At 40.0% G+C, this 105457-nt stretch overlaps 2 protein-coding genes across 3 annotated transcripts; one reads left to right on the top strand and one right to left on the bottom strand.

Moving 5' to 3' along the window:
• Window positions 1–16557: 16557 nt before the first annotated feature.
• Window positions 16558–82302, bottom strand: AFG1L (AFG1 like ATPase; the record flags this gene model as incomplete). Of its 2 annotated transcripts, XM_082757132.1 has the most annotated exons (13): window positions 16558–20836; window positions 21570–21683; window positions 23072–23212; window positions 38470–38570; window positions 38827–38897; window positions 42088–42170; window positions 57089–57147; window positions 59462–59561; window positions 65205–65335; window positions 66590–66691; window positions 67313–67364; window positions 76135–76361; window positions 82224–82302. In XM_082757132.1, the coding sequence occupies 13 exons, from the start codon at window positions 82300–82302 to the stop codon at window positions 20702–20704; spliced, it is 1395 nt and encodes a 464-aa protein (XP_082613258.1). In that variant the 3' UTR covers window positions 16558–20701. The 2 variants fall into 2 exon arrangements, with proteins under 2 accessions (XP_082613258.1, XP_082613259.1); XM_082757133.1 differs by lacking the exons at window positions 16558–20836; window positions 21570–21683 and adding an exon at window positions 22150–22350.
• A 5458-nt stretch (window positions 82303–87760) lies between these two features.
• On the top strand, window positions 87761–103734 carry SNX3 (sorting nexin 3). The gene is made up of 4 exons (XM_082755875.1): window positions 87761–87940; window positions 97196–97291; window positions 97979–98103; window positions 100962–103734. Exons 1-4 carry the CDS (start codon window positions 87779–87781, stop codon window positions 101065–101067), a joined length of 489 nt encoding a protein of 162 aa, XP_082612001.1. The 5' UTR covers window positions 87761–87778; the 3' UTR covers window positions 101068–103734.
• Window positions 103735–105457: the final 1723 nt, after the last annotated feature.

The raw sequence follows: 105457 nt of genomic DNA, 5'->3' as shown, positions 1-105457 counted from the left end.
ATTTTCAGAAAGTCTCAGTTTATGGGAGTTTTATCGCTAACTTCAACAGGAATAAAGTTAGGCCAGCCCCGAGGCCATCTGAAAAACTCACTCACTTACTGTGCCTACTTAGACTGAGAGTGTTTCAGTGCTGTGTCTTCCTCCGCACCTCCTTTTATACACTTGAGTAGGGAGAGCAGATATTAGGAACAAGTATCCAGCATGGTGGATTAGGCAGCCACCTTCTTGCAGAGAGGGTTGCGTGGCAATCACGTTCTTGGACAGAAAACGGAGTTCAGTGACTTCTATGCAACCATGCCTTTTCCTTGAATCACAGGAAGGATTCACTGAAGAATGAAGGAAAGAGAGAAAGAGAGAGAGAAAGAGAAAGAGAGGGAGAGAGAGAAAGAGAGAAAGAGAGAAAGAAAGAAGTTCCAATATTTTATGACTATTAAATGCTCATACAGCAAGGGATGATCTAATTCAGAGGACCTCCACAACAATGTATGTGTTCCTACACCTTTTTAAGTTATGTATTCCTTTAAAAGCTGCTCTCCATGCCATAGACAGGAGCCAATATGGATCCAGTAGGGTCACAGCTCCTTTGCAGCTGAGTCATTGCTGTGTGTTATCCAGGTCACACATGGACCATTCAAGACCCATGAGATGAGGGGCCTATGGCATAGTGCCTAGGGGAAAGTAGCAGTCCTATGACAACCCTCTGGGTGGCATTCCTTATAAGTGATTTTTCTTTGTTGAGATTAAGTCTTTTAAGCTTTTATGTGCGACTACAGAAGGCTATTGTCAGCTCAGTTTTCCTCCCGAGTCTTCCATTTTGTTGATTCAGAAAGTCAGCTTCTCATCAGATGTTCGTGCACCAGTTTCTAGCAGTAACCCAGATCTGATCACTCCTTCCTTCTGCCATAACCTACATTCCCGCTGGGCTGGTAGCTGGAGAAGTGCAGGTCACATTTCTGGCTTTGCCTCTTTCTACAAACATGCTATTGCAGAAGCATAGGTGTACGCTTGGAGGCACAGCTAAAGTTGCCTTGGGGTGTGGGGGGGCAGACCTGGAACTTTTCCTCACCCTTATCACCATCCATTGTAAAGTGTAACTGCTGTTCAGCAAGACAATGTTATATTGCAGTTGCCTTAAACAATGGCTGCATTGTCTGCATGGACTTCACACAACCAAGTACATAACGGGCCCTTTTGTGAGCCACCTGCAGCCAGGTCTCCAAAGGCTTCGTGCCCACTGCAATAACTGTGCCTAGCCCTCCCATCGGCAACTTCTGACTATTTTTTTGTTCTTCCCACAGTTCCTTACTAAACATGGGCTGGGCAAAGGGCAGCGGGTTTTGCGCCCGATTCAGAGCAACCTGAGCACTGATTAGAAAATGTCATCAAGGAGCCAGCCAGCTTCAGACTTTGAGACTTTAGCCTTTCTGCCCAGTTTGGCTAAAACTGGCTAATGGGCTCCAAAGTTATGAAGGAAAGATTGGCTGACTGGCAGATAGACATAGAGCAAGGGTCCAAACAGTGCCGTGGAGACACAAGGGGGTTGCCAAAGACAGCGACAGAGTTCCCACTCCAAAATTTTCCTCAAAGGGATGAGCTGCAATTTAGAGATCAGTTGAGGTTGGATCGCAGCCTACGAACTGGCTGACCAAACGCTGTAACAGAGGGGAGGGGAAGGAAGAGAAGTGCAGCAGCAGAAGGAAACGGTGACATTACTACTCTTCCCCCAGTGATCTTGATGGTTTGGGGAGCACAACCTTTACAACTGAACCCTCAAAACCAACCAAATAATAATAAAAAAAAACAACTGGAGGTGGGAAAATTCAACCCTGTAGCTTCAAATTTTTATTAAAGAGGCCTCCCTCTTTGTAGGACAAGACTCCCAGCCTCTCGTGGACTGAGAAGGGCTTCCATCAGTATTTAATTCACCTAATAACAGCCACACATAACCCCACACAGCTGTGCCACCAGCTCTCTCAGCTTTATTTACAAGCCCCAGAATAGTGGTATTTTCCTGAAATCCCCTTTTTTAAAGTTCTGTTAAGGACACGGCGCTCGGCTTCCATCTTAACCAGCAGCCAAGTTTCTGACATGCTGTGGATGTGGCCCAAGCACACTTTGAGGGCCAGGAAGAGAGTGGAAAAAAAATAAATAAAACTGATTGCCTTTTACAAAACCTTTTAAATCTGATTTTATTGTCTTTTTTTTAAGTTTGCACCATAGCTTGCGAAGACTTAGGAGAAAATGCAACAACTGAAGTGAACCAAACCGGTTAAGACCCATCGAGAAACACTTTATTATCATTATTATTTTGTGGCATTCAGCTCAGGTGGCATCAGAGGATTTAATCCTGTCAGCGCCCCGGGGGCCGTTTAACCGCCCCCCACCCCCGTCCCCTCAGTCACAGCACCCCGCGCCCGCGCGCTAGGCCGCGGCCGTTAACGCCCGCTCCCGCCCTAGACCCCGCCCCTTCGCTGCGGCCCCGCCCCCTCGTGGAGGCCCCGCCCCCTGGCCGCGGCCCCGCCCGCACCAAGCTAGGCTGCGGCGTGCAAACAGATGATGTCATGCTCTGGAGCCGCGCGTGACCGCCGGGGCCCACCCTCGCCGCCTATTGGCCGGCGCCCCACGCCCGTCAAGGCGGCGCCGCCTCCCATTGGCCGGCGCCTCCGCCCCGCCACCGCCCCCTGCAAAATAATAAACAATCGAGTAAAGCGGGGCGGGGGGCGGCCGGGCTGCCTCAGGTGGCCGGTAAACGGCCGCTGGGGACCGCGGCCCCTCAGGGGGCTGCCCCTGCCCGGTGCCCCGTTAGCTGAGGGGAGCTGAGTGACCGCCCTCGCAGCCATGGTGCTGCTGCACGAGTCCCCTGTGTAATAAACGGCCCTGAGTGACTGGCACGATGGCTGTGGTGCTGCCCCAGACCCTCACCTGATGACCGGCCCTGTATGGCTGCTGGTTGAGGAGGCTGTGGGCTGCCCCATTTTTCTCCAGTCCGAGGTGACTGGAAGAGATCCGAGCACCCAGCGCCTCTCGCTGCACATCTCTGTCAGAGCTTGTAGGTGCTGGTCCTTACCACGGAGTAATTTATGCTGGAAGGGACCTTAAAGACCTCATTCCACCCCCCTGCCATGGGCAGGGATGCCTTCCACCAGCCCAGGCTGCCCAAAGCCCCATCCAGCCTGGCCTTGAGCACCTCCAGGGATGGGGCACCCACAGCTCCTCTGGGCAGCCCGTAAAGTCCTTTTGCCCTCAGACAAACATTCGACACAGGCAGATGGGGACAAGGGGGCTGAACACCCTCCCTCCCTTCCCCATGGCCATATTATTACTGCTAGGTCACGGCCTCTCCGTGATCGTGCCCATGAGTCCCACGCCCCCACCCTCTCCCTCAGGCAGCGGTACAAGTTGGGCAGGCTGGCTGGACATGGAGCACGTGTAGGGCCAGCCTGATGAGGTGCTCTTCAGGAAGCTCAGGGAGATCCATCTGAGCCCCACCAGGCAAAAAGGGGAGAAGATGACCCCAAATCTCCTGTCACTGGGGCGAGGAGGAAAGGAAGCCCCCCTGAGGAGCTGAGAAAGGGTTCAAAGGGGCTGGTGAAGTGCTAAGCAAAAGCAGCCGGTCGTCTGGGCACGCGGTGGGGAAGTCGATGATAAGCACTTGCAGCTGCTCCTCTTCCCGCCAGCCCGAGGAACCGGGCGGCTGCTGACTCAGGAGCTGCCTCCAGCCGGGGGGTGGGGATGGGGTGACATTTTCGGAGTGTCCCTGCTGTGGCACCTCCTGCCCGCCACCCCCTTTTGGGAACAGCGGTGGCAGCAGGGCTGTGTTGGGGGGCTGGAGCCCGCTGGTATGCGCTGGGTGTGCTCAGAGGAGGCCGTGGGGCTCATCTTGCACAGGGACGTGTCCGAGCACCCAATTCCTGAGCTGGGTCGAGGGGGAGGAGAGGTGTGGAGCTGCCCAGCGTGGGGCGGTTCTGGGTATGCCCAAAGCAGAATGTCCTGCATCTTCACAGACTAAAAATAGGAGCCTCTAGGATCAGGCAGCAGGAGCAGGAGTGTTTGGGGCGGTGGTTCTGGACTTGAATGCCTCAGCTCAGCCCAGGGCCTGCTCTGGGTATGAGAGGACTTGCATTCCTTGTGGCTTATGTGAATGTCACTTCAGCGCACTTGGGGCATGCAATTACAGCTAACTGCCCTGCAAACTCCTCCTGGAATCTGAGAAATTGAATTCCCTCGTCCGTACGCACCCTGCCCTGCGAAATCATTTCCTTCAGCCTCGCACACCACTGTGCAAGAGATGCGTGGCTTAAGCCACTCACTGCTGTTTACCTCTGGAGCAAAACTGGATTTTACTAAAAGTGAAACCTGATTTTTTATTTATTTTTATTTTATTTTTTAATTTTTTTTTTTTTGGTGTGGCATTTGTGTGAGCACATGTAATTGATTACACACTGAGAACTGATCTGCTGAGGAGCCTGCTGCTTCTAAAGGCAGGAGCTGCTCTTCATGATAGGCCTATTTAGCTTAAAACGTATCAAGGTAGAGCTATTGTAAGCCTTGTGTTAACAAAATGGATTTTTTTTTCCTTGGAAGTGACATGGAAAATCTGGGAGGAACTACAGGTCTGACAGATGTTCAAGTACAAGAAGCTCGAAGAGGAACACAGGCTATTCAGTTTGCTCACAGAGGCTTTGTGACCTGTGTCTTCACAGCAGTGATGACACAAGCTTTTCTGAAGAAAAAAAAAAAAAAAAAAAAAGGAACAAATTAACCACCATGGCTAATTGTATCCTTGCTAGCCAGCTACCCAAGGACACAATTTAACTGTGAAAATTGTTGGTGCACCCAAAACTCTCAAGCTGGGGGAAAATACCTGAAGTGAGAGTGTTCCCATATCAATGGGTCAGAAGAGCTATTTAAAAATCCTCCTAATAGGAAAATTAAACACTATTGCTTTAAAACAGCGGTGAGCTGCTTTGAAAAATTAAGGCCATATGGAATCATTTATTACTTTTCAATATGTATTCACTCTCTGGTGCAATTTTATGTACCCGCTAATGCATAAAGTCTTTTGGAGCAGGAATAAAGCACTGCAAAGCGTGATTTAGTGCTATAGGGTCACCAAATCTGTTTCACATTACTGGATGTTTCAATCTGCTGAAAAGAAGGGGATGCCCCCGAAACAATGAAACAATGACGGGGGGGGGGGGGGGGAGCCCATAAATCTGAACCACTTTGGAAATACAGTGCATATAGCAACAAAAACTTTTAAAGAATTCACTGGGGATTTGGCCATGTAAGCAATACAGTTATGAAATAGATTATACTAAGTAACAGGAAAGTTCAAGCAAAGTCATATTAAATTGTACAATACTTGGTTGCAGTTTAAGATGCCTTAATGAATCATGTTGTCAGACCGTACAGGCCCACATAAGCATGTGACTGCAAGAGAAAATAAGAGCAAGTAATCCGGGTGCACACAAAAGTACTTTTGTTTACAATTCGGCAGTAACTGGAAGTGCCTATTCTTGTGCTTATTCGCAAACACCTCTGGCTCCTTCTTCCAGAAATCCTAGCCAAACGTTTTTGTTCTGACTCCATTAGCAGGGGACTTTTCGCCTCAGTTCTTTTTGTGCAACTGCTGCAGCCCTTCCCTTGACGTTTGGTCTTGCAGTCCTACAGCCTTACGGACCTTCTTCTTGCGAAGGGCCCGAGCCACTTGCTTGTTGCTGAATGACAAGCTGCAGGGCAGTCTTTGCTCTTGGGACCTGAACGTTTTTCTTTCACCAGTTCTGCAGGGACCAAGACCAAGAGTTTGAGCCTGGCAAGATGGCCATGCACTTTGTGCCAGCAGGAGTTTGGAGTAACTTTAATACCTCAGTCAAACTATTTTGTCAGTATCTATTTGTAATTCATAACCAATAGAGTAGCTGACTGGTTCCTCTATTAAGTTTAAACTCTTACATTTTTAGAAGAGTTAAATTTATTAAGCAAGTAAATTAACCTGCAACTTTCCCATAGCACTGAAGCTTGTTTCTCACTGTCGTGCCCTCCATCATTCTTTAAACATTTGATAATCAATAGTAGTCATTTCAAATATGTCCAAATTCTTCTGTTTTAAATAAATAGAGTATGCATACTTCTTCTGGATCGGCACCATGACCTCTCCTGCCCAAATTATAGCATCAAAATTTCTCAGGCAAGATGAAGCCAGTTGAACGAATACACAGTTAGGATTACGACAAATACCAGAAGTAATTACAGTCCGTGATTAACTTTTATCCAGATCCTATATTGTAGCTGTTGGGTGATCTTAAATAAAATCCTCTTTAAAGCCCTTTCAAACTTTCCTGAGAATAGTCAGTTTAGGTGTTAGTTTAGTCCTACTTTGTAGGACTGGCAGCACTGCTACTTGCCCGTAGATGGCACCAGCATAACACTGTTGAAGAAGCCCCCAGCCTATGAAATGAGGCGGTGGTGGCAATAAATATTAACTTGGAGAACGGAAAGAAAAAATACCTTATAAAAAATGATTTTTTTATTATTATTATTATTATTTTTGAATGCAGCATTGATGATGGGAACTGTTCTACTTGTGGGAATGGGACTTGGGAGTCATCACGTGAGAAGAGATCCCAGAGTGATGAGGCAGCATATTTCCCATGCCGGATTTGTTCTGTGAAATTGACCTTTAAAACAGCCTGAAAATGAGGAACGTGGCACCAGAGAGCAGAGCAGGAAGCATGAAATGATGTAAGATATGTTTCTTCTGCTTATGAAGTACTTCTTTATTTTTCTTTTTTTTTTTTTTAAGCTCCAGGTTTGTGATTCAGCATTTTCTGCCACTGACATAAGATGAGGGAGAAGACTGTGCCAGAAGATAAAGTGTCTGTTGTTCTAGTCAAACCCTATCTTATAAAATGTTAGCCATCACGTATTTTTGTTCCCTTCTACTCAAACATGGAGGGGATTATCTTCTCCCCAGACCACTTTTCCCCACACGAAATGATTCAAACCCTGAAGAAAACGCTTTGCAATTGGAGACTTGCAGCACTCACTCTCCCTAGCTTATCAAAGAAAGACTGAGCAGAGAATTGATTACAGTGGCTAAGGAACTTCATTGGGAGAAAAATATCAGCTACTGAAAGGCTCTTTAATCTGGTAAGTTATGGGAATGTGTAGCAGGAAGCTGCAACCGGATAAATTAATATGAAAACCTGAGCACAAATTTGTTAGGCTGAAGGTGATTAATCACTGCAACAAGCTGTCAGGGCAGTTGGCACATTTTACAGGTATGCCCAAGCCAAGATGGGCTTGTTTCTGATGGATGGGCTCTAACTGCATCTCAAAGCACGAAGGATGCTGTAGGCAAGTCTAAGTCAAGGTAAGCAGGTGAGGTTTGAAGGGCTGTGATATACAGGAGGGCTGACTTACAGTTCCCAGGGGATCTACAAAATCTAACGGTTCCCATCTGTCCTTCACCTCTCAGAGACTGAGAAAAATAGCACTGAGCAGAAAGCGGAAGGGAAGGATTGAAATGACAGCCCCGTCGCTGGCACGTTAATGTGCCCTGTGTCTAAGAGGGCTGTATCTTTTACCTGCTCAGGGCTCCGTTACTGTATTCTCAACACCAATTTCAATACCAGTTTTTCACCAGTCCACAAGCCCGCAGTGTCTTTCGTCTTAGCAGAGTGTGAGTAAAAAGCTGTGATGCCCAGCTGCTCGTGCAATAGTTTGGATGAGCATTTTTCTTTTTGTTTGTTGTTATTTCATCTTCTCAAACTTCATGCTCACCCATCCTCCAGGCCTCCTAGTTTCCTCAGAACCCATTTCCTTGTATTTCCTTTGCCACCAGGTTCAATGTACTGTACAACACTGATAGCTTCTGGTGCAGGAGATCTTGGAGGTATTTTTACTTATTCTGGGATCATTTATTTCTCATACTTCGACAACATGAGTTCTCTCTTCCACAGATTTCACATGGAGGTTTTGTGCTTAGATAAGAGCATGTCAGGAGAATTTTGATAAAGTTTCTTTAATTCAGAAGTTCAAATCTGTAGATACTCTAGCTCTTGACATGCAAAGGTATCTTTGCAAAATAACTTCTCCTGCAACCTGTATCTAGAAAAGTGTCCTAATCTCATTTTAAAAACAAGACTTCTCTCCTGGAAAACCAGTTGTTGTTGGAAATCAAGAATTTCTCATTTCCTGTTGATTTTTCCAGGGTCCCGGTGCTCTCGTACTTTCTCCCCGTCTGCTTGGGACGATGTAAGAATTTGCTGTTCTCTTGAGCTCTAATTGGAGTCTGCCTCCAGAGGTACAAAGTGAGAGCTGAAACAAGGCAAACAGAGGGATGGAGAGAGATCCAGTTACTGTCAATACACATGAGCAGTTAACCTGGTACGCGGAGTCTACATATGAAACATGGGAATTCAGAAGTAGATCAGAGATTTGAACTAAGATGTCCAAGTACCGAGACTCCTGAGCTTATTTCTATGTTGAAAAAGATCTTTTTAAGAGTAAGAAACACTTTTAAATTCTTGTCTTCTTTCTTCTTTGAGGAAATGCAAGTAGGTTTCCATGCAACTGATAAAAAGTCAGAGTCCCACGTGCCTGAGGAAAGCAGGAGTATCTACACGAGCAAGGAGCTCCAACCCAGGAGGGCACAGAGGACACAGGAAGGATCAGGCTGTGGCTGGAGAGCTGGCAGCGGCTCAGTCGGGGCACCACGTGAAGCCTTGCAATGGCTGATCTTATCTGCAAAGACTGCAGCTGAACACAGACCAAGGCAGGAGCCGATCTGGAATATTCCCAAGCTTCAGAGAACGTTCACTTGTGGTATTGAATTCTAGGCTGAACTGAACCCATGAATATAATAACAATTCTTCAAAACTGAGGGGAGATACTGCTTTTGACTTGATTCTGTTGCTTGGCTCCACTTGCTCAATCACTAGGCAGCCGAAGGTTATTCTCAGTGTCAGGAAAACATCCACCTTTGCTCTCTGGTTCAGCTCACTGTCCCACCCCATCCCCCATGTGGTTCATCCGCATTTATTTGCGCATCCTGCTGCTCCATGTGGGTAAAATAAGATGCTAGGACTTTTACTCCCCTTTCTTTTCGCTCGTGGATGGCAGGATTCAGTCATATGCATAGTAATGTGTAACCGAAAGATGGTAGCTTTGCCCAGCTGGCTGAGATCTCACCTCTAAGCCAGTGCTCAAAAAGTCCTACCTATTCTGAGTGGCGTGGGAAGCTCTCCAGAGCCCAGGATGAGAGAAGTAATCAATTCTTGCAGGAACGTTTCTGCGATGCTGTGGAATCCAGCCAAGAGACATGATGAAAGTGAAAACTGTTTTCTAGGACATCCAGTTTTGTTTAATTTTGCCGTGCCCATAGAACTTTTCAGCAAGCATCTGTATCCCTCTGTGTGTTGGTTGTGTCCTGTGTGCTTTTGTGATTTGGTTACCCCGGCGATCCAGTTCATTTTCCAGAAAAGTCAGTTCCATCAAAGCATTTTTAGAGCTTGAGGACTAAGATATCCAGCCCAAAGGGCTCTTCAATATGCCACAATACTGACTGTTCAAATATCCAGCTCTCTGAATGCCGTGAGGGGTGCTTGCACAGTACCTGAGGAGAGTTGGGTGCCTCAAAAGAGCAAAACTTGGCTGTGCAAGGACCTGCTTGAACCAGCCAGCCGAAGATATGAGCCTGGAAAAGGAAGTCACAGAGGGAAGCCCCCACAAAGAGCTTCCACCACACCAACCAACCAAACAACAAGCAGCAAAGCAACGAGAGTACATGGCATGTTAAAGGGAGGTTGAGCCATCTCCTTCCCTGCCTTCTTCACACTTGTGGTGTGGCAGGCACAGCCTGCTCGTTCTCCTCAGGGCATAGGCAGTGGACGGGATTGCTGCAGGCTGAACCACGTGCAGGAGGAGGAGTGGAGAGACTGTGGTGATGAAGGGGTGGCAGAACAGGACTGGTGAGCTTCCCAAAGCTCTTACCACAGCAAGCCCAGGGAAGGTCCATCGCTTTTTGTAGAGGCATAGTCATGGGGTTTTCTTTGAGAAGTCCACCGTAAGACAAATCCTATAAGTGCTCCAAATCTCAGAGCAGCAGAGTTTTGGGCTTGCTCAGAAGCCAGACTTCTCCAGCTAAAGGGCCACAGGCTCATACTACTGGGAAGAAATGAGGTCATGTCAGCTCCAAAACTGTTCCAGGTATCATGAATTTTTGAGAACAACGTCAGGATCCCAGCAGATAAAGAGGGAGACATTGCACTAAGGAGATTTCCCCACTGAGATACGGACAGTATCTTGTCATCGCAGCTGCCTTGAAGTTGGGTAATTCACAGCTGCACCTGAAGTTGGGTAATTCTCCCTTTGTCACACGGCCTCCTGTGCATGCACTGAGCATCCCAGAATTAAATGAAGTCCCAGAGGCCAATTGCAACACAGGGATCTGTCGATGTGTGTGCACAAAGGCAGTGCCAGAACAAAGCCTTGGCTGAGACCTTTCTAGGTGGCTGGGGGCATTAGTCACACCAACAGCAGTGTGCACTCCGAAGCGAAACCACCAAGGTGGGTCTGAAAAGTTGAACTGACTTCTTAATATGTGAAGCACATCACTTGCTCAGCCCTGGCAGTTGCAGCATAAGCCAGATCTGCCAAAGGGAGATCTGGCTTATGCTGAAGAGAGCCTGAAGTTTTATGCTGTGCCAGGGGCACAGGTATTTAGAGTTTACTTTTTTTTTCCTTTTTTCTTTTTCTTCTCTTTTTTTTTTTCTTTTTCCTGGCACTTTCTAAAGTCCACCTCCATCCAAGTTAGTACTGTATATGTATTTTATTTTGTTCTCAGTCTAGCAGCAAGTTGAAAGCCATCTGCATATTTTATCCACTTCTTACTTTCTTGGAAATTGTAGGGGGAAAAAAAAAATAAAATAAAATCTTTGACAGTAACAGCGATTATCCGGCCAGAGGCTGTCAATGTTAGCTTGCACAACAGCGTGGCAGAAGCAGCATCAAATCCCTCCTCCCTTTCCAGGTGGCTTCAAACCAGCAGGACCGATGCCGTGATACGACCCTGCCATCTCGTGGTCTTCCTCTTACTTGCAGGCAAACGCCAACCGAGTCTTGACAGAACTTTTTTTTCTGTAAGTTTACCAATGCGTTTTTTAATTATTAAAGTTATTAAATAAATAAGAGTAAGAGAAAGCCTTAGTCACAGTCCTGGTTCACACAACCCATTTTATCACCAGGGATACATCACATAATCACAGAATTTTGGGGACTGGAAGGGACCTTGAGAGGTCATCTAGTCCAATCTCCCAATAAATAATTGACTAAAGAGCAGGTGGGCAAAGTTTTCAAGCCCCAGGAGATGCAAGTTTTGTGGGGGTCACGGCTGTCCTGGTGGCTCCTTCCTTTGTTCTAAGGACAGGTACCCAGATACATCTTTGCAAAACCTGAATTTCACCATCCCAGCTTGCTATTTTTTTGGCCAGCGAAGAGGCCAGATATGCGTGCTCTGGAGAAGACAAATGAAGGAGAACGGGGAACAAGTTTCAGCAGAAAGAGCCACCAAACCTCACAAATAACGTGAGATTTATGCAGAACTGCCTGCTAGTATTGAAACACAACATTTTAGAGAGAATATCGCTGTTGCTTGCAAGTTGGCATGAGAAAAAATAAATAAATCTCTCCCCTATGGCAAGAGATCCCAACACATGGTGGAGCTAGATGATGGCAGATGAGGGGTTCGGCCTCCACAGTCCAAGTACAAAGGTATTCCTGCAGAGCAGGAGCAGGGACTGGCATCCTGTGCTCAGGTGCAGAATTTCATGTTCATTTTTGGCTTATCCCGTTTCAGCCTGGGTTCTACGTTTTTGGCTATGGAAGAGCATTGCCTAATGCTGCCTAAAATACAGCAGTGAACTTGTTTATTGCCACTGGTGCTAAACGTACCAAAGTTAACGGGGAATTGACAAATCCTGACTTCTTGTCTAGCCTCTTCCTTCAGCTCACCAGGAGTATCTCAGCCCTAGTAAAATCTTCCTAGCGGCCCAGAGGTCTTTGTGCATCCCCTTTGTATGAGCATGGGAAGTGTTGTGGAGCAAAAGCAATGGGAAGAGGGGAGCTTGCATCTGCTTTTAAGCCAAGAAATGAGAAGCACTGCTGAAACCCCTGTTTTTAGCCCCTGCTTACAGTTACACACTGGGTGCTAAAGCCCTACTCCTGCTGCTAGGGAAATATCTTTTACTCTAATGAGGTACCCAAGTGCACTGGAGGGTTTAGACCAGAGGATCAAGGCTTGGCATCTTGTTTCTCACTTGGGATGTAGGCAGGAGCATGTCATTAACAGCTCCACATTGGCTGGCAAAGGAGTTATCCACTCAGAAGGCTTTTCTGTCGTGTTTTCTTGTTTGTTTTGCTGGGCTTTTCCAGCTGGAGCAGCTCTCACACACCAAGTCACTTATGACACCTCGCCTTGGATTCATCACCACCTTCTCATTTTGGAAAACTGTAAGTCAGACAAACCCTGAGGAACCAAAAGGAGGAGCCTTGATACCTGACTGTGGTGGCACAAGGTTGGACAGGAGGCTGCTGGTGTCCTGCCTGGCACACCTGGTCGCAGGCTGAACAGCCAAAGGCAACCGGGCAAGGACAAGGGCAAAGCTTCGCAATGGTCCAGGGGAGCCATGGAAGGACGGTAAAATGAGAGCAATCAATTAACAAGCTGCTGTGGCTTCAGGAAAGTGATTACAGACATCCTGGTGTAATGAGCACAGCTGATGCACAGAAGCTATTTAACCTTCAGCCTTGTGCCTTGTAAAGCACCTCTGGGGCTCTGGGCAAGGCTGTTAATTATTAGGGTCAACCTTAGCAGATGGAGGTGTCCTCAAGTATGGGTTGCTGTGATACACTCAGATAATTTCTCCATTATGTCAATAACTAATTTCCTAAATTGTTCAAGAATTGACAGATTAGAGTCCATTAACCAAGCCTTAACTCCTGACTGCGGGAGCAGTTACAGTCCACAAGGGCTGAAAAGCCCATTAGTAGGCCCTCGAGTACACATACATGTGTGTGTATAGGTACCTGCCGTGTGGCAGCTCCGTATTAGCCATTAGTAAAACAAATAATCAATGCACATAAAAAAAATAAAAAAATAAAATAAATAAAATAAAAGTGGACAACAACAGACATTGTCTTAATCAGAGAAAGCAGTCTTCAGATGCTCCGATAGCAGAGGAGGATGTCTGTAAGATTTAAAGATCTCTGTATCTAGAAATTGTAAATGAATAGAGTTAGAGCGAACTGCCAATTACACTTAATACCAAAAGTGCATCATTTGTTTCTGCAGAGAAGTGTTATGTATGGTAAACACTTCATGGATTTGATAAGCTCTACATTGCTAAATTTTTCACCCCGATGCTGTAAGACAAATCGCACTGCTCCTGTGAACACGTGCCATATAATTTGTTGTACTTCAATGCAAGATTTTTTTTCCAGTGAAGGACCAGGATCCTTGGAAAGTGCAAGACAGGAAGACAGGCGATCCCATCGATTCATAGAGAGGTGTTTTTGCTTTGTCCCCAGAGACCCCCTTTATCAGCCCCCCCTCCGTCCCTCATCTCACCGGTGCCCTGCCGTGCCCCAGGCAGAGCACGAGCACCCGCAGGTGCACCCCGTGCCCGAGCCATCTCCCACCAGCCCCAGCCAGGAGGCTGGGACTGAAATTTAATTTGCCTGGTGCGTTCGGGGGCCATTTTATTCAGCTTTTCCTCCAATTTACTTGGCAAAGAGGCTCAACTGGCAGCTGCCTCACTGAATGGGCTTTGCACCCAGTCTAACCTCCTCGATTTGCAGTTCCCAGCGCTGGAAAACCTCTCTGTCTCGCTCGCAGAAGTTTCTATAGCAATTGCTGCCATCCCATCCCAGCACCGAAAATGGCAGACCATTCAGATTGTAATTTTGCTGGACGGTGATCGCTCCTCTCTCCGCTGGCCGCGGAAATTTCGCTTCTCGTGAGGCGCCGCCACAACTGGAGCCCGCTCTTCTGCCCGTGTTTCCAGCAGGCTTTGCCCCCTCGCACCCCAACCAACTCTGGTAGCTGCCTGCAGGGGGGCTGAACCTTGGCTAAGGGGGAAGCAGGGCCGGTCCCTCGTCCCCGGGCTCCAGGACAGGCCTGACGTGAGGGATGTTTTAACAAGCCCGCAGGAGAAATCCCGACCGACCAAGGCGTCGCTTCGTGACCTGAGCGCTATCCATCACTGGAGGTAGAACAAACAAGTCCCACAAGTGCGCTTGGCTCTGCTAATTGCGAAAGAACAGAGGATACAAAGGAGGCTTTTTCTCCACGTCAGTGAGCTTGCTCGCCCTGGCTCATTTAACTCTAGCTTAAACAATCACTTGATCTTTTGTTGCGTGCTTCATCTTCCCGTGGCGGTGATCTCTCTTAATTACTGGGACATTAAAGAACCGCGCACTAAAAATATATTCAGTGACAGAGCTGAACGGTTTTCCTTCTGCAGTGAGAAGCTGTGCTAGAATTATACCGCAGCTTTCGAAGGAATTGATCGAGCATTCCTTAAGCCCCTCTAATAATCTTTTCCTATACTTCTATGGCTATTGTTGCCTGCTGGAAAAAAAAAAAATAGCGTAAAGCTGAGTAAGGGGAATTGTGGATAAGTGTTTGTAATTTGGCTTTGGACTGACGCAGTGCGATTGCACTGAAAGAATTCGAAATCTTTGCACTGGCAGCGGTGCTTGAATCTGGGGATATAGGATTCGCATTGGAAAAGAGTGGATTTTTATAACGATTTAAATGAACAATTTCAGCTAGAGAGTGGCTGAGCGGAGCCAACTAAACCCTTCACCCTGACAAAGAACTGGCGGGAGGACGATGGAAACTCATCCAAAATTTTACCAACATGAATGCAGAGTAATAGGTCAGAGAGAAGCGCTTCTGTGTTTTAATGGCGCTCTTAGAATTCAATTCAACGTACAACAAAAGTTGTTTTACAAATATGCGGAGAATGCAGAAAGCTGGAGGGGGAGCAAGTGGCCTGCATCCTCCATCTGCTCTGTCCTCCCTCCGCTCTTGCACGAGGAGCCGCCACTGCGAGTCCTCCTCCTCGGCAGACAGAAAGGAAAACACGGCCGCTGCCACAGCCCAAGGGTCAGAAGCATCTTACACGCTGCAGGGCCACGTCCCTGCGGTTTGGGGTTTCTCTTATCCAGAGAAGCAGCACTGTGCTTCTGCAGAACCTCCACGGAAAAAGGTAACCATGGGGAATGCAGCGAGAAGCTGCGATGCCACTCCATTTATAGCAGGACAAAGGGGGTAGAATTAAACATACCCACACCGTCAATGTCTTTTTCTCCATAAATTAAGAAAAAAACATTTTGACATGCAAAATAATGCTCAGAGGGTGGCAACATTTTAATGATTAATGATAATTTAACCAGCACCTCATGGGATGCTGCCAGCTCTGGAGCAGGGCTGTCACTGGGGGCAGCTGAAGCAAGGTAAGAAACAAAATCCAAGCGTGCAATCAACACGCGACAGGTTGGTTGGGCCAGGACCTCACCAAGGATCCTGTTGTGGTCTCTGACCCAGGACTGGTATTCTCTGACCTCCTCCCAGACCCCATGCCCTGAATTTTGTACACGCCAAAGCTCTTGATGCCCAAAGCCAACAGGAGGATGCTCCAAGCCCAGGGGCTTCAGGGAAGCTGAGCCTGTGCCCTCGCCTCAAGAAACAAGGTTGCAAGACAAAAAAAATAAGATAAAGTATCCCCAAACCCACACTGCTGGGGTTTGCTCACCTCTGAGAAGACAAACAGACCAGAGGGGCATGAGAGAGATGTGTATAAGATGGAAAAAAACCTGCAAAGGCAGATAGACGGCATCTGTTTTTGAAGTATTTTGGAAGAAGCTACAAAAGGGACTTTTTTTTTTTTTTTGAGCAAAATGTTTATTTGGACCCCAGAGACTCACTACTGCAGAATGTTTGAGACAAAAAAATAAAAATTAAAAAAAAAAAAAAAAATCTGAAAGCATCTTAGAGAAGGACCTAATGTTTACGTGGATAACAAAGTAAGGTTGCGGTCTCCTGCCTCATACACCCTGGTGAATTGCTAACATTTATTAGCGACTTAGAAGTTTTCTGGATGCTCTTCTCTAACACCAGATATCACTACTGCTGCAGGCAACACACTGAAGCAAATTGGTGGTGGCTCCATCTCCAACACGCCAATTCCTTTCTTTGGAAGAAGTGAGGAGATCGAAGGTTTCCAGTGAAAGGTTCTCCCATTCAGAACGCTGAGATGTGCTGCATCCTCTCCTGATCCTTTTCCTGATTTAAAAAGCAAAGCAGTCAAACATTTTGCAGATTGCTATTTTAAATATGAAGAATGGCCTGGGGTGCTCTGGCTGATCCAGGCAGCCCAGACGGAGACAGAGGCAAGCAGCTCATTGCAGAGTTACCACAACTCTTACCTATTCCAAACAGGTACAGAAAAACAGCATGAACACCACGTTAAATGCTTATAAAATCTGGATTTATTTTTTTCTTTATTACAACAAAATATTTTCAATTAAGACGGATTTAACAGGGTTCGGTTTGTTATATATTAGACTCAATTCGGTGTTTAAAAAATTCTCAGTATACATTCAAATGAAAACCTCAACAAAATTTACAAAGCCACTGCAGTTCACAGGTACAGGAGCTCAGGTTGTAATAAATCATAAAGGAAATCTGTCATTACAGGTAGAAGAAAAACTACATGAACTGGATGGGTTTTTAATCACATACCTCAGATATTCTTTTTCTTTAAAACAGACGTGTTGTACAAAAAAAAAATTACTCCGTAAAGAGGCACATGGTGTTTAGTTGAAGGTATTAATTCTGTAGCCCAAACAAGGAAACTAATCCACTTGGAGTAGCTAAATTATTTTTTGCACTATTTACATACTTTACTGAAGTATTTTCATCCCAGAGCCTCAGAAAACATCTTAGAATATTAATGAGTTAAGCAAGCCTGGCAGCACTCCAGGGCTAGCAAATAAGAAAATAACACAATTCCCATTTTATCAATGAGGAAACGGAGGTGCAGGGGTAACGAAGATCCAGACAACTGCAGAAAGAAATCCCTAAATCCTGATCCTCTCTGACAGGTCTTGACGGAGAGACTGTTCTCCCTCCTTGTTAGGTGCCTGGTGACCACGCTGAGCACTGCTTGAAACCTGGTCATTTTGTTCATTTTTACATTGCTGCAGAACTGGTGACATCTATCCAGCTGTAGTGTCGTTGTGATCACATTCGCTCACAAAACAACATGAATGTTTTTCCCTTTTAGATCAAAATAATGACAAGAGCAAGAAGTGCATCTTCAGTTCCTGTGAGGACCTTGGGTAGGCTGCCTCCTTATACCCTGTTTGGGGTAACTGTTCCCTCTATTTGTGCAAAGGTAAATACTGAAAAACAATAGTTTAGGTAGAAAGACACAGTTGTGTCTTACTTAGTAATAAATAAAGAGCTACAGCACAAGAATGTGAACTGAAAATACATCTTTCAAGATAGTCTGTACAGATGGAGTAACTACACTCCCAGAGGTTGTAGTTTAAGTTGTTGGGGATTGTGAACAGCTTTGTCAATTGGGAATTTGAAACAAGTTACCAAGAGATTCTCAGCCAGGACACGGCCTTTCTAAACCAACATGAAATCCTTCACATGGTCCATAACCACAAGGATTTTACTTTCGGTGACAGCAAAATTTCATACCACATCCCCGAGGTTACTCAAAAAGATGTTTAAAATAACAACTCAGCAATAACATTTGCTGAATGACTGAAGGGTAGATAAAAACATTCCAGATCTGATGGGTAGAAACACATACATGTAGCATAAATCCAGCAATTTTAAGGCCTTTACGGAGCGTGTGCAATCCATTCGCAGGCATTTCACTGGTTACATTTTGGCAAGTGAAACACCTTAAGGCGGGAGCAGAGAGCTAAGGACAGCTGCTGTCTGCCAGGCAGCAGGGGATGGGACTGCCGGAGCGCTGAGCACCTCGGGCAGGTCCGGGCTGCCTGACAAATTGGTCCCGTCAACCTCCCCCTGTGGTCCTGACCTCAAAGCGGCAATCCACGCTCTCTGGTGCAACCACAAGTACTGCACAGTGATTTAAGCAGCTTTTCCTGTTTTCGGTCTCTTTCAGCCCCAAAACACTTCTGAAGTACTCCCCGTTTCCTCTGCCTGATTGCTGCCAGCACCTACCAGCGAATCCCAGACTTGACCTCCCTCCCACGGCTTGACAGAGTTCACCTGCATCCCAGGAGGCTTTCAGTGATTCCACTGCCCTGCTGCATTAGGAGCTGTGCTTCCAAAAAGTTGGAGTATCCAACTTTGGGATCAGCGTACGCAACGCAGGAATGCCTCAAATACTGGTTGGTATTGCTGCACTGGGTTGAGCACAGGAACATCTGCCCAGGGGGCTCCTGGAGACCCTGGCTAAAGGAGGTTGGTCGTCACCCACACAGACCATGGAAAACCACTTCACTTCCACGGCCTGAGTCTCTGTGGGAACACAAAGCCTGCCAAACTCCTCTCACGCCTCCCAGATGCCTCACCTGTGTTTCTGCAGTTATTTGCCACATGACGGAGGAGGACATACGAGCTAAACACGCACGGTTCTTTAAATAATGCAGATAAATATCTAGATGCAGGATGGTTTAGGGAACACAGCGCCACCTCCCATTTTCCCACAACAAATTCTGGTTTGGACAAGGCCAGAGGCACTTGAATGCTATTAGAAGGAAAAAGTCCAGACTCAGCAGAAACTTCAGGGCAGTTACAGCCTAGCTGAGGCCAGGCTGATGAGTACAGACTGATGTATATAAATATATAACCATACACGCTTAAATTATATATATTAGCTTTATCTATGTTCATGTACATATGAATGAAGTATGCATCTATACACACAGACACACCCACATGGATCTCAATAGTCTCTCCACTGAGAAACTTACAATCTCTGAAGACATACTTAGGAATTGCTGAAGAATTGATCTAAGTGCAATACGTTCTTACTGGATTTTCCATAAATATACATTAAAATTCTCACTTGTAGTCACTTGTGCGAATAACATAGTTGCACAAATCATAAATGATAAGCAGAGTTTCTAGAAGTTATTTGGAGAACAGGTGTAGCCAGTTCAAGTAGCTTCCAGGGCAAACAGAAGTGGTCAGAACAGGAAACCAGACTTGAGCACGCGACTCCCAAAGCATCTGTATTGCTGTAAGACATCCAAGCACACAGGACCTCTCCTGTCCCCACTTCCCCTACCAAAAAGTCCCTTTTAAAAACCTTCTGTATTAGTGATGGGGGTTAGGATTCAGACAATTTAATCAGGCTTAATAAAGGCAGAAACTAATATTAGTGGTAATAATAAATACGGTGACAAGAAAAAGTCACACTGCGAAATCCAAGAAAAACCCTCAAATTTGTGGATGATTTGTTATATACCTCCTCCATAAGAAATTGATTTATTTTTATTTTTTTAGCTTTTTCAGCTCATCTGCATAATATTTTTCTACCTTTGAGGTTTTAAAATGTGCTTTAAAAAAAAAATAGAGTATAAACTGATACAAGCAGTACCATCTTTTGTTTCAGTCAGATTAAAACCAAGAATGACACAATTAATTGTGGTTTTAACTCGAAGAAAGCTTCCAACAAACATGAAGATGGATGATGTGATTTGGGGAATCAGCCCCACCATCTTTTTTATAGAACACGTTTGTATTGTAATATGATTACAATCTGCCTCAGTAGCACTGCATACCACCATCCCCAGATCAGGGCAGATGTGCTAGTAGCAGTGGAAGGTACCACAGAGATGAAGCCTGAGATAATTCAGGATAGAAATATATCAGTAATGTGAATGCAAGACACACAGCTTGCAAGAAAAGTATTAACTTGCAGTTACATGTTACAGTATACCCTGTTTTATAGTTTCTTTTACCATACATGATTACTTGGGTTTAATCCTCTGAGGTTTCAAGCGCCTTCAAGCTCCTCCTCAGCCTTGTCTCTTGGATCAAGCTGTTTGTTTTCAATTAACCAGACTGAGCAACAGGCTGATTACATGAAACTCTTAGGGTCTGAAAGTCAGCAGATGGCTACACACAGGAAAAGTAAAAAAGAAAGAAAACAGAATACACTACAGAGTAGTTCTAGGATTCTAGGAGAGAACTACAGAACGTCAGGAGTTTCATAAAGCAAGCATTCGATCTCTCTTGTGCAAATTGCATTGTATGTGACAGACGTAGTGCACGAACCACAAAGTGCCCTCCTCACGTAACATTATCAATCTACTGTGAACCCTGAATAGCCCACTGACTTTGTCTCTACAGCAATACTCCAGAAAAATTCTAATCCAGTTAAACTTCCTGAACATCAAAGTTGTGCCTTACAGAAAAGAAAATGAAGGTAAAATTTCACATGTTCACACGCTGGTGGCACAGAAAAATTAAATCAGTCTTCATGTCCTAAACATGAAAACCACTTGATCAAAGAAACATGGTCCAGATGATAAAGTGCAATTATTATTTCAGTTGTGCTACAAAGCTTTCCAATTCTGTAGTTGTACTTCTCTGCATACTTTTTGGTGTTTTTATATAACTTCTAATTACAACTTTTAATTACGACTGTTTTTTACTTCTGTCCCCTTCTTTCCAGTACTGCTCAGTCTGCATTTCTGTAAGCCGTGAGATAGTACGCTGAAATGCGAAGATTTCCTCTTCTCCTGTAAACATGGAGAGTCCTTTGGCAGAATCCTATATTAATACACAAAAACAGTACCAAAAAAACTGTGAGAAACAGCTGTTCATCCTGTGAAAGTTCATCCTAACTCTTTATGCTGAGTGCTTTACAGATGGGGACAGTAAAGGACAGCAGCAAGGCACCAACGGAAAATAAAATTAAGCCCCTAATATTAAACAAAAACACCAATTTCATTTAAACAATGCTTTGAAAGAGCACAGAAAAGTAATAATTTGGAGTTAAAACATGATAACACACTAATCATCTACATCCACTTTTCTGTTGATTAATTGTACGGTGATTGAGACAAATCACTTAAAGATCCATTAACAATAGGTTATAGGGAAAAGGAAAAACAGAATATGCAACATGCAAAATTGCCTGTGAGGATTTGCGAGGCAGCTCTGTACAGTCTATGAAGAGGTAGAACAGATCATTTTTTATTTCTGTACTTTAAATGTTGGAACTAAGCTGAAATCAGTATTTCCTACATGATTAAACAAATATAATGATTAACAATCAAAACAACCCTAAAACTTAGGCCAAACGGTTCTATGCATTGCGATATTTTCTTTGACTACGAATAACTAACATAACGTGCGATTATGGAAGAGACAGACACGCTGCAGCAAAAGCAGCACATCACTGGTTAAACGCTTACTTGATTCCTCTTCCTAAAACGCTGCTGTAATTATGAGACCAAAACCAATTTTGTTACAAAAGGGAGACGATGCTAATATCATGTACCTGGCTCAAGTCCAAATCATCCATCAACACTCTGTTGTCCTCCAGCTCACCATTGTCATGTTCGACCAGGAACAAGCTTTGGAGAGGAGTCACAGCAGAACAAATAATACGCACCTGAAAGAAAGAAGAGAAGCAACAATATTCAACACCTGTGCTTTATAGAAGAGGGATGAAATGCATGTTTTATGAAAAGCAAACTTAAGTAGGATCTTTTTTTTTCCAGGTGTTTTTCCTTTCTCTCATTAATACTGCCATAGAACCTTAGGTTGTCGTTTGGAATATTAACCTCATGGGATCTTTTTCTTGACAACACCTCAAGCAACTTTTACTCAGAGAACAGCACAACCGTGCTATTAAATATATAGAATAGCTGCTATATGGGCAACGAATGAAATCAAATTTATTTTTGTACACTAACAGCTACAAAATATTAGCAAACAATGCCTGCTTTCCCCCCATGGCTAGGTAAGTGCACTGTGTGCATATTTCCATCTAAGGAATACCCAACTTCAAAATATCCCCCAAGGCTGAGCTGGGCCACTCTGCTTTCACCTAAGATACTCAAGTGCACACTGCTTGCTGTAACAATAATAAATGTTGTTTTCGTGTCTGCTGGGAAGAAATACTGTGTGTAGACGTTTGCATTTTGGACAGGTCCCCACAAACAGGCTTGCACAGACAGCGAGCACAAGGAAGCTGGCTGATGTGAATGAGATTGCTCCTAAACTCAGCTCAACACCTTGCTGGATCGGGGCCTTTCTGATCATCTTGCCAGGACACTCTTGGAAAAAAAAAAAAAAAAATCTCAATTGATATTCCCTGATTGCATAAATATTTAAGTGTATGCATAGACAGCCACACACAAGATATGAAATCTCACCTTTCATTACTTAAAAAAATCATTTTAAACATCAACTTCTCTTTTTTTCCTTGTTCTAATAATGCTGATTTTGCTTTTTCCATAATTGAAGCCTCTGTAAATCCAAGTGAAGTGCTGAATTTATCGTTACTATTCCACGTGAAGCCTCAAGTGACTGTTTCCTCTAAAATTAATAACACAACTACGCTATTAACTCCTTCATACCCTGTTCAGGAAGACACTGATCCCTGACCAACTGTCCATACAGATCACTCTCAGTTCAGCCCCAGCACAGTTAGCAACACAATCCTTCATTATTAAAATTTCATTATTAAAATGATGGCTTCTGGTTTTCTTGTTTATTTTTTTGAGATAGGAAAGAAATAACATCCCTATTCAAGAAAGACAACTATCCCCTAGCCTATATTTATGGTCATGTTGAATACCCACAAAAATCAAAAAAATACCTACGTATCAGCCTTTACTGTAACGGGACCTTCCTGTGAACCTGGAATGATGTTTCTTTGCAGTCTTTGCTGCTTGTATTTTACAGATGATTAATAAAGAATTGGCTTGCGGTAGGAGGCAGGTTTTAGGGCTCTCAATATTATTCCTACATGTATATGAAAGGCTTGGTTCTCACCTTATGCTCGTAGAAGGTATCAATAAGAGTAATGAAACGACGAGCTTGTGTCCTCTTTGCCATGGTAAGAAGCGGAATTTCACGAACAAAGACTGTATCGAAATGCTTTGATATTTCCAAGTAGTCACTGGCCCCAAGAGGCTGAAACAAAAACCATGTGAAATAGAAACCTATGAGAGAAAGATACACGAACACTTTATCTTGTAATACTACAGTTACAGAAGAATGAGTGAAAAGTCCCAATCATATTATTTTTGTTCCCTCCCATCTTTCTTCAGGAAAGCTTCAGTTTGACCTTACTGACGCAGGAAAATGTGGGTCCTCACTGAACTGTCTGCTGCACCTGAGCAGTGTTTGATTGCTGGAAATTTGGCTCTTCCATGCCCTGGCAGGATCATGACCTTACAACTCAAATAAAACAACCATTGTAAACCATAACATGCAGAAGAATAAATATGGTCAAGCTACAACAACCACCTAAAGCACAAATAACTTGAACAGCTATTAGGATGCTCTCCAGCAGCAAGATTTTCAAATGCACAGGCTAGTTACTAAATCCTAAGTACAGTGAGTTGGTTCACCTATCAACAACTCAAACAAAAATAACCTTATGTCTAAGCACTGAATACACCAGGAAAAGGACAAGAAGACAATTTATAGCAGTTCTTTTGTTTGTGGCTTCACCTGTAAGGATGAAATGAAAAGCTTTAAGAAGAGCTTGTATTGTACATTTAATAAGAACTTGTATATTGGTGTATCTAACCCATCAACAGAAGACACAGACAAATAGTGGTAACTCATTCAAATACATTCATTTTAAATGCCTTTCATTACATGGAAGGTCATTTTTTCCTGCAAGATCTACCCTATTAGTACTGCAGGCAGTATTTTATCATAAGCTATCAAGTCACAGTATTCAGGAAAAAAGCTTCATACTCCTGAAACTCATCTCAGTAGTTTTACTTCCAAAAGTACTTCGATATATTGGATGCAACCACTCCACAGAGTAAGATCAGCAGCATTTTGCATAATCCTGTTACAACTCTCCTCCTAGCTAATGAAATGCACAGTACAGTATGGTTATAAAGCACTGCGATACTGCTAATGTCTTAAAAACAGAAAACCAAAAATATTTTATATAACAAATTGCTAGACTAAGTCGCTGCAGGCCAAGCGTAACTGCTTCATTAGAATCCTTCAAGAAATTAAGGGCAATTATTAACGACTATCCTTGACCAGGACCTTGGGTTTTATTTAGACATAAGAATGAAAAACCCACAGAAACAGTCTCTGGCTGTGGCTGGACTTGTAATGCTTCGATAAAAGAAACCATGGAAATGTTCAAGGAAGCCACAGGAACCAGTGGACAGAAACACGGCAGAGACAGCCCACCTAATATCTTACCATCAGCTACGAGTCATGTCTAGGTGGACAACAATCTTAACAAGTACACAAGAAAGCAATGGAAATACTAAAAGCATAACATGCTAGGATGCTGCTGGAGATTTTAAGATTAAGCAAATGATTCAGGTAATGATATTTTTTCTTCCACATTTAGGGTTGAAACACTGCTAAGTCCAGAGAAAATCAAATATACCTGTATGTTGAACACCTGAAGGTACAATGGTCTGATTGCACATGAGAAAGAAATGAAACTTCTCTTTTTAGTTAAGAAATTAGGGATATCTAAATAAATAAAAGAATGAACCTGAGCAGCAGTTTATCACACGATGGGCCTGAGCACTCTCCTGCTGAAGCCCACAACCCTGAGGAATTACTCTCTCTTGCCCCAAACATGATGCATATTCTGCCCTAAACCATATGAACGTACCCTCCTCATTTCAAAAAGATCATCTCAAATATTAAAATCTGATTCCAAGGAAGAAAAAAAGGAGGAAATTAAAGAACTTCAAACTTTTGCAAAATTTGCACCAAGATACACACTTTCATAGAATTAAAGTAAGAATTTAGTGGGCATCTCGGTGGATATCCACACATGGAAATCGAAAACGTAGGGGTTGGGAGGAAGGAAGAAGGTAGAGGACAAAAATAAGGCTAATGCATTTCAAATGTGAAGAAAGGAAGACAAAAAAAATAATTTTTCTTTTTTTTATACAGACATAAAAAACACAGTTTATAGAGGGTTACAATATGCATCTCTACCACAGCCAGACGAGAACTCCATCTACTTCTGTAGTTCAAAACGCAGACAATTCAAAATTCCTCTAATTACAGACATAAAAGGCAGATCATCTTGAGTGTTTTAACAAGAATTTCTGAAACACCTACGCCGGTGCTAAGTGATAATATTCTGTAAATGTTGGCAGAAACATGCCTGTGGAGACTCCCAAGTGTTACGATGAGAAGGGTCTGAGCCTAGCAGCCATTTCTATTTTAACAGTAAGTGGGTACCTCCCTGCCAAGGCTCGTGCCTGCTGAGACACCACCAAAACCCCCTGTCAGCCAGTCCATCATTACACATGGCTCAGCTGGCACCAGCTGTAGTTCTCCACGTAGAAACATCCTCAAACCCTCTACTTTTAGGGCTTGGGGAGACATAGCCCTGGAGATGAAGACAAAGCTTTTCATCTTGTTCTCAACATGACCTGCTCTCATCCTGGACGAGTCCTTTGAAATTCCTTCTGCCTTATTCTACTTTTGGTAAAAAGAAGGAACAACCAGCAAACTTGCAAACACTGGGGGCAGTTCTAATTCTGTATTGTACTCCCCTAATTTTAGTAGTAGCCCAATTTCTATGCTGCCTGCAATTGCTTAGAAGCTTTTTTATCTCACCTGGTGTGCTAGCAGTGCTGTAAATGGAGGAGATGACACTGCTGGGGCACCCCGACAGCTTCTCTTCTTCAGAGATGCTGCAGCTTCTTGTTCTCACTGCCCTGTTGTCCTTGTAAAGACAGCATGGCACAAACACCCACGTACCAATGTGCCACAAAGGAAATGGAGACAGAAAAATGGGTCCAAGTGGAAATAACACCACTGCCAGAGATGCTGGGCGCATATTCTACATGTAGAAGCTCCAACTAACTAGGAACAGATTTCCACTATCACAGCAGCCAACAGCCTGCCACCCAAATCTCCAGGATTGCCTACAGGCCCTTCTGCACATGTTGCAGTGAGATACTCAGAGTTGGCTGGGTCCTGACTTCCAGCAGTATAGGCTTGGACAAGATTAGGGACAAATGATTTCAGACACTTACTGCTGCCCTGTATGTAACTCTTCAGGGATGAAGTTTATTTTATGAACCTCATTTAGTCACAGAAAGTAATCTATTTTGTTCAGTAGCACACATAAAGGTATTTGTTGCTCTGAAGTTGCTAATGAAACTAGAAATCCTCCTAATTGACACACATATATGTAATCGTCTTACTAGAAGTTCAGCCTGATTAATCTGGTCCTCTGAACAGCAATCTAAAAATAACAGCTTAATTTGGTGTGTGCTTCTGGTGCTGTCTGATCTTTTTTTCTTTCAACAATTATTGATCAAAACTGAACTTCAAAACCGTAACACACAAATATAACAATTGTCACTAGCCATTTCTTACCAGCTTTTTTTTACTTGATGTGGTTTTATTTTTTGTGCCAAGAAACATGAACAGGTAAGGATCGTTCTTGCGTTATTGTTCCTGCACATGGTAAAACTGTTGCAGATTTTTGTCATTAACTCTGATGCCAGGAGTCAGTATTTTATACGCTCCGCACTAATGCAAAACGCATTAGCACGAGCATGGGCTACCCTCCCGACAAAGCGTTTACACCACTTCAGCCTGCTTGACTGAGTTCTCACCTTCATTTGTTTTTGTTTCTCTGCCTACTTAATGCATTTTCAGCTACCATCATCTCAGTTCAAGTAGGATGTTTATTATTTGGAGCTCTCTGTGGACTGTTTTAAGAGTTAGCTGTCTTCTGTTCCTATTATATATGCCATTAATTAAAGTATAAAGCATCCTTCTTTGTTGACTCACCAGTAACAAAGTATCTCATCTTTTAGAAATTGCCTGAAGAATACAAAACACTTTACATAGGTTAGAAAAAGATATTTCATCTTCAGAGAAAATTTACGTTTGTTGATATTGGAAGATATTCCAGGGCTAATTCTAATATAACACAGAAGAGTTGTGATCCAGAATAGCTATAATTTAGTGCAGAAAATCCAATACTCCAACAACTTCCTAAAAACAAAATATGGTTTAAGACTATATAATATTTACAACTTATGTAATATTTACAACTTAGACATTGAGCAAAACCAGAAAACGACAGAGCTTTTCTGTTGTTTCCTAAGGAGCCACACACTATCACTACTACGGCTGATAGAACAGAGCACCAAAGTAATCAAGGTAACCAAGATCACAATTCCAGAAAGGAACAGAAAATCCTGAAGCATGAACTCTGAATGCAATTGCATATTTAAATAAAAGCATAAAACATTCAGGGCACAGCTAACTTGATAAAGGCATGTAAAGATGGTGATGGCAGTGCAAATCTTCTGGCAAGTTTTATAAGTTACAGGAAAAGAAGGGATGTTTATTTCACGTACTAGTAATAAGCTGAGAATTTAATGAAGAAGAAAATTTCTTCCCAAGTTTTAGTGAAGGGGTCTTGTGTCAAAAATAAATTAATAGGCATGTCACATCAGAAGACGTACCAAGGAAAGATTAAAATAACATGCAGTTTTGTTTCGGTGTTTCCTAACTAAGCATTGTGAGTTGGCCTGCAACTTTAAATCTGTTTTGATGATTCATTATTCTTCCTTCTAAAATACTCTTTAAAGTATGTTTTAACTACTCTCAGATGGAAGACACCAAAAATAAACGAATCAGTAATGCCCCCACTGCTAATCACACAAATTAAGGCTACATTGAAAAAACATCATTAAAACTGAAAAGTCAGATGTTAGACAGTTGTCTGCGTGCTCCATAATCTCCTGAATATATGATATCATCTTGAATTGCTTTATCTGACGCTCCCCCTCTCACGCAGGACCCTTGACCCACCAGCATGCAGAACAGTGATTCTCACATAATGCACATTTATCAGTACATGCTTTGTCCTCTTTATCGGCGTGTCACAAGGTCTCATTTTTCATGGACTTCTCCAATGCTTATGCAGAAGAAGAATTATGTTGCTCTTCTTAAGCTTTTGTTACAACAACAACTAGCTACTTCACCTGTAGTAAGGAATTCACCTCCCAACTATGGCTGTGATTCAAGAAAGTGAAAACAAGGCATGGGCCCTACAGGTCAAGGCTTCTTATGCAGCCTGAATCACCTCCAAGTTCGTTCATTCCTGAATGAAGCATCAGTTCTTTGGGGAAGCACTGGAAGTATGTGATCCTGCAATTAAAGTACCCCATAGCAATGATATATGCAGAAAGAGGATCAAAGCAGATTCCAGAATGACTGATGCTGTGTAATGTCCTAACCGCATTTTGGTTTTGATGGTACGTCGTCTGATACCTCTGTTACATCCCCTGTGTAAGCTGTTTTCCAGCTTGATTGACACCTACATGGGTGATCAGTAGAGCAGGAATTTGAGATTTATAAACCCTGGGGTAGAAGATATCTTCTGGCTCAAGTCCCCTGCTATCTCAGGTTACCTCATCATAGAATCCTGGTAAAAATTTTGATTGATCTTACAGCAGAAGTTTGTTTTGGTTTTACTCCCATCTCTCAAAATGGAAAGTTGTTTCAGAAAGTCATTCTTGATGAGTAAGAAGATGGTTATAACTTCCAGCTTTTTGGTATTCATGAAGAATTTTCTATTTTCGTATGACAGTGCTATCCATCGAGCCAAATGGTGTTTTTCCATGCTTGGTATTTATTTGTGAGTGAGTGAGGTGCATGAGGTTCTTGCATTTCTTCTCTTCCCCCCTCATCATCCCCACCCTGTCTGTGATCAGAACATGGATGCTGTTTTAGTCTGGACTCTCTCAGTACACCCTTCCTGCACCTGTTCTACTTGAACTCCTTTTTTCCCCACATACAAATACTCCTTTTGCCAGTTTCTCTGCTTTAGCCCAATTGAGTTGAAATTTTACTCTTATGAGAGCATGCTCCTGTTCATTTATCACTTAGCAGTAACTCCTGCTTTAGAGGAACTTAACGAAGTAGCTTCAGATAACCACGCTGAACCTAGAAAAGGGAGGTGTCTCAAAGACCTACCATGCAGTCAGAGCTGGCTAGAGACTGGTGGAACAGCACAGGGCATGTTCAGCCCTCAAATCCTTCACTGACTTATTTACAGCTCCACTGTGGCACTCGTCAATGAAAAGGTCACAAAAGCTACTGGAAGCTTAAAAAAAAGAAAGTATAAGCAGGTGTAATTCTGAAGGCCATAAGAAACAAGTACATATATAGATAAATATACATCAAAAGGGCGTGTAAAAGTCCTTAAATAAGTTACTAGATGACAATTCAAGTGATCTTGCAATTTTTTAATACATATACATGTATTTTAAGTCTTCAAAAGAACGCAGAAACTATGGATTCATAGGTCATTCTATTTATAGCTCTAGTTAAATATTAACAATTACTGTTAAGATTTCAGAACCACAGGCAACAAAGCTTTTAAACATTACCTACATTCTGACATTTAAAAAAAAATGAACTGAATTAAAGAAGCAGATCCTTAAAAAATACAACCAAGGTTTTTAAAGCTGGCTTGGTGTATTCCTTGGACGAGGAATACAGGATCACACAGGATCTAAACCTTCAAAGCCTGTGCAGCTTTCACTGATGGGAGTGCTTTCCAAAGTTAAGCCCTGACGCATGCTGAATAAGGTATAAAACTGAAATGAGGCTTGGCTAACAGTATTACTACACTACAATATTTCCACCAGAAAGAAGTTTCCAAATGTATTTTAGAAAATATACTCTTCAGTTAGATAAGGCAACAAATTTATTTGGTGTAGAAACTGGTTAAGTCCTTATAGCAAATGTAGCTAACCAAAGACAGACTCAGTGCACAGCCTAAGATGCAAAAGCTCATCTCCTGCTGGGAATGAAGCTAAGATTAAAATCAAACTAAGGAAAACCACAGTTCTGAAAAGTTAGTGAAAACAACACTCACTTCTGAGCAACTCCATAGTACTTTTATTTAGAACTACACCTACAAACCCTACAATCCTAGAGAAAACACTAAATTATACACTGGATACATGCAACAGTTCTCACTGAAAGCAATTCCCTCAAAATGATTCAGAACCATTAAACTGCCAAGGCAGCTTGAACTGTGCCATCATGTTGGGGAGACACTTAACTGACTAAAGAACAGACGTTTACATTCCTAAATCACTTGCTGCCTTTGGAAATTAATTGATTTCCAATACTTGGTTATATCTTCTTTCACTTTGAAGTGTAAACCATTCAAAAGTCAGGAACTGGAGCTTCCTTCTGGTCAGTCCAGTGTGGCAACCGCAGTAGAACAGTTTTGTGCTGATCTACACTAACGTAATATTTTGACCACTGCAGAAAATCTCAACAACTTCTAGACACACACAAAAAATACATGTATCCTAATATAGCCTTTGCAACAGATATTGAATTCATTTTCTTAGCTTTGTTACATGGTGGTATGCTTGCTAATAGTTAGTAACCCAAATTCTCTTGCTCTGTTTTCTGGCTCAGACAGAAAACATGACCTTATTTAAATTATTTTAAAAGTTAAAGACCCTTGGACTCAGACCAAAGATTTACCTGGACCAATATATCCTGTAACAGTGGCCAGCAGCAGCTGCCTAGGGCAAACATGGGAGCAAGATATGCATTTGGTAGTACTTCATTGATTTATTTTCCCAGGTTCCAGTGACTTGTCACTGATGAACTTCCACGTTTGTGTAATAGCCTTTGGCATTTAACATCACCGTTCTTTACTTCACCCATCACAAAATCAGTTTTATGTTTTCCTATCAGATCAAGACGCTATGTTCATTGGTACTTGGATGAATGGATATATTTAAGTAATTAAAGAAAATCTTACAGGATCCACGAAACAGTTAGTCAACCTTTGTAAAGAAAAGGTTAAATTGTGCTCGAGTACATTAAGCAGTCGGTAGTGCCAGCAGAGGGCAGCAGTTGCTATGCCCAAGTGAGAGGAAGCCTAAAAATCAACACTGGGAGCTAGACACTTTTTTAGCTACTTACTCCCTTAGGACCTTGGAGAATTACATATAAGGTACACTGTTGCCTAAATTATTTATAACAGATCAAGAATCAAGAAAAACTGTCACAATTACTAATTTTTAAATGAAACTTTTATTTAAAGTGAAGAAAGAGGAATGGTTACCTTAACGTGTAAGCACAGAAACAAAACTTTACTCTGATGGAGTAGTATGACTTTATTTGCACTACTTGGTCGTTTATGATATTAAGATTTTAAAATTTAGTTTATATATAGCTCTTTAAAAAAAAAAAAAAAAAGTATTTTCACCTAAATTTTGTACATAAAAGCAACTGCTGAGAAAGGGATAAGGAAAAAATAAATTATAAACTTAGTTGAATTCAAGTTACCAGACTTGATTCACTCAAAGTCTACTAGGATTTGTCAGTGACAATTATAAACTATATTTCCTTGTCAAGAACCAGCTCCTTAGAATCCACCGCTGCAGCAAAATTTATTCACACACTGACTCAATAACGCACAGCACTTTCTAAAAATTAGGTGGTTGTGTTTTACAGCACTCTGGCTACACCAGCAAATGTACACCTCATGATACAAATGGAGAAATTCATGCAAAGGAAGGCCACAAAGAGTGGCGAGAAGCTCGTGTTAGCATTTAAATTCAGGAACTGTATGTCTGTATTCTGCTTGGTGCCTTTCCCAGCCTCCTTTGGATGAATTTGTTCATTTTCTGGAGCCTTTGAAAAGAAGATATGATAACAAATGCTTTTGATAAATAAGAACAGTTCTAGAAGATCAAAGAGGAGAAGCACACTTACAGGAATCCATGCTAATGAGTACATAACTACTTTCATGCTACCACAAATGCCACAAATCATGTCACACTGCCACATAAATCCTGGGCATGTCATAGACCTGAAAAGCTGCTTTTTACTTTTTTTTTTTAAAGCGTCTGAAATATATCAATATTCTCTTATCCAGCATTTTTTAGTTCCCCACATATTCACATAATACAGTAAAATAAAAAAATTAAGTGCATGGTTTTGATGTTAACCGAATTAGATAAAACGTGGGATTATCCTCAACTGGAAAGCCTATTTAAAAATTGATGCAAATGATGTAACAAAATGTTCTCTATTGAGTCAACTGCATGCCACACCAGCATTGCACACAATTTATTTTCTGTATTTTACTTTTATGAAGATTAATGGGCAACTGTTAGTCACCAATATCGTATGCATTGTTTTAGACAAATATCTCCTCATATTGTTGACAAGGACAAGATTTATGCTAACATACGAAACAAGAAAAGAAATATTGTAATCCTAGAATGGCACCAACTCTGCGTCCCAAAGTTTTCAGGTACTAATTACAAAGGCAGATATTTTGAAAATTCTGCTTTAAGCTACGAAATGTTTCATATGCCATCAAGTTATCAATTGTTGACTCGCTATTTCATCTTTTACATACTGGCTGACATTTCATGAAATCACGAGATACGATAGTGAAAAATATATTTGAATACTTCCCTTTAAAACATAATTGATTTCATTTCAAAGGAACATCACTGAATTTTCAACAGTTTTCTAGACTGTTTAGATGACATGTCATGTTACCAAATTACTGTCTAAATAAGTAATCTTCTAATTTGTAATGCATCTCCTTAATGCTACACCAACAAATGTAAACGGAGCTCTTAGGTCTGGATGTTTATCGCTATGGACCCCACTGTAATGGAGTTATCCAGGGCCAGATCATAAGACATATTGTCACAATGACATAAAAGCAGAGTCATTTGTGTGATGTATTGTTTCATATATTGTTTCTCCAACTCAAAACCATCCATCCTACCCATCCTTTCACGCTGGCTTGCAAAACTCAAATTGTATCTTCTTTCCAGCACCACTAAGGATTATGTATGGGGGGGCCAAAGGAATCGATTCACAAAGTTTTGACAACAGTGTTGATAGCCACCGTGACATGACTGACCAGGAACCCCATGAGCGTTGGTATATGCCAATTTTGAAAGATGTTACCTGGAGTTTTCTGAGTCCTCCATTATTACAACAACCCAGCATAATCTAAACTAACTTCCCTAAACAACTGATTCCCTTCATTACAGTCACTCATCCTCCTATCTTCTATTATATATTTGGTTCATAATTCCCAAAACATTGTATCAGAGGAAAAAAATAAGTTTAACTAAAATTAATTACATTAACTAAGTCCAGTTATATATTTTGAGCATTTATGTCAAAATATGGTAACAATGTAAACATTTTCACACAAAAAAACTTGCATATGTTTACTATGAGAAACATGCAAATTAAATTTCCATTATGAAACTAGTTTTTAATCTTAGAACTTTTCCATCCTAAATGGCTTCATATAGAATATGCATCTGGATATGTGAATGAATATTTACTCGTGAAAGTGTCAGTCACTGTATTTCTAACAGCAAGGCTGCTTACTTGCTCTGAAGTTAAACTTTACTCAGTGAAAAGTTGTAGTGCTTCCATGGTGTTGACCAAGAATATCAAATTTGGAAGAGAAGTTGCTTTGGTATCAGGGAAATGCCTCACACACGTCCCGTGAAGCATCACTCAAACCCAAGGAAGTTACAAGCCTCAGAAAAATCATTACCTAGACTGATAGTAGACTAAATATTATCCATCTCCCAAAAGCACGAGTGGGCTGAGCGCAGACAATCCCCTTGGGATGGATTCGGCACGTTCTGCTGCAAGCTGCTGTACTTGGTTCTGCATGCACAGGGGCAGTGACAACAACCAACAGGCAATGGGGACCCCAAATCCCTCATGCCTCTGGTTTCTGACCAGAAGAGATCATGAGATCCTCCACTGCTCTGAATTTTAGAGAGTCCCTATGCCTAGAGAGTCCAAGTCACTATGCCTAGGATGCAGTCTCCTGCTCTTGTAGGTATGACTTGTGTTCCCAGCTCCTATATATAAAACGCTGTGTTTGCTTAGATTTTTTTTTATTTTTATTTTTTTAAAGCCAAAAGAAAACCTATCCTCCCTCAATTCTGCTGAGAAATAGGTTGTTGCACATGGTATGCCCGATTTCATTGCTTCTCCTGTACACACATGCACACCATGCTTGGAATTTACAGCAAATCTGTGTTAGCATTTGTTACGTTCAAAACCTCTGGGGAAAAAAAAAAAGCACACGTACTGGGCTTGATATAAAAACGTGCTCGTTAGGAATGCTACATTCAGCAACAATCCCTCAGTACTTGCTGTTTTTTTATATTAAACTAACTTCTCAATCCATTTAACACATCCTTTCCAACACTGCGTGCCAATTTCTTAGTAGGAACAGTATGTACAAAAGTCAACCTTTCCTGCAAAATCAGGGAGACTGATTTCATTTAATTTCCTTTCTTTAGTCATCTACTCTATAAATCCAGAACCAGCTTTCCCAGTACTGTTTCTAGACTAAAATCCCACCGATTGCCTGCAGTTATACAGGTCCTGCATGTGGTTTATGCCCCCACCCCTTTTTTTTTTTTTTTTTTTTGTAATATTGGCACATAGCAGCACTCTTTAGGGCTGTGGCATTTCTCTTGCACTCCAACACTGACTTAAAATAAAAAAGCTAGCAGAGTTCTCAGCCTAGTTTTCCAGGCCTCCGATGGTTTGAAATATATTTTCAGACTATTTTTAACATGTTCTCTAATTACTAACAGATTGAAAGTTATTTATTATCCCTAGTGAAAAGAGTACTTCACTCAGCCTCCTCTAGAAGCAAGTATTTCTTGAAAAACCATTTCCCTTTTCCACATCATTATTAAAAGTTCAGCCACCTCCGCTGAGAATAAACTAGTAATGTTCAGATAATATAAACCATACCAAAACTCCCATTTTATTCAACAAGCCTCATAGCTGAGCAGCAATGATATTTGTCCATGACCTTTAGTTTCTCTTTAATTTTCCTGCACTTCTTAACTACTTGCCATTTCGTCCTGTGTTACTGGATTTTGTTTTGACAGCGACACGGGACATACTTTTATTGCCTTTCTCCGTCTGGATTTGTTTGTTTTTACATTTTCCACTTGGTTCTGGTCACACATTCCTTTTGCTTTTCAGAATTACTTTTCCTGAATGGTCAAATATGAAATTTTACCGTTTGGAAGTATCTTTTGGTTGCACTGAATGTGAGAAAATTATGGAGATTGGCCGTAGGCAACACAAATTTCTAGGTACATTCATCACTATAAGCTACCGTCAAGCTGCTCAAACCAAAATGACCTTGTATCGGCTGCAGTACATTTTATGCTAGAAAATTATCATTTGCAATTTCCAGGCTAATTACGTTTCACCATTTTCTGCATTTCATCTACAGCACAAGCTTCCCGTCCAACCATATATATTTTTTTTTTTCTTTAAAGGCTTTTTATAGCCAGGTGCTCAAGAAGTAACGCACCTCGTTCTGTTGACATCAGGCTCCTGTCAGTACTACCCTCTTAAGTTTGTTAATTAGCACGCTGATTGATATGTATTCAAGAACCTTGTATTAATTAACTTTAGGGTAGGTACCAGTGTCTTTAACATTGCGTGCTGCCCTCCACTTCTTTCAGCCAGTCTATCCTTAAGCAAGCTGTAAGCACTGATTTTGCATTCCCATTTTATGAATTGCACCAAGAGGTTTCACTAATAGCAATTAAATGTCATCTTTCTCCATTAACGAGAACTTGCTGTTTATCTTGCTTATCAGTTGGTCTTATCACTGATATGAAACCAACTGCAAATCTTGTTTTCAATTCTCTTGTCAAATGTTTAATTGGGTCCTAATGCACCAACTTTAAATTGCATTTATCGACCTAAGACACTTCGCTTGGGCTGCCAGTTAAGCACTTTCCCCGGTGCAAAATACCGTGTCCAGTCACAGGATCTGCCTTCCCATGGGACTCCATCCCCTCGCCCTTCACAAACGAGCCTGCAGATTCCCTCTAGCTGAAGCCAACAGTTAGAGCCCCTCCATTTTTGCCCCTCCATTTTATTTATTTATTTATTTATTTCTGATCTTTTCATCCTGTCTTTGTCAACCTCAATTTCTTTTTCCTTAATAGCTTTGCTCATGATGCTACCAGCCCATGCACTACTTGGAACCACAAGCAGTATCAAAGACCTTATAGCTATGGCTCCTCAATTTTCAGCATAATCACTCCAAAAAACAAAAGGTGGGTCATCTATTACCCACCTACTTGAATACATACAAGTGTATTTACATGTCTTGTCATGGTGAATGTCTCCTGATTTTGAGGGCTTTTTTGGCAATGAATCATCGGTGATCATCTCCTGCATCCTACCTATTTTTCCTTTTCTTGTGGCATCTCTGGGAATGACTTCCATTCTGATCGTCAAAGATAGTGCATGCATCAATTTTTCCACCAAAGAAGATTTCATGAAAAAGGAACACGGCTTCATGGTTTGACAACTCATTTTTTCTTTTGCCTTTTAATAAGGAGTTTAAAGGCAGCAGGAAGAGCAAACAGCAACAGGGAGGAAACACAAACTAAAATTTCTCACGAGCTTTTTACCAGTTCTTAAAATTTTCCAGATTCTTAATCTCAAGGGCTTGATTCACTGACAGGATAAGCTTTCAAATGCAGCTTAAGCCAACAGGAATTCCTTATTGTTGCTATAAAATACCGTAAAAGTTTACGCTCATTAAAAAAAAAAAAAAAAAAAAAAAAAAAAAGAAGAGGAAACTGAAGCTACTCACTCAAATTTAACAAATGATTCTGAAGTTTGTGCCTTCAGCTCTCTATGCATGAAGTAAGCACAGAGATACCACCTTACCAATATACCAATGTAGTATTTGAAGGCGTATCAGTGATCCCAAGAGAAATACTATGGCAAAACAAATAATTGTGTATAACAATTAACAGGATAAAGGAGTAGATGTGTAGGCAAAGAACAAAAGGCATAGTCCCAAGGACTGAAGAAGCTGTTAAAGCAAACCATTTATAGTTTGCCCTGTGTTATTAGTTTTAAGAATAAAATCCAATAAATTCTCTAATTTCATTAGAGACTGTCATAATACATCTGCAGAAGGCTTCTGGAATGTAGAGAACATGAATTTCAAACCCTTGGTGATCAACATAATAACAATACTGTTAAATAATTGTAGTGTTTCGTAAGGATTGTCTTGTTCTAGGAGAAAACCAAGCAATTTAGCTCCATTAGACCAACTTATTCTGAAACCCTGGTGATAATTCATCATCAACTTTCAGATCCAAAGTATTGGCTGCTGCCACATCAGCTACCAGGGCACATCTCCTTAGAAGCAACATATCAACCCACTGAGGTACAGGAGGCATATATTGGGTTAAATAATTATACAAGTGATTATTTAATTATGCACGCCACCTTTTTCTGATTTTTTAAGAGGCATAACAAAGAAGTCTCAAAACTTCTAGTGAAAAGCATGCTGTTCCACCCATGGCACACCTCCATTCTCACAAATGGCTAACTGGTTTTGCTCAATGCTGAAAAACAGCGAAGCCCAAAACCTACAGTCTGAAACATAATTATTTGAACATAAATCCCACTGCTTATCACCTTAATAGATACAAGGATGTGAAAACAAGGTTATAATCAAAGGACTGGTCAACATCCTGAACAAACGATGCTATCAGCCCAGCTTAGAGTTGTGATCACATAACAGTAACTTCAGATGTCAGTAGAAAGGTCACTGCAATAAGACTCCCAGGGGAGTCTAGCAGAATTTGGCAGTATTTAGAGAAATCTGGCAAATTTTAGAGGAAGTCTGGGACTAACCAGCCCTCATACAGCTAGTCAAAACTAAGGTATGCAACAGAGAAGAACAGCAGCACAGCGTTACTCTAGTGGTGTCAGGATTACTACTCCTTTGCTCAAGTACCATCTACTTGCATCCCAAATTTTAAAAGCAGTGTCTGAATGCTTTTTACATATGAATATGTTGTGACTACTATCCCAAGAATGCAAGCCCAGGCATATACTCTACTGAGATTTTTGAACACAATTTGAGATATAATTGAGAGTGAATTTACTGTATCATTAAAAAGGAAATTATTACTGTTCTTTTTAGTGTGTGTGTTTTTTTTCCCTTTTAAATTCAAAATATTTCTGCAAGTTAAAAAAGCCCCTTTAATCCAGTAAGATTTGGAAAAATAGCAAGTTCGTTTTTTTTTTTTTTTTTTTTTAACTGTGAAAAGTCTGCGCATTAACTGATCTAGATTTGACTGGGTACTCACTCTGTCACACAGCTCTTCAAACGTGAAGTCTGCAATGGTTCCACATGCTTTATTCAGCCTCAGCTCTCTGCCTTGCACTTTTAGAATCCTTGGTCTAGTTACTATGGGAACATGAACAAAGACTCAATCTTCTCTGGATAATTACTATAAAATTCATCTCTTACAGATAGGAAATGCATAGCTTGATGAATAATAGCACATGATTCAACACATAAATTAGACAAAATGCTGATACAATGACTGCCACTTGAGTGTGGCATCAACCCATATACAGCAATGGAACTTATTAATTGGTCAGTGGAGATTGGGCATTGTGTTCTAAATGTATTCTCTTTCAAGAGAAATTAACTTACGTACAATCATTTTGTTTCTGAGCCAGCTCATCAAACAACTTATCCATGACAGCCTCCACATCAGCTTCACTTGTGCTACAGTGAAAAGAATAATAGAATATGAAATTAATAACACTTGAAGCCAACATCAAACAGCTGCCTGAGCCTGCTTAGCTTTTTGCCCATAAAAAAGAGAACAGGATGTTATGCTCTAAATACAAACATTAGATTTAGAATACACTTAAAAGTAGAGAATATTAACTCTCAGGTAGATGATTCTGCCTTATTTGCATACACTGAAAGACTTCTGTGTTTTGAGCCGTTTCCAGTAATGAGGCAATACAGGCAGAGCAGATCCATTAACACTATGTGTACACAATGAGAAAAAAGGCTTCTGGCTCTATCTTGCATGCAAAATAAGAGCAAATAGACAAGGCAAGGCAGTCAAGCACCTAAAGAAGTATCCTTTGAAATTTCTGAGGGGACTTTTGAATTAAATATTGGAGCGGCTTTCTAAAGAAAGAAAAAAAAGTCAACTGATTGTATTAATCAAATTGTAAACAGCTTCTAAAATTAAACAGATTCAAAATGCCAGCATCAGTAATTGTATCAGTTTTATTTTTCCCCCTAGCCCACAAAATACTATTTAGGAAAAACTCAACCACGGACTGTGAAAATGTAAGATATCTGGTATAAAATGTATGTACTCGCGGAAAAAGTTTATATTCAACTTATGGTACCATAAGAATTATAAATCAGTCCAGAGTGTTTTTTTGTCACAATGGCTTACAGGGCTGATCTCTCTGTGTCTTTCATTCTTTGAGAAGATGGATATTTCTAGCTGAGTTCAGAAGTTGAGAACAGCAAATTAAAGCTAAGCTACACAATAAACTAGAACTCAGACATCAGGTAATGCTTCAGTGAAGTTTATACAACCCAATTTGGTTTGAAAAGTCTACCTTTGTGGATCATGGATGCAACCAAGTTATGTTGCTTCACACAGCTCTAGGCCTCCTCTAACTGACAAGTGATGATCAACACCTTACATAATTATCTTCCTCTTCATTAGGCCTTAATCACCTTAAAAATTTTAACAGTAGAACTGAAATAACTACTTTTTAACTCAAGATTAATGATAGCAAACAGAGGTTGCATTAAATAAAATACCTTCCAAAATATGTATGTCTCTCTTAACATTGATATTTCAGTGCTGGTTTCCCCTAAAAATTAAAAAATAAAATGAAAAGGCACAGACAACCCCAGAAGAAAGGCCATAAAGGAGGAAAAAAGAGTGCATGTGTGTCAGAGAGCATGCACCTGTGTACACATGTATCTATCAAAAAGTTTGATGGAAAGGCTGCAAGAAGAAACACCCAAGCATGATGTCGAGGTAGATATTTGCACCTAATTGCCAAGAAAGTTTGTTTTGAAAATACACACCTGAGCCCAAGATTAAGGAAGTTGCTTTGATCAGGAATCTCGTAATTACGTTACACTGATTGCTTTCGGATGAGTATGAAACAGCTTTAAGCAATCCTTAGATGCAACCCTTATTTTACATGAAGAAAAGGCTACAAAGATTGTGAAGCAACATGAGGATTTAAAAAAAATGATGATGATTACTGTAACCATCAGTAGCGAAACATACAGATATTGAACAAGATGATTTTCTTTTAGGGGAGGTACTGTAAAATAAATATAAAAAAAATCTGAAACAAAATATTATCTAGTAGTTAATAAATCAAAAACAACACTCACTAAGCCAGCTCTGTAGGGCTGAGAGCTTCAGTGAACAAGTCTGAATAGAAGAAGGAATGCAATTCCCTCAGAGAAAGGATGGACAATAAAGTAAGCATCTTATTTCTATTGGCAGCTACAGGATTCATCTTATTTTTTCACTGCTTCCTAATGAATTACATAATGAGTTCTAGAGGTAGTCAACAACTATCTAACGACAGAATATGTATCGAGTGAATGTCAGAGACTGGTAATAATTCTGTCCCAAGTTTTACAGCAGAACAATATGAAATAAATACTCAGGGCGCATACTGCTCCTGGGGCTTATTCACACATCCCTTCTCCTGTGATACGATGCTGTAGGTGCCACATTTCGCCTGTTACCTGCTAAAATCCACATATGCAGTCTTCTATTTCTTTAGAGTATGAAGAGTGAAGCAAGAAATATATGGTAAGGGCTCTCCAGAACTATCAAACTGAAGGCCACAAAGCGCAGCAAGCACGCTACGCGGAGCCTGAAGCAAGGACAGCCAAGTAGACATCGGAGGAAGAGCCATGGTGACCAACTCTGAGATAACAGTGGCTACAAACCGTATTTCGAAGATGTGACAGAAGTTAAAGACCTGTTGCAATTCTATTAAGCAGTACTGCTTCTTCCAGATGAAAAAGCACAACTTCCAGTTTTATTGTAAAGTGATAGGGGCATACTTCATTCCAAATATCCATGACACAGATGAAAATACTGCCCCTTTCTTAATGTGAGCATGATTTTAAACCAATATTGTACATTGGATTGAAGGATACCATGGTTATAAACCTCATTTTAAGCTATTTTCTGCCTTGCTCAGGTTGTTACTGATTAAATAATACTGTAGCTTAAGAGCAAGTATGAGACAGAAAAAACGCATGCAATGCAAAGGTTTCAAAGAACTTATTAAAAAAGAGAAGATGCTCCTATTAAGCTGATAGATGTTGCAACCATAAGCACAACTCTGAATGTATTCCTTAAATACATTTGCAAATACAGAATAAAGTGCTAAAGAATTTTAGTCATGATAAACAGAAACAATGTCAAAATAGGTGGTCTTTTTTTTTTTTTTTTTTTTTTTAAATCCATAGCACTGGAAACACCCAACATTAAATGAATCCTTGTCATTGGATTTCTATAAATACTTAATTACTTAAATACAATAAGGATGTTCTTCTATTATAAGAGAATTGTGCAATCTCTTACAAGAGGATATTCATTACTTTCTAACCATCTGTCACTTCAGTTCTCCAAACACCACACCTCCCCAAAAAATCTAATTAGTTTTTATTCAGTCACACATTATGAATGATGCTAGTGTGGATACTGAAAACGTAGTTTAATGAAGTTAATATCAAGGCATAATGGCAGGCGGTTTGCTGAACAAAATGGACCAGAAGGCAAAGAAAGGAAGAGTCACACCCTGCTAATTCTACCACACATTTTTCGTTTCCCATTGACTGGGAAATTATTGGCTAATAAGGAAAAAGAGGGCAAATACCGTATCATAGATCAACTTACAGGTAGTAAAGTTTTCCAGCAGCAGGAAGCACTCGTTTCCTGTAGTCTATTCCAGAATCAAGCTGGACTGTGCTGCAGTATTTCTACAGAGAAAAAAAAAAAAAAAAAGCTTTCCTCAAGCCAAAGCTGTATTTATTATCGTCTGCATTAGAGAGAAGGCACACTGCTGTGATAAGCTATCAGCGTGAATATCACCTACAAAACAGATTCAAGTCCACAGAATTGAAGACTCCTTTACATTTATTGAAGTAAAGAAAGAAGCTGAAAATTATTCACACAATCAAAGCAAAAAACAAGTGACAATTTTCAAAAGTCCATCAGCTAGAAAATGAATAGATTTGAGGAACAGTGAATGAAATGAGAGTGGGATTTACTCGTTCTCTCTGGGTAGTACTTTGTTGGGGGGCAGGAATTAGAAATAATTATTTTGGCATTAAAGAACATAAATTTAGAAAAATAGGAGCAATAAACATTTAAGATCCAAATTCTAGCAACAGAGATGACAAACCACAACTTTTTCAGCTAAAATTAGTTATAATCTTTTCCTTCCACTAAAAATACAAAATTTATGAGTCAAACATCAAAAGATGCGAACCACACCAAATCTTGCTACAAAATCGACTGAAGTAGAAAGGGGAATAAGTAAAGCTACCAAAAAGGTTTTTTTCTGCTTTTGTAATGTTTGCATTGATTCAGAAAAGAACTTTTTAAAAATTAAAACAACAAGACCTGTAAGTTTATGATATAGATGTCCCTGAATCCTCACAACAATTGATTCTGTTTAAAACAAAACAAAAACAGAAACCAGCTGTGCTAAACTAAAGGGTGGTAGGATTTTTTTGGTTTTGTTTTGTTGTGTTTTAATTCAAGGCCTTGAAGTTGAGAACGAAATTCTCACTAACCCCAGAGTTATCAATATTTTACACCCTCTAGCAAAAGGAATCTCTCTGCTTCTCTGTTATTACTACTGCCAACATACACAACTGCTGGCTGTTATACAACCACAAGCAAAAGAAGCTGTAAAGGAAAGGGAGGAAAAGTTTAAATATTTCAGAAGGTGCACCTCTATCACCAATTTAATTAAAGCAATCCAATTTCTTTTTTGTAGGTAATTCAACATCAGAGTTCTTTGAGTTCAAGGTCTGTGAATTATTAGAGTGGATTGCTAGAATTCACTAAATTATTCTGCATCTTCACTGCACTGTGAACTGCCCGTCTATTTTTAATATTCTCATTAGAGATTTCATATTCTGTGTCAAATTTTTTAAAACCTCCTTGAGGCTTTTCAAATATCAAAATTGGAAAGGTCAAATCTCATTTACAGCAACTACATTGCAGAGACATCCTTACACTTTAGAAGAAGTATCAGTGATTTCAGTAACAATGTCCCTTTTAAATAATTGTATTGCGTAGGACTTATTGATTACAAATATCTGCAGGAGTAACTGTGATGATTCACTGCACTAATTTTTTGCCTTTGGCAATTGCTGAGGATTCTGTACTTATTTTAAACCTTCAACAGATCTGCAGAGATACACAGCTAGACAACAATGTTGAAAAAATCATCCTGAAAGCACAGAAACCCAGGAAAATCCATATATTTTAATTCTGGTAAGTGAAAGAGCCATGCTAATCAAATCATTTTGTTGGGCTAAGGCTAGTGCAAACACAATAGCACCGGTGCTACAATATTATTACAATCTATTCCGTTTCTTTTGGTGAGAGCTTACAAAGGAAAAGAGTAAAAGCAGAAAAAAAAAAAGTTCCAGAGGCATGTTATAACACGCACAAGGAAGGGAAGATGTCTGTGTTTTGCTTCAGCATCAGTCTGGCAGTCAAGGTTAGAAACAAGATTGTTGAAATTTCACAGCAAAGCTGGTACACTTCGCTTTTCCTTGCCAGGCAGTGATGCTGGGCATCTTGCTGTCTAACACTTCATTTTTCCAAAGTATTAGATTAACTAAAGTACTATTTTTTTCATATTAGCAGGAATTAAATACTACTACAGAATGTAGTACGTGGGTGGTTATTTAGAATAACTTTAGATACTCTGATATTTAGCAATGTTGTTTAATTTAGCAATGCTGTTTAATACCTTTTTTCTTCCTGGAAACAACAGACAGTATTTTTTGTATGAATTTAGCCTCGCCTCGTTGGCCTTCAAGGCAGGTTTTCACACCGTACCACTCCTTCAGGGTGCTGTGCTGCACACAGAGTGAAGAGTGAATACAGAACACATCCTTAAGAGCGTTGTGTGATTTAGTATGCCTGAAGAACAAAGTGCACCTTTTTACAGCTGGTATAAATTTCTTGTGCTGATATTTACAGTGGTGCTTGCAGCTCAGCTGCTAATGACTGCTGTGTAAGGCAGACATCCTGCACGCTCGAATACAGAGCAACATTGGGAAAAGCTGCACAGGCCACTAAGGCTTGCTGAAACACTTATCAGCACTCAGTGCTACACTATATTTCAGTCTACTTGCCTTCTGCTTCCAAGCTTAAGGCTCCTCAAGCGCAGTCACAGTCTTTTATCACTCGTGATGTAACATCACAGTGAATGAGCTCTGGAGGTAAGAACTGCAGACATCAATGCTATTGATATAGCTGTGAAGTAGATGCATTTCTTCTGTCTTTCTTCCCTTTTCTCATTATTCAAAATAATTAGTATTATCAATATTCAGGAAAAATCACTATCATTAGTGACACTAGTTAAGAGCCTGTATACTTAAAAGCTTATTATGATTTTGGGCTGTATTTTAAGCTACAAGCAGTTGCCTAAATGAAACGTATTACTTCTTCCTCTAAACCTTCTAGCATGTTATTGTAGGCATACAATTAATTCTAATGTGATGTAACATTACATAGTTTATCTGGAAAATATTTCTTAGATATTCTGGGCTATGTATATACCTTTCATCCAGAAAAGCAACAGCAGCATTTAGTTCAGAGAGACAGAAAATATAGTTATTACAGTCCTATTGATGGTTTGCTTTCTTAGGAGGCCTAGGTCAATTTAACAAAACAAGGTAAAAAAAAACACAATTCTAATATACAACAGTTTCCTGTAACACCTGGTATAAACATAGATGTAGGGGGCTGGTAACTGGAACTTTTGAAAGATGGAAAGCGTTGAGCATTTTACTGTCTTACTCTTTGTATGGTCTTAAATAAATATATATGTATTTGGGGTGGTGGTGGTTGTTGTAATTTTGTCCTGTCTTTCAAACACAATTTTGTCTTCCATTTTTCAAACTAGCATTCTCTTTCAAATCTTGCTTTATATTTTACTTGGTAATGAGTAAAAAAAATATGCTAAAGATTCAGTCCCCAAAACCACTGACTTGGACCTCCAAGCCAGTTTTTTCTCCCCCATGCAGACTGCTGCTCTGCTCATCAGTGTACTCCAACCACTGTCTACCAATCCATGTTCTACATAGACAGAAAAACACAAGAACTTCCTAGCCCTTCTATAAGTTCATGCAAATAAGTATCTACCGCTGCTTGCAATTAATTATTTTTAGTGAAACATTTCAAAGCTCACAATTACGGTGTTAGGCACTGTATTATGTAAATATACATACTGAGTATATATACTCAGCTTGTGCGCCACAGAAATGGTGTGGTAACAGCACCAGTGGGCTACAGGGCTGTTAGGGGAGGATTGCCCATGCCACCAGGCAGGAGCAGCAGCGTTTCTCATCCAGGTTGAGAATGCAATGGTAAAGGTTGTTCTAAAGGGGGGGATCAGCACTTGGTGAGCCTTCACTCAAAGCCAGAGTCAAAAAGGTCACAAAGAAGCTATGCACAGAGCAGAGATCTGAAAGTTTTCCCTTTTGGGGTTTCCTTTGTAGGCAATGCTAGCCACCCAGTTTCTTTGTTTCTGTACTTGTACACATTCACTTATCTGTTTCACCAGAGCACACATGGCAAAACATTTATATTTGTCAATGCTTTAGATGTTAAAAAAAAAAAACAACACAGCATTATAATCAAAATGTGTGACAGGAAAATAAAACATGCTAAAAACATCATATTCTTCAAAGCTAAAAACTTTAAATATCAGAATTGCAAAAATGAAAGCATAGATTCGTGGTTGCACAGCACGGAGAAACAAATCCTGCTCACAGCTACACGAATGAACTACTGACTGTCATACAGGACACGTGAGTACCATGATGCATTTTCTCTCCCCTTCGTAGGTGCCAACAACACTATACTCCTCTATTATGGAATTAGGGAAAAAAAAAAAACACAATACTACCATTCACAAATCCTAAAAATTCTTATTAAAAAAAAAAATAGGCTTCTCTACTTTGTACCCTTAGTTTTCCTGTAGCATGGAAAAAACCCTGATAGCATTACATACAGAAGTTCTGGTTTCTCCCTCCGTCTTCAGACTAACTTCTCCAGCACTGAACTGATTAAACCCTACAGATGTGATTGCATCCTCACACTCATTAATCACCACCACGGAATCCTAATCAACAGCCAAAGAACTAACCAGCATCCTCAGATTGTTAGTACTTAATTGTCAAAGCCACAATTGTAATTATTGGTTTACTTTTTTTTAAGGCTGAGATTTAAAATTACAAATTTCATTTACTTGGGCTAAATTTCTACTTTTCTTTTGAAATAAACACTTAAAATCAAAGCTACAGCTCATCTAGTCTCTTCCTGTAGAACCATTTTCAGTTTCCAACAGATTTTCTATTCCACTGAGATATTTCAAGTCTGACTTACCCTATTCAATTCAAATGCATAAAATTAATTAGTCATACAACTTATTTTGAAGTCATTTATGTATTTATGTATACAAAGAACAAATACAATTACAAAATTGAAAACGCAATTAGTAAGTTAAAAATACAACATGATCGTGCACTCATTTCTACTGAAGTGGCAGAAAAACTTTTTATTCCAGACGGAAAAAAGACAAAGCCTCAAGGCTCAACTTGAGACAGAACACCTCAAATGACTGTCTTCAGATACAATAGATAAAATTAGACTTTGTGTATGAAGTTATTAAACATAGACTGATGTGAATACGTTTTTCTTCCTATGAGCACCTCTAATGACTCTATTGCTGCATTCCTGAGTAGTAACTATTAAAATAGTTAAACTACTCCAGAATGTAAAATAAATGACAAGGCAGATTCTTAAGTACAGGAACAATTTTTTCTGAAAACTTCAAAAGACAGTCGAAGTTAGATGGATAACCTGCAATTTATCATGTTTGTTTCCCCATGTATCACAAAAATAAAAATCTGAAAAGCCAGTAAATGGCCTTAGGGTCCGTGAAGGATGCTGTACTAAATGCAAGGTGTGCCTGTCAACTGAAATATTGTGATCAGCTCAAAACCCTTGATAATGCAGGTGAGCAAATACGCACTGGCACAGGTCACCCAGAGAAGCTGTGGCTGCCCCAACCCTGGAGGTGCTCAAGGCCAGGCTGGATGGGGCTTTGAACAACCTGGTCTGGTGGGAGGTGTCCCTGCCCATGGTGAGGGGGTTGGAATTGGATAGGGTTTAAGGTCCCTTCCAACCCCAACCACCCTATGACTATGAAATCTCTCAATTTTATTTAAGACCACTGTAAGTCAATGCAATCGTCATTCTCTGCTTTGAGTTTTAATGGCACAAAAAACATACAAAAGCATACGCATTGTCCTGCTGACCTACAGGATCACACAAACCCTACCTGAGGACCCCCCCAGAGGCTGTAGGGTGACAGAGGCTTAAGAGTGATTCATCCTGGGATGAGCATTACTCATCCAGCTATTTCCACACCTGCCAAACATCCTCAGCCTTTCCTGAGGTCTTCCGTCACAGCTAAGTGAGAAGTGCAACTTCTAACCACTCTTTCTGAATAGAACAAATTATACCTTCCACGCAGGTCTCATCCCTTTTCAAAGGTATCATCAGCATCTAATTCTTTATATTAGCTTATATCCAGAAAAGGAAAAAAAAAAAAAAAAAAAAAAAACAGCAACCAACCCCTACCTGTCTTCCTGATTTGGTCTCCATTAATAATATGGAGAATCACTAATATTCCTTCCCTCCATCAAACCTGAAAATAATGCAATTGTTCATTGGCAATCACTCTTCTCATATACATACATCCATCCAGAAAGAGAAAAATCTCACATCATACAACATGTGGACACCATGAGAGTCCCAGCCAGCAACAGAGGAAGAGTTCCTCAGGTCAACAAAGCTCACGACAATTACCCATTTGTTCTGTTAATTGACTTCACCTCGTGCCAAATCATCCACTAGAATGTTATTTGTTTGTTCTTAAAATTCTTTCTTAAGTGATTTCATGAAAAAGGTTTCTCCACAGCATTACAACGAGCATTTTCTCAAGTGATTCGTAACTCTGGTGGAAGAAGAATCCTCTCCAGCCAAAACGCAGCGTGTCATGAAATATATGGTTTTGGGCCTACAGGATGCACTGTAGGCTTTAACCTTGGCCTAGCCTCAAAGTTATCAGCAAGTGGCAATCGCCAGCACGTTTCAGAAGATGAAACTGGTCTGACTGGGCCTCAGGAGATGGGCTGGAGGCCAGATGGAGCCTGCCTTCCCTCCACAGCCTGCTGAGAGAAGCACAAGAAACGCGTGCAGTGTTTCCTTGCTCGGGCTCAGCTCCTCAAGAAAACCAGCCAGTAGTTACAATCAAGCACGGTACAGATGAAGGACCTTCAACGCTTGCTTAAAATTGGTCTTGTTAAAAATAAATCTGTTTTGTAAGACGTCTAACTTTCGCCTATACAGGCTCATGGGAGTGAGATAGACTTGGGAGAAGGAGAAAGAGAATCGTCAGGTATTTTGAGAGGGATAAAAACTTGGTTGGAGCACTGTTGGGTATGCATACAGTTTTTGTCTTCCTGTTCACATGTTGTTGAAACAGTAGACTTCAAAGAAAATGTCAATGAATCCTCATAAGCACTATACATGACCTCTGGGGTAATTAGCAATCATTCAAAAGCAACAAGACTAAAATGTTCTATTCTTTATTACTGTCAGCTCTTGTCTTGATCAGCATTTTAATAAAGATGGTTCATTGCTAAGACAGTTTCATGAATCAGTCATAATTACATTCTGACACGCAGTGAATAGTAAAGCAAAACTAAATATCACTTCATCAACCTTTCTAACCTTTATGCAAGTATTAACTGTAAATAATTTTTACACAATCTTACAACAGAAAATCTGCATATTTCTTAGCTTCGTACATTCTCTACCCTAACTGAATTTCCTGTGACCTATACCTGGAAAAAAAAAAAACACCTACAATCAGGCATAATTACTTAGTCTTGCATGATATTCAGGTGTTGCCTTTCACAGATCAAATCAACTTCAAGTACAAAAGCCTACTTGTTCTGTAAAAATAGTGCAGTGCTTTAAGGGGTTAATTTATTTATTTATTTATTTTTTTAAAGTCTCTTTCCCATATTCTTCATTACCTGCAATAACGAAACACGGGAAATTGCTACAATAGCCTTAGGAACATCATGCTTGTTCCAATTTTAAACACTGCAAAAAAAATTGAGGAACAATTTCAAAATGCCACCCAAGTGTAGTGTATAGTGTCAGTGCAACTAATCGTGCTTAGGTTAACTCCAGAACGCAAACATTTCCTTTGAACTATTTTTAAATGGACACGGCACAAAGCTCTAGGAAGTCAAATACTGACAAATAAAATTTGTAAAACGTCTTACGCTTGTGACAGGAACACATCAAACCTTAAACCAAGAGTTTGGGAGAGGTAGCATTGAGATGAAATTTATTCAGTGAAAGTTGCACGAGTTTACATTACAGCCCTCAAAACTTCACCAACTAAGAAACCTCCCTATTCTTGCTACCGCAAGGAACATAAGATCCATTGTACGGCTTTTCAGTAACTTATTTTAACGTCTATCTATAAATCAGCTACCCCCTAAGAGGAAGAAAAATAGACAATTAACTTGTAAAATAATGCTGCATGAATACAGACAGAGACTCTTAAAACGCATTGTTGGGTGAATAGTATTTCAGATATTCAGACAAAAGTACAAGAATCCAGGAGGTACAGATGTGGCAGTACTGAGTAGGAGACAAGTAGTCTCTCCTTTTTCTAGTCAGGGAACAGAAGAATGGCAAAAAGTAAACTTGCATGCAGTAAGTATTACACTCTCCATTTCGCATTGCTTAGAAAAAAAAAAAAAAGTCCTTGCAGAGTAAGGATAAAGAAATTACTGTTAAAAAAAAATAAATTCTGTTTTGCTAAAGAACCAAAATGACTGTAACTTTCAATCTGCTAATAAACAAGCCTTGCTGTTCTGAGAAAAACACAAAGCCAAAAGTTCCCTCTGAGTTTATAACGTTATTTTTCATAAGCTAAGGGTCAAATTCACCTCAGTGTGTGTACTTCATTGAAATTTTACCCTGAAGTTATTTGTCTAAGATTTCTTTTTTTTTGCTGCTGTTTTTCTTTTTAACGTTTGATTTGTATTTCTTTTCCCAGTATTAGCCTTTGCTCCTGCCAGAACTGTTGGCAGGCAGGGAAGAAGAAAAAAAAAAAAAAAAAAAAAAAGACTAGTATTGATTTACGAAACTCGATTTCTCAGAATAAGAAAAAAATGCGATTAAAGAGCTAAACAAAGGCTAAAGATGGCTTACACTTAGCTCCGATGAGGTCTACTACCTCATTACCAACAACTGAAAACTTCTGATGCATTTTGTTTCAAGGGAATCCAAAAGTCCTTGCTGTAAAGCAGACTGGGGGGTGTAGAGTCCATTCACTCTTTCTGTATCACGACCATTATGCGAGAAGTATAAAACACTGCCTTTATGCTGCCAAACCACAATGACTCTTCTTACATCAAAGCATTTTCGCCACTAGGGTTTTTTTTCTCCGAAATTTATTCAAGCCAAGGGCAGGGAGACAACAATTCAAACACGCTAATTACACCTAATTATCTATTCCTTTTTTCTTTTTTTCCACCAGCTTCGGCCAGTGTTATTTGCTATCTGGGTTTCTCACAACCTCCTCTTGCCCTGTCCATCCAGCTCAACAGCGAAGTCTTTGAAGAAAACAGTTGTGGCTTCTTAGAATTTTAACAATATAAAGGTTCAACTCAAATTAAATTATTCTATTATTAGTTTTGACACATTTATGTGTTAAATATGAAGGCCGCTTGGTTAATTTGGCAAATTCCTCACATCTCTTCATGGCTAGGATTGCTGGTAACACCCTCTTGTAGGAGCTTCTCCTCATGCTTTCTTTTCATGATCTAAATGAAATGTTTATTGGATTAAAGTTCTTCTCTGCAGACCTCCACGGTGGCCTGTGACAAAGAGCTTAAAAGCTTTATTAATTGGCTTGGGCTTTTTTTTTTTTTTTTTTTGGGGGGGGGGTGGGGGGAGGAGGCAGGACCTCATTTCACATTACATCACAAGCAAATAAAACTGCCACGTGTAATTAGGCTAATTTACCCTGATACAGCAGGAATCAACTATTCCATATCTACGATATGCTTTGGTTTACTGATTTTAATCAAAGAGCAAACCAGCCAAGCAAGAGCTTGGGAAACAACAACAATTAAAGGAAGTGAGGAGGCAGGGAGCCTCGCACCGAGCTACAATAGGAAATATTTTATCCTTTGATCAAGTTTTGGTCGGCATCTAAATAAACTGTCTAGAGATTATGTGTGCACACGTGTGTTTAAGGCAGTCATAGAAAGTAAACAAACTGAACAGCTCAATATTTGCAGAGCACACTAAAGCAATAGGCTCGTTATAAAAATACTGTAGCAGTGAAGTGCTTTACACCGATAATTCAAGCAACACTCACGTTTACATTTAAAACAGACGAACTCTGAAGGCTGGATGCAGAACGGGCTGATAACTTCTACTCCGACACCTTGCTTTCAAAATACAACATTTTTTTAGTTAAGTCTTACAAATTTGTCACACAAATTACCCATAAATGACAGTGATGTTCAGCACGAAAATACTTGCAATCATGCTATATTTTCTATTTTTATATGTTTAATTAGGTACACTTCACAAAAGATGAATGCTTCTATTACTTGCAAAGAGAGAGAGAGAGAACAAGAACAAATGCTCCTTCTACTTAGGAGTTTGCTTGGTTACATACTAAGAAGGGAAACAAAAGGCCTAACATCTTCAGTAATGAAAAAGTCAATTGATAGGCGAAGCCATCACAATATCAAAGGATTAATCCCAGCAATTCTGACTCAGGTGACAGTTCACAGGGGTCAGAGTGGCTGACACTGACCTCAAAAGCAGGTTTTAACTATTCAACATACTGAAAGCTGCTGGGCTATCACACCATTAGAATGGAGCAAACTGACAAATCAATTTCATCAATGAGATGACTTTTTTTTTTTTTTGGGAAATAGGCAGATCCGCCAATCAACAAATCCCTGTATTTCTAACACAGGTGGTTGGACAAAAGCCGAATGCACAATCAAAGAAATTTTATATCTACCAAATGCCTTTGTACAAAACCAACTCCTGCAAGTTTCCTTAGGGACAGCTCAAAACATTTTAAATATTTTCACCTATAGTTCCTGGAAATTTAAAATACTTTTAAATCCTTCCATTTATTGCTTTGGAAGAATCTGTATATTTTATTTAGAACTGGCCAGAGTGGGTAGTAATGTCAATATAGAATTGTTAACAATATTTGAGATAAACAGCAAACAGAGCACAGCATGTACATACACTGCTTTCTGTTCAAAAGGTGTTTGCAGTGCTTATTGTTAAGAGTCACTTTAACCAAAGTTTAAAAAAAAGAAATAATGATTTGGTCCCTAGCAGCAGCAGGAAAAAAAAAAGTTCTTTAATTATAGGAAGCTTACAGTAACTTCATGTCCTACCGAAAACAGACTTCTCGTTGATTGATTCTTTATCTTTAGTTAAAGCAATATACAGGTAACCAAAGATGGATTTTTTATATTATCATCATAAATCCATACCTTTTGAAGATACATGCAGGCTAATAAATCCCTAAAACCTCCCGATTTTGAGTTAGGACTTTCTGATATTTCATGTCTATTGCAGGAAAAAAAATTCTAACAAAAAAAAAAGAAGTTAATTATTTGGTATTTTGACTTGGCTTGACGTTTAAAACTTCATGGCTACAAGAAATATTTGGAAGCGTCAAGAACACTAGTTTAAGTTTGAGTTTATACACACCAAAATTTGAGAAGCTTTCCTTCCTGTTTGCCTGAAGAACTAAACACCAATCTAGCCACCAAATTAGGATTCCAGAATAGTGAAGGATTAGTGCAAATATTTTAATTAAATAATGTAAAAAAAAAAATTTAATGTAGATATCTTCATTAATTGTCTGCAAAAATTCAACTGTTGACAAATTACTTCTAAACTAGTAAAATAAAGTGTGCTTTCTCTTTTCTTTTTTTTTTTTTTTTTTTTTTTTGGAAGAGAATGACTTCAGATCTTACACCAAATTGCTGGAGATGTATAGTTTTATTTGCACACTAGCTTAAAAATGTTGATAAAGTTTTCATATTTTCATATTGATTTGGACTATTAACTTGGGGAGCATTTCTGCTCTAAGCATTTGAGCGAACTGTGACCAATACGTATGGTTTTCTCGTCAAGAACTGCCTTTGTAAAAAATCACTTGGGAGTTTCATGCACTTCAAAATTCTCTGTAAGCGATGCTGCGAGATTAAAAGCTCAATCAGAAGGGACTGAATCTAATTGCAATTACAGAATTAAAAGATTTTCCTTCCTAATACTTATCTCTGAAAAGCTGTATTTTTATAAAATTGCACAGACTGAAGAAGCACTCCGTTTCTGCTGCAGAAACTAAGCCCTTCTATAAAGAATATTCTGTCCTAAAATTTTAGCCACAACAACAAACCAGTCAACGGAGAGTGTTTCCCTATTTATGAAACCTACAACTTTGTTACAGGATGAAAGAATTCCTGAAAAATCAGATTTTTAGCTACATAAAATCTTAAAAAAAATCAGAACACTAGGAGAAGTTTAGATTGGACAGGGACCATCTGTCCAACTACAGATACAGGCTGTAGTACCTGCAGCTTTTACCTGGCCTTAAGCAACTTATTAATTGCATCTCCCACCATAGGCATTCAGCAATTGCTTGTCCACAGTAGTCCATCATCTAGAAAGGCAACATAGGCAAACTTTGCAGGACAACTACATTTTTCCTAGACCACTGCTTCTCCTTTGTGCTTATTCCACCTTGGTTTATAGTTGGTTTATAATTGGTTTATAATTGTCTTTGCAAAAAAACAGGAACTCAACCACAGATACCAGAATTGTATAATCTAAATAAAATAAAAACAACAACAACAACCAAAGATTAGCATAGGTAATTCTAGATCTAAGACAGAAACTGTTTATCTATCATATAAAGATGAGGAAAGATTTTTGCTTAATTTATCAGGTTATCTAGGAGCTACTCACTCCATTTACGAAGAATAGAAACAGCCTGAAATCTGTGCTATTTCAAATGAAGTAGCTCTTCACAGAAACGTACTGTTGATATCTTCCAGTCATCCTGTCTTCATAAGGCTATTTAAAGGAATTCAAAGCTCCTACGTTGAATCACTTTTTGTGCTAAAGCCTTATTTTAAGATCTATGATAATAAAAAGAGAACTTCTGAAACAAACAAAGAGCAACGAAAAATACCACCTCCAAACCCCAAGCAAAACCATTGCAGGAGGTTCTGAATCCAGAGAAAGCTAAGACAGAAGTTAGTCCAAGTGGTCAAAGCCATTGCCACAAAACAGGTTAGATTGTAAGGACACTAACACAAGACACACATGGTTTAGAATGGGGTGAAAGTACAGAAGATGGCAAATCAAACGTTTGCAGCCATAGTATTTTTGTTACATTCTCATGCAAAACCCTAGAAAATATCATCTTTCCATTTCCTAAAGCCACACATGGGATTCTGAACAGCTGAGGCAGCTGTAATGTAAAGGTCATTTATTAAAATCTTACTTTAAAATACATTCGTTTGTTTTCAATGCCTACTTCTGATGTGTTGAAATAAAAATGTAGATTTGTACTTATTATTATTATACCTTGCCCCTACCCTTCTATTTTCCATCTAAGGTCAGAGGAACAGTTGTTGATAAGCCTCATCTGATCTGCTTTTCAGGCATTATGTTTTGGGAAAGAATAGTGTTATTTTGGTAATATTTACTGAACTGATGTTAAAGGTAGATATATGTAGAGCTGCGTTAACACACGAAGATGTAGGGGTGAAAAAAACAACAGCAAAAAGTAATTGGGAATTTTAGAAAGGTCCTTGTGAATAGAATATTAAGTGCAACCTCATTTCTCTCTTCATTCATTATTATGGTAATGTTCGTGCATCTCTAGCCAGAGTTGTGCCACTTGTTTCTTTTCACACTACTCCATCCTCAACTGCAACTCTAAACCCACCCACCAATCTTTAGGGCTTTTGTCAGCATTCTATCCACAACGTCCTTCCTAAAAATTGCATGTAAATAATAAATTATTTACACAGGCATTCTGTATGTGTAAACCGCATTTTACTTTTTTCGTCTGCTAGCCACAAGGAGGAAAAAAAAAAATAAGCTACAAATAAGCATGACAGATATTAATCATGTCTGACCATCAGTGAAACAAATCAGCTTTGCGTTCATCAAGGAAGAAAACTAAGATCCAACAAGGAAAAAATACATAGAAGATACTGGATAACAACAAATAAAATAAAGATTTGCAGTAGATGCTGACTGAGTGTAATGAGACACTTCACAAAGCAAATGCATATAGAACTATTACTATTGTTGAAAGTGTTCTGTGATCAGGATCTGTTATGGATCTGAAGCGTATAGAGTTATTGATTTGTTTTCATGTTTCTTACTTTTCTAAAGCCATCTGGATAGGAATCACTTTCAGTGGTAACCTCCCTGACGTCACCCACAGCCATTCTGAGACACAGCATTGCCAGTGTCAATGGCACATTAACTTTGGAACTTGGTAATTGCTCAAATGTCAACATTAGGTAGGATTTTTAAAAGATGCTTAGGCAATGAAGCAGTCTCTCGTGTCCAACATGCCCCACTGAAAGTCTGAAGCACTGTTACCTTCTTCACTACTGACCACCTTAGCAGAAGCATCCAACTGATCCATCTGGTCTGCACTTCCAAATTTCTTCTCACTAATCCAAACCTGCCCTAAACTTCTACCTTGTATTTCTTCTTAGATAGTTCACCTTATTCATGCGTTGATGCTGGCAATGCTATTGCAAGCCTTCAGTAACATAACAATACAATCACATTTTGGGAATTAAAAATATCTGCAACTTCCCCAGACCTTAAAGCATCAGTTCAGCATTGGCTCTTTGTAATAGCAAAACAAACCCTGATCATATTATTCACATTTAAAAAGAATACCCCATTTTTTTCATCTAAATGAAGCAACTCTAACCTGCCACACCACAACCTGCAGTCTCCAGGGAGCTTGCTTCAGAACTTCTACTTGTTGGCCATGGCATGAAGCCTCACAAATACCCACATGAGGGCAAAAAAAAAGCACAGACCCAGAAACAAGCTGAATGAAGGGTACATACACAACTGATTTCTTTACACCTGAGGAATACCAACTTTTTACAGCATAATAAATTTGAGATGTCCACAAGTACAACACAGCATCACTGTTACAGGAACACTATGTCATGTGGAATATACACAGCAGATAGAGAGTCCTATCCAAACAAATTCTGCTACGTTAGTCAAAAAGTTACCTTTGTCATACTAAGTGCCCAGCTTTCAAGACGTGTCAATTCTAGTAAGAGCTCCTTTTTTTGCCTCACCTTCAATTATTTTCACCCCAAGCAGTTAAAGCATACACAACTAATCTGGAAACTGGTATCAAAGTAATCCTGTACAAATTGAGTTTATTGTTAATAAGAAGGCAAAATCAGAAAGCAAAATCAGAAAGCATTTAACAAGTGATTCTCCTTACCTTCAGCACAGCAATGAATGGCACAAAATTAGCTCTCTGAAGACCATTTTTATAGAGATCTGAAAGAAAGAAAATCAGTACCAGTTTTGCTACTTAGTCTTAATACCAATATCACCTTGTATTTTAGTCTGGCAAATAAAATTCTGTGTTGCTAGAGAGATAAGGAACACAAGTGGAAAAAGAGTTGAAATGGATTTCTGTTCTCTTGCTGTATGAAAAGTCATTACATTCTTAAGGAAGAAAGGAAGAAACATCCTGAGAAAGTCTGGAAAAGGCAGAGAGTGAAAGATGATAAATCTCTAATGATACTCAACTGATTTTAGCAAAAGAAATAAGGCCTATGCCTGTTTAAGAAGGATATAAAAAGGATTTGTAATGCTGGGTGAAAACTGGTATAATTATAAGGCCAAAACTAAGTACCTAGGTACCAAGTACTTCTACCAGGTTTCCAAAGCAAGGAGATCCATCTAAGGGAGGGAAAAAAAACACACACCTTTATGCAAAGTTGTTCAAAATACAACTGAGTACCAAAAAAAAAAAAAAAAAGAATAGTATGTTAGGCATGTAAATCTGCACTCAGAGAAAATACAAATTAATGAAAACCAACTGCAAAGCGATGTTGTGTCTTATTTATCTCTGCAATTATATAAAGTTCTCTCCAGAAACTATCCAACTGCCTAACATATTCATAAACTTCTTCATTGAAAATATTACCACTTAGATTGTATGATGTGCTGCTTTATTCCATTTGGAATAAATTTGGAAGCCCTATAAAAAGGCAGTATTGCAGCTACTGCTGACAGGAGGAATAACCAAGAGTATACAGGCACCTGGCTACTACCACACCTGATGGAGGCAGGAACACCTTCCACCAAAATCCCAATCCAAGGCCACACCAGGTTATTAACACCTGTACTCACCGTAATGCCCAAAGGCTACAAGGCTAAAGCTTTCATGCTCTACTACCAGATACTGCTGGACAGAAGATAGGTTGCATGAGAAACCAACATGGTATCTACACAGAAGCATTTAGGAAAATTATTAACAAAGGTGATTCTGTACCCTAATTATGAGCCAAGCTGTATGAAGCCACATATCCTCCATATTTCTATAAACCAAAACAGGTAAACATTTGTTAAAACAGCAATCAGTTGCATATTTACTCAGAGAAATTTGTGAATGTGTGCCGTTACTATAATAAAGTGACTTCTGTTACTTCTTCTAGTTAATAAGTCTGAGGTTTTATAGTTGTTTTTTTGTTTTGTTTGTTTTGATGGTTTTAATTATGTCTGTTTTGGTAGGATGAGGAAAAAACAGTAATTTTGGTGGTGAAAAGAAGCCAGGATTCCTCACACACTATACCTCAGTATTTCCCCCTCATGCTCCCCTGAGGGAGAAGTTTAACATGGTTGAGCATATCACTAATTGTCAGCAGCTGAGTGCATTTGCTCTCTAATGGAAAAGATACTTTCCTCCTTTGTAACCACAAGAGGAGAATCTCTGAATTCAATCTTAAACCTTGGTAAAATACACTGCATTAATCTAACACTTTTCTGTGGAAGTATTTCAGATACAGACCATAAGCACACAGGAATAGTGAAACAGAGGAAGGAAAAGAAAAAAAAAACAAAAGGCAGCAACCAATGTCTGGATTGCAATGTTGCTCAGTTCTGGAGACACCTTTCTTGATGTTCTCTGTTGGGTAGCTAGCAAAAGTGATGGCTTTCAGACAGACACATAACAATAATTGCCATAAATTGACAAATTAAGAAGTGGGATGTAACACCAAGTTGTAAGAATCACTCGTGAACTCTAAAGAGTAGCGGTTCCACAAACACATGGCTGGATCCCAAGTGAATGAGGCACCATTGTTGAGTTCACCCAGCTATCTTAGTTCTGATTTCATCTGGTTTGCTCAAAAAAAAGGGAAATAAACCAACAGGTTTATGTGTCATAGTGTCATAAAAGTCGCATAAAAATCATGTATTATGCTAACTACTAAGACTACACTACAACAAAAGTTCTCGTGTGCAGGAAATTGCAATTATTGCTCAGTTAAAAGCACCCTCAGCATCCCTGTTCCCAAATTCCCTCCCACTGGTTTGGATAGAGTATAGAAAATTAGAAACCACAGAAGGGTAAGGAAAGGGGGCAGAAACATGTAGAGTTAGAGATGAGAAAGGAGTAAGACTTAGTGAAAAACCTTTCTTCCTTGAGAACATGAAACAGCGGGGGACAAATTGGAGCATCTCAAATTCTTGAAGGCTAGTGGGTTTATTAGTATTAAATACTGTGTAATTCTTATCAAATTGTTTTGTAAAATACTGAGATTAATTGTATTTGGGATAATACTAGTAACATGTTTGTTTTTACCTTCTGGTGGCCTGTTAGATGTTGCCACAACGACAACCCCATTTTGGAACAAGTTTTCAAAAAGCTGCTTCAGAATCATGGCATCAGCAATGTCAGTGACCTGCGGAAGACAACACATTTGTTTTATCTTTGCTTTCAGCTTCTGCTGCAATAGATCTGCAAGTGGCTTTATAGCTAGGAAAAATGCTCGTTAGTGAAAGCCATGGAGAAAGATTCTAATTATTGCTTGGTGAGAAAAAATAAAAGGGATAATTAATAAGCAGTGAATGTACCACAGTCTTTCAAAACTTGCCCGCTCTTTATTATGGAACTCCACCATATCTTTACCAATTGCTAAATGATTCCATGTTAACTTCTATTATAAAACTACAGGTGGGAGACACAGAAAACAGATCTAAACATTTAAGAGGCCTAATTAATTGGAAACCACGTGGAAAAAAAAAACAGAAAACAGAAAGGAAACACACACCGGCTGCTTTACATTTCTATTACCTTTGAGGCAAAGGTTTGCAGAGGTGAATTTAAATGGTCATGGGACTTCAGAAATAAAGACAAGTAGCCAACTATACATAATCAGCTGCTGTTGAAAATAGAATGATATGACATAGATACTATTGTGTGATTGTTGCAAAAAACAATTCAACAGATGGCCCATCACAAAAATAAGCAATTTCATTGTTCTTTTTAAGTGCCTTCTATTACTGTCCATGAATAATCAAAAGGCACGGCAGTCACTTCCAGCACAGTCAGCCTCTTCTAACCTTCAGGCACAAAACACTAACAAAAAATAAAAAGGGGTGGAACAAACGATACTGAAATAAAAAGGCTAAACAATGAGCAATAAAGTAAAATTTCTTTAAATATCTAAGTTTAGCTTAACTAACTTGCTTTACAGTACCAAGAAATAAAAGGAATGCAAACCAGAAACCACTCCATATAAATAAAAAGTAATAAATTTGTCTGAATGGAAGAAAAGCATTGTTACAAGAGCAATTCATATTTTGCAGGTGTTCACCAGCTGAGATCAGCGGTCCTAATAAGTAAATCACCTTTACTATCATTAAACTCTTGTTTCTCTTGCATTCTCCTTGATTATTATACAGACACTTGTTGCATTTTGCCTTACCAGAGACCCCAGTTCTAAGAAAATTAAAAAGTGGTGGCATCCTGAGAGTTATATGCATTCATGACACAACAGATTGATGGCCTGCTATTTTGTGCCAGCTTAGATGTGGATGTTGTAATGGTAATGCAAGCTACAGAAGACTCCAACCACTTCTCTCTCTATATTTTTTTCTGATCCCCTTTTCCATCATTTCTAAAAGACCTTTCTAAGCAGCAAAATAAAGTAATTTTACATTAGACACAGTGAAACACAGGTTACATTTCTCACAGCTAGACTGGAAGCAATAAAGTTCCTGTTGAACCATAAGTAAATATCAGTTTCGTTCTCCCAAAGATGTCTTCTATTTTGTTCTATAAAATATGTGTTTTTTTTTAAAAAAAAAAAACAAACAAACTGTTTTGATGTGATCAGCAACACACTCCCAGATTTGTGTATCTCTCATCACTAAGCTCTAAAGAGCACAATGATTCACTATTGTACTGTATGTCTGATATAGGTGTTTATGCACCCACCTAGTGCTACATTTATTTCTTCTGGATATTAAAGTTTAGGAACTTTCCTGGTTGTCTGGAAAAAATACTGCATAAAAGAAATTTATATATATATATATATGCATTTTAGAGATACCTGAATTTCTTGGCTATTGGGTTTGCTTTGTGATACAAGTTTTTAAATCCATGAGTTTGTAGTGGCATTTTTTTTTAATTTTTTTTTTTTTTTTTTTTTACCATGTTGTGCTTAAAAAGAAAAACTCTAAGGCACACTACCTTTAGGAAATAAAGGCTGAAACAATGTTAGCACTTGAATGAAAGAAAACAATTAAAAAATTTCTCTTATTAATGAGAATTGCTATTTGATGCTGAATTCTGCTTTTTTCATCACATTACAAAAAAAATTAACTCCTGAAACCTCTATCAAAAAGCAAGAGCCATTTTGAGAACTGGAATGAAAATTTAGGCTCTCTTGATCTACCAGAGCTTTGGGAAGAGAAGAATTCTACCAGATAAAGCAACTGGAAGACAGCAACTAAAGCACTGTCATTTCTCGTATCTTTCACTACGTCCAGAATTCATTACAGGAAGGAACAAAAGCAAAGGCTACAAATTACCAGTAGGGAGAGCCTGCTAATGGAGAGAATAGATATATTTCATTAGCATTTAAGAGAAAAGATTTTTATGACCTAGTGCAGCTTTTCACTACGGCTCATATCAAGAAAAAAAAAACAAAAAACATATAAAAACACATTGGTAATAGTTAATTTACATGTATAAGTGCCTGAGACTCAGTCATCCACTGATTGGTACAGTTCCATGTAATGAATGACAAACATAAGCATGTATTATCAGTAATTAGTATTAGCACAAAAATAAGAGCCTAGTTTTTATTAGAGGCTTTTAATAGCATGTAGGTTAGGAAAAACTCCCTAAATTGTAGTTTGGTTAAAGCCTAAGTGGTACTGAAGCTACATAAATACTAGCACTGTATCATCATTCAGCATCCCAAGAAGTGCAGATTCTGTTTTCATTACCCATACCAACTACCATAGCTTTCAGTCGCATGGCAAAATTAGAGCTTCTAATTACCTGTGTGGAGTTATTTGATCACTAAACAATGACTACTCTCATTATATTGGCCAACCTCTATGTCCCGAAACATGAAAATTATAATTACAAATGGGTTAATTCAATCCTGTTGTTTTAAATGAGCACATTTTTGGAGCGGTTCAAGACTTCTGTGGTTTAAAAAAAATAAAAAGGACTAACACTTATAGTACACAGTGTGACAAAGATCAATAACAAGGAGCAATGTTTTAACCTGAGAGCCTGCACCTCAGGTGAATGCTGATACAACACCAGCTTCAGCATGGACAAGCTCAGAAGCTTCACATCATCTCTAATGTGCAGCCTATCTCAGTATTTGTAAAAAGCAACATTTTAGGACATTTTGTTGTTGTTGTTAAACTTAACAAGATTTTGGAACACACAAACTACCTCACAGCATCCTGAAATATTCGTGTAAGTCATTTTGTCAAACAACTCCCCATTTGTTTGGGGTTTCTCTAAGCAACATGACTCACTTCAGAGTACTTCTGTTTCCTTTAGCCCACTGTCAAAGAGGAATTTGAAACCTCAGCAGTACTTTTTTTGTCTTTTGAAGTTCTACATTTGGTTTCATCTGAAATACAAGCACTAACATTGCTTTTTGCTGTCACTGTTACAGAATCCTTGTCTGTGTCTGATCTTTACATAAATACAGCTTATGCTTTTTTTTTTCCAACAGGTATTTGAAAGAAACCTGAAACGTTCCCAGCAAATCTCAATAGGGTTCCTGATATCTCCTCAAAGCACAAGTGTTTAGTCAAGCAAGTTACAGACCCAGCGCGACTTCCCACCTATCAAAATAGACAGTAGCTCCGTCTGCGAGTCAGAAGAGCATACAATCTCACCTTCCAGCTCTTTCCAGTTTTATTTTAATCTAGCAATTCTTTGAGTATAAAAAAATAAAATAAAATAAAAGCTGTTGTAGTGAAATCTGGCTGTTAGCTCCACTGGGAAAATCATCTGAGAAAGTCCTGATTTCCGGATTATCGGTGTTAGTTTTGTCACTCTGAACTGCTCTTCCAGCTACTTTGAGTATTTAAGCAGAAGGTTTCTTATTCCAAATTCAGTGCCTTCCACCAACTCTCAGAAAACTGGGGCTCCTCCTCTTCAGCAGGCAAAGCCTGCCTAGCATTTAATGCTATGGAAAATCAGCCAAAAAAAAAAAAAAAAAAAAACAGCTGCTCAGAAATCTGTGAATGTAGTCCATTGGTACATCAAGAACAAGCACATACATTAAAAATCACATAAGAATGCAGTCTTGGAAATACATTTTGATGCATATTTCTTATGCTTATTTTCCCAACTGTGACCCACCACCAAAGTATTTTTATACAAGGTGATTTTTACAACTGAAGTGGTTGCTGTACCTCAAGCAAGTCAGCAGGGGGAGCAGGCAATCAATTTGGACACCAAAATTACCAGAGTCTCTCGTTAAAACGTGTTAGGGATGATAGACAATATGCAAACACGGCAACAAGCAGCAGACATTAATAGTGAAAATCACACATTTACACTAATAAACTGTTCTACTGTTAGCAAAGATGCCTTTATGAACCATTCAAACATACCTCCACATATATCCAACTGCATGTATGCCTACACAGCATTCAAAATTTTTTTTTTTTTTTTTTTTTTTTTTTTTTTTAAGAGAAACCCATGAGCACTGCAGTTAGAATACTGAGCAGGTATATTGAGTTAGAATATATTAAACTTGGTTGTAACAAGTTTTACTCTGAACAAGCAAAGCCAAAAGCAAAGAACAAAACCAAACCGCAATCTGCAGCTTTTGGTTGAGATGAAGGCAAGATTTTGGTGTAATTATTTGAATTGGGAAAGTCAACGTATTTTAGAGAAAGTATTTTGACAAAATACATTTGATGCTCATAATTGAGAAGTGGATCATGAAAACATTCTTTTAACACAGTGAAACACCGCAAAATATAACTCAAATACAACTTTTTCTTAAACGTTTCCTAACAAGATTGCAATAACCCCGCATATTCCAAAACTGCAGGTCGAAGGATTATCCCTTGCTGCAAAATGCAGAAGTAACTTAAACCAAAGACACCAACTACTTAACAAGGTGAAAAAAAATCCCATTCATGGGAGCTGATCATAAACTGGTTACCTTCTTTTGTGCATAGGCTATAAATAGTAGCTAGGAGATCAAAATTGCTCTGTTTCAGTTATATGCTAATTTAAGAGCATAATGCAGAAAATTTACAGTCAATAGATGATTCTTTTTCTAGCGGTGATTTGAGAAACAACACAGCTCTGTTCTCCTCTTCCCCTGCAGTTTCTCTTGGAATTCAGAATCTCAGCTGATCGAGCTGCTTAGTATACCTCCTGCTCCCAGAAAAATAAAATTAATAAAGCAACTCTATGCTTAAATCTGTGATGTCCTTAAAACAAAATTCACAAGCCACATAAATGAATCAAGCAAGCTAGCTTGGGCAAACATCATTTTATCACTTTATTTTTAATTTTCACATTTAATTGAAAAGGAGTTTCTTAAAATGTACATTACACTGATAAAATTTGACACTGACACTCCAAAGCCTCCAGTAACTCTAGGAAAGAATTTAAATTGAAATTGGTATGTTATTTCCATGTCCTTAACCGCAGTGAGACCATTTTGTTCCTCTATATAAGCCACAGTAAAGACCAGGCACACCAACCACGTATCAGGTGACTACTGTCCTGGCACTGTACAGACTCATTTTAAGATGACAATTCCTGTCCTGAAGCACTTATGAACCTAAACTTTAATTATTACCCACTAATGTGAGTACTAACTACACAGATAACTTTTTTTTTTGTTTTTCCAGGAATAATATAAAAAAATTAACACCATCTTCCGAACCGTAAAATCACTTCTGCTCCTGAACTTCCATAGTTCACTTCTGGCCAGTAATTCAAATACTATTTGAGTAGTAACAAATATCCTATTTTTAAGATTCACAGTAATGTCATGAAGTTTCCCTTAAAAGCCAAGGAGTAACCTCTGATTTCTTACCTGAAATTCATCAAAACATAAGAGGGAAGCCTCTTCGCTTATTTCCTCTGCTACTGGTGCAATAGGGTCATACGATTTGGCCATAAGTCCTGGCTTTCTTTTTGGCAAGCTCTGCTTAAGGCGATGTATTCCTGAGTTGATGAGACATAAGCGAATAAATATTTCTCATGCTTTTGTAAAATACGGAAAACAAAATTATTTAACTATAAAATAAAAAGCAGCCCAATGCAGTTAAAAAAACCTTCAGATTTCACCTAACTTCAGGAGTGCAAAACCACTGTTTTCAACCACATCCAGGCAACTACTAAAACCACAGAGACTGTGATTTCTATATTCTTGCTACAAAACATGAAAAATAAAAATCATAGAACCCTTGGATACTAATATGAAATACCTATTGCTTATTTATAGAACTGATATAAATTAGTTTTATCTTGCTCCAGTTCATGACCTTAGCTTCAGTTTCACTTCATTATTTGGCATTTTCTGTCCTAATCATCTTGTGAGTATAAAAAAAGAATCCTTTCAGATTTTACAAAACAGTGGCAGAGCTCTGTGCATCGCATGCTCTGGAGGTATACTTAGTTAAAAGAACTCAGACAAAGTTACTGCAATTATATTTTACAATGTAAACAAGATGATGCTGATATCAAGTTATTACATACATACTTTAATGCCACAGATTGCATTCCATCAGCCTACCAAAAGTGTTTGGCAAACCAAGGTCAAAGTAAGAAGCCAGCTTTGTTAAAAATTTAATGAAGTAGAGCACTAGTGACAAGAAACAGAAAATGTCAACAGTGACCCAATGGTGATAAAAAAAACAAGGGCAGTAAAAGGGGCAGAAGTTGTTTATGCCAATGAATGCCTTCCAAGAAAAATGCAGCTGTCACAATACTTGTAAATTGTAGCATTATTCACTAACAATTTCACAGTATTCATCTTCACTGATTTAGTTGTCTCTGAATCATGATCCATCACAGAAAAAAAACTATGATGTAGCATTTACACTTATCTGTCCTTTTGAGTGACAGCATCACATTACTTTCTGTTTTATCATTCATTTTCAGCAGCTGCCTTCCTCAGACTGCACGTAAGCTTACCAGTAACTGAAGAATATCTAGATAAGGATTTAATCCTAAACATACATGCAATTCTCTATACAATCTGGTACACAAAACATTTGAGAAGATACTTGAGAAATAGTATGCAATTAACATCTACTCCAGCATGGCAAACACTGCAAAAATTCTCTAATTTGTTTCTTTTTTTTCTTAGAAATTAAGTAAGATTACATTGTATGCTAGACATCTGAAGATGAGACAAGGTTTTTTATAGTTACCATAGTTCATAAAATTGTTGTAAATACCAGTATCTGCACTTACTCTGGTGCACATCTAGCATGAAGCCATGAAAATGGACTCTCTTTTTCCTTTCTACTTCTAAATGAGAATAGAACATGTCCATCACCATTGTCTTCCCTGTACCTTCAAATAAAAAAAACAACACACCCAACAGGTAGTTAATTTAAGAACAGTATGTACTGATTACAATAATGATTGTTCGTTAGCTTTGAACTAATGAACCTATACTCTTCCACAAAGTAAGTACAAAGCCAGACTGTTGGGGAAGAAAGGTTATGTTTCATGTTCAAAAACCCCAAACAACTGCATTGTTATTGTTCCATTTTGATCTAAACAGCGTTGACTGAAAGGTTGCACAAATGGCTCCATAGACATCCAGAAAACAACATTTTCACTTGAAAAGCTTTCTTACTCTACACTGTTGTAATTAGGCCATACACGTTCTCTCCCTGACCCACTCCCCACCAAGTTGCTTTTCAAATTCTTTAATTGCATTCTTAAATATTAGTGAGTAGGTAACACTGCAAAAAATGCAGACAAGGTTTGGTGTAGGCTAATTAAACGGCTTCCGATCTTCTAAGGTGTAATAGGGTTAATTAACATCATATTCTGGAAGAAAAATAATCCTGGAAAAATCATTAAAGTAATAATGCTACATAATTGTCAACTTTGTAGATACTTCAGAATTTGAATGAACACACATTTAGATGAAATTCCATTGGAACTGATGTAGCTGAAACTTACCGACATCTCCATAGACATAAAGACCTTTTGGAGGTTTGTTTTTTGCAAAGAGCTGCAAATCAAGAAAAGCAGAATAAATACAAACATGGTGCACAATAAAAGCAAGCATATACCTGTGATAAAGTAATCAAGCAGCTACATTTAACTACCTGAGTAGGAATAGCCTGCAAAGTGTAACCTTGAATAAATTATTAGCTCAGAATTGGTAAGCAATCTCATGTTGTATTTCTGTGAATTTAGAAAAAGAAGACAAATACACATGCTGATGTTTTTTTTTTTTCTTAGATCACTGTGAAAATATCTCCATCCCTGGTCCAAGTATATATTTTTTTTTAATAACTAGAACACATAGAAAAATGATTAAATGTTTTCCAATACATCATGATCCAAATAAACCCTCTTCCCTCAAACAAGCTCAGAAAAAAAGGATGTAAAATAAAGCACTACCACAGGACTTGCACATGTATGTTGTATATACCAGCTTTCTTTAAGATATAAACATTTAGGATTTAGAAAATCAACATGACAAAGAGTGAATATTCTAGGTCCCCCTTCTCTCTACTGTGAATCTGAAATGCAGAATTATCTGTTTTAAACATGATTTAAACTAATGGATGCACAGTTCCCATGTATCATTTTAAATTTGTATTTATACACACACACACACACAAATGAAAGGTTATATTCAAACTGTACATTTCATTAAACATTTTCTCAATTGAGTTTTATTTTAATTAGTACTGGTTAAGAAATTTTAACCTCTTAACATTACTCAGGACATATGTTATGACACCTGATTACTTATCCTGTTTTACTCAAAAACGTGTTTTTATGGAAATATTTGCAATAGCCTCAGTACTGCAATTTGAATCAGTCTTCCTCTCCCACTCTAGGAGGACCCTCATATGCATAGAGGCTTCCAAGTAAAACTCTAAAAAGAAACAGTTTCTAAAAAATTCTAAGTCTTAAGAAAGAAATCCCAAATTCATGACACTGAACTGACATCCACAAAATCATCACACAAGAGTATAAGGTTATTTTAAAGTGTTCCACTTCCAGAGTTGTATGAGCTGAGCCAAAACAAAGGAAAATTAAAATTACAACCCTGTAGTCTCATTTGGAGCTGGATAATTGCTAAACAACTTGAATCTAAAGCGCTTTTCAAAATACAGCACCATGTTAAAGAAACGAGGGAGTCAGTAGCAAAACACTAATTAAACATGGAAGAAAATACACGACCAAAGATAGACAGATAATGTCTCTGGTCTACAGAACCAGTTTATTCAGAAAACACGCAAGAATAACTCTTATATAAGACCCACTTTCAGATCTAATTTAGAGCTACATTAATAGATAATCAAAAATGTGTATCATCAATCTGTGGCTGAACAGGGTTTTCAGATGTTCTGAAACAGTTCCATTAATAGCCATGGCTGCAGCTACCTGCTAGAGCGTTGAAAGCATAGCAAGACCATTTAATTGACGTACATATTTCTGTGTACACTTTTTAAGAGCTTGAACTCATTGAAATTAATTCTCAAAGTTAGTTTTTTTTTTCCCAATTCTCCTTTCTTCGCTGTGTATCAGACATAAAAGTTTCTTTATTTTTATATTGAGATTAATAGCATGCATTTTAACAAGGTAAAACAAAATTTATTACATAAAAATAAAGTTTTAATGAGGTATGCAGCTTTTCCTACGACTCAGAAGAGAGATGAGTGCTTACAGTACTGCTTTACCTATTTTTGTGAAGATAATATGACTAGAACAAGTAGTAATGCCTATATTTTATACCCTTTTAAAAACTGAAATATGTTTATTAATTACATTTAATTATCTTAAAGTTTTCCTTTTCGAGTATGTTTTATTCTCACTCCAATACTTACCATTTCTAGAAAAAGGTTGCAGTAAAGGATTTTGGTTTGGTTGTTGGCAAAAGGAAGGCAATAAAATAGCTTGGATTCCAGAAAGTCTAAATCAACTCCTGATTAATTTAAAGTAGAAAAAAAAAATTACTATTTTTTTGTTAAGATAACAATAGTTAAGTGGTATCTGATTCCTTAAAAAAAAAAAAAAAAAAAGAGGGATACTGTGGCAGATCCGAATACATTTGCTGAAGCTGATAAACTCTAAAAGCAAATAATCTTTGAGCAATTTAAAGATATTTGTAGGAAATATTTTATTTTCAAGTAAAATTATCTTCTGTATACTTCTGACAGAAGTGACACTATCACCACTTAGGGTGCTCATTTTCTCAATCCTGTCAGGTATTGTAGAACACTAAACTTTAGAGCAATTTTAGATGTATTTTCCAATCAACTGTAGTTTTTCTTGTTAAAAAATACAATACGTACTTGTAAAAATTCAATCACTAGATTTCTAGTTCTGAAATGCAGACATCCTAAAGGTTTCAAGCTACCCTACATGACCCTAAAATTGACCTTTTCTTTTTTTAATTAATGATTCTCATCTCCTGAAGCCTGGAAAATAGCGTAAGGAAAAGATCAACTTTCACTAGGATTTCTGATAAAATCCAGTCAATGCTGTTGGCTCACTTGAGACCAGAGAGCAGTCAAGAAAGCCAGCAGTATCTCAGAGCAAAGAAGGCAGGAGCCTGATCTTGGTTCCATTGAAGCACACACTCCAAAAGAAAGACAAACAGGAGGGAAATCTAATGCAGATGATCCTCCAGTTCCCCTAAAATAAAGATTGATGTGTCTGTTTCATGGAGGGATGGGAGAAGAGTGGGCACAAAAGACAAAGTCAATGAGCTTCTCCTCCCTCATCTCATCATATCGAGGTGTATTTGACCTGTCAGTATTGAATTGCCTGACATCACTGTTTTTGCCAGAGTGCTAAGATTTAAGAATGTTAGAGCTTACACTTAAAGTACACAAAACCAAAGACTTGAAGGGATACACAGAATTTGGGTTTGAAGGAGAGAATTTATAAATCTTTAAATGTATGTTTTGAATGCTCTACCACATCCTTTCAAATAAAGGCATCACCACTGGAGGGGCATGTCAATACCCTCCAGTCCTCCAAGATTCTTCATTCCCATAATATTCTTTGCAGTAACCTAAAAAAAATCATAACTTAAGTGTTTCACTAAGATTCATTATCATTACAACATGCTTAGAGCAGGAACCCTCATTCCTTTTATAGAACAGTTAACTTTGACTTTTTTAAAAAAAAAAAATCATTTGTATGCTAGAATATTTACTATTCCACTAGAAAATATACACATCTGTGTCCCCAGACTTAGGGAATTTTCCTCTCTACTTCCAAAACATTTTCTACTTTTCTGTTTTTGTAACTGAATGCCTTGCTTTGACTCCATTGCATTAGATTTATCTTGCTTAAACCTCAATCAATTAGCATCCCCTCCCCTCTACAGAATTATATTCATTAAAACATCTTAAAACTGACAACTTTCTGTTCTTTCTTCGGCATATTTGATAATGGGCAACATCTTCCCACCTTCACCAGTGCTGCCTGCCTCAGACACCAAGAGAAAACAACTCAGTTCCTGGGAATATTTCACACTGATCTGAGAAACTTTTAATTGAAAATCCACATCAGTGTTAAGGTGGTTAATTAAAATATGCAAAATTCAAGAGACAAGTATCCAGATGGCACTTAGAAAACTAACAAACAAAAAAACAATCAACCAACCAAACCAAAACAGAAACAAAACCAAAAAAAATCCATACACAAAAAAAAAAGAAAACACTAAGAAAACTGCCTCTTTCTCCCACTCTTTCAGACCTTCTTTTTGGTTGCTGTTGCAGCTGAAGACATTTTCAAGGTCTTGGATGGCGTTTCCTATTGTTCATACCTCCTTTCAAAACATGACCTCACTTATAATTGAGCTTATTTCAAGTCATTAGTACAGCAACTCAACAACTCTTAAGATGTCCCAATTGGTATTATTTTGAAAAGCTAGAGATCTGAAACATCTATGGAAACTCTTATGGCCTTGAACTTCAATTCAGAGGATCTCAAAATATCTCAACATACAAGGCCGTGCTTTCACCAAGTTGAAGATCAAAGTCATTGTTCAAATTTGAGTAATAATTTTGAAAAACAGAAGCATACTTGATTTGCAGCAACACACTAATTGATTTTCCCCTTTAAATTCATTCTAAACTGATGCCCAAAAGACACTGTATCAAAATAAAACAAATACAGATTCACTATGGTAAAGGAAGCAGCTGGTTTTTTCCCCAAAAATTGCTTATTGTAGAAACATTTTGCCTGTGAATTGATATAACTCTCTCAGATAAATATTGAAACGCTTCTATTATATCTAATATCAGTTCCCTAATCCTACTTTCACTTTTTATCGTGAACAAAACTATTTAGATAAAAGGTGACAATAAATAAAAGCAAAACAGACCATTCTTTTACTGACTCCTAAGCACAATAAATTTCTACTGGAATAACTCAGTTTAGAAGAGTATTTTACATTTGAGGTAACGAGATAGCGAGTATCAGACCCAAGAAGAGGCTGACAACTATTTTCCTTCCTTTCCCCTCTCTCCTCTCCCCCCCTTTTTTTCTTTTCACTGCAACCTCTCAATCACATTCTCTTCAATGCCAGATCCAGGAAAAATGAGCATGCTTGAAATGCCATGCATCTTTTCTTTCTTATACTTCTAAGAAGTGGCAGTAGATCCTTCTCAACCTTGAAGATTTCAAGCTAAAAGTAGGTTATTCAAATTTCTAGAGATCTCCTGAAAAAGCAAGACCTCACGCTACTATGTGTAATTGATTAAACAGTTGGACTCAGTTGCATAAAGTTCTCAACTTAAAATGTATCAGTATTTCATTTACATCTATTAAATCTCATTAAATAAGGGAAGATCTTATTGCTCCCTACAACCACCTGAAAGCAAGGTGTGGGGAGCTGGGGGTCGGCCTCTTCTCACAGGTAACTAGTGATAGGACTAGAGGGAATGGCCTCAAGTTGCACCAGGGGAGGTTCGGGTTGGAAATGAGGAGACATTTCTGCTCAGAAAGAGCAGCCAGGTGTTGGGACGCATTGCCCAGGGAGGTGGTGGAGTCACCATCCCTTGGGGTGTTCAGGGAGAAGCTGGATGTGGTGCTTGGGGACATGGTTTAGTGGGTGACGTTGGTGGTAGATGGTTGGACCAGATGGTCTTGGAGGGCTTTTCCAACCCTAATGATTTTGTGATTCTCACTGAAGTCAGCATTACGTGGCAGGTATCACAATCTCTAAAAGCTGGCTGAAATTAACAAATGGAACATGAAGCAATGAGAGGATTGCTTTGGAGGAATTAGTGGAAATCCACGTCCTCACCCTAAAGCAATGGCATTTGACTTTGCTCGGGTCGGTTAGATGGCTTCATTGTGATTAGCTCTGCTGCTATACAAGGACAAGGCACCATCACAATCTCCTAAATACAGGAAGATTGGTATTACTTTACTCTCAGCAGTAAAGAAAGCTTCACTTTACACGCTTCCCAGTCAAAGAAACAGTAAACAAACCCACATAATGGTCGATCTACTAACCATTCCGAGACACCTGCTCTAACAACTATGATGATTCACAGCACTCCAGTTAACACGAGTCAGCTCTCCAAGTTATTCTCAAAGGCAGAGCTTTTAGAGAAAAATATCCGAACTTCCAAAACAGCTTACCAGAAAAGATCAAAATGCTAACCTACTGATCATTCCTCTGTCACTCGTCTACAGAATGAAAATGGATAAAAGTTTGGCAGGATGTCCAAAAGATAATGCAGGAGAAAGCCAAGTAACTGGTATCTTTTGAGCAACATTCTCTTTTAGTCAGGTACGGGGTCTGCAGATACTTTGAAGACATCTGATTTAAGAGCTTATGAATCCAAAGCCAAAGCTTAAGGTAAAGTCTAGAGAAAAGAAAGAAAAAGAACAACTTCTCATATTAAACATCCTTTGTACACAAATCTCTGGCCTGTTAGATCACACTTGTTGAAATAATTTGCCTACTTCACACAAGCAAAAGAGGTTTAGGAATCCAGCTTGAACTCCTTACAACCAAAGGAAAACAGTTTTCTTTCAGGCATGCCACAATATTGCTTTGGATAACAAAGATAAGCAACAACCACTTTTGAAACAGCACATTTCTCTTCTCTTCAATACTTGCCCACGGTCTTGTTTAGACTCAAGAGCCTGTAAGGACATAAGACAACATGGGAGGTTGCAGACAGCAACGAGATAACCTCTGAGCCTCCTCTTCTCCAGACTAGACAAACCTGGTTTTGTTGGCCTCCTCTGGAGGCTTTCAAGGATTTTATCATCCTTTTTATACTGTGGAGCCCAGAACTGCACGCAATCTTCAAGGTGAGGCTGCACCAATGCTAAACGTAGTAGGAGAATAAGCTCTTTTGGCTGGTTGGCTAAGTAAAAAGCTAAGTAATGTGATGAGCTAATGCACCAGCTGGAAAAGGTAAAAATATGCTCCAAACCCCTTATCTAAATCAAAATTACAGAATCGATTATGTTGGAAGGGACCTCAGAAGACTACATGGTCAAACTCCCTGCTCAAAACCGGGTTAACTTCTGAAAGAACAGAACTTCCAACGACATACTCCTTGCCCTCTGGGAACCAACTTCCCTTAGCACTTTGCTTCCTTTTATTAACCACGCTCGTGCTTTTCCTTCCACAGTGCCTGACTTCTGTTCCTTGGAATTACTTCTCATTCAGGTTTCTTCTCTCTGTTTATCACAGTTGGACTAGATGATCTTGGAGGTCTTTTCCAATCTTTATGATTCTATGATCAACAAAAAAAGAGCTCCTTCCTAGGTGTTTGGTCTGCTTCCCTCTGTCAGGAGGCAGGAAGGCATTTCCAGTCGAGCATATGATTAGCAAATACACGATATCCATCTACAAGTACGAGCCTGAAGTTTGCTATGGATATGGAGGCAGACTGATAAACGAGCACTGTGTCCCAATGTTCTGTATCCTGTTACACTTGCCTATTTGAAAGAGGTATTTCCACTGGTGTAATACTTGTTCTCATAGTAATATTTGCTTCTCTGCTTCTTTTTTTTTTTTTTTTTTTTTTTTTTTTAAAACTCCTTGAAACTAGAATAAATTTCAAGAACCTTAGATTAGTAAACTGTAGTTTGGTATCTAAAAGGCAGAGGCCAGCCCTGCAGGTTTTGACTCCTCTGATTTCATTCTACATCATTGAAGCTTGCCATGCAAACAAAGTACAGTATTTGTGCCAGGTAATCGGTGAATTTGGGGTTGTAATGGCAAGTATATAGTTAAGTAATGAGTCCAATCGTTACACAAACAGTTTTATGCCCATGAGATGAGGTGCGTTGCATAATGGATACTGCAAGATGCTGCTGTGGAGATCTATTAACATAGCCTGCAGCTGATGACATATATTGACTGTAACAGTGAAAGTTATTTCTAATGAAAAAATAAAAGCAAAAGTCATGCAATAGAGAGAAAGAACAGAGAGAACTCCCAGTGAGTGTCTGGGAAGAGTACAAAGCTGTCGACACAGGACGTGTCTCCCCCGTGCAAGAGGCCAGGAAAGTCAACAAGACAATCATGGCAATTTGGATTTTTCTATGTTATTTCCCAGCATAATATCATTTTCATCAGACTCACTCAAATGCCCAATTGTGTCCCCCACCTTTATTTATGAATCTGTGCTGACAGGAGTATGTTAACCAGGTGCAAATGTTGCACCTTCACTGGTCATTCAGCTTCTGTCAAAATCTATTACTGGCTAATAATTATTAAGTATTTAAAGACTTATCTGCTTTGCTGTGCTCTGTTTGACTTTCTGGTACATAAACTAAAGCCTACAACACAAGAAGCAAGGAAAGCAGGGGAAGAGAAGTCATTCTCACACCAGTTCTAGTTGCTTCCCATGAGAACTTGCCATAACAACACTATCAGAATGTGCAGGTGCAAGGCCACAAGAGCAACACTACAAGAACAACAGCACGAGAACAAGACGTGCAAAGTACTGCCACAGCAGCTCTGGAAAACATTGCATCAAATACTCCAGGAAAAAAGTTAGAGAAGTGCAACAGCAGGCCTGCAGCAGCAATAATGCTAAGGCAACTGAGGTTTTTAATGCAATGTAGGACAGGTATATGCCTGTTTTTTTTTGTTAATGTTTCTTTTAACATTAAAAAAACGCTGTTTTTGTTAATGCTGCTTTTAAAAGAAGCTCACAAAAAAATACACTTCGGGTGCAGATCTTGCCTTCTTTTCTCAGCCCCCCAGCTGGGGACTACCAACATCGGCCACATTTTTTAATTTTTTTTTTTTTTGATCTGACATGACTTCAAAAAGAAAGATTTATATTATAATGTTTTGCAGAATTAAATTATTTAATTTGGATTATTTAACTTGGATTATTTAGAACCTGCTGGCCGACTTCACTTATATGCATGGAACATTTGCCAAGACACAACACATCAATGTTCAGTGTCTGTAACCCAAACACACATATGCTATGCCAGTGCTTCAGAGCAAAAAATGTAGCCTAAGCTACCCTCTCCTACAGATAAGTAACACTTTGGGAAACACAGACGTAACCATAATCATACAAGACTTTCTTTCAGGATTATTGAAATAACATTTGTTTGCTGGTAGCATGCCACTGGAATTTTACAAATCAGAAAAATAAAGAACAGAGAACCAAACATGAACAACAATCTACCTGTAAAGATGCAGCTGCAAAAATAAGATTCAGGTTAATGACAGAAATTTGTGTTCTTAAGCACATTCTTATGATCAAATCAAATTTAAAAAAAATATATATATTTATCATCATTATAAATCCCACCTTTGAGAGAAGATTTTTTGAACTGATGGTGTAGCCTTTAAGGCTCTCGTGCAACTTCTGCAGGTGCTGCACAACTCTTCTTTGCTGCTCATCATTCCTCAGCTCTTCTTCTTTAATCAGGAAGTCGTAATGTTCCAAAGGTCCACTGCAAACCAACAAGGCTCTAGCGTTAGCATCTGTAAGAGTACCAGAGACTGTCTTCTCATCTGCCACCTGACTCGTGTATGCTGTAAAATGAAAAGTAGACTTTTAATGGAGAAGTTATGAGAAGCACCCTCTTATATTCATAAAAACCACACATTGTTAACAGTTTTTGCAAAGATAGATATATCTATATATTACTTACCTACAACCACTAGAGTATGTTACCCCTTTATTTTTTTATTAAATCAACTTCTTACTACAAAACAACATTAGTATGTCTTAACACTTTTACTAATTAAAAAACACACACAAAAATTCCAGCTGGAAAGTTGGTAAAATTTGGATGAGCTGTTGTGAGGGAAGCATTGACATCTCTGTTGCAAACTGGGGCAAAACCACTTAAAAAATTCTCTCAGAGTGCATTTTTCTGAATAGATTAATCCTTTAGAGAGGTGGGCTGAAAGAGACAGAGTTTAAAAGCTACCAAACAAGACCAACTATGAGTTTTGTAAGCATGTTTGAGGAGTCAAAGACCACAGTAAACAACCCAACAACTGTGAAGCCCTGCTGGCATTATCTTCTCCTTAGAAGAGACAGGACCATGCCCAAGCAGAAATTGTTGAAATTTAAAAATAAGTCACAATCACCAGGCATGAAATGAGATATAACTAGGAATAAGAGAGCAAGCTTACAGAGAACGCTTGCTAAATCAGTAAGATCAGACACCTAACAATAGAATTCGTTGAAAAGGCGTTTATGAAGAGGTGTTGCTTATGCTGTAATTTCAAAGCTTGAGTATAATCATGAGTAACATAATTTGTACCAATGACAAAAGAAACAGATTTGGAAAAACATGGAGCAGACAGAACAATGTCAAATAATTTGAACATTGCTAGATCCATTGAAAGTCACCCTTTAATGCTTCAGGCAAGCTCCCTACGCAACATAACAGCCTCCAGCAGGTTTCTTACAGGCCTCCTGGATGGCGAGTGAGGTTCAAAAACACACCAAAAAATGAAACTACTGTGATCTTCAAAAAAAGACAAATTCAGAAAAAGTCATAGGTCAGTCAAGACAGATCTAAACCACAGCAAAATACCGGAATGAGTACAGACAGGATTGTGATTTTTTTGTAAAGCACTTAACAACATGATAAATGACAGGCAACACAAACTTCTCAGGAGCAAGGAGTTTTCCTCTCTGACCACATAACACACTCAGAAAAAGGAAAACCATCTTAATTGCACTAACACTTCTGCCTTTGGGTCTCACAGTGTTCTCCTAAATAAAGTAGGAACGCTAGATCCAAGTGAAATACATTTTAAGCAGGTACAAAACAAGCTAGGAAAACTATCCATAATGAACGGGTACTACAATTAAACAAGATACGTGTTTCCAATCGAGTTTCAGAATCCCAATTGTACAAAAAGCCTAATACAAATAGAACATAGTGAAAGCAGGTATTGTGCTTAGGACTGATGAATAACTGAAATTAAGAGACAGACAACGACCAACTGAAGAGCAGCTCCGCAGAAAAAGATCCAGGGCTATGCTGGATCACAGACTGACAGCAAAACCTCACCATGACACTACTCCGTATGGGATAAAGTACTCCGAGGTGTGTGTATGTGTGCATGTTTGTGTATATACAGATACAAGGGGCAAAACATAAGCACAAATTAAATAACCCTGCTCTATTCAATACTGGTATGATCTGCCCTGAAACACCCTTAAGTTTTCTCACCATATTTCACAAAAGGTACAAACTCAAAGGAGAGAGTAGACTTTTAAAGTAGTATTTGTTAAACCATGGGTCACAACCCACAGAGGTGGTGTAGGAGGGCTCAAATGGGCAGAAGAATTTAAACTTGTCCCAAATATTTTTTTAATTGATCAATTTTATCCTTTTATAATATAACTTTATTAATTTATTTATTGTAAGACCTTCATTTCTCCAAAGCAAAAGTCACTGGTTACATCTGTAGTCAGTAATTTCACCAAGTTCTTCCGTCCTGAAGGAGCTGAGTTACTGCTATGAATTAAAAGTAATTAGATCATCCATAGCTGAAGAGATCTCAGAGAGCTGAGTTCAGAGTTTGTCATTGTAAAGGTTTTATTGAAATTGTTGCAGAAGACTAAAGAAAAGCACATAGGTATCTCCAGGTACATAAACAGTAATGATTAAAAAAAAAAAAGGAAATAAATGGTAAACTTAATTAAGGCAGTGAATGAACTGACTGATGAAGAGAGAATTTTAAGATTAAGTCTGACAAAAATCTATCAGGAACAGGTCAGTGACACCTGACCTGCATCCAAACAGAAGCAGGGATGGGGAAAAACAGATTATCTTATTTTTTCAACCATTTACTGCTACATAAAGTCAATTGTGATCTGTACATCTAAATCACATGTTGCCTTCACAACACACAGAGCTTGATGTCCCTAAGAGGCAGCCAGTGCCCCACTGCACCTACCTGTAAAGCCCACTCCTTACCACAAGATTAGAAGGGGAAAAAAATAAAAATAAAAGCTGACTTGGGGATAAGAAAGCATTTGTGGCTCATGACTTTCCTGGCTATGGACAGAGCACACAAGCAGGACTTCTCAGAAGCGTGGGTTTTGTCTCAGGTTACGCGTACTTGCAGCTAGCCGTCCCGGGAATGGGAATAAAATACTTTGTCATTAACAGATGACAGAGATGAACAGGATGTGCAAGTGATGACAGAGGGTGTCATGGCACAAATTACTCACTCTTCTCCTAAAATAATATTGAATGGTAGGATTTAGATGTGGTGGGGGTACCGACAGACATGCAGTAACTGGTAAGTGTTAAATTCAAAGGTATAGCTGCAAAGCAAAGTCTAATGTCCCTAGAAAGAAAATAAAAGGGGTTTTAGAGGTAGGTCAACAGAAGACAAGCTATTCAAATGATAAGTGACAGAGAGAAACAAAATACAGGTCTTCCATTCTGAACTGTATTTTACGGGACAGGCTGCAAAACCATTCACACCACTAAAGCTCCTCACTAATCACTCCCTGAATGGATAAAGATAAGGAATTTTTAGAAATTTTAATATATGGCAGAGGAATAGCAGACAATTACCTTCCATCATTGCATACCAAGGAAACTACTGCTTCACTAGGAATCACTTACACATAATTCAGTGCATTAGTCCTAGCAGCCTTCCCTTTGTCGCAAAAACTCACTTTCTCTCCTACTACTTCACATATTCATGTTACATAAACTGTTACTTCCTTGTATTAGTTCCCTTTTGAAATGTTTAAACACAGAGAAACCACTTTCTATTTCTATGTATTTTTCTAGTTACATTGAGCTTTTCTGTAGTTGTACCTCATTACTCAGTTTTACATAAAACAGTGTAAAGCTAGACCTATGTGCTTATCCATAATCTTTCCTACCCCCAGGGTAGACTACAGTGTTGGATTTTCTCACATTTTGCCTAAAATTCAATGCTAATTTAAGAATTGCCACTGGCTTGCAACTTCGAATTGCTGTTCCTGAAACATAAGCATTAATCCGATCTCATTTTACTTCAAGCCACAACACTAGCTGCTTGCATTTGCCTTTCTGCTTGCCTACCCAAGCATCGCAGGTCAAGTTTTAATAGCGACCTACTGCAATACACATCCACCAAAAAGGTCCTTCTTGGAAAAATCTGAGGGAAAAAAATCATCAAAGACAATAAAAACTTATTAATGCTTAATGGAAATGCCAATCTAAAACTATAACAATTTCCCTTAAAGTGACTTGCTTAGGATACCTTCAATAAAGTAGCTTTCATTTATCACTGCAAAGATAAGTACCCACAGAAAAAAAAAAAAAAAAAAAAAGTGTTCTTAACTCCAAAGACCTTCTGCTCTGGAAAACAGCAACAAATTGAAAAATTAATCAGTATGTTGTCGAGCTTTCCTACTGCCACTTAGAACTTCAGCCTGAGACGGCACAGGAAAAAGGCAGACGAGTTTCAATGGCACTGCTTCTGAGAGCAATAGTCACAGCTGAGGCAGGCACTAGAGTTATTTCTGTAAGGAGACAATCTGAAATGGAAGCTGGGTCGTAGCGTATCATAAACTGATCTTGACAGGAGGATGAGAGCAGAGAAGGGTGACTGAGAAAAACACCACTCACCCTGGTAAATCTCTTCTTTCCTCTCCTAGTAGCTGGATTTCATTATGTACGGTACTGACCTGTGATGTCTTGTCTATCGGAAGAGAATTCCCATGACAAAAACCCCAGCAGGCCCTTGTCTCTCCTGTGTTTGAGGGGTAGGAAAAGAACCTGGGCTTCCCTAACACACATTTCACCTTTTGTATCTTTCTATGAGGGCAGAAGCCAACACCCTGAAAACTGACATTAATAAATTCAGAGTTATGCAAAAAAGATCTTGTGCCTTTAAAGTGATTCTTCATTACTCAGAGAGGAAAGAGTGTTGTACTCCACAGATTAATTAAAATTTGGTCTGCAAGATCCCTTACTGCTATTGAACAAAGCATCTTTTAAACATGTTGTTAGAACTGTGAACCTTGAATGGAATTACATGTAAAAGAAATATAAAGAAAAAAAAAAAAGGGAAAACCATTAAAAGATAGATAATATCCAGCTAAAGAAGCAAAGGTTAGACAAATGAAACCCAATTCCTATTGCAAAAGGTAAATTAAGCTTCAGATTATGATGTTCCCTTCGCTACAGTGTCAGTCAGGTACAGTACACGTGTAAATATATGTATTGTTAATTTTGTAAATAAATTAAAGTTGAAACAAACCCTTCAAGGGACAGATTGTGAAAAAAGCATGTTTAACCTTTGTTCTGTACGTATGTATCGTGAAAAGGATCAGAAATAATTTTCCTTTATGGCGCTTAAGGCTAGAAGACAACATCGACCTTTTTAAGTATTAGGAACAATTACATTTGTCTAATTACCCCTACACTCAGAAACTGTGTTTGATTACAGCACATTTTGAAGAAAATACATTGCAAAGACGCAAGAGATAGAAAATTAACCACTTCCTATGATATTTTGCTGTAGTGGTTAATCGCTATTAGCCTTAAGAGACAGAAAATACTTCCAGTTAATACTTGTTGAAGAACTGCCGCTAAACCAACGTCACCCTTGGGGGTGGGGGGGTGCTGCAACAGAAGGCAACTTTTAGAAATCCTTCAATATACAGCTGTTCTTCAATATACAGCTGCCGAAATGAGCAGATCAAATCAGCAAAGGCAGCTTGCCACTAGGACACCAGAGCAAGGACTGAGGCTGTCCTCTCCCTCATCTTTGCCTCATGTGACCTTAGCTGAACCACTTAACCCTTATTTAGCCTTCTTACAGTCCATTCACTAATATCTGAATATATATTCACTATTTAAACTTCTTGAGAAACATGAATGTTCCAGCAGAAGTAGAATTCTGTTTTTTTCCATAGATATCTGTGTTATTATTATTATGAAAATACGATTTTTTGTACTGTTTCCATGCACAGCCCAATTAACAACCTCAGCTAGCAATGAAGGATGTGGAATCTTGTGAGGGAAACTGCAGCTTTGCACAAATATTACTTGTGAAATCTTTTAACTGAAGAAAAGGCATGAAGAAGCAGGGACACCTCCCACCAGCCCAGGCTGCCCAGAGCCCCATCCAGCCTGGCCTTGAGCACCTCCAGGGCTGGGGCACCCACAGCTCCTCTGGGCAGCCTGTGCCGGCGCCTCACCACCCTCAGCGCGAACAATTTCCCCTCTTTTACCTTAAACCCATTCCCCCTCATCCTCCCCCCGCTCCCGTCCACCGGCGGCTCCCGTTACCGACACAACCCCTCTCGGAGAAGCCCCCCTCGCCCCGTGCCCTCTTCCCCAGCTCCCTCCTGCCCACCCCCGGTCGCCGAGCCCCTGCTGTCGCCCTCCCTGCCCCGGCGGGGCCGGCGGCACCGACCTCTCCTCACGGCGGCGGCCCGCGCCCGAGCCCGCAGCAGGCAGCGCGCAGTAACCAAGGGCGACACGGGCGCCGCCATCTTCTCGGCGCTGGGGGTGGAGGGGGGGGGCAGCGGGGAGCGCTGGGAAATGGAGTCCCGGGGCCAGGCGCCTGAGGGGGGAGGCCGCTGGGGGCAATTCTCACAGCTTAACGTCTTTTTATTTTTTATATATATATTTGTAATGACTTCTAGTTTGTGTTATTTATTTCCCTTTAAATGTGTAAAATGTAACGGAGAAATATTCCTGGTCAGAGGCAGATCCCCCTCTACACACAGCTATACAATCGCTTTTATGCACGTGAACATACATTTAAACAACAACTGCGAGATATATTACCTTAAAAGCAGATATCCCCATCCTAGATGCTGACAGAGCCTCGTAGGGTCAGCTACTGTAAGGCTTCTCCTTGGCAGAAGCAGCTCAGCTGCCCATTTGGTGCTCTTGGGAGCTCCATGAAAGCGAGCAGGCAGCTGGCTACCTCATCCAACCACTTGCATTTGGACTTTATATAAAAAGTGTTGTTTTCTTTTAACACAAAAGACACAATGCAAAAGAAGTATACACTCCCATGAAAGGGCACTGGCATTCAGGAGTCATTCACCATAATATTTACCTGTTTGCTGGCTGGCCCTCCTCCATTCCTGTCAGAAACACACCCAAAAGTGTGTTTTGAAGTGTGTGGCTTCAATAGATGTTAACTACTGAGTGCACAAGAAACAGATTAATAATGTCTTCTTGTGGTAAAAGCACAAATGAAAGACTTTCATTTATTTTTGGCTTTGCAACATCAGAATGCCTATAACTTATTCTACAGTTAAATTTCAGCACAACATGAGAAAGTGTACGAGTCATTTTTATAGAACACTATCCAACAGTTGCTTTTTTTTTAATAAGAGTATAGCAAAATATCACATCAAAGCACTAAAGAACTCATTGCAAACAAAAGTAAATTATGCTGAATTGTATTGCTGATTTTTAAAATAATGTTTGTGATCTTGAAAACATTAACAGTGGTTGAAGTTACCTTCTAACATGTTCAGCTGTTTTAAAATACATAGTTGCACCAGAGACATCTTCAATGTTATACACTTAATTAAGTAGTGAACTAAAATGCCAATTTATCACATCTTAAAAGAGCTGTTTTCAGTGCATTTTCTTTCATCTTTCCTTTATTGGGCATTTATTGGTTTTGACTCATTCTAGCACGTTACAGCTATCAACACCTGTGCCCATTTAGGAATGAATTTCAGTATAAATCATAGTGAAGTGAATAGACATTTCAAAGATGCATTGCAATTGTTGCAATATTTTTAGAATCTCAGACAAGGAAACAAACAACTTCAGTAAAAGTGATTTAAATAACAAATATCTTTATAAACAGCTTATCTCCTTCAGAACAAAGAATAAACAAGGCAACAAGAGCCGTTCTTTTTCTTCCATTATTAACTCGGATCACAATACGATTGGGTGAAATGTCAAGAATAATTGGAGAAAATGACAGCATAATCTTCAGCAAAAACATCTGATTTATTTAAATTGTCACTGTTTTTCTTTTTTTTTTTCTTAACAGATTCTCTGTTTAACCTTGTTATCCAAGACAGCATATAAAAACTTCCCATTTGTGTCTGTTCAGACATCTTCTACCTAACAGAATAAACTCTCTGCAATGCTTCTGTACGTGACAAACTTTGAAATGCCACGATATACTCACTGTATTGCACACCCCAGGAACTGAATCTGTATTTGTCAAAATCACATTTTGGTGGTAACCTAAAAGAACACAAGTTTGAACAGTACTTCTATAGATTATTATGGTTGATGGCTTGTAACAGACACAGATCCATTCTGTAGGACCTTTGTACACTTCATTCACCATCTCTGTCCCTTTATTCACCTCCAGAAAAGCAAAGTTTTAACAGTGTAGAAATTAGATTGATGCCTGTTTAACCCAGCCGCATTATTAGTCTGCCAGCTATCCAAAAGTATAGGTGGTCCTCAATAGGAAAAAGAAAAACAAGGGCATAATAGAAGGCCTCCTCTGGCCTCTGGAGGTATGAACTTCACTCCTTTGTAAAGACAGGTGTGCTCAACCCATGAGGAAGTATGTGTCCAAGGATCTTTGTATCTCTTCCAGACCTCTTTGTATCTCTTCCAGACCTCCTCTGAAATCCTGCAGAGGCAGATCAGGGTTTACCTGCCTGCAAAGGTCCAAGATGTTCCCACCACAGGAATGTCTTGGGCTCCCATACATGTAGGTACTTTAGACCCAGGCCTGATCATTCACCCTACTCTAGGAAAATGGATTTTGTGGCTTGTTTTCATTAACAGAGTTTCCATCAAAAGCCACTCTTCTGGAGTTATTACAAAACACTCTGGAATAAACTTGATTTTAGCTTCATCTATTCTGACGAAAACAAATACGCAATTAATAGTCTGCGTTACTAATCTGATTAATTAAGCTGCAAAAATGTTCTCAGATTTATGGATTTAGAGCCATTTTTACATGTCTGTTTACAGTTTGGATTTCAGTCAGCTCAAACAGCTGCTCTTGGAACAAGGGGTTCAGAAAATACTTGTGAGCTGTAAGCAGGTGGATGCCATTTTGAAGAAGAAAGAATCTAAAAGTATATATGCAGATCATCCCTGTAGAAAGGGATAATATCATGTAAAAAGGGGGAAGAGGAATTGAATATAATAGTTAATCTATGTGTATATTACAAATTATATTTATACACTAAATATTCTTATCTGGCAGGTAAGGACTAATGAAGATATCCAAAGACCGTGCTTCAAAGCACTGGCTGCTAGTGCAGGGATCAGAAAGTCGTTTTTCCACATAAAGCGTTGCAAAATTAGTATAATTAGTTCATGATTTTATGTTATTTTTGCTTTATCCTGAGTCAGCATTCCTCAAAAATTTTGACAAAATATGCCTGTGTTTGACTAAATGTGTTAACTTGGGCACTTGTCACAAGGCTAGAGAATTCCAGCTGGATAACAGAGCAATTTGGTTTCCTTTCCAGTTAAATGTATTTTTTTTTCTTTTAAAAACAAACAACAAACTAATTAAGAAGTATCACTGTATCAAATTTAAGAATTAATCATACGTTCATACTTGCTTCTATGGATGCATGCCAGGAGACTGTGGTGTATCGCCACTTGAAGTTATGCCAGCAATTCTTTTGTCATAGCTGAATAAATAATGTGTAGTAACACATCCACGAGTACCTAACCTCCTGGTTGTTCCTCTGAATGCTTGATTTCTTGCAGATAATCTTTGGACTGACAAACACAGCTGACCTCTCTCCCTTCAGATTTGAAATTTAACTCAAAGTTCATGTCAGACAAGGAATTAAACTTTCTTTTTGAATTTATGCTCACCTTTTCCATCCTGAGAGAAGAACTTCTGCAGCAAGCAGAAACAACTAAAGAGAGTGTAAATCTCATAGTTGACAAAAAGAAATCTGAACCACGATTCAAAATAAACGAACACATTCTCTGAGGGGCAGAAAGAAACAAGGGAGCTCACAGGACTCTGATTTTCCCTGCACCTTCAATCCCTCCTCTTTGCCTAGTTAGCCAGCCAGTGTGGCATACGTGCTTTCACGGTGGGGCTAGCCAGGTCTGAGGATTTCTATCCAAATCCTGTTAAGATCATGGGAAAACAACAACAACAAAAAAAAAACAACCAAACAAACAGAAAAAGAGAGATGGGAGACCTTACCAAACGACTGTAACCTCCTTACTTACCAATACTGTTGACACATGGGCACTAAAATGTTCGCTCCCTGTCACTTGCCTCCATCTGGCTCTCCACCACCAGTTGTCTCTGTTAGGAAAGGCAGACAGAACAATGCTGCTAAGACAATATGCTGTGAGAAAAGCAGTCAGCTTAAGGCTGACTGCTAATAGTATTTACTCGGCGTGAGAACAAATTATATTCATCTTACGCTCACCAACTTCCCAAGTGTGCAATATTAGGCACTTTTTAATTCTTTTGAATGGAAAATGAAACTACGCAGGCAATATATTATACTTACGATAGGACCAGTGCTCTGCTGTATTTTCATGTTCACAGTCAGATGTGGTAGCAGAGGTTCTGCAACAAACAAAAGTGCATGCAGATGTGTGCATAAGTAATTCAGTAGGATTCACGAGTTCTTCTTGCCTTGCTGCAAAACCAGTTTAATAACTAGTCTAATTCAGGTGAGGCTTCTTTTCGCTGCCGCTATTTAAAACTCTGTCAACTTAATTTCTGTTTGTAATTATGAAGTGAAGAGTTGGCAGCTATTAGCAGAAAGAAAGGAAGTAAGGAAGATGCACTAGTAAGGGTGAGAATTACACTGGGGGAGTGATGAGCAAGAAATCCGGAGAAAAGTTACCAAGCAAACCACCTACTGCATTCTGGTTATGTGGATGGGTTATTTTTGTACCTTGAGTTCACGTCGTCTTCTCGATTATCTTTTTATTATCATAGTCAACCCCTAACGAAACTTGCTGGATGGTAAATTTGGGTCTCCTGGGTGTGATTTGTGGGAAACCTGGCACTTGGCCTACTGCCTAGACACAAATTCATAGAAAAAAATACTGTAACTAGTTTTTCTACGGGCTCGTTTTACCTGGATCGCAGTTGAGTGTAGTCAAATAGAGTGTACTAGAACTCTCTCATAAGGAAGATAGGAAAATTATATATATATTTATTTATTGGAGGGGTAGGGGCACTGTTAGCAGATATGTACATAAGTAGATAAAAATCAATCTGGAAGGGCTCTACAATGATAGGGTCACTTAGAAATATTAGCAGTGGGTTAACATGATTTATGTTTATTGATGCTTTAGGTGAAACAAGAAGGCGAGCTTTCCACTCCTTTTGGCAGTGTCTCCTTTACAGTAACACACTATTTGCTTGAGCTTTTGGACTTCGTTTTTATTGTGCACCCCAACGACAGCGAGGGGGAAAACCAAATGTTGTGCGTTTGATACTGAGGTGTCGCTGCTAATTAAAAACCCAAATTACCTCAGGACGCCACCCCCCCCCCTCCCCCCCCGCAAGCTCCCCAGCACCCCAGTGGGGCCAGGCCCAGCACTTGACCTCTGCTACGCTCCTGGCCAATACACCAACCAACACTAGACCTCCCCGCCATAAGGAGCAGCGCTAATGCCGGCGGGCGAGGAGCTGCCCCTCACAGTTCCCCGTTATTTTTGTTCTATCTCCCTAAAAAAACCCCTCTTCGGCTTAAACCCCACAACCCGCGGGCGGGCCCGACAAACTAAGCTCTACCAGCCGCAGGGGACGCCGGGACTTGTAGTTCGGAAGGCGGGCGCAGCCAGAGGGGGGGCGCGGCGCGAGGACTACAACTCCCAGGCTGCCTCGCGCGCGGGCGGCGGGCGCATCCGCCGGCGGCGGCGTGGGTGCGCGTTGCCGGGCAGGGGCGAGAAGAGAGGCGGGCGGGCGGCAAAGAAGGCGGGCGGCCGTAGGGGGGGGGGAAGAAAAGGGGGGCCGGGGGGGCGGCCATGGCCGAGACGATCGCGGACACCCGTCGGCTGATCAGCAAGCCGCAGAACCTGAACGACGCCTACGGGCCGCCCAGCAACTTCCTGGAGATCGACGTGGGCAACCCGCAGACCGTGGGGGTGGGCCGCGGCCGCTTCACCACCTACGAGATCCGCGTCAAGGTGAGGGGGGGGGGGGTCCGTGTGGGAGCCCTCAGCTGGGGCTGGGCTGGGTTAAAAAGCACAAAACTAAGGGTAGAGCTAGCCAAATGGTGTTAGGTGAATAAGCTGCTGTTATTGGGACCCTCGCTGTTCGCTTGGCAGCGAGCAGGGTGTAGCTCTTTGCTTGGTTTTCGTGTCCTGAATCCCTGGTGCCTTTGGCTTCCACGCGTCTGGGTGTTTGCGGCTGCGGGAGCCCAGAAAGGTGGTGGAAAATACGGGCCACAGCGCTGGTATGTCCTTGAGGATGAAGTGGAGCTTGCTGGGATTAAAAAAAAAAAAAAAAAAAAAAAAAGAGTAATTCCAACTGACGTCCTTCAGGGGAAATGAAAACAAAACCAGATTTCTGGACTGGACTGCAAGTGGGCTCAGACTGACCAGTTTGGGGTAGAAAATCCTGGACTGCTGTTCTGGTGAAGATCTAGAAGTGACCTTAACAAACACGTTAATGATACCGTGACCTTCCTCTGTGTTTCTTCCTAATCAGCTTGCTGTATAAACATTGCTTCCTCTGCCTGCCCTGCGTGCAGCATTACCTCCTGTCGCACACCATGGCTCTCTCTGCAGTTGTGCACCGCTGTGTGCACGGTGCCTCCACGATCTGTGTGCTCGCAGGTATCGCGAATTGTAGCAGTGGGTTTTGCTTCTGTATGCTGGAACAGGCTACAGAGCAGGTACTGCACACCACGAATGATGTTTGCTGTCTGAATTGGCGTCAATTATTTGCTTCTCAGCAGAACACAGGCCATATGGCTAAAGGGCAAATGTCAGCATGGGAGAAGAGCTTGAACTGAAGTTACTCTAGCGTTGCCTCTTCTAAAAGGCAGGTCTTGTAGCACAATTTACTTGTTCAAGCATGACAAGACAGGAGCCACCAACTAATCTCTGTGGTTTCACAGCTAGTTGTGGTCACAGAAAATAGCTGCTGGTGTTCCCAGCTTCCCCAGCTATGCTGGTAATGGCAGCAGAACAAATCTGACCAGATGGATTGACTTACCTGTGCCGTATCTGGAAGGCTTGGGTTTAGATCAACGCTAAAACGTCAGGCAGTGCAGGAATGGATGATTCAACTCCTGACAAATTCAGGTAAAAGCCATTGGGCAGCCTTGTGTCGTGCCTGGAGATCACGTAGAGACAGAAATGCTGTCACAGAAGACACAGATTTGAGTTTGCATTGAAGCAATTAGGCTTGCACCAGTGTCGTGGTGCTTCTGAAGTTGGTTCAAAAGTCATTCCATCTTTATTGCTTTGTCCACATCTCAAAGTTTAACTTCTCTTAGGAAGGCTGAGCTTGCAAGAGAACTCTTGAACTGATGTGTGATAACTAATGTCTTGCTAAAGGTACTTGTGTAAAGCACTGCGACATGGCCCAAAAGCTTTCTGCCAGGGCTGCAGCTGAAGCATACCTGCTGCTTGGAAGGCAACGAGGGGAGCAACCTTGTGCTCGAGTTCTTGGGTCATTCTGCTCTTCAACCTCAGGCTTGAAGAGAGCCTAATGGGGAGCCTAAATGTCTCGAGTAGGCTGCTGAGCTGCATGCTACTGCAAAAGCAGGTCAGCTGTACTTCAGTACTGAGGAAAGTTTTTTTTTTCACCAGCCTGCACAAGGACACATGCTATATTGTAAATGTATTATACTTTGACAACTCCCCCATGTGTGCTGCCAATAAATGCCTATGCAGTGGCTCCAGTGGGGCAGCTTACTTCGCAGGCAGTCACTTGCCAGATTCTTTCATTATTTGTTTTTAAGTTTAAAGATTTTTTTTGCGTAGCTATTGAAAACCTCCAGCAAAAGCTGCTGGGCACAGCTTCAGCTTGACAGTAAGAAGCAAACGTCTTGTTTGGGATTGGTAAATGATGGAAAACACCATCCTGTTGTTGAAGTGTGGTGCTAAAATAGCGAATCTGAGTAGGTCATGTTCTCCATGGCAAGCAGTGAGCTTGCACCATTTGAAGGTATCTTTTGTGTGAAGGCTTAGGGTGTGCTGAAGAGGAGAACAATGCAGTTAGGGCACAAAGCTCAAAGTGTGTCTTCTAGACAAACAAAACTCAATGAAGGAGTCATCTAAAGGCACCTAGATGGTCGCAATGTGGTGCTTGTGCAATAGTTAAAACTGATAAAAGCAGATTGTCTGCTGAAGTAACATAGCAAAGAAGTTCCCTGCCCTTATCTCTAAAAGAAAAATGTGAACTAACAGTTACGGACTATAGTCTAGTCCTTCCTTCTGAATGCCAGGAAACAAAAGTAGAACAAACAGCAGCTTACATTGCCATCTTAGAGCACACCTGCAGATATTACCAGACCTGTACCTCAGTTGAGAGTGATGATATTCCTGGTAAGTGGGTCAACAGGGCTCTGTGCAGGAGCTTCAGTTGCTAAATCCTTTAAGGAGGCAAGGCTTAAGCTTTAGAAGCCAGCAGTTGGTGACACCACAGAACCATACACCCACTGTAAAAGCAGTGCCACAGGAGATGAGCACACTGGTGAGTGTTGGCAAATCAGAGAGATTACCTAGGGGCTTTCTCCATTTGTTAAATTTATCCACTTATGATTGGTGAGAACTTATAGAGAAGTCTCTAACACTCAAGCTGACAGCACTAAAATAAAGCATCTATAAGAGCTACTAATCCAAATAGCTGAATTCCATCACTTAAAGCGAGGTCAAATTAAAAAACCTTTTGATTCCTCAATTCTGATCACTGCTATCGAATCGCCTCTAATCAGTGTGCTTACACTCAGCATCAAGGGCACACCTCAGCTTGGTGGGGTTACACAGTTCAGTGGCTTGCCTTGTGTCGAAACCTAACGCCTTGCTGTTGTGCTTCCAGACGTGCAGTGCGTTTTTTGGGTGGAACCCATGCTCTGTGAGGCAGTGGTCGGCTCTGCAGAAAGGCTTTTGGGGACCTGCGGGGTACGTGGCTCTGGAGGCCAGATGTAGGGAAGGAAGTGAGCGCAGGGTGTGCAGCGCACGCAGCGTTAAGAATAGTATCGGGCTCAAAGGATTGGGGAAGTCAATCAAAGTCCTGCTAAACTTCAGCTACTTTTAAAAGCCTGTTCTCCTCTTTTTTTCAGGACCTAGCTGCTCCATACAGCATTTGCATTTCAGCATACTGATAGCAGCTCTGTGATCAAATCAATCCAGAGCAAGATGCTTAATGAGCTTCGAGTATAACTGGCTCAGAAAGCACTTGTCTTACGCACGGTGCTCTTGGGCTGGTGAGTGTGTCTCTGACATGCTTTGTCCTGGAGCAGCAGCAAACTTTCTGCCCTTGTCTTCAGCAGGGGTTAAAGCTGTAAACTTCTAAAGCCAGGAGGAGACTCCCCTGCTGGTGCACATAGTTCACTTCAGCGTTGTTGAGTTCTGCAGTCTGTGGAGCTTGTGGCGGAGTAATGACTAAACCCTGACTCAGGGATGCACCATCAGCAGGAATCCTCTGTAATGCTGCAGATCTTGCATCAATCTTGCATCACACCGCAAGGCTGTTCTGACTGCAGCTAATTATTCTCTTAGTGCACTACTCTGGATGCTTGTGGCTGTTCAGAGTCCTCTTCAAAGAGCAAAGATGCAGCGGTTCAGGTGACTTTCTGTTCTGCAGGTGCTGCATCTGTGCAAACGTTAACTGCTCCCTTGAGCAATAGTTCAGAACGATATCCGACAGGCTTGCAGATTCCCAGGATGCTAACTAGGGAGAGCAAGAACTGGCACCTACTGGATGAAACAAACTTCTAAAGCAGGGAAAGTAGATGCACAACTCTATTCCATCTATAAGCTCTGAGTGGCTGATTTTCCTGTACAGTTTTTTTTTGTTTAAACCAGACCCAGGAACCTAGTCCGAAGGTACTGAACCAGCTTGGTGTTGATGTCTGTTACTGTGTAAGTAAAATAACCAAGCCTGTGAATAGCACTTCTTATTAGTATATTAGTTTAACTGGTGACTCGGGCTCCTTTTTCTTTCTGCCCGTACAATGCAGGCCTTGATTGTCATGTATTAAGAGTGCACTCTGGTGCAGTGCTGAACAGCCCAAATCAAACACCACAATGGCTAATCTTTGTGGGACAAATGGCTGTGATCCAGGTAGGCATGTGATGCCAGAGGGCTTTTTTTTGATACATCTTTATTTTTAGCCGGCTTGCCAAAAAAGTGTCAGCTTGAACTTTAGAGCAGTCAGGGGTCTCCTGTTTTTCATCTGGCGAAATAAATAATACGGAGCAGACTTATGAGCTTTGAACTGTAGAGAAAGTACTTTCCTGAAAGTTTTTTTTTTTTTCCCACTTGGTACTGCAGTGCCTGTTGTTCTGCTGAAGGCTGTTTTCAGCAAGTACCTAATCCCAACGCCACGTGAAGCTACAGCACTCGGTCTGAAGTTGCTGCTGCAACTTTCTGATGAGAGAAGGATGGAGAAGCCCTAATCTTCTGGTCTTGACATTATTTGTTGGAAATCCAGGCAATATTTCTTATAAAAACAAATATCACAAACTAAGGACAGCCCCATGAGCACGTTATTCCAGTGACTTTTTCTTGAGAACCCAGCTCACAACTCCTGTTGTGGGAGGATCTGATGCTCATAGCAGCAGCTTGTTGGCTTCATGACCTGTCTTGAAAGTAGAACCGTAAATGCATAGCGGCTTTGCTCCGAAATTCAGGGAAAATGAAGCTGGATGTTGTGGTTTTCAGCCACTTCTGTATCTGCAAATAAAGTTTCAGGGACTCTTTGTATGGGCCTAAATTGCAGCACCCCCTAAGGGTGATAAATTACTGAGCAGGAGCTTTTCTGTAGCTGTTAGGTGGACACTTAAGGATGTGAGTATTACTTTTGGAGCCAAGAAAATGTGAGTATTACTTAAGTAGCCAAAAAAAATCTCCTGGTAACTAGTATGGGAGGAGGTCTATTATCTGTTTCTTGTATCTCTACATTTACATAATCATACTAGACAGTCTGTAGCTCACAAAGCACTTAAACTTCTGTAATAAAAACCATCAAGAGCACCAATTCACTGTGCTTTTTTCCTTTCCGTTTGGCCATAATTGATAGTTGTGAGCTAATGGTGCTAAAACAACTGAATATTCAGTCCCTCTCACTGAGAAATAAATCACTTGGCCTTACAGTAGGCCAAACCCGAGCATAGGGCAGTTTACTTTGCAATTGTGTAAAAGTAAAGGGACAGTCAAAAGGAATAAAAGAAATGCTTGATATTTCAGAGGAGGCTTGCAAACCCTGAAATAACTACCTGGATTTGCTAATTCTGGCTGGCTGGTGTAAAAGCCTTTGCCTGAATTAGTTTGTTTTAAAGTGGGCTGCTGTTTTTAGCCTTGGCTTCTGAGCATGCAACCTCCAGAATAAGAAATCACTAAGCAACCTGTTTTTCTCATCTAATCTTAGGGCTTATCCTTCCTGCCTTGAGCCTTTTGACTGGGGCACGCTGTAGTTCAGTTGTCCAGAACCTGCTTTGCAATTACTTCTTGCAATTACCTGGTTGCATTACGTTTAGGATTTTACTGTTTTAGCCTTCAGGCTGGAAGCCATCCTAGGTCTGTGTCTCAGTGCTGTGGAGTGAGAAGCTCTGCAGAGCTTGATGTAGCTTAAGTCAGCATTTTTTAAAAAAATCTGAGCTTATAAATATGGTCAGGTTTCTTTCAGTGGCTTACTTTTTTTTTTTTTTTTGGCTTGCTTTTTTTTTTTTTTTTTCCTGCATTCAGGGTACCTACAGTAGACCTGAACACCAAGTGGAAATAAGGGAAGGTTGTAGAAATCAACTTCGATCAAATGACTGATTTTTAGCAAACATGTTAAAAATCTTATATATTCCCTTTGAAGTACACAGCAGAAACCTAAACTTGTACTGATTGAAGCCTGGAGCACGCTTGCTTTTGTTTTTGCCTTATATAATTCTAGGAAGTGAGGAGGTAGCTGCTTATTCCAAGTCTGGAAGGAAACGAACCACGGGCAAGGTGTCTGCAATAACAGTGGGCTGCTGGTGACTTGTTTTGCTGTACCAGAGGACAGCAGGCTCTTGCATGAGGAAAACCATAATATCTTTTTCTCCCCGCTGAATGATACTTGCTGTAGGGCCCCGGAGCTCCCACTGGCAGGCTGTAAATGTAAGCAAAGGGTGCAGTCCCTTGACAAAGATTGCAGCTCGTATAGAGAGGTGGTAAGAAGCTTGAATCTAGCTTCTGAGAGTCAAGGCCGCAAACTCCTATCAGAAGTGAGCTGAGTGCTTTCTTTCACTCTATTTTAATGGAAATAGAGTTGTATCAAGGCTACCACAACCTACTTGAAAAGACAACATCAAAGTAGGTGCTATGGCAACAGTGCAGCTTTATTCTCAGTCTCTTAAAAGTGGGAGACACAGGCAATGTGGTGCTGCTGCTTAGCGTTGCATTGGCAGATGAAGAAATTAAGCAAATTTGCCTCCACCTGACCTGGATGGCTGCAGCTGGGGAGTTCTGGGAGTTGTTGGGGTGATCTGTGGTCATCCAAGCTGCTGTCTTGAACCCTCATTTGTTTCCGAGGCGAATTGGGAACCTCCTGAGCTTTGGAGTTAGACTTGTAGTTTGAATGTTACAATAACACAAATGTAGGTTTTGCCCTAAAATCTCTTTGGAGGCAGCTACTGCTTCCTGCTACTGGTTTAAATGCTAGCCAAATGACTTGATTCTAGAAACTTGCTTGGCATCCGAGTGGGTAAACGCAGGGGTGAGTTAGGGGTTTGGGTGTCATCTTTGGTTCTTTAACTAGGTAAGTTAAAGTCATCTTGGTTAGTCCTGACCAGTGACCCGCCTGTCTTAACACCTCAGGTAACGCACAGTCCTTTCCGATTTAGGACTTGCATTCAAGCTAAGAGGCGTGACTTCAGACTAGGAAGTCGTCGACAATGTTTTTGATGAAAAGGAGATTAATTATTACGCTGTGGAAGTCATAATTGCTACAGTGATTATGCTGAATGAACTCTGATCCGGGGCTGTGCCAAGCAGGATCGTGAGCTTCATGACGGGCTTGCAGATCAGCAGGCCAGAAAATTGAGGATAATGCTGAGTGAGCGTGAGGGAAGGTGTGTAAAAAATGAAACTCGCCTGAAGTTTTGTGCCTCGTGGGCATCTCTGTTCCAGCAGGCAATCCCAGAGCTAACACCGTGTTCAGAATAGCTACTGGCTCCTCGGTGACTAAACAAGAATAACTCAACCCAGAGCTGCGAAGGTGCTGTGTGGTCCTGCTGCTGACACTACAGCAGGAATTGAGAGTTTCTGTTGGCATCTCAGTGTTGTCTTCGACAAAATTCAGCATGCGTCAGCAGCTGTCTGGCTTGCTTGTTGGAAATCTGTGCGGTAAATAGAGGTAGGGCATGCAGAAACCCTTCCTCACCAAAGACAGTCTTCTCAAGCAGAGTAATTATCTTGCAGTGGATGAGGAACGTACAATAATTTCAGGTGTGGCTGTATCCTGCGTTAAAAATAGGTACTTAAAATGTAAACAGGTAATCCTGCTAAGCAATATAAAACAACTCCACTAAGAGCTGCATACCTGAAGGACGCTGCTGGATCAGTACTAACTTCTAGAGGAAGGAGAGCTGCTGCAATTTGAGCTTTAAGAAACATGGGGTTAAGAAATCGATCCCAACAGATAACTTCTGAACTCGTATCCAGACCAAAGGACAAATGATCAAAACTGGAGAAGCTTTTTTTTTTTTTTTAACCTTAGAGGGAAAACAAGTCCCTTAAGCATCCTTTTCTCCTTGCTGGGCTAGGATGTCAAAAGTTCAAAAGGGAATGCAGAAGGTAAAATGAGCTCAATTGGCACTTCTACCCTCACATTGTACCTGTAAGCCTGCTAGGTTGTTTAGAGATTAACTTTGTGGACCTCATGCCCAGAAGCATGAAAAGAGTTCCCGAAGACCTGGGAACTGGTGCTCTTTATCTGCTTTTAGCCAGTTGTAATCCCTCTTGTACGTAACTCGAGAGGAGAAGGGAATATTTCCCGCAGGTGAGAGCCTGCGTGTTAAATATTGTGAAGGACTTTGTCTGAGACGCTGACAAAGAGTTGATGTTGCAATACGGAAGGCTGAACTTTTGGTGAAAAAGCCAACAGCTGAAATTGGAGAAAAATAATCCACTGCTTCACTTCTGGGAATCTCCTTCATGCACTCCTGGAGACCTAGCCCTATTCACTCTTGAGTAGAGTATGCTTATCCTCAAGATGAGTGTTTATAAAGCCTTACTTCTGACATAATAGTCCTAAGTGCAATTTTATTATGAGTCACTCGTACAATGAGCAGTGTTTACGTGGCAAGGAGAACCCAAATACTTTTAAACATTTAGCAATATATGAGGTCTCGTGACAAAATAGTTTTATGCTTCCCCTGTAAACCGTGGGCTAACTAGTATGATGTGCAAGTACCCGGCTAACCTTGCAAGTATTTTTGAACTGTGACAGCCAAAAGCGTGTTATTGACAGGCAGGAATACAATGGCCCATAGTCACAGGCCTGCTAGTGCAGGGAAGTGACTTGGCAATCGAACCCATCTTGAGCAGCCAAAACTGTCACTTGATAGCTTAAGCACAGCAGCCTACAAATGATGTAATTCTGGGATATTCACTCAAACTGGGTCCAGAAGCTGAGTGGGATGGCTCGTAACTTCAAAAAAAAAATTCTAGCTGAGAATAACTACTGTGCTTCTGCCAACAGAAGAACTTCGTGTAACCGTAGTCCAATGTGAATGTCAGGATGCTCCTAGAAAGTCTCCTTTCAAAGAGTACGAGACAAAGTTAGTGAATATGAACAAGACAGTAAGCTTTACTCTGTTACTGCTGGTTATATATGGCACTTATGGACCCCAGTTCTTGCCCTTACTAGGTCACAGCAACTACATAAACATTTTTTGTAACACTCTAGCAAGTTTGCCGTCACTATCTGAAATATAAATGTTGTTGAGGTCTTGGAGCTTTCCTTTCCCAGAATATCATCAAAGGAGGGCTCTCTCCCTGTCTACTCATGACGTGCAAGTTACCAGAATACTGTGCAGATGGAAGGCTCACAGTTAAGCAGTTTGAGACCCAGCTTACTTACACAGGGCTTTATCAGTATTCCTGCATCAAGTGATTCTCAATTCTGTTGTGTTGTGGCTGAAGTGGGGTTAACTTGTAACATAATGTCTTGTTTCTTGCTCTGAGAAACTATCCAAGTTTTCTCATCTAATCAGTTGGTTATGTTTTGATTCCAGACAAATCTCCCTATCTTCAAATTGAAAGAATCTACAGTCAGAAGAAGGTACAGCGACTTTGAATGGCTAAGGAATGAACTAGAAAGAGAAAGCAAGGTGGGTAAACTGAAAGGTAGATGAAGTCTTTGTATAGACATGCAAGCAGTACTGATACTGAAATGTTATCTGTATGTTATAAAGCATATGTATCATACCAAGCAGATGTTGCAGTTGAAAAACTTCGGAGTTAAAATAGTGTCAGCCTTTCAGCAAGCCTTAAATATACAGTGCTAGAGTCTGTTTAATGGTTTTGAGTTAATTCAGAGTTGAACAACTTGAATTCCAGAGCACCTGGTTGGAGAACCTCTTCTATGAAGAAAGGCTGAGAGCTGAGGATGTTCAGCCTGAAGAAGAGGCTCCAGGGGGACCTCATTGCAGCTTTTCAGTACTTAAAGAGGGCTTATGAAAAAGTTGGAGAGCAACTTCTGCTTGGATGGACAATGACAGGACAAGGGGGAATGGTTTTAAACTAAAAGAGGGGAGATTTAGATTAGATGTTAAGAAATTGTTCGCTTAGAGGGTGGTGAGGCGCTAGAACAGGTTGCCCAGAGAAGATCCCTTCCAACCTAAGCCTATGAATTCAGTTTACCACTATGGGCAGATACTGTTCTTACCTGTTCATGGTTTCTTACTTCACTAGGGATCTGAATGATGAGTTGGATCCCCTAAGAGGAAGATATGCCACAGGAATTGTGTAAGCTTGCTTTCAGGCTGCACTTAAGGATGCTTTTCTAAATGTTTCAGGTTGTGGTACCACCTCTACCAGGAAAAGCTCTTCTTCGCCAGCTCCCCTTCCGAGGAGATGATGGCATATTTGATGATTCCTTTATAGAGGAAAGGAAACAGGCTCTTGAGCAATTCATAAACAAGTAAGTATTGGGTCTAGTTATGTGGAGACAAACCCAGAACAGAGCTCTGTAAAATGGAATTAGAGCTGCCAAGCCTCCAGCTATGGTAGCTGCACTAGGTTCAGAACAATGGAACTTTAACATAATCCCACAATAGGACACACTTAACATTGCTCATCCCGTGTTTGGTTTGGATATCTTAATGCTTACCTGAACAGCTGAAATGAATGTTAGTGTTGTAGTTAATTTATGCAAATTACTACTAAAATTATAGCATTCAAAATAGTTCTACTTCTCACTTCTGAAAAGGTATCCTCCACTGGGTGAACAATGAAGCTTACAATGGGCGTGCAGCAGTTTACTTTGATTGCAGATGCGAGGTATTATCAGGTTGTATAATGATGCACATTTTCTGTAATCATCATAAGAATCGTTCCGAAGATGTAGAAACACTACTTGAGGTATGCGTGTGTGTAGTTTGTCACAGACACTTTGGGCTTTGTCATTGACTTGCAGAGGGTGAGCAGACATAATAGTAACAAAGATTTGTTTCTTCCTCTGCCACCTGACACTACTAACTACTCTCCAAATAAGTGCCCCAAGCAGCTATTTTCATCTCACAAAGTGGATCCAAACAGCAGGTCGGAAGCAATGCTGTCACTACCTAATTCCTCTAGCCTCCAGAGCCAACACTGTTCGCACCAACTGAATTCTGGACTTTTCCCATGAGAAGAGATTGAAACTCATCAGTTCCACTTGCATTTTAATCTTGTTCAATAAGAATGCTGTTTAATGGGGACAGAGGATGAGCCAGAACTCCATCATATATAGTTGGTTACAGCCAGTGATGGTTAGTCAGGTGGAATGAATTCCCAGTGCATCAAGTTCTACAACACATTAATGCAGATATGCTTTTGTAGTAAGATGCAGTGTGTTTTGAAGTCTGTATGACTAAGACAGTCATTACTGTAAAATACAACTCTATATCCATGCAGGCTTGAGACTGTACAGTTTGCAGGAAATGTACTTGTTGGCACTGAGTCCAGCAATATGTGCGGGAGGAAGGATGTTTACATTCCAAAGCAGCTAATAGTGAAACTCTCAGCAACAGGAGCATCTGAAAAACATCTCAGTACTGCTAATGGAAATGAAGTGATGAATTTGCTGGTATCAGCTTGAGTCTTAGAGCAAGTAATACACTGATCTTGTGGCAGTGTGAAACTTCTTGGTCAACTTTGTCTCCTCTGAAAGACAGAAGCAGGCTGTTAATGTAGTTATTGATGTAGTGGCAGACCTGAGTGCATCTGGACCAGGACTCTTCAGGCAGATCTCAGCTGTTCAAGCTCATCAGTTTATTCTAATGGCATGGGCTACCTGAGCAAATATTACCAATTCAAGTTTTAACCATGTAGTTTTAAAGCTTATACCAAGTACTCTGAGATCAGATCTAGTGGAGCAATTCAGCCACCAATTTGCAAGCTTTCCGAACAGGGAAAGGAAATCTGCTGCTGCCTCTTCTTGTCCTGTCTGTCTTGTACTTCAAGGCAAGCGAGTGGAGTGGGAGTAAGAAGTTTAAACTACCTACTCCAGGCTGTCTTGTGAACCAATGTTTTTAGACCGCTGCTCATTTACTTGAACCTATCAAGGTTGATAGGCTTTATGACTGCGGTTGAAATCTTTGTCAGGGCTGAGTAGGAGAGCTCTGCTTCCTCGTTAAAGGATGCCCTCAGTGACAAGTGGTGACAAGTTGATCCTCCTAGGGTGAGGTAAGCACTCATAGACGGAGATACGGAGGAGATGCACAAGAGTGATTGAAAGTACTGATACTCAGCCCCTGGAGTTGGCTCTGTGTTACACTTACTCCTATGCTTCCCCTTAGAGCAGATGTGTTCTGGCAGGTTTAGAAGTCATAAGGTTGATAAAGGCCGTCCTGGGGAGGAAAGGGGTGGTGGTATATTGGGGGACTTTCTCCCTTTAAAGGGAGAGGCCTGTATTGACTGAACTGATGCAGCTCTTTACAGATCACTTCTGGGTTTTCATATCTATAAGTGATCAGCTTCTTGGGATTCTGGTTCTCTTCAATTCTTGTATACACAGAAGGCTATGAGGTATCTTAAGGGGTTAAATGCTAAACCTTGTGGTTTTCTTCCGAGCTTGGGAACATCTAATTCAGTTTAAGCTCCTTTACTGATAAAAGATAGTGGCTCAGTGAAGCCTGTCTGGAACAAAAATAAATCTGTGGTAGAGGTGCTGTTCTCTTCTGGAGCAGACAAGCTTGCTTTCCCACATGTTTCATATCTAAAGGCATCATCTGTTAACAGAATAGTCATATCTAGTACCCTTCAGTTGATCATCAATGCTGCTTGTGCATGTTGGGAATAGTAACACCATGGTAAAGTCACTTTTAAATCATGTCAGGGCCTTCACAAGACCTTCACACCCCCTGGTGGAATAACTCCTTCACTCTGCTTGGGCTAACAAAACTGAACTAGACTGAGAATTGGTGGGTTAAGCTGCCTTTAGAGAGGTGTTCTGTGTCAAAGGCATCAAGACCAATAAAATTGCCCTGGCTTAATTCTAGATTTCCTAATGCTAGGACGATAGCTTTGATAGCCCCCTCAATTGCAGATGACATAACATGCATCTTTGTGATCAGAAACGATTCAGAGTTCTTATGGATGGATTTAACACAGGGGAGAACGTAGAGTCTTTCTGCCAGACATCATTCTAGTCACCAACAGTAAACTGGAAGTGCATCACTGCATATGTGCTGACCCATAGGTTATTGGTATAAAAACCTTGCTCCGCTGGCAAGCTGCAAGCAGACTCAATTTGTTAACACTAACAATTTTTTTTTTTTTTTTTGTCTCCCCCTCTAGGGTTGCGGGCCATCCACTGGCACAGAATGAGCGCTGTCTGCACATGTTCTTACAAGATGAAGTAATAGACAAAAACTACACACCATCCAAAATAAGACATACTTGAGCTCTTGAAAGAATCCTTCCAAACATTAGTGGTTCTTATGCTTGGTTTTAAAAGGTTATAGTTTGTCTTAGCATGCAGAGGATAACCAGACACGAAGTCTCCACTAACATCCGTGCACTGCTTGGTCTTTGCATATACTTTATAGCATTAAAGAATTCACTTGTATTTTAGCTAAATCCCTCTGAACCCTTGATTTAAGAGTATTATACTATGAGACCATCCACCCCTTGCAGCATCTCTCAGACCTTTCCACTCTTATTTGCAATGATTTAACAATGTTTACTGACTTGGCCTTACTTGAACTTGCACAGTTGTAGTGTCACGTGGTCACTTGTATATGACTAAACTGCTATGCTTTCTGAGGTAGTCGTCTGTCTGAACTTCTGTAGAGACTGCTTTCTTTCTGATACCCTGTGTGGGAGACACTTATGCAATTGTCTTCAAGCTTGTAAAACACTTTATACCGAAGCAATGAGGGAATTATCTTTATATTCTGTAAGGAAACAAAAAATCAAATTTATATACTAAAATAACTTGTCTAAAGTTTTGAAATAAAAGTGAAAATGCACTTCACATGTTTGTCACTCCTGACCTTAAGTGTGGGGTATCTAATGATTTCTGAGGAGCAGGGACTCGCCTAAACTAAGTCAACTGGTGTTTCAGCAGTGCTGTGCTGCTCTTCTGCAACGTAGTTTTGCCACTAACAGCCGTCACTAAATGCTGTTTGATGCTGGCACTCACTGACAGTGTTATTCAACATATAAAGATACTGAAGGTTGCTCTGTGTTGTGGACCCAGAGCTGCAACCCTATATGTGGTTGGCAGTCAACAGCTATGTGGCTTCAGTAAGTTGGGAGAAGGGTAGCCCTCTACTTGGTATGAGAAGCCTCAATCTAGCTTCAATTATATGACAATTGTATCATCTTATGGAGAAAGGAATGCTGCCAATGTTCTGTAATAAATTTGAAGTCCTCTAGCTGAACATTAAAGTAGTATAAATGTCATTGGGGATATGAAGTCATGCAAGCCTGCTATAAACTGTAATCACAGATGACTTCCCTGGACATTAAGGGGAGGCTGTAGCACTGTGCTTGTATGGCCACAGGTCCAGTGCAGGCTGAGGACTCCTGAACTCATGTTCACAAGCAGTGTTGCTGAAGTATTCCTTCTCCCTAGATGTTTGTGTGGCTAGAGAAGCTTTTTTCAGTGATCCAAAATTTGATGAGGGAGCTACCAGTTGAGAAACACTAACAGCAATCTGATCCAGTGTGCTGCGCTCTTCCTAACAGTGCATGTTCTCAGCAACTTCACTGCATGTTGGCTTAGGCTTGGCTCTGCTACTGCTTTGTCCTCTTATATATATATATTCCTTCCTATCACTGTGTAGACAACATGCTACCAACTTGCAAAGTTACTCGTTTCCTTTAAATAAGAGCGTTAATCTCATTTTAAACTTCCCCTATGTCATTTGTATGGAACTCTGGATGTGAAAGTGTGAACTGACAAACACTGGTGGGCCGACTGGATTATGTGTGGTATCAATGGAGCGTTCTATCTTGTGGCTGTAATAAAACAAGAATTTGTTTCTCAGTTTATCGGCAGAGGTGATCTGGGTGCTCACAACCAAGTGCAGTCTTCTTATTTTTGGACTTTTGGGAAGGAAATACAGCGGACGCCGGTGGCACAGCTCTGGGTTGCAGGTGGGCTGTGGAAGTCTTGGTCCCTGCTTCCATGGGTAGGGCTGTGGGATAGATTCAACACGGTCTTTGTTAACTCTGAGGGGAGCAAAGGCTTTTCAAGAAGTTTTTGGTAATACAAAATAATCAATTCTAAAACTCCCTGTGCTCGTTGAATCCCACTTAAAAGCTGAATTACTCTTGGAAGAGGGACAAGAAGGACTAAATGTATGTGAAGTTTTATTGATTTAGGTTTAGATACATAGCAGTGTTCTTTTTCTTTTCTCAAATACTTTATGTGAGAAGCTTGTTTCTGAAATCAAAGTGTCTTGTCATATCCCTAAAAGACGGGCTGGGTCCTACTAAGATGAGGTAGGGGTGCGCACCCATTGCCCTGCCTGATGTGCAACCGAGTTAAAGCTCATAAACTGAATTATCACGAGGGTGGGAAGCCACAACCAGTTTTCTGCCCTGTCCAGTTCTCTTGAGTGCAGAGCAGAAAACAGTTAAAGAGCAGTAAGTTACCAATGCAGTAAGAACCCCTCATCAAGTGTTGGTTTCTTTTTAAGATCAAATTCTCCACACGCTCTGGGAAACACATTCTCAAGCACTCGGGGCTGGTTTGCGTGGAAGGTGTTTCAAAGTCCTGTAGTCCGTGCTTTATCTCACCTGACTCCTAATGGTCCCGCTGATTTGGAAAGAACGCAACGTGAGACCTGTCGGACTGAGCAAGTGGAAGAGAGAGGGGGTGAAAACTTGGACCTCTAAAGCAGGAGTTTTGTGCACGTGCTTCTGGTCTGTGATACCAACAATGAGCCACTGATACACGCTGTACACTTCCACTGTACACTTCCACACTTTACTCTTTGCTCACTCACTGCCTTACGAACAATATGTTTTATTTTTCTTCCTGAGCCCGGGGAGTTGCTCACCCCTTTCTGTGGTTTGAAATACAACTGGACACCTCAATAAAACTTCAGAATCTTTTTAATTGAAGCAGTGTTTTTGTTCTCATCAACCATCGTGAGATGCACAACTCACAGGTACTGGATCTAAATAACTCAATGCTAAATAACGAAACAGAAGACGTATGCTAGGTTAGACATCGAATCTGTTTGGAATTACGTCCCAGAAAAAGCTCTGTGTCAGCTCCTTGAGAAGGAAACGTTAGAAAGCTTGCAGTAAATGTGTATGAAATACAGAAAACAACTTTGTAGGACATCAGATCCTTTTGCCCCAAGGCAGGATCACCTGTAGCTAAGTTATTCCCTTAAAATTTGTCTAACCTGCTCTTTAAAACCTCTGATGGTGGATACTCCACAGCATCCGAGGCAACTCATTTTAGTAGAGATTATTTCTGTTCCCTGGTAAGCAGAGTGCAGTCAAAGAAACTAATCCAGAAACAAAAGGATAAGCATTAAAAGGGCAGTGGAAAGTAATTTAAATTCAATATATTTTTATTCTTTGTAAATACAATGAGTACAACTTTTTAACTTCACAAATCAGTTAATCCACTTTGTACAGGAAAAGTTTTACTCATTCTATGATAGTCCAAGTGCTGATTTTTCTCAGTGCTAGTTTCTAATAACAAATCAAATTTTGAAAAGTACAGCAGCTATCTTTAAATGTTTTTTTTCCTACATGTTTCATACATCAAATAAGCAGCTTATAATGTTTTTGTGTGTGAGAGGGTGTAGGCGAACAAGGCTTCAAAATTAGAACCTGGAGTTTTCTAAGAAGGCATTGGAGACTTTGGGAAATTGTTAGCATCGTATCAGTCAGCCACCTTTATTTCTTTGAAATAAAATCCCTTCCGTTGATTTCTTTAGAGTCATTTCACTTCTCTGCACATCTCATTGACAAAGAGTTTGGCCACCGTTGCCTTTGGTTTCAGCACTGTGCCAACGGGACAGCCAGCAGGTCACTGAAGCGGTCATCTCCATTGGATTTGGTTTTGCTGTTTTAGTCTTCCTTTCTTGACTCGGACTTTTTTTTCGGGGGTGTGTTTGGGTGGGTGCTTGTGTGTGTAAGAAGAAGGGAAGGTCGGGGAGGAGGTGTGTAAAGCTCTTCTGTCTTGAGATGTTAACCAAACGACGTCTGGTGATGCTGCGTCAGAGATCACCAGCTCGTTTTGCAGGAAGAATGGAACTGCCGTCATAAGCTACTTTTTAATCAGTTCTGAAGGCCACTTCATGATGTATTAGAGCAGAAGCAATGTTTTGGTAACCTGGTCTTAAATGTTGCCTACCGTATTAAAACATTTTACCAACATAGGCTACTTTTAAAACAGTTCTGAAGGCCACCGCATCTCGCGTCACAACAGAAGCCAAGCTTGGTCACCCAGTTCCAAATACCGAACAAACTAAAGTACCTTCTTTCACATTTTGTCTCGGATCTGCCAGTTAAATGAGAGAATAGCGGAGTCTTTGTTAACTATGACTGGCATCTGAATTGCCTCCATCCTGTACTAACAGGAAAAGCAGCCAAATTCCAACCACTTTCACTTTTTCTGCAGAACAAAGCTTTCTCTCCATGATCTAAATCGCTCTGTTCAGAGCAGCAGAATCATATCTACTGGGGTATTTTTTGTCAATGAGTTTAAAGGCTAAACGTTCCCAGGCTTATGCTTCCTGTAGGTTTTGTTAGTTGAGGCTTATTCTCCATAGATAAAAGTTCTTCTCAAACTGTCCGTCCTGATGGTTTGCTTTAAGGTA

The sequence above is a fragment of the Aythya marila genome (assembly GCF_965140915.1).
Source record: "Aythya marila genome assembly, chromosome: 3".
In the NCBI taxonomy this organism is placed as follows: domain Eukaryota; kingdom Metazoa; phylum Chordata; class Aves; order Anseriformes; family Anatidae; genus Aythya; species Aythya marila.
Note: the sequence above shows the minus strand (reverse complement) of the source record. Positions and strands in the feature narration are given on the sequence as shown.

Excerpts from the sequence above, each read along its gene's own strand:
- SNX3 (XM_082755875.1), top strand. The coding sequence starts at position 87,779 with ATGGCCGAGACGATCGCGGACACCCGTCGGCTGATCAGCAAGCCGCAG. Across the intron at positions 87,941-97,195 it reads CCTACGAGATCCGCGTCAAG|ACAAATCTCCCTATCTTCAA; the intron begins GTGAGGGGGGGG and ends TTTTGATTCCAG. Across the intron at positions 98,104-100,961 it reads CTTGAGCAATTCATAAACAA|GGTTGCGGGCCATCCACTGG; the intron begins GTAAGTATTGGG and ends CTCCCCCTCTAG.